The sequence below is a fragment of the Pomacea canaliculata genome, linkage group LG5 (genome assembly GCF_003073045.1).
Source record: "Pomacea canaliculata isolate SZHN2017 linkage group LG5, ASM307304v1, whole genome shotgun sequence".
Lineage (NCBI taxonomy): Eukaryota > Metazoa > Mollusca > Gastropoda > Architaenioglossa > Ampullariidae > Pomacea > Pomacea canaliculata.
Window position 1 is genome coordinate 24,404,198 of NC_037594.1, and position 144,179 is coordinate 24,548,376.

Below are 144,179 nucleotides of genomic sequence, written 5' to 3' on the forward strand. Positions count from 1 at the left end.
ACGCCTTTTAAGAGGGAAAGAACAAAGACAATAAAACAGATAAAGTTAACTGATTAAAATGAACACTCATCACTTGTTGACATTGCTTTTTACGGTAATGTTGCGTGTGGCTTCTGTGTTGTGTGTAATTTATACTGAACTGTAAGATTGATGATCTATTGATTCCTTTGATCAATAGAACTTGGCCCCCCTTGAATGTCTGAGATAACAAGAAGCAGTATATCATTATATATATCTTACAAGAAGTAAAATTTGCTGTGGAACGCAGGTAAGTACTGACACTAAATAAACAAACAAAAATACGCAGGAGTGGGGGAAATACCAAAAGGTTACATGGAGGTAAACATAAACATACTGAGATATATATACATAATACACGATAACCATTAGGTTCACTTCTACATCACCTAAATTCTTTTGCTTTTTTTTTTTGTCTTTTCCCTTTTTTTTTTTTTTTTTTTTTTTTTTCCCTTCTTTGTTGCCTTCTGTTCAGTTTTGATTGATGTTTCTCTGCTGAATCGATTTGTTGACATGATCACCCGAAGATGTTGTCGTCTGCTGCTTTGACAAACAAACATCACACGTCCACAGGGAGAAAGACGATCTTCCCAGTCCCGTGTCTTACTAACACATGGCAGCATATGGAGCACACAAATAAACAACGACTCCAACTTTTGTCGCACGTCCCAGCACAAGGAGTTGCGGCGATAGCTCCACCACCGACCCCAGCGACTGACGTACGGCCGCTGCTGTCGTCGTCCCACCCGCCTCCTTCTCTCCTTCCCTCCCTCTCTCTCTCTATCCGACTGCCGCACGCGCGCCGTCTGCCGGCCCACCACCGCCTCTACCCTGGCGATAAGCGGCGCAGTGTGTGGCACACGTCGTGCCAACTGCAGCCCGCAAGTGGCAGTCGTGGTGGTGGTGGGTGGGGTAGGGTCGGTTGGGGTGGCGCAGAGCGCGGAAGTTATAGAAGTTTGCGAAACCTACGACGAAGTCATTTAACGACCATCGTGCTAACGACTCACAGCTTCGACAGCAACACTTCCACGGCTTGACTTCACGGGACCGTTGGTAGGACAACAACCACCATTACAAAAGTTTCTTGTTTGTTTAGTGACAACTGCTAGGACTAATTCCTGGTCTGAGGAGGAAGGTAGGTGTGTGTGTACGTGTGACCCCCACCGACCCCAGTGCAGAGTCGAGTCGACAACAACGAAGGTTCGGCCAAAAGCTGCAAGATATCATCACGGCTGCAGAACACCTTGTTGACAGGGGAAAAAATTGTTTACTTGTGGATTCGACAACACGTGGCGTATCTCACTCCACAAGGGGGGTACAGGCGAAGGTGTCTGTGGAATATTCTGTCCCGGTTCGCACCTCGAGGATCGCCAGAAAGGAGGTGGGCGTTACCTCGGTTGTTCTTGAAGAAATGAGTGTTGTTGAGAGAAGTCATGTTCAGTGTAGTTAAAACCAACTCACCTTTAAACCTTGTGTACATCCTTTGCCACTTCCTTTTAGTGTTGCCTTCATTGTATCTTTTGAAAATATGAAAAAAATTTCTTAAAGTTCAGGATTTTAAGTCGAATGTTAATGGGACGTAGAAACCCGGAAGTTTTGTATAAACTGGCTCATTCTCTGTTTTGTTTATTTGTTCGTTCCTTCTTCCCTCTATTCTTTTAAGTTTTTAAGCGAAGATAAAACCTCTGGTATAGTGTGTGAATATTTGAAATAATTCTTGCTTAGTAAACAGACCAAAATAATTTGACTGGTACTGCTATGCCGATCACAGACCTCTTTACTGAGCACCACGCACATAATTAATTTTTTTTCCATTCCCCTTCATAATACTTGACCTATCTCAAACTTACAAATTATGTGTATTTATATTCCTTTCTGTAAAGAGTTTGCTGGTATTGCATAGTTTAAAAATATTTCAAAATAATCACAAACAACAGAAAACACACTGACGGACAACCTGCCTTAATGGCGAGAGACTTTTATGATTCGTCTCGCACCAGACACAATAAAAATTAGTTGTGTGGAAGCTGTCAAGATTCTAAGAGGTTTCAGCAGCAATAAATTCAGCCTCGACTGGATTGTCAGATGTAGTCTGGGTGGAGAGAGGCTTACAGAGAAACACGCTTAGACAGACGACCTACGGCGCCACCAACAACCGCAAACAAAAATTGCCAGATGAATTTTTAACTGCCGAGGACAGATTTGCGAGGAATAGAAAGAGGATAATGGGGATGGAGTGAAAGAGGAGAAGGATGGTAAAAAGAGTAGATGATGACACCGTGGAAAGAAGAAAAAAAAAAGACGGGAATGAAGCAAGTGCAAAGATGGTTCACACCTTCTGATCCTCCTGTATCTCCATCAATTTTATTTTCTGGACCCATTTACCATCTGTCAAAACGTCCGCGAAAGGCATACGGGTTAAGTTTATTTCAACGTTTTTTATCTTCACTGAATGAAAGGTCGTAGATTATTCCAACTAACTTAATGTGAAGGAACTAGTCGACCTCTTAATGGTGTGATCATGTTGATTATGTTGTGTTGGTGTGTGTGTCTGCTCGTCACTGAATGACACCCAACAGGAAATTACAAGTCTGTCTTCGCGACTTTTTAAGTGAGTTTTGCGATAGAGAGAGAAATGACAGATGGAAGAAAAACAATGAAGAAAGATAATGTAAAGTGTTTAATTTCGCAAAGTACAATGAAATTATAAAGTCCTTATTGTTGTTTCCGGGAGTCAACTAAGTGGTTTACAGTTGTCCTGTGGTCAGAGATCCCAGGTCTGACAGAGACCATCGAGTGGCTTGTACTCAGCGCCCTGGATGGGATGAAACTTTCTCAAGCATCCCGGTATCCTGTTGTGAACTTCTATTAATAGAGTGAACTGTTGCCCGGTAGTCCGTAGGAAGTAATATTAGCATACAATAGCATGAAGTATGCCAGCTTGACTTCATTGGGCAATACTGGAAATAGGTCCATCAGTAAGGGAAATGTCTTACAGCTGACATGCATCCACGTTTTCATCATTTCTCCCATTAAGAGCATGAGGCTAGGACAGCAAAATGTCTGTGGCGATGAAGGATGGATTCGATGTACAATTTTACACGTGTAAAAGCATGACATCCGAACCATCTTTTTACCAACTTATAGAGACCGATACTCTAGTGGAGTCAATGACAATAAAGACCGACGATCCTGCAACCTCTTCTTCGTCACAAGAAAACTTCCCAGCAGGCCAACCAGCCTGACGCAGCCGACTACTGTGCGCAGACACGCGATGTAAAGTCGATGTAAAGACCCGATAATGATATCAAAACAGTCGATGACCGCATTGAGATAAATGATAAATAGATAATCAAACTGCATTCTGTGAACCCTCTAGTGGCGCCCCACTTCCCCTGAAACAACAATGTGAACTCATTAACTGAGCTACATTGTTTACCTCCATAAATTACACTAGAACCGTGTGGCTGGAGTCGGGTCCCGCCTCACTCCGCCATCGAGCTGTCGGCCATGAGTCAGTGCTCAGCGGGTCTGAGCAGACAGGTGTGACAGTGGGGAACAGAGGGAGCAATGAATCTGAAAAAGGAAATGAAATCAAGCATGAACATCATACCGATAAATATGTCAAAATGTGAGCAAAGATTGAATTGTGGTACGAATCATCAATATTTACACAATAAATATCTATTAATACCAATCTTACAAATAAATCAAGAGGGTGGCGATGGAGATGGGTCCACAAGTTAACTCAGGAATGTAATCGGTTGGTTTTGATGTCAGAAAAAATTCAGTCATTACTTCAAATCAACGAAGATGTTCGAGGCTTTTAGTTACTGATACAAACCCTGTTAGTCATTTGTTGGTTACCGTTTAACATATCAGCTACCCGGAGGAATGTCAATGTGGCCTATTTTAGAAGTCGTTAGCGGTGTGACCTTATAACACAGTTGTAAAGATACAGTAAGTGTCTGCACTCGTGGCATTTGCTACTTCACAGCTGTCTAGGGAAACTTTGACATTGGCAATAAAACATGGGCCACCTCTTCTCAGTTTCTCAGATTCTCTCTCTCTCTCCTTTCCTTCATTCTCAAAACAACCAAATAAATTCAACCCCAATCAACAGAAAAAAGCGCATACATACACACGTATACATAACTATACAATAATGTTGTATAAAATGTTTTATAACTACTATTCTGTAGACAACCAACAGTAGCTAACAAACTAAAGCTCTCGATAAGACTAAATTTAGCAAGAAATATTAACGAGCAAGAACTTATTAGCTGAAAGGTTATAATTAGTATTTCAGTCTGAACAGCTCGGGGAAACAATTCGCTTCTGGGTACTCCGAAAACATTTTCAGGACAATGAGTATTGCAAAACTCATCATTTGCTTTTCATAATTTCTCATCAGCCTGAATATAGCAATAAAAGATGCATGAATATTTTCAAATATATTGCAATGACATTGTAGAGATTGTTACAGTCTGCGAATTACGAATTTTTACAAAGATTTGTTTATAAAGAAAACTTCTAAACTTTGTTATAGAACAGGTTGATATTGCTTCTTTGTGCAGTGGCACCTTTGACAAAAACCAGCGGCGAGCTACATTCCGACCATCATGATCCTGCGAAGTTCATGGATTCCTTTCGGCTCCGGAGCGGGACCTGGATGTTGTATCAAGTCCTCTTTCCTTCTGATCCTTGTGGTAACACTAGTTTTGTCATCGGCCGATGACCACCCACATACCCAGCCACCCGGCCTGTCAGAACCTCAAGGTTACCCAACGTCAGCCAGGTGTGGGCCACTACCTCGGGTGGTTCTGGAGCTGGACTGTGCAGAGACAGATTAGGAACTTTTCCGGCCCCCACCTTCCGGTTGTTGACTTGCGGGATGTGCTTCACGTTCTTGTACAACAGCAAACCTATGGATGCCATCTTCACCTTCAAGTCCTTTCAGATTGTTTTCCTCAATTCGTCAGGATCTCCAGTGGATTTCGCTCCGCCGGACGTGAGCAACGACAGCGTGGTGGAGAAGGTTTGTCGGGTGGTGAGGCAAGCCAAGGAGGACTGCACGCGCTGGACATCGTGCTGCAAGGCGGCGGACAACTGCTGTCAGCGGCAACTGGCGCTGGGTGACGTCACAAGGGTGACTGAAAACGAGGCTGGAGGCGGGAAAGCCGAACAGTTAGCTTGTCCCCGCACGTGGGATGGATTCAGCTGCTGGGATGATCCGACTGCCGGGAGTATGGTGACCAAGTCCTGTCCTGGCTACATAGAGCACAGCTCTGATTCCGGTAAGTGGATGATGGGCAGCAAGGCTTGAAGAATGGAAGGTGAAGAGTGTTTTGGTTGAGATTATCAACCGGTTATCGGTTTCTTCTCGCCAGTCAGAACATTATCAGAACTTTCAGCTTCACATCATCACCAAGCATTTTCGCCCTATCTCTTCACTCTCTCAGGTTTTTTTTCTGTAGGGATCCTCTGGTTAAACTAGAGAAAGATGATACAATTTTTCTTCCTTTAACAAGAACTCCTGCGACAGGTACTGACTCTGCCAGCTCTGGCATGCAGTTCGAAGTGAAAACACGTGGACAACGCCCGATAACTCACGTTCCTGTCCGTGCGAAAACGCACGTTCAAGGGTGATAATAGGGCTAATCTGCAGTTTCACACGCCCTACATGATCTCCGCCCCACACACCTACCCCCACTTACTTCTTGATAACTAGACCCTCGACAGAGCATCCTCTCTGAGCCCTCGGTTGTTCCCCCCGACCGGGTCACGTCCACGTTGGTGTTCTGTCCCGATAGTCTGGGCCTCTAGGGGGGATCAGTGACAATTAGGACCGAGCATCCATCCTGCCAGCTCTTCTTTGCCATATGGAAGCAGAATTTTGCGATCCTCTCAACCAGCGACAAGAGTGGTTTGGAAGTAAGCAAAATTGCCTGTCAGGTCACGTGACGGTCCCCCCATTCAGCGGCAGAAAGGAAGACTCCAGAATCTTTGGGCTGCGTTCTCGCGGATGCAGGTTGAACCTTCTGATTTGAGAGGTGGTTCTTCTGCGATGCTGGTCACGGAGGACATCCGGTGCTGATCTGATTGGTCAAGAACTGTGTGCTGTCCTGTGTAGAGCTTCTCATTAGCGCTGCTATTATTACAACTGCGAGCAAAGCGACATGTTTCTTTTCCTCCTCCATTGAAGATTTTTCTTTCTTTTCCCTTTCAGCTGCTGCCATCTGGAGTTTTTTGGGTGTAATGAACGACTTTGAAGAACAAGTTTTCTTTTGTCCCTCACTGCCACTCTCTGCCTGTCTGTTTCTTTATATCTTTCTTTATATGTGTTCTCGTCTCTTACTTTCCAGTCCATTCTTCATTCGCTTTCTACCCCTCGCCATAATGATTTTAAGCAGATGATCCCACTATAGATGCTGAAACGTTGAAAACAAAATAAATGCTATTGCCGTGGATGATTCTGTGTAAACAACAGAGACATTTTAATTCACAGAAGAGAATAACAATTATGTAAATGCTACCTGATGTTTAAAACTTTGAAACAAGTATAAACTATGTTATAAACTTAATTCTCAGCCTCAGGGAGAGGGAACAAGAGATAGGGGAAGGGATTGGAGAGAGGATTGAGAGAAGGCAGAAAAAAAAAGGTTTTTTGATTGACTGCTATGTGGCTGACATCTCGCCAAAAATATCGCATCTTTCATCAGTCGTCAAAAGCCGTTGCCTTGCTTGCCTAGCACACTCAAATCACGGACACGGCGACGAGAACCCATGAAGTGACTTTGACAAACGACTCTGACAAACAAACTTATCCTTCAGCACCTGGGGAGGAGATGGGCATGGCGGGGGGTCGGGTGATGGTGAGGAGCAGCCTTCCTCCTCCACTGTCGAGGGAGAGACAGAGACACTCCACGTCGGCAGGAGTCAGTCCGGTGCAGGTGACGATCGGTCTGAGGACGATGCCGCTGAGCTGTTGGCGAGATTGCTACTCGGTCGTCTGCACAACAGACATCTATTATTCATTGCTATTCTTTTTCGTCCTCTTGCCCACTTTGTCGGCAGATGGCGCCTCATGAAAAGAAAGTAGTTACTAGAGCAGTCGGCTAACAGTCACAACAGGGGCAACATTTTGCTTCAAGTAATACTTTGTGGTTTCTCTTTCTTACAATGTTTTTTATTTATTTATGTTTTTTTTTTTTTTTTTTGCTTATTTTGTAATTTTTATTTTATTATTTTATTTCATTTATTTTCTATTTTACTTATTTTATTTATTTTTATTTTATTTATTTAGTTTTTTCTTTGATAAAGCATCTCAAATACTCACTTCATATTGATGCTTGCTGTAAAAAGCCATTTCGGAATTTTTGATGCTGTATCTTTCGAACCTGAGTGAAATGACAAACTGTCAGCTGTGACACATTAGTCCTCAGTGGTTGACCAAGATATTGAAGAGGAGAATTTTTAGGGCTTTCCGGAGTGTTCAGACTCTTGAAACCGTGGCAGCAACAAATGCTAACATTGTAAACGAGTAAATTGCGACATTTTACGACAACATGGTGGAGTGCGGATTACGACACTCGGTAATCGAACGAGCAACCGAGAGAGGAGGATGTTCTTCACATTGGAGGAAAGGTTGGGGTGGGAGGTAAACAGGTTTTAACGAAATGAGAACTTGGCTTTGGTGAAGTTATTCTACAAGGTGACCTGGTATTTCAGACACGGTGTATCACAGTACTCTTAGTACATAAATATTATTTTACTATAATGTATTATTTTATTATACTAAACTGTAGACCTATATGTAGCTGTCAAATGGAAGAATTAAGGAGACTGTAGACGTGCCTCCCAGGAGCAGGAAACATACCCCGGGGTTGTCTTTTCTCCGCTCAGTACCTACATTCCTATCAAGCTCTCGTCAGAGGTTTAGAAAGATTTAGATTAGCAGCTGCTTAAATGTTTGCACCTATTTATGACATATGGAAATGAAAAGCTTCGGTTTATAGCTAACCTCGGGGTAAATTTATCCCTGCTTCATGACTACGACCCGGAATGGCCAATGGCTGGTTGAATTTAAATGTAGGCTTTTACTTAGCGTGATCACGGCAGTCATTTCCCCCGAATTCACCCACCCACCGGTACCATCCACCCAATGCAAAATACAGCCCCCACGAAGGGTTTGAAAATGAATCAACGTTTTCCAAACACGTAAAGGATATTGTCTCGAAATTGCCTATTTATTTTGGAAGCCAGCCACACCAGTCCCTGCCCTCTGCCAGATAGTCGGGGTCACACAGTTCACTGGTGCTGGGCCCCACAGCCCCCACAGTGCCCACAGCCTCCACAGCCCCACAGCCCCACAGGCCCACAGCCCAACACGCCCACAGCGCGGGGTCGCGGGGTCGTGCCATGCTTGCCTAGTCGCCCACATCATGTAATCACTTAGTCGGACTTGACACTTGCATCATATTGACATTGTTTATTTAGACAGAGTGCATCGTAAACACATCGTTTATTTTGTCAGTTCACAGTAATCACAGCGATTACCTGGGGTAGTCATGTTTACATTATTTACAACACGAACCGATTGACCTGGACACATGATGGCTTTATCGTTTCTCTCGTATGTTGTTTGCTTACTTTTATGTATGTCTTCTTTTTGTTTGTTTGTTTGTTTTTTTTAAATTCTTGCTAAGTCTTGCCATTCTTTGATCCAGCGTGCAACGATCCAAAATCTGGATTTTGTAAATACACTGATTGGACAGGGATTGAACCTGGAGGGGGAGGGTCACCGAGGGGTCATAAACAATGCATGTGACGGAGCAAAAACGTGTGTTGCCAAAGTAAACTTTTAGTTCACTCAAAGAAGACATTTAAACACTTCAGAAAGAGTGGATCGTGTGAACTGTCAGTTTTAATTAATTCTGACTCCTTGAGAAACAATAACAGACGCAGACTGCTTAGTGATGTTGACAGAAAACATTTCAGATATAAAAAAATGACATCCGCGTAGAACATTTTTAGAAAAGTTGAGGTGAAAACTCAAAGACCTTTCCATATTCTAAGATAAAAAAAATATATAAGGATTTTAAAAATTTAGAACACTTATTTTCTTTGAATGGTGTATCTCTGTCAGGGCGCATAGGGCGGTCCAGTGGCGCCTGTCACCAGTACAGTGAAGGTTGCCTGTCCTGGGTTCAACTCTCGTCTCAGGCACGCTGTTTTTTTTCCCTGTATGTGGCATATGTTTAAACAGCTGGATGCTTTGCTGTGATTTATCCTTAGCTGCTGGCTCGGTGTAAAACACCAATCCACCTTGTCAGAGTGCATAACTATGTTATTGCTAAAAAATATTAATTGGTACAAGAATTTTTATATACTCATGTCCAACTGATGGCACGACAAAAGCGATAACTTTCATAAGACATGGCGGAAGTGAAGGTTGAACAGTCTGATAAACACTGACGGTGATGGCTGTTCCCCAGCCATGGCCAGCAACACGTGTCTCGTACAAACTCCGGACCGCAATTTCCAGGGTGCTTGTGGGTGATCGATGTCTCAATCGGTCGTCTGCCATCAGGTAACGCCTCACTCTACAATGCCCAGCAGAGATCCGCCAACGGCTGAGGGTAGAGGCCCACTGGCTGACGAACGAGCTTCAGTTTCAAAAGTAATGATTTCATTTCTTGCTGGGCTTCGAGTCTTTAAACCTTCCATCCGGAATCACAGATCCTTTAATATTCTCTGCCTGCTTGATATTTCCGTCCTCGCATCCTCTGCAATATTTCCTGGATGTCATTCGTAAACAACCAAACGTGTTAAACAACAAGCAACAACATTTTCTGTAATCGCTTATTGTGACTTGACCTGCCCCTCATTCACATTGTTTATTTAAGAGTGAATCGTAATCACACCGCTTCCTGGGGTTGTCTTCATGTTTACATTATTTACACTAAATAGTTTTTAATTTAAAACTAGCTTTCTTGAAATGTTTTATTTGAGAAGATGATTGGTCTGGATACATAAAAAAGATTGTTTACTGCCCTAAAAATGCCAGTTCATAGGACTCTGCTGATTTTTTTTTTTTGGTAATTATCTGAGAGCATGTCCGATGAAACCAATCGCAAGAGCATGAACACAGGTCACACTATGAGGGCAATGTTGATTCTGTCAGAAAATCTGATAGCAGTTTTGTTATTTAAAAACTGTTCACGGCTTCACCATCTCCTATTTTCTAAAACTTTCTGTTCAGATAACCTTTCCATATTCTGATGGAAGGATTGAACTTGGAAGGAAACACAACTTTTCTCCGGCTAATGATTTAAATATCCTCTAGAGAACTCATTCGGCAAGAAAGCTGATTGTCTGCAATAAAATCAATGTTGTCATCTTTAAAGTTACAATTTTCAGCAGGAAACTTCACGTGGTCTGGAATAAAACTTTCGCGACATAATATCCTCAAAATGAAGTTTGTATTGAAGGCAAGGACAGCTATCAAGATGCGGGCTTTCCCAGAGTCGTTAGCGGCGGTTACTCGCTGTTTCAAAAACACGGCTCAATGTTTTTCATTTATTTTGTAATTTGCTTTTCATTACTACGATAATGACTCTTTCGGGTGGGCTAGTGGACATTGTTTCTACCAGCGGTTGCGAAGCGGGACAAGATCCGACTTCATATCATCTCTGTGTGACATCATATGGAAGCTTGAGTCCGTGATAACAGGTCAGAACTGACCTCACATCTCCTCTGTTTATCCCATACTCGATTCATTTATTCGTCCCTTGATCGGTACTAGTCTTGTGAGGCTGTAAGCAAGTCATGTAGACCATGGCCAGTCCATTCTTTTACATTTCCCAGATGTTTTCTTTGACTGCCCTCCAGGGTACCTCGGAGCCAGCTTGCAAGAAGACGTTTCAGGAAGTCCTCCAGGGTAGCGACAGTGCTTCATACATATTCATTATAGTCTTTGTGGAATATTTTGACCAGTTTGTTTAGGCATTTAGTCTCGAGTTCTGGGATTTTTTTTTGTGTGCATGTATGTAAGAAGCAGAGTGCGAGTCCACCATTGCCCTTTGGAACTTTCAGTAGGACACGGTAATCTCCTCAATTAAAGTCTAGAACAAGATTTTTCACGTGTCTACAAGTGAAACTTCCTTAAGAATTTAAAAGAGTCTTGTATACAGGCTTTTAGAGAAGCATAATGCAGGGCAAGCATGGATAGTAGATCGAATGCCTTCATCGTCGAGTAGGGTTCTTGTGCGACGGTCGCACCTTTCGGCAGGACAGAGAGAAATTTGAGGGTTTGCAACTCTTGGCCGACGGGACTTACCAGCACCGCATGGAGAGTGTTGCCCTTGTCGTCAAATGTTAACTTGGGTAGTAGAAGCTACGTCACAGCTGTCACCCACCTACCCAGTTCGCCGGTCATTGTTTATCGTTTGACAAGAACACACAAAAATCGTAAGACGCTACCTTAGAGTAAGAAGGCAACAATAACTGAGTTTGCTCCAAACCTGGAATCATTGCCACACCTCCTACATGGCTGCTGTGGCTGCTGCTGTCATCCAGATGCAGATTTATGCTGTGCAACTGTCATCTTTGTAAAGGATGCCACCATCCTCCAAAAATATAGTAGTATCTGTTAATTTCTTTTCCAGATGTGTGCTTAACAAATATCTCTGCTTCATGCCTACTTCTTTCTAAAAGAAGGAAGAAGCCCTGAGATGACTGGCTAGTAACACAAGTACACGAGAAACTTCAAGAATAAAGTTGGGAGCGAGGCAACGGAAGTTGGTCTTGTAAGGAAGCAGACTATCATGCCTTGGAGCAGACCCAACTTCACTTAGGTTACCCTTTCCTCCACAGTCTCTCTTTGTACTGGCTGACTGATTTAGAAACGTGCCCTTCATTAACTGACAGAATGCTCCACTAAACTTTACACTGAAGTTGAAGACTGATTGTCAAGTCGTCTGGGTTTGAAAAAGATGGTTACTTGCACACGAACAATACTTTTGGGGGTCTTTCTTGTTCGAGAGAAGTGGATGTTTCTTCAAAAATAGTACAATCCATGGAAGTAACTGACGAAATTGAGTAGAAAAAAATGTTACCAAAGGTAGACTTTTGTCTGTTTTTTTCCCTCTCTCTATATATATATAATTATATTTAGATACAACTTAATACAAAGTGTGATTATGTAATCTATATGAATGAATGTAATTACGCATTTAAATAATGATATACAAAATACTATTATTCTCCGCTTTGTATGCATATAGTGTTATACAAAAATAATGTCAGAGAGTTCGTGTGCGTTGGTGAACTCAAGGGTTGTTTTCTTGTAAGTAGATTTGACAACATAGAACTCGCCATCTTGTAATAATGTGTTTTTGTATTAATGAACTGAAGTCACTGAGTCACAGTAACGACCCCATAAAATTCAGCTTTCTTTCTCTCAATAAAATCGCCGGTTTCTGCTTCTTTCATTACTTTAATTTTTTAATGCTGTAACCATATTTTTTGTTATAGGTAAGTGTGTTCATGTGCAGTTCAAAGAAGTTTATTGCCAGCTTAGTTTTAAGAGAGACCGAACAAAATGTAAATATTACAACAGATTTGCAAAAAGAAGAAGCCACCAAAAAATAAGAATGACACCATTAAGACTGTGATGTCTTTTGAAGCCGTAATACCTCAACAATATACAAATCTTGTTTTTGCTTTTCTTTCAAGGAAATAGAATTGTATGTACATCAGACGACAAGCTTCTTGTGTCAGACTCGTGTCTGAAAGCTATGTTTTTTTTCCAAGTTTTATTTTCAAAAGGACACTGACACAGAGAAAAAGAGATCGAGTTTCCCTTCGGTTTTTTTTAGGGTGGGGGGAATGACGACGACGATGATGTTGATTATTGTTGTTGTTGTTGTTGTTGTTGTATTTTAGCTATTGCAAATATCAGCATTGATGTTAATTTAGGATTTGGGTTTGCGGTAGGTTTTGTTCTGTTTGGGTGTTTGCTTTGACTAGGGTTAACTAGGGTTAATTAAGGTTTGTGTTTGCAGAAAAGAGGACACGCATCCACACACACATATCTTGCTGGCGAAGCCTTGCATGATGAATTATATTATCGTCTGCTTTGATTGGTCGAAATGTTTCCGACTTACAGCAGGAGGAATAATTGGTCAGTCTGTTCACACTGGCACATGTCAATACTGATTCTGGTCAATGGCTACAGAATCTTCAGGCCTTATCCATAACCGGATAGTGGAGAGAAATCTCCCGAGGTCTGTAGTTTGCCCTGATTGCACCACGAGGACCCCAGTCCTCTCTCTGATCCACATGACTGTCGGCGAATGTAAACATAACGACGAGACATCAAAGCCAGACTCAAAGACTGTTTCTCTTTTACATGAGTTGGGAATTGCTCAGGACATTCAAGATGTGGTTATCAATAGCTACCATCCAGTCTGTGGGACTTGAGTGTTGCAAAGTACTTGAAACATCGTGTGTATCAGTGATGGACAAAGACAAGAGGCAGGAGTGGAGGAGGTATACAGTATTTACACTGAACAGTTTTCACTACAGACGAGTTTTGTGTCGGCTTTCTCGACAGTTTTGTCACCTGCGAGTGGAGGATTCCAATGAACTTTCAAAAGAAGACTGAAAACTTCTCACTATCATCTTTGTCAGATACCAGCATCCGACCTTTTTGATGTAGAATGAAACTGGCATAGTGGTCTGCAAGTTGTGTAAAGAATTTAAGTATGCTGTAACTATAGTTAGTTCGATAAAGTTCTTAGTTTTAGCTTTTGGTTTAATAAGGTTTTCAATTTTAACTTTAATTTAAAAATTTGTACTATTTTATGAAGAAACCTTTTATTTTTATCTAATAAGAAATGTCACACATTTAAGAAAAAAAGTGATTACCCTGAAGAGTCTTACTGAGGCTTAGAGACCACACTTTTCTCAGGGTAAAACATTTTTATTAGGGCGGTGCCCACTTTCTCACTATCAAACCGAACATAGGTACCCAATCAACAGCTGGACCATCTGTGGGACGTATGCTGCGTCACCTGGGATTGTGTACACCTCCGGTGTCGGAGGTCACTGCTTTAAGCACTCGACACTCTCCTTCCTCGATAACAATCCGAGTAAAGTTTACAACCATTTTCTTCACTCTGGGTTAAAAAAAACTCCACGAAGCAAAGTGGGAGACTGATTAAGATGCCACAAATGACTAACTTGAACCGAAATCAATGGACAGACGTCTGGAGACCACAATCGAAGTACACAAGGAAATGTAAAAAGGTTCAAAGGTTTTCTTTTAGCGCAGAAAACACCAGACGTGTATCGACTGAAGGCAAGACGAAGAAGCGAGAAACAAGACAATTTTTTGTAATGTACCTTCTCGGCAAGCTTACGAGAATCAAGTAAAGCAGACAAAAGACAACGACCAGATGCGGTATACAATTAAAAAAAAAAGAAGAAGAAAATAAAAGAAAAATTAAAACCAAAGGACTGAGGAAGTAGCAGCATCACAGGCCAACGCTCTCTACAAGGAAAATGTCAGACAGGCCGGAACTTATTTTTGCCCACCAACCTCAACAATAAGTGACAAGAATGTTAATTTACAAAAGGGAAAAAAGGAAAGGGAAAATCCTTAAGGCAGTAAAAAAAAAAACAATCAAAAAACTAAGATAAGATCTAATAAAAGTTATCATCTTGGAGAAAAAATCTTTAAATATCATTTAATTTCATTATTTAATTTAATATCATTCAGATTTATATTATTACATTATGCATCGATTTATGCAATGATGTAATCAGGTTGTCCATAAAATTGTTTCATCAATTTAAATACATAGTATGTGTGATATATAGTAGGTATATATAATATGTGGTGTCCAGACACTTAATCCCCAACGCTTCATCCTTAAAATGAAATTTTAACTATAAAAATTATGAAGCCAGCGAAAAATTTAATGGAAATTCAAATAATTATCTTCATATAAACATCACAATAAGTTTTACAATTAAAATACTTTAACTAATGTTGTAGATGTTCAAATAACGTTGAAGTTAAAAGCATGATTTAAATATTATTAATGTATTTCAATATTTATTTTAATTGTAAAACTTATTGTGATGTTTACATGAAGATAATTATTTGAATTTCAGTTAAATTTTTCGCCGGCTTCATAATTTTTATAGTTAAAATTTCATTTTAAGGATGAAGCGTTGGGGATTAAGTGTCTGGGGATGAAGTGTCTGGGGATTAAGTGACTGGGAACCATAATATGTATAATATATATAATATATACAGGTTGTATATAATAGTGGGTGTAGGAGAAAGAGAAAAAGTAGAAAAAGAAAGTGAAACTGAAAAGTAACAGTTGTTTCACAAAATCGGTTTTAACTAAAGTTACAAATAAAAGTTTTAGAAAAAAGAAAATTTCATCATCAATCATATCTACTGGAGACTACACAGAAATATCAACAACACGATGTTTGCAAGAAAATTGTTTTCACAGGCACAGCGAGAGAGATTTAGAGGAAATGAAAGGATAACATATCTTGCAAAGTCGACATCAAGACTAATCGACTCCAGACGACGGCCATTGTTCGCTGAGTCACTTTATGAAGCAATTTGAAAAAAGAAATTCATCGCCAAAACGACCCTGATTCAAGGAAGCTATAAAAGCAGGAGTAGGTAGATTGAATAAAAATCTGATTAGTTGGTTAGAGGTTTGTAATAACAAGACATCGGATCCTCAGAAGGAATGATTGCTATGCACGATAGGGAAGAATGTGATACAGAATTAAAAAAAGAAGAAAAATATAATTGAATAATGATTGACTCGTTATCGAAGTGCTTATAATAACATGAAAGTTAAACTATGTTTATTATTCACCAAAAGTTTGTGAGTACAAAGGACTTGGGAGAGTTGGAACTTTGATATTAAGCAAAGATGGCGGCGTTGAAGGAAGCAAAATGGCGGAGTTGTCTCATCTTAATCCACTTCAGATACTTATTATAATTCCTATTCATAACTTTTTTTAAAGCTGTAACCATAATTCTTTCTATATATATATACAGGTAGTCCTCGGGTTACGACGGTCTCGAGTTACGTCGTTTCGTGGTTACGACACTCAGTCCGACTTACGAGGTCAGTGCATCAAAGAAAAGGAAGGCCATCACCATGGAGGTGAAAGTGGATATCATAAGGCAATCTTAGAAGGGGAAAACAGCAACAGAAATTGCCAGGTCTTTAGGACTTAGTCACTCGACTGTCGCTACGATTATCAAGGATAAAGATCGCATCCTTGAACACGTGACAGGATCTGCTCCTATGACAGCGACAGTGATAAAGCGTACTGTACTGTACAATATTTTACTGTACTTGTGTTTATTGATAATGATGTAGGGTACTGTGTTAGGATAAGTGTTTGGATAGGCTAAGTGTTTGCAGCACTGTACTGTTATTATGGTATAGTACTGTATGGATGTATGATCCGACTTACGTCGAAATTCGGTTTACGACGCCGCGTTAAGAACGGATCCCCGTCGTAAGTCGAGGACTACCTGTACTTGGTTTGAAGGCTTGTACCTCGTGCACTGATCCCAAATGATATTCATCGATGCTAAGTGCACTCTCAAGCTTGTTCAGTTACTGAGTGCTGCAGCACTGGAGGTGGATGAGGTGTACTTCACAAATCTCCACAGCAGCACTTAAACAGCACTTACAACACTTACGGTTTCACGTTTTTGACAGCGAGAGAAACGATCCCCCGCTGGCTTTTTTAAACTCTTTGCTTAGAAACAGTGAGATGCCCTGTCAATCTTTCTTGACCTTTTCCTTCAGCCTGGCGCGCCATCTTAGTCCTTGTCGATTTTTACAAAACATTCTTTGGCTCGGCAAGAAGCGACGAAGGCAAGCATTCTTTGTTAGTTGAAAGCCATGAACCATGCATTATATATATTTTTTAAGCATTAATCCCTTTTTTTTTATTAGCTGAAAAAAGAGGAAAAGAAACTTTTTAATCTTTTTACCGTCGACTAAGAACCACGCAGGGAAACTTTTCACAGTTTTGATGGGATTCCCTTTACAACATCTTTGCTTTAAGTGAAGAGGTTAGGGTTAGGGTTAGAAGATGCTTTGAGTAGGATACATTAAGCCAAAGTTTGTAACCATTGCGAGCTAATTAGCGGAACGGAGAGATGAGGGGTGAGAGAACGAGAGAAGAAGACAACAAAAGATGGACGGATAAAGAATCGCGGACAAAGAGGAGCCTTGCTTGGTCTCGCTAACCACTCGCATCCGGGCCACAAGCTCTGCGTAAACTTGTAACATCCAGTGTCTCGGCCTCAAAAGGACAGGAGTGCCCACGGCTGCGATAAGTCTGCAAATTCGATAACCTTCGAGACGATCGATCCTGCATGCAGGAGAAAGGAAATGAAATTCAGAAAATCATTCACTTTGAAAACTCGTGCATACCGTGCCGGAGTCCATCAGGCCATTTTCAATCAGCTGGCATCATGTGTGGACGACACGGGGTTGTTTGGGTTTACCACTCAAAGTTTTAGTTTGTCGATGTTAGACATGGTGAAGATGGCTGAATGAGTTCTGTCAATGAAGATGCTGCAAGGAGCATCTATGTCTACAAGGAATTTTCCAGAATATCTCTCCTCCCCCCAAAAAAATAAAATAAAATAAATAAAAGAATCTCCGCGTGAGATGTAGAGTCATCTCAACGCCCTTTCTTCTTTCCCTTGCATCGATCGTTATCTCACGAGTATTTTTGTTCCTGCTGACGTCACTTCCTGCCGTAAATTCTGATCTCGGAGTTTTGCGGAATGGGAGAGAACTGTCCCAAGGCAAAGTTGTCGTCGCTCAAACGAAAGGAGGTGCGTTTTGAAATCCATACTTCCGAAGCGAAGAAGGAAACAGAAGTCGCCTGTCAGTATTTCAAACCTGAAGGCACGACAAGATGGCGGCTGCTGCTCCGGAGGCTGTCACCACCCATCAGTGTGTGATGCAAGATATCGACTGGCAGCAAGTACGGCGCCAGACTCTGTACCAAGCTCGGTAAGGTTCGGTCCTGAGACTGGCAGACGTAAAGTGAGGATATTTCCTGCTTGTCTTGCTAACGAGGAGGGTCAGGGTGGGTTTAATTGCCAGCGACCTGGGATAGGAACATAACTGAGAGCTGACGATATATTTATGTTTGGATATATGAGCAGTGGAAGGAAAATTTCAAGGGTCTTCTCAGCTACCCCCGACACTTACAAACGACTCCAAAAACCATTAAAGGTTAATTAGAAAATAAAATACTAATGACTTCACATAAAAACCTAGCGCCGGCAAAACATGTGACTCACGTGATACTTGCTTCCTACAGAACTTTATTATGTCTTTAAACCACCCATGCACAAAAATAAACGCGGATGTAGTTAGATCCGTTTTCAAGCGACTAGAATGGAGAGAAAGAAAGGAAGAGGAAAATGAGGATGAGGAGAAGAAGGAAGAAGAAGAGGAAGAAAAAAAGTACAGGATACAGAGAGACTAGCCTAGTCTTGTCAAAAAAATATTTAACAAGCTCATTATTCAAACGATATCCAAGCAAAGATATCAGAGTAAATAAATTCGAATAAAGCTTTATCACCTGTATGGTTTTCCACCCACCTCATTAAAAAAAAACCACACTCAACACTCAGGTGAAAAACTTCAACTCACGATGAACCGCAAAGCTTCATTCAGACTGCCATACCTCGAACAACAGGTATAAAAGAATCAGCTTGGTTCACGGGGCTTTAAGAAGTCGTTTATCGTCATGCTCGGTCATGCTAATCTCAGGAAATAAAAGAACTACCCCGGGACTAAGCGCAACACTCCGGCGGCTTGTCCGCGTCACTCCGCGCTGCTGGAAATAAAACAAGAGGCCGAGGCTGGAGGAGTCGTTTACAGACCCTCGCTCACCTTTATTTGCCAGTCAGGTGCGTGCGAGCTCACATCAGAGAGCTGGACAGGTGGCTCAAGGGTCTGTGTACAGACGGCTGAGTTCTGTTCGCCGATATCGGACAACAGTGTGTGCCGAAAATTAGTGGTCTGATGAAGAGGGGACACGTGACACTTGAGGCTGCGTTTCGAAACGTTACACCTCAGCACTCGATTATGAGGGTACTGGATAAAGACAATAAGATTTAGTTTTAAAAGATTAGAAAAGCTAAAGGAAGGTGTGGTTATTGTGTAATGTACACCCGTTAACATTTGTAACCGTAAAAAAATAAAGTTTGTACAAAGCAAACTGGCGAGAACCAGGGCTAAGTATTATCAGCTCATCAGCTGCACGTAGGTCACTTAGCACGAACTTGTATTACTGGACTGCTGGCAGACGAATTTTTTTTCAGTTAACTACCAAAACGAGACATGATACTACAAAGCTTCCGGTTTATTCACATTTCAGGTTAACTACTAAAACGAGGCAGGCTTGTACAAAACTTCCGGCTTAGTCACATTCATTGTTTCGGCTCGCCGAGACTAACAACGGAAAATTTCGCAAGAGGTCTAAACGTTGGTCTTGGTAGACAGCAATCCACCTATACACATCCATGCACATTTTGCCCTGAAAGACCTCTGCTCTTTTGGTCGCTACTTTCTATACTATATTCTTTCATCTCTCTGACTTCTCTTCTGTCTTCTCGTTATTTTTCCCTGCTCTATCTCCCCAATCCATCTAACTATCCGTTTCTTCCCCACTCTTCATAAAAAGGCATCAAGCTAGGTGTGTATGAAGATTTCATTCAACACCCATCTATGTTTCGTTCTCTGAGACGACGAACTATCAGATTGTTTCCCCCGACTAATAATTACCACTAACCTTTTAAATGAACATAAAAAAATAAACGTTTGCTGCCGTGAAAGAAGCTAAGCCGAGGCTACACTTGGATACTGCCATGGGTGAGTCAAACATTAATAACCGCCTTCAAACACAGATCACCCTGTTACTCAGAGAGTTTATCGCGCTTGTCATCGCGACTCCTTCTGACGAGACTGTCAAGAGATTTGCCGAGAGAGAGCCGAGGTTAGTCATGGAGGGGAGAGCAAGAAGGAGAAAGAGGTGTAACCTCTACACAATGGCTGCACTGAAACATGCACACACGGAACTCGTTTTCTTATCTAACTTTTGCATAGAGGTGAAAAAAATTCCTTTACACAAACTGCGTTTAGCCTGTTAGTCTTCAATCCGAGAAAGAGGCTGTAAGTTTAAAATAATAAATCCCCAAATTACTTCTGTGAGACAATTTATCCTAGAGATGACTGGGGGGGGGAGAGGCTAGGAGAAGCTTGGAGATTTTTAGAAATAAAACCTTAATCACTAGACTCCACATTTACAGTAAGGTTGTTACGAGAATGTATTCCAGCCAAATATTCAAAGTTTATCGCAAATTAATATGAAATAAAAAGCAATAAAGGTTTGAAGACAGAGTTATCACTGTCTCTCAGGTTAATATATCACATAAGCAACACCATAAAGAGACTGAGACATCCTGGCAATTAAAGTCAGCGAGGCACGGCCTGCCTGCAGAGACTTGTTATCTCGGGCTTAGTGTGGTGATCCCTATCTCCACCCGGCCACCCGGCTGTAATGCTTTCTTTGTGTACAGGAGCGCTAACTTTGTTTTCTTTTTTCTTCTTAGTTAGTATCGAATGCAAAGTTTCTTTAAAATGCTTCCATTCACTGCCAGCGAGTGTGCTCTTCTCGAAAACATTCATCACCCGTTGCCTAAGAAGTGGTGGAGGCGGATATTTGTATTCGCGGACAAAAAGATACGAACACATATAAACAGATACACAAGCACACACATACGGGGGGCGATGAAAAAAAAAAAAAATGGGGCGACACACACACCGCCGAGAGGGTAAGGACGAGAAAGATGAGTGCTGTTTGATTTGAGGTCCGATTTCGTCTGCGGAAAAATATTCGTGGATCGTACAAATCACGTGACGGCTGACGAGTGAAACACATTGAGAGGGTTTATATCCCCAGATGCTCATATCCCTACTCCATCTTGAGGTCGTGAACGAAATGCTATTCGAACAACAGTCGCCCTTCCTTGTGATTATTTTTGTTGATTTTTTTTTAAATCTCCAAAACTACATGTTGGCAACGACACTGAAGACCTTAGACCGTTTATTATCAGTTGTCGCTGAGGTTTAAAACAAAATTTTTAATTTTTTTTTCTTTCTTTGCTATTCTGAGTAAGCAAAGCATGGCGTGGGACTGTGCACGAGGTCAATGCCAAGGCAGAAAGGGGTGTGGTGACTAGGTCCTGTAATCATCATGTCGAGTCACGTGACAAGGAAGATGGCGGCGCAGGCTGGTGACGCTGACGACCTCGGCAGCAATCTCGCATGAAGAGATTAGCGTCTCACACTTTCTCCCGGGGAAGGGAGACACGTGAATATGGCGGGATTACAGGAAAATCAAATTTATATGCAAAGGAGCGCAGCATACGGTTCACTTTTTGCTCGGCTTCGAATCTTTTTATATATGAATCGGTTTGTGGTTAGACAAATTCAGTCAGGTGAACTTTGAACTAAGGTCACTGCTGTCACATGTAGTCAACAGGTCTCGTTATTTTCTTTTTTTTAGAAAAAGCAGTCAACCTGCTGTACAAAAATACCGTCAACGGGTCTTGCTGTAGAAAGACACGATCAACAAGGTTTTCTGTTTAAATATGTCGAGGCTTTGCAGCTGTTAAAATACTGTCCTGTGGGAGGTGACGGCGAGGGCTGTTACATACTGGTGTCAAAATAATAATTGCTTATCAATGAAGCTCTTGTGCGATAGGAATTTTAAACATCAACCGATACACACAAATACAATATTTGCCAGTTTCACTTGTTTGTTTGGTTGGGTTTTTTTTCTCAGTGTTCACCAGGATGTTTTTTCTGTTTTTCGTGCTGTGGGTCTGCTGCAGGGAATGGTTGATGTTTGCACCTAGAGATATAATGTCACAAGATGTAGTAATTCTGTGTCGGAATGCACGACAGAGATAATTATAATGTCACTAGGTGTAGTAATTCTGTGTCGGAATGCACGACAGTTATAATTTCAGTAAGCGCGGCGACTCGATGTCTGAAGCAAAGCCCTGATTGATGTCGTGTCCGACTGTTATTATCAACAGACCTTCCACAGCTGTAAGTGGCTTCCCGTGTTTTTACCCCCACAATAGGACCATGAAAATGTGCTTTTGTTTCCGTGAATGGTATGGTCAGAAATATGAAAAACATAAACTGCGGACGGTTAATGTGTCAGGCGAGTATCGCCACTCGTCAAGTTGGCAATCAGCAAATAATAAAAACTCAGGTGACAGGTATTTGTTGCTTCGAAGAATCTAAAATTCATTAGTGACACTTCTTCGAGTCTTTGATTTTTAGAGACCCATGGATACTGACGGGTAAACTGATGACAAGCTTTAGGGATCCAAATGTAATACAATGTAATTGGTGTGTACATGTGTACCATATGTGTACACATTCTTTGCCCCATTGCTGAAGAAAAAAGTTTCTTCCTGCTTCCTAATTCCTTATAATGGGCGTCAGAACTCAACATCAGATACAGACAAACAGCAGCCAAAAAACTTTTTTCTGTTTCAAAACTTTACGACAAAGTCATACATACAAACAGGGAGGGTAGGAGAGGTCCCCTTGTCACTCCCATGTGGAAGTTGAGAGGCGTTTGACGGGATCGGAGTTGTACAACGATGCAGTTAACAATCGTTAGGAATAATTTTGAAGAGGGAAGATAATGGATGCTTTGTATTAGCTGTGTTAAATGATTGCACTTTATATAAGGGACTGACATTATTACCCCGTGTATTAGCCGTGCTCCTGCAGCATCAGCAGCCACCGTTGGATCCCGCCAGTCAACGGCGTCCCCAAGCTGCCGTGCCCTCCGCTCTTCCTCCATTCCTCTCCCCCTCCTGGCATCTCACACGAGAAGATGACAGACAAGCCCGCTCAGAAGAGTTCAAGGGCGCTTATTTCGGCGCGAGGTCAGCGAACTCGGTGATGCTGAATTTCCACAAAGTCGCAGGCAGGAGGAGAGAACCATGCTCATGACGCAGCCGAGAGGACGCTAGAAAGGACGAGGGTTTAGAATCTTAATCTCCCTTTGCTCAATCTGTCTTAATGCTCTCTCTATCTCTTCCACGAACCTACTAGATGACTTTGATGTTTCCTGAAGTAATGACTAGTTTGTCTGTAGTCTGTCCCCAAGACACCCACTCCGACCTCCCGCAAACCTACCCCAGCTTCACACCACGGACTTCAAAGACGGGTACCAATGTTTGCAGTACAGGAGAACTAAACATCAAGCAGATTTAAGTGCTTGTCGGGAGCATTATATTAATACTGTGGTAATAATCGCAGTCTGCTGTCACAACCACAACATGTTGTCGGCATTCCTGAGCATTGACTCACACCATCTGCTCAGTGGGAGGCTCACGCACTCTTAGGACTGGGATAGCGCTCTCGGCTATCATTTCTTCTGCTGTCCTGTCTTCCCTTTTGGTACCAGTGTGTCTCAAATGTACCACTCCATCCATAATCACTTAGCAACAGAAACAATAAGTTTAAGCAAACACATACACGCAAGATGTGTATAAATTATTTACAGGTTATTATTTATAAATTTAATTACAGAGTGAGTAAGTATCGATGTCTGTGAATTTTATGGCATCACATTTCTTTGGTACACTCGAGACAAAGACAGAGAGAGAACTCTGTCACAACTTCTCAAGTTGCTAGGCTCAGAATATTCCTTTTCGGGATTTATGAGACCATATTCGCGTGTGAAGTCTTGGCACAGGGCACTCAAGAAGATTGGGTTGTAAATTTTAAACAACAGTTTAATTGCTTGCTGAGTAAATGGTGTTCGACAAGAAACAAACCCTGTAACAGACTGAAGAGTGCGCGTGAACGCAAAGAGAGAGAAGAATAGTCGCGTTCACACGTGATGCTCATTAGGTTTATTGTTGGCAAAAATTATTCCTATTTGGACAGCAGCACTGATGTGAAACTAATGGCTGAACACTGGCTACGTCTGCCGGAAGTCGACTAGCCGACATATTGGAACTTGCAAGGCGATACGGTCTATTTTCGTACTTTTCGTGAACTTTCGATGTTGTATTGTTTTTGTTTCCTTGAACTGTTTTAGTTGTTGCCCTGCTTTGACTTCAAAACTCAGGAGGTAGATGGCAATCAGGTTACACTTGTTGGCTTATATGCCATAAAAGGGCAATGTGGTAGTTTGAGTGTCTTGATCAGTCCCCAAAACTTCTGAAAATTGGTTTGGTTTGGGCATGTCGTCGGCACAACACATTGCCCAAATCGGTCCTGCAAGGATGGAAGGGTTCGAAGGTCGTCGACGAGGCAAACGAAGAAGTGATAAAAGAGTAACATCAAGGAGTGATGAGGTCTCCAGATTGCAGACCTTCTGGAAGGAGGGCAGGACAGGTCACACTGACCCCGCACACAGCACTGTAACTTATCATTACCATCCACGACTGATCACAGCCAAGGGATAGAGAGAGAGAAGTAGTTTCAGAAGCTTTGCTCGCTGGTGTACCCAGTAGGTCCATCAGTGGGACAGAGCCGACAACAAAGCTGAGGCAAGCGATCCTTCTGAATTGCCGCAAGATCTTCTGATCCCACTACAAGCTAGCACTTAGCAAGTACTTAGCTAGCACTTAACAGAGGAGGCTAGCAATTTATGGGATTTGGGGGATGGGTTTCGGACGCCTGTGTGACTCTCCGTGGGAAACCGGGGTCGTAAAAGGGAGTTTTAAGTGTAGGGGCTGTAAATGCCTGCTGGGTAGCGTGTAGAACACAAGATTCATAGTGTCTGTACTTCAAGATCAGCCTGAACAGTTTCTCGTTTTTTCAGATATCAGTAGATATAGGCCGTAACAGTGTACTACGTCACGTTGGTGACCATTCACAACATTGATGATGATAATAAAATGAAAATAAATATGCGTAAAAACACAGATGTCGAATAAGACGAACGATTTATCGGATGAGAAATGGCATAGTAGGACATCATATTATAAATAAAAGTGATAGAGGAAAATAAATAACAGGAAAGATTTATCAGCAATATTAACAGAGCAAGTGCGACTTAGGAAGTTGTATGGTGTGTGGTGATCATCTGTGAAAATTGACTCATTTTATGGACGATCAGTTGGCTAATTCGTGCAGAAAAATAGAGCGTGGGTTATGTGCAAAGAAGTTCAAGAAATTCGCTTAGAGAAATCCTACTCTGTCTAAAAATTACTGAAAAGTAGGGAAGATATTGGGAAGGGAAGAATACAGTAAACGTCAATCAACAAACAAATTCACAGAAAACAGACTCCATGATGTAGTTGCGAAGTTATTTTTGTCCCATCAGATTCCCACCCACCTACTCACATCCCTCCACCCTCCACATACACCAAGGAAAGGTAATGTAATTTCATGTACTATTAACAACAAAAATACTCTGGGAGCCACTCTCAATATTAAAAAAATCCGCAAGATTCATAGCAGTTTCGAACCGGTCCTTCATTTATTCGCGATCACCTAGCCAGGCACCTTCCTGTCTCGGCATCAAGTTTGTCCAATACATCAGTGTGTTTGCGCTGTCTCATCGCCATGTTATTTTGACGAATTTCTGGTGATTTTTTTGGTTCTTCAACTGGCTTTGGAGCTCGTCCTACCCTTTCTTTCATGCCTAACATTAAAGGAAGGCAAGAGCGCAAAAATCCCGTATCTTCACCGCCAAGCAAATATTCTTGTCTGCACATGTGAAGTGTTGGATAAAGGGCTAGCTCTTGGCTTAGGGTTTCACTAACATGGTTATCTCAAATGCACATACGCTGTGAAAAAGCTTTTCATGAGAGTGGACAAGAGTATGAGGTTGTAAGAGATGTAACTCGAACACGAATGAAAGTGGTGATTTCAGATATTCCGGGCATCCATGGACTGTCGGGTGATTTTCTACCCGTCAGGTGCTAAAAGCAAAACCTTGCTACTTCGTGGTTAGGGAGTGAAAAGAAAGGGGTTCATATCTCTTTGTAGTTTCACCCACATCATTTGTGACGACTTGTCAGACATGGGGAAGGCTCCTGACTGTGTTTCTTGCGGGTTACGCGAGGGTCATCTTGCACGAGCCTGCAGAGCTGCACGAGCCTCACGAGGCAGCTGTACAGCTGTAGACGTTCTCAGCAAGACAGGAATGTCAATACACAGCCGCAGCTGTGTTGACCATACTGTAGCATGCCTCGGTATCTGCTTCTTTTGACACGAGCCTTATTCTGAGCTTTCCTGGGTGGAAAAGCAAACAAAGAGATCAGAGAGAGAGAGAGAAGAGGAGAGACAACAACTAAAAAAATCGAAATCTGCACCTAAAAAATTACTACACGAACCTTCTACACCAAAATTTAGAAGTAAATCCAAATTAAACACAAAAGCAAAAAAAAAAAAAAAAAAAAAAAAAAAAGAAAAGAAACACCCCAAAACAACCCAAAAAATCTCAAAACCAAATACCACAAAAACCAAACAAGCAACAACAAATCTAAAACAAACAAACAAAAAAAAAAAGCAAAAAATAAAAAAAAGAATAAATAAAAAATATATAACAAGAAAAAAAAAACCCCAAAACCCCAACCAAACCAACTCAAAAACTGACGAGAATCTTTAACCAGTCGTTTTTTTTCTTTCTTCTATACCTCAGGAGTCTCACGTCATTAATATTACATGACTTATCTATATATATATGTTTATGTTTACTTACAGGTCTGATACACTTATCGACGTGAGCTCAGTTCAGAATGTTTTCATCAGGTCAGCTCGACCGTGACCAACTCATTTGCGACCCCAGTTGATTGATTATTAATGAGTAGTCTGTATTTTAGATGACTAAGCAGACTGTTCATGTTCACTCCTCACTTCTCGGCTCATTGGCAGACGTATTAATTACTGCTAAACATTAACACACCCTCGACAACATGGAGAAACGTTAGCCTGACACGTGATCTTTGCTGAAGGTCCCCATGGGAATATGCACCTTGAATGGTTTTTCTGCGCATACAAACACATATAAGGCTTGTATTACCTAATTGCAATTTATAATTGTCCTCTATTAAATTTGTTTGTTTTTGACATTTGCAATTGTTATCAGGTGTCAGCTATTTCAGTTTTCCAGCTTTCAGAATATTTTGCTCTCTGTCTCTATCTTACACGCATGGGTGAACTCGCACACAGACACACACATGGCGAGTTTAGCAAAGTGTGCGTGACGTAGGAGGAGGGTACGATGGCAGGTGCTGTACCAGCTCATGACCACCACCGTGAAAGCCGCAATATCCGGGTACTGCACGGAACGACGTAGTCACGACTGTCACGACTGCCTTTCCAATTTTCCAACCAAATGTCGGCGATTGAAACTTGAGCTTCGCTTCGTGCATATTTAAGTGGGAGGCAAAACAGATGGAGGCCCGGATGAGGAGGTGGGCTTGCGTATGTCTGTTTGGGGTGTGTGAGAGAGAGAAAGAGGGAGGAGGAAAGAGAGAATTGTGTAGGGCATCAGAATAAACAGTTAAACTACAATATTGATCAAAAGGCAATGTATAGGTAGCTAATGTTCATCCTTTTCATGCCAGTAGACCGTGGTCACATCTCAATCTAAACCAACCACAACAGGAAACGAGAGAAATGTCCGTGGGCGACGATGAATCCGTTGATGGCGCGAGTCCCAAAGAGAACGGCGATGAGTATTGCTTGGAAAAGTAAGACTGAATTTTTTTTTTTATTTCCGAGACAAAACTAGATTATGACCTAAACCAGAGTTCTGTATCCAGACAATATCAGTCGTGAATTTTCAATTGAGCTTGCTGAAAGCAATCTACACGGACTGGGGAGTTCATGACTGTACGGACTGACAGTTTTATGTTCTTCATGGCATCAACGAGGGTTAGTCATGAGTGTTACAGGCACGAGGGCAGTGTACTTTCGTTGGATTATGAGACAGAGATCACCCACAGCGGGGTAAGAAGACAATGACAGAACTGTGTTTGAACTGTGACACGATGAGTGATGTTTCCTGCCTGACAAGATTCACGGGTTGAAAGGTTGGAGACACTGAGGTGTCGCTTCAGCTCAGACTTAAAGACAAATGTTGTATCCTCGCATCCCAGGTGTCTCCTGTAGGAGAATGTGTGTAACATATCTCGGTATCTTCTATGTCGGGTTGCATTCCGTGAAGATTTCCACACTTTTATTAAAATTTTCATGGGATTATTTTTAGGGTGAACTCATGGGTAGGGGGGCCTTGGCAACCCATTTCAGATGAGTTAGTAGGAGCAGTGGACTGTCCAGGTCTTCAAATTTTCATTTGTTCCACAGCGGATCGTGCGGCATTGCCAGACGCTGCAATTCATTGGCGATTTAACGATCTTTGTTGCATAATTCATGGATTATTGTTCACCACCTGAGCAACTCTTGGGTTTGGTGCAATATGCGGCGCATTAAACACCAGTTTATCACAGGCCTCCCCGAGTGGTGGCGCTAGCAGCTCTCACTATTTTCATCGCACAGATGGAAAAGCTAAGAGGTGATTACCCCGGTGTGAATGCTACCACTATATCTAATGACCGGGTGCCTGATATAATGCGAGTAATAATTACACTGACTGTAAACTAATGTCAAACTAAGGTGAGAAAGAAAGAGGGTGGGAGGAGAGAGATAGAAGTAGAACCGTTTTCTTTTCTGATTTTTATTTTGCTGCATGGTGAATAGGTGATAGACATAACAGATGGGCTGCAGTGTAGTTACTCGGGTCTTGAACCAGTCACTCAAGATCTCTGTAACTCTTTTCACACAATCATCTTTATTCGTGCAAAAAGTGTGATAAAGTCGCGCCGCTCAGTCCATCTACAGTCCGTTGTATTCAAACACATTCCCATCAATCAGCGATAAAACAAAACCTTCAAAAATTCCTTGATTCAAACTATGAAAAGCTTCACATATGCCATCATATACCATCTAGGAAAGATTATCAGATCGATCATTAAGTAATGAGATCGACAGATGGAATAGAGACAGATGTGGCAACCATAATTTGAACGACTGCTAAAAATCAAAGATGGCAGCTTCAGTCTTCATCTCTCTCCATTTAAAACAGCTGTAAAAACATCAAAGATTTGCTGTCATCAAAGATGGGAAATTGTGTCTTCATCTCTCATCTCACCCTACATTCTCATTGTCTCCTCCTGCCAATGACCCACATGATGAGAGACAAGCTGTGTTTCATTAAACCAGCAATTAAAGAAAACGGAAATATTCCATGGTGGATGATTAGTCAAAGAGAGTTTTCTTTTATGGTTCACGCCTGATCTTGCTGGTCAAGATTTATCGGGGGATAAACACAGGCATTAACTCCAAGGGAAAACTTCATCTGGCATCAGAGAAAAGTCTGTGGACAGGAGCTTTTGAGGCGAAAGCGGTCATATTACTATTCATAGAAACCGGAATGAAAGGCGCTGGTCAGGCCTCTTATTACTGTAATTATCATGAAGAAATCATATTTATAATACATTAACGGTGATTCTCGAAGACAGCAATGTAGTTCTAGAAGAGAAATTAAGAATATAATAAAGATTGAGACAGCTGGTGAAATGGAAGCGGTGCTTGTAACAATTTAAAGATGTACTTTGGAAGATTTTTTTAATGCCTGGGTCAAGTCCGGATACTTTTTCTCACCCTTCAAAACATGCATAAAACATCACGAGGCAGATAGAAGAGCTCAGCACCACCAACCTCTGGACTGCATACAAAGACATGGATGTGAGGACCTCAGCCAATGAAAGGACTGGAGTCGGATGTTGAATTTGCTTAGAAGTGGACAGGATGCTACCATGGTGACCGTTTTCTGTACATGAGGATGCTTGTAGACCTGCATCTCCATAATTGAAGAGGTATGCATTCCATGTTTGAGGAAAGAGTATCTTGCACCCAGCTTTACCCAAGTATTAGAAACAGAAATTTTGCGCCCACTAGACCTTTAAATAAGGTTTGTTTGAATGTCGCTCGATCTAAGCCCCGTTGAACGGTCATTGCAATCAAAATACAGAAACCACTCTCATTTGGTAAAAAGACATAAAGGCCTATCTGTGAGCTCACACACTTGAGAACTTTGGCACTTATATGGTAAAGGGGATTCAACAGTTCAGACTATGAGAATCTGACCGTTACAAAATGCCGGCACAGCTTTGTGTCATTCCTAGACAAAATGATGAAGTGAAAAAAAACTAAATGAGCAAAAATGCTTACATGAGTTCGTACAAATGTGCTTAGCTCAGTGAGGATGTCAAAAAGAATTAATTTAAAGGATTCTGTTTTTGTCCCAGTCTTTAAAATATGAGAGGGAATAAAAAAAAAAAATCTTGTTCAGGGAGGTTTCAGGTTTCAGTTAGAAGCACGAAAGCAAGACAGTGAGTGAGTGAGAGACAGAGAAAAAGGGGGAAAATGAAATTTAAGGATTTTAAAGGCATCGGCAGCATTCAGATCCTAATAGTTGGTTTATGTTAATGAATTGCTGACTTTTTCAAAAGGCATGTCTGCCACGAGTTGTATTGACATTTTAAATAATGAAGTTTAGGGAAAGCTTTCATCTTGTCTAGGGTTTCTACCCAACTGACTGCCAATTTGGGATAGAATCGGGTGGTACAACATGCACCCACGCACCAGTCTACAGAAAAATGTCCGCAAAAGAAGAGGTAGAGTTACATATGTACAACATCTTGTAACAATCTGCCAAGAATCAGATTTGCGTCGGGACTGTGTTTTCCGGAAATAAATGGTACAGGACACATTGTTCGTGTGTTATTCTGAACTGCATAACAATAAGCAACCAACATCAGGTGGATTTTATTTATTTATCTGAACTAAAACAAACAATGCTAAGAACGAACGAGAGTACAAACAAATGAAAAAAAATGTAAGAAACTATTTGTAATGATTCCGTCTATACTTCTTTCAAAGCGGGCATTTGGAGACAGCTACAATGTCCAAAAGTAAATTCTAGGAGAATGAACGATCAAACTTTAAACAAGAAAGAGCAGACACGATTCTCTGTCGTTCTGTATCTACACAAGTTTGTTTGTTTGTTTGTTTGTGTTTGTTTGTTTGTTTGTTTGTTTGTTTGTTTGTTTGTTTGTTTGTTTGTTTGTTTGTTTGTATGCAATCGCTTCCTTAGGAGGACGAAAGGAGCTTTGCTTAGAACCGGTGTGTAGATGCCAAGATTGCTAGTTTATTCTTTGTTTTAGTTTATATCAGGATCAGTTGTCTAGTTCTTTTCATTTGTAACTTACAGAAAACTTTTTCAATTATTCCATTTTTCATGTTTTGTTTCTTTACCTGTTCTCATGCACTGACATATTATCCTTCGTGGATGCCCACCGCTTGACGGTAAATGTCACAGAAACATCACAAAAAGGCAGCAAAAAAGCTATTACCACAACGAACACTTAAAACATTATAACAACAAAAAAGTACAAAAGGAAATATAAATTTACAACAGGTAACAAACATGTCACAAACGACTACAAAATTACAGCAAGTAAACAAAAACTTTTAAACAGACAACAAAACACTACGATGGACAACTAAAATATCACGACAGCCTGTAAAAATATTTTAGCAGAGAACAAAAACTCGGCAACAAACAAAAACTCAGTAAACAAACAACATACTTTCTAGTCATGAATGTCGGAGACCCGGATGTTGAAAGCAGTAAATCGTCAGCCAAAGCACACCAACGCCACCAGGCCTCGAACTTCAAAAAATCTTTTACAAAACATAAAGAGCTTTAGGACTAACCGTTAAAGCTGTTAAAAAATGAAAATGTTGTCAACACCGGTAAGAGAGGTTGTTTTTTTTTTGTTGCCACCCGATACACAGTGGATGGGTGGGTGGTTGATAGAAGAGTGTGGACGAAAAAATCTCATTTTTGTGGTCCCCTCCTGAGCAGCTGGCAAGCAGCCATCATTCTCTAGGGGCCTCAGGCATGTAAAATTCTCTCAAAAAGGGCCCAGAGTTCTTCGAGGGATTACACTCTAATTTCCTCTTCTGAGGGAAGAAAATGCCAATAAAAAGCTTCAAATGTCCTTTAAGAGGTCAAGACGATAATTTACATCCGCGCCAGCAAAAAGTGCGGCGAGCTGCGGACGCACCGATGCCCGCCAAACACGCTGCGGTAGACTCAATATGTTTTATTGCTCCACCCTTCCTCCGACTACAGTCTCTATTGCTGGCAGCTTTCAAGTCGCTTAGTCAGAGTGGTAAACATCATCTGTTTCAATTTTTTTTCAATCAACTTAATTCGGACAAAATCGCTAACCGAGCATTTTTTTCTCTCTGCGATCAAAGAACATAAAAAGTAATTCGCAATGAAAGTCACTTGCAGCCCTAGAGAGGATGCTGGTCCATGCAGTTCGTCAGCAGATTTTTGAATATATTTCTTGACAGACAAAAGCCCGGTTGAATTTTCAACGAATTTCCCTTTTTTTCGTGTTTAATTTCATTGAATTTCACACCTCGCTGGATATGCCTCGGAGTTATACTTCATTAAGAACTTTCTTTGAAAATGATTCCCAGAGGTCTTTGAAAAAGGACAAGAATAGAAACTTAAATTATTGCATTTGTTCTAACGCTTGTAGTGAAATGTTTCTATGTTTATTATTATTTATATTAAGAACATTGGTAGTGTGCATCATAGGTCTCTCACGCGCCCTGTCCACACAATACAAAGCAGTTTGTCCAGATGGATGTCTTATTGATGGATGTTAGAGAAATAACAAAACACCACACACTTCAGGTTCAGGGTGGTTTGCAAAGCACACAGCAAACACACGTGGGCAAGTGAGCAACTTGGAGTAAGTACCATACAACAATATATAAACATGATTATTCACACAGAAGAAAACATCCATTCTTGCTCAAGAATTCAATGGGTCAAGACAAAGACTGACCATCCTCATGCCGTGTACCACGTGTTGTCCATTCTTGTGGTAAACAATCAGCTCCTAATAGATAATAAGTCAAGCTCTTGGCAAGAGTGTTTGTACATCAATCATACAACTTAAAAAATGTAATTGCAAATATACTCACATGTATCCTCTAACATTTAAGTCAGGGCAGAGTAGAGTGAACTTTGCTCACATCGGCTTTGCTGAAGGCAAGAACCATTCAGACTTTGGTGATGAGGACAGAAATAACTCCGCAGGTAACGGCTTGACTGAAGAATGAACAGAGTGAAAACAGCTCATGAATCACACAGTGGCTCAAATTTGTTGATTATCCCTGTTCTTGCGAATTCTCTCTTTGTCTTTTCTTTCTCATTCTCCTTTCTAAGCCACCTTTCCTAGTTACACAAGATATCCCTACGCCATTTAGTTCAATGGCAATTTTTTGCAAGTGAAGATGACTACGACTCATTCACACTCGAGCTACTCAATATTATCATTCTTTCGAGACTACTTCCATTCTGGCTTCTCTCACGCTCGTCCCTTGTTGAGTGTTTGCTCTGGGCTGACCATCCAGCTGTCGACCTTTTTCAGAAATTATCGCTTGTCGACATTTGCTATCGTAACTGGAGAAAAATAGCCCATCAAGAAAATGGGTGACTAAAATATCTGAAAATAGTCTGAAAGACGATTAAATAGTTGCGTAGCTGCAAGTGCTGGAGTGTGAATTCCGATATCGGTATTTTGGACACAAGGAGAGAGGATTAGGATGAAGATGGATGGTGACCATCTACATTTTGACAGCCTGTAATCAAATGTCTTGGGCTGAGTTAAGTGAGGCTGAGAGGAGATTGGTATTGGCTGTCTTTAGGTCGAAAAAAATATTTAGAGCCAGCTTCTCTCATTCTTCACTCCATACTTTTGTATTTACTTTAAAAAAGTAAAGTCCTCGTCCTCATGATGTAGAAAGAGCACTGAGACATCCTGAGGTTTAGTGAGACAGTTGATGGGTCGTTCAGAGGAAGCCACAGAAAGAATTTTGTTTTTGCGATTGGCACATCAGGTTAGCTATTATTTGATATTTGTGGTATGAAAACTGCGCTCAAAAGTTGCATCTTGAAATAGATTTTGTTTTAGTAACAGGTGTGCGATTTATATAGTTTTAGCAAAGTCGGTTGTTTTTTTATGCTGTTGTTGTCCATGGATTATAAGAGTGCCCTGTTGATCTTAAGAGTACTACTCCTGACTTTCATTTTGTTCTTGTATGCCAGAGAATTCTTTTCTAACTACCATCACTCATTTCCTCTCGAAGCTTTTAGTTACACGCAGGATGTTCTTCTAATATCGTTCTAGGACAAGGGTTAACGCAAGTATTTCAATATCAACAATGTTATCATAAGAAAACACATTAAAAAATTGATAGAGTTTATGAAGATTTGCTGACAAGATTAAAGACACGGGCGCACAAACACACAAACACACACAAACACACAGGGATGCATTCCACCAATGACAAGAAACCCGGGACACAGAGTCCGCGACTGATAATTAAGTTCATCAAGGAAAGAAAGGTGGTCCAGACAACGGGGCAGCATTCCCGGCATGCAGCAGGAGAGGAAATCTCACTCGTCGATGATGAAACAGTTCTGGGAAGACGTGCAGACCGCCGCACGATGCTTTCTCACAACACGGCAACCGCCGCCCTGCGTTGCTAGTCTCGCACCTGACCCTCCTCCGCCTCCGTCCACCCAGCAGGACATCAGCCCTGCCCGCGACTCCAGACATCAGATAACAGGGTGAAGAGGCAGCCGTAGAAATTGATATTCCTCGCCTTACTGTTGACAGGACCCAAAGCATCCAAGATTAAGCAGGATATTCCTAAATTCTTCAGAACGGGCTTCCGTCTAAAACTGGAACTTGGCACTGTGCTATTTGTCAGGGAGTGGAGGAAAGTAAACAAGGTGTCAGATTAAAAAAAAACTGAAGAGAAAGGAGAAGAGAAAGAGGTCAGAAGGGTTAAGAAAAGACTTAAACACGACCGGTAATTTTTGTGAACAAATCTGAAATATAGTACTTAGAGACAAGAACGTCCACCTTATTTATTTCTCTCAATTTTTGCGGAAGCTTTGTACACACCAGCCTCGTTTTAGAAGTTAACTGGAAAAAAAATCGTCTGCCAGCAGTCCAGCAACTAAACCTACAGGAAGGTATACCACATTGAAAGATACTCACTCGTGCACATACTGGAGCTTTGTTTTTCGAGTTTCTCTCCCCTACAGACAAACAGGTAGAAGGAGTTAGCAGCCCAAGGACTGCACAGCTTCAGTGAAGCATCTTCCTAGGTGGCGCTTTAACAAAAGCGGACAGCTCGCATAAACAGCGCCCTCATCCTCTGCATCGTTATTAGAACATGCCTTAATATCTCGGGAGAACCATAAATCTGTCCATTCCACTTTTTCTGCCCTTGGCTTCCTTCCAATCAAGTCTCCCTCCCTCGCGCGCTATTCCGCGAGATTCCGCGAGGAGACAGGAGCGAGGGAGGCGCTGCTCATCCCCGGGCGCGACAGGCGTTTGCTTGAAGTAAGCAGGATGCTCGAATCTTCTGCCTGTCGAAGTGTCATACTTCGATTATGGTTGTGTTCATAAATTAAAAGATAGTTCCTTCCCTCCCACACCTCTGTACGACATGCTCTTCTTTGAAAACAACTCTTGGCAGCAGAGTCACATGAAAAAATAAAGTGACATAAAATCAAGGTAAGACCCCTAAATTCGAGAAAGTACTATTCTCACCCCATGATTCTGAGAAAATAGTGCACCGTAGTAGACCTTTAAAAGGAATGGAGAAAAAAATAACAGGGCAGTAAGCGACACGTACTGGCCTTCCGAAATGTATCTGCTTTTAGGAAGCAAAAGAATCGTTTACTTTCCCTAACATACATCTTCAGAACGGTTCGGGGAAGTCAGCATTTTTTCATAGGTTTGAGCGGAGGAAAACGAAGTGACCCTCGTCGCCGACGTAGTCAGACCCATCAGGCCGGAGGAGGTCGATTGGGGCTGCGAGCAGTTTTACTGACTGGCCCGGCATCCCCCTTCACACTCACCGATTTACAGCCTGCAATCTGCTAGAAGCAAGGAAAGCGTTCAATTTGCGGAATGACATAATTTAGGAACGATACAGATTAGGAACGATACACTTTAGGAATATTTAGGATGTTTAGGAACGAAGGTAAACAGATGACTTGGCTGCATCCATAGAAATTTTGGAGAAAGCAGGGTGATCTATTTCCATTTCAAGAATTAATTTTACTTTATTTTTTTTTTTTTTACTAAATTGAAAGAGAGAAAAAAATCGTTATCAGATCGAAGCATTCGGTGTCCACACTAAAACTGTGTTACTCTCTGTCATGTTAATAATATTCTTCAGTTCATTCAACTTTATTTCAGCTCAAAATTTTACTGAACAATTTCCTGATCCACAATTCAAGCGTTTTGACAATTGCACTTAGGAAACGGAAGGTGAACAATTGAGTTAAGGATCCTGAAGAGATGACTCGTTTAAAAACCGATTGTTATTAAAATGTTTTTTTCTGAAACCCACAATTTTGAGTGTGAACGATTCAGCACGTAATTCTATTTTATTACGTCTGATTGTTAGTTTACTGGAGTGGCTCCTTGAAATGCAATTAAAGTAAAGAGTTAACAGGAACACTCCCAAAAGATGTTTGTTGAAGAAGGCGGAAGCACACAGTACACATCGACATTTGCTCTTTGCGCATGCGCACGTTTTCTGTGACGGAACTTGATTTTAACAAATCGCCAATGTTTGCATTTTGCTCTTAAACGAAAGTAGAGGTTTTAAACAAATTGCCTGAATTTTGTTAATGATAAATCTAGCACACGTTTTACCCGTGTCAAGTTTATTGTCAGCTGGACAGCAATCAGCAGTGAGGTGTGTGTATAAACATCGAGGTTGTTATCGAGTGTGTTATCAGGACTGACACCACCTCCCGTGTTCCGGGTCGTTGCACGCTACACGTGGCTGCTGTTTGTAAAGATGTGGACTATGTATTCCTACTAGCTTGTGGTGATCGTGTGGACGAGAATCTGTACATGGAGCCACGAAGTATTTTTGTCTTCCAAGGCGCAAAGAAGGAACTAATGTCCTATGCCGCGGCAGTAACTAAGCAACTAGCCATGTAAACATGAGATTCTTGAAAAGAAAAAAATCCAGAACACCTTACAGGAGATCCGAACCCAGCCAACCTTCACTGTATCGGTGACAAGAAGGTCGATGGTATCAGATCGACCACAAATGCAACCGAAAGTGAGTTAGTTCACAACCTTCAGTCTGACACGGAAGTAGAAATGAGGTTCAGCTTCCCGAGAAGCCGCTTCAGTGACGAAATCATCGCAAGAAAGAACATTACCCACTAACCAGCAAGGTGATGTGGGTCAAGGCAATCACCAATTAAGGTGATGTGGGTCAAGGCAATCAGCAAGGTAATCTGGGTCACGACAATCAGCAAGGCCATCTAGGTCACAGCAATCAGCAAGGTGATCTGGGTCACGGCAGTCAACAAGGCCATCTGGGTCACGCAATCGTCACAGCTGCCACAATCCATCCATGAGTCATTGTCAACCCTTTGTCCACGTCATGAAGGCCGCACGGTTCCGATCAGCAGCAGGTAATGATTGGATACTGTACCCAGGTGATAGAACCTTCACAATGGGTACTAAAATAACTACATAAATTCGGGGATTAAATTTAAACCAGCTGTCAACAGCTGCTGCAGATTTGACCAACTCATCGTCGCCCAGTCATCGTAAACACGTGAAGGCGAATGCGTCCATGACAGCTCTACTCCATGTTACTTGCCGTGGGACCATGGAACGCAGGCAAGTATTGTAGGAGCCAGGAGTTGTTGATAAACTTCACAACAACCAAAAATGTCTGGGCTTCCAGAGAAGTCGGGTACACGACAACTACTTGCCACTGTTAGCAATTCCAAACGTGAAGAAAGGAAAGACAAAATGACGGGCAGTGTGCAGGTGTGATCGTGAATATAGGTAAAACCAACTTTCAGCACGCAGGTAGAACTGGTAGACACCCTAATGGTCCCTGACTGGTTCAGTACCTCAGCGACTGTCATTAGCGGTTTTAATGCTGTTATCGATGTTGTCATCTTTGATGCAACCTTTCCATTAGCCGCGGAGTTGGTTTAGTGAAAAGACACGTACGTATAAAAGTGTAAAAAGTTTTACTGCAGAGTAAAGTACTTTCAGCACGCCTGTAGATAAGGTGTATTGACCATCTTGTTTTTTTCTTCCACCTCTTGCTTGTTCAGGATGTAAATTGGGATACAGCACATGTTCTCGCCGTGCGACTACAGCACTGCTGCAGCAGCTGTCCGTCGTGATCCTAAGGAAGACAGCAGCTGTTGGAAGAAAGAAATTAATTATCGAACGTGGCAACGTACGCATTCCCATGATTCTGGACATTAATGCCTTAAATTACCCGATCTCCCACCCGCTAGAGAAACATACACGTGGCATCAGGCCTAAGTGATGGCTTATTAGCGGCCTCCATGGCGGGATGCGGGGCTCAGGGGAATGCAAGGAGACAGTGGTCGATGTCGAAAATAGCGCAGGAAGGCCCGAGAAGCACCGAAGAAAAGAAAAAGGATAATTCCAGGAATTTTAAGCTTAGAGGGTTAAATCCTTGTCTTTCTCTCAGCCTTCAATCGTCATGGTTTGTGCATCAACCGTCAGATGCTTCCTGGAAACTAAAGACCCGGATGTTGCCGTGTTAAGCTCCAAGAAAATAATTTCATTTGGTTGGGGGAAAATCTTGAGTGATTGAAGAGTTGTCTTAATTAATGAATAAAGAAACGTATGAGCTAGTGGGTGGCGAACTGGTTTGGAAATGGGTTCGTTTTGTGAATTTATCTTCATTAAGCATGTAAGCATCTTGGAGTGGGAGCAGGTATCAACAAATATGATACGCAGAAAGACTTGGTTCGAGAGGCAGTATTGATGGAACAGAGTGTGTGACACGTGCGTCTATTCTCACGGTTTTGAAACCAAGATGTCACCATTTCGCCATCCTCACCCGATACACAGTATGTTTGGAATAAAAGGATCATTCGATGTCACGAAGGAGGCCTTCATTAAACAATATTTTAAAAAAATAAATTCGTCATAGGTTTTCTGTGAACTGTGACTTGGAACTGATGTCCCACTGAAGCCAAATCTTTATCGCCGTCGATGATGACATAAATGTAGATTTTATTTTATTATAATTTTTACTATGTGACTAGTCACACACTGTAGTATAGGCGATGAACAGGTGATGCCCTGTATCTTGACTTGCATGTGTTTGTGAAGCAATGCTAAACTTACCTGATGTACTCTCAAACAAGGTGTCTTCATCTGGTAGACCGGAACAAGGTACATGATGCGCAAAAACCCTGCGCAGTAGTGTTCAAGTCACTGTTTGAGGTTTGGTCATCGTTGCACTGTTCAGACATCGAGAAACACTTGGAATTCTTTTTTGTGTCTTTTAATTATTCCTGAATGTATTTTGTAGATTATCGTATAATCCTACATTTTAAAAAGATGCTCATTAAGCTTCTCTATTTTGAGAACATCACTCAGTTACGAATGTTTTTATAGCAGACTTGGGTTGTTTAGCAAAAACCCGGATCCGTGAAAATGGTTTATGGAGCAGACCTGCTGAGGCTCGTCTCTTGTGTTTGTAAATAATGTTGGCCATGAGTGTCAGCCGAGAGATGGACGGTTTGTGTAAGAGTTTTAATGAGGCCTCAAGCAGCTGCTTTTTCTTCTCTCTAAAATTGGAGGCGTCCTTGCACTGTGGTTGGCTGGAGGCTAGCATGGGGATGCAGGTGTGTTCTATTATAGTCTCAATGCCTACTGACTCCAGTGCCAGGAGTATTGTTTTCAACGTGTCTCTACTGAGTCGCACAATTAAACAGGAAAAGAAAGAATGAAGGCAGACGGATAGGTTAAGTAAACAAATCAAAGAGAAAAAAGAAAGTAAAAATATATGAAAAGAGCTAATACAGAAAGTGAAAGAACGAGAGCGAGAGATAAAAAGATGAAAGAACGTAATAAGGAAGAGAAAAAAAAGGAAAGATAGAAAATTGAAAAGTAAGAGATAAAATGTGCCAAGAATTTTGTATTTTTTACACAACTTTCAGTGATGCCATTTAGGAGTAGAGACCAGAGTTCAATGTTGAATTAAAACACTCTCCTCATCAAAAAATCTCATTGGTCCAGGCGGATTTATTCACTCTGGCGGATATACGATTAACCACCGCACCCCAACCTCTAGTTTGCTTCTAAACTAATCTTGTGATGAGGCTGACAGGGGAAGACCACCCGCAGTCACGATGCACCATTGTGACGCAATCAGCTGTCACGTGATAAGTACCCGGCGCGTGAGCGATTTCTGGCAGTCATATATAATGAGATTCACATTTATCCTACTCTTTAATCTAGCTTTAGAATCCCTTTAACTTCCGGTCAGTTCCTAGCGACTCGATGGTCTGGTCTCATACGGGCTTCATCTTGGAAGGTCCTTTGCCTGCTCCTCACATCCTGCCAAAGTCATATCACAGACATTCTTTTCTTAAAAAAGGAGATTTTTAAGAACGTGTCACGTGGTACATTCTTCTAGCATTAAGTGTAAATGAAATACCAGCCACAACAAAGGTCCTATCTCGCGGACAAGATATCTTGCCAAGGGAAATGGTCAGCCAAGCTGTGATCATGGGCTTGAGACACTTTCTCCGCTCCCAAAAGCAACATTTGTTTCATCGATCTTCAGCATATTTGAGATGTCTTGGCTGAAGTTTCCTAAACTACTTTGACATTTTGTTCTCTAAATTTCAAAGGTTTCGCTTTTATGGAAGCAAACATGTCCACAGCAACCACCATTTACATGTATTACAGAGGAGGACTCACCATGCTAGTTTTGAAGCATCCTCTTAAGATGACTTTGATGCAGAACAGAATTCGTGAAGTATAGTATTAACTTCATACGTGGCGTGTGTTTGTAGTTTGGGAAAATCGCTCTGGTCACTTTTCAGAAAGTTCCAGATTAACCGGGGAACAGCCATGAGTAGGAGTTCACATTACGACTGTATTTTTTTTTTTTTTTTTTTTTTTTTGGTCGTGGATCGGTCTTTTGTGCCGGGTATAGTTTCTGCTTCACAATGACCATGACTCGGTCGGGTGGAAACTTTCCCAAGTGGCTGATGGTGGGGAAGGTTCTGGCATTGATGAAGGTAAAAAACATGTTATTTTCCTGTCAGTATAAGCCAGTGTGTCCTAATTGTTTTTTTTTTTTTTGGAATTTGCGACCTTCCATTGGGAACATTGAAAAAAAAACCCTGACTACATCATGTTTTCATGATTTTCCTTTTTTGTGCAACGTGGTCCATTCATTACCAGGTCCAGCCACCAGGGGAGTTGTACATCAGTTTGAAAATTTGTTGGAACTGCACCATTGGGCGCCATTCTCATTCATGAAAAATTTCGATCGCCAAAACGTTTGTAGCAGGCATTAACTTCGAAAACAAACAACCAGACACATGCACGCACGCATACAGGCACGCACACAGGCATTAAGTATAGCTAGGTTATATCTGTCTAAGACAACGCTTACGAAGTTCTACTGTTAATAAAGCACTTAACTGATATTAAAACTTACAAACTCAACTAAAGGCGCTTTGATGTCGAAATCATGCCTCTTTTATAGTTAACAGGGCATAAAAAATCTAGTAGATACAAGTTGGTGCTAAAACCTTTCACTGATGAATGTTAAGTGGTGACTAACATGTCAGGCTGCGTGACGTCACACCCAGGGTTAGCGCGCAGAGTAGCTACAGGTGTTTGAAATCAATAACAGGGGACACTATGACGTCTGTTTGAGGCAGACAACTCGCGACACCACATGTCTGTACAGGTGTAGCACAGGTGTGTGCTTGATGGAGACAGTAAGCGAGGGTGTTGGGTTTGAGATGTGTTTAGATATTGTACGTGTGTTTGCTGCATGTCTGCTTTGAAAACTATGCATCTCCTTATCTATGAAACAAAACATTGTGACAGTATTTCAATATATTGCTCAAAACCATGGAAATACCACCTTCGTACTTTCTACATTTTTGTTAAGGGTCTTTGTACCAACAGCGAGCAATTCCTTCAAAATCGTGTTTAGTAAATTTGCTGTGTGAGTGAACAGCCAATGTGAATTTGATGACAATCCAGTTTGGTCTTTTGCGTGCTCAATACAGCAAGTCAAGCCAAATTGGTTATTTAACCCACAAAAATGCTTGCGATTGCAACACATCGATTTGACAAGGCAGAATTCAACAGTAGAAAACGTTCAATGCACGTGCAGGCTCTGTCCATTGTCAACACAGCAGTAATTTTAGAGCCCTGGGAGGGTTTATTGTCGGTGTCTTTGGACCTTTGTAAGCAAGTCTCAGAGATGATGATTACCTACTGTCGACCAACAGAGGGTCGTTGCACGGCTTCAGATGGCCAGAGGTGTTTTGAGAAATTGGCCGGCGATTGGGAGTCAATCAAACTCTCCGAGACCACAACGATGCAACGGGAAGTGATGCAGAGGGAAGAAGACACCCCGGATGTCCGTGGTCAACTACCAGACAGCAGGACAGGTTCATTGTTCTGTCGGGTGTAAGAGAGAGAACAGCCATTGCCAGAACACTCAGAGAACAGCTGGGGGCAACCCCAGACTAACTGTCAGCTACTAGACGGTTCGTGACCGGCTCAGGGAGAGCAATATTTGGTCAAGAAGACAAGTTGTTCACTCTGTCCTGACACCTGCACACCACGCTGCTCGTCTTCCATGGGCACGATGCCATCTGGCATGAATAACAAAGTCCTCTTTACTGATGAATCTTGCTTTGCCAAGTCCTTCCACGATGGTATAATCCGCGTGTAGAGACGACAGAGAAAGCATTGCCACGATCCACTGGTGGTGGTTCCATCCATTGACTTCAATCAGCTTTACTAGTATTTACAGCAGGAGTGGCAGGCAACTCCTCAAAACATTCTGAGAACATTGAGTTCAGGAGACAACGGTGCCTTCCTGATTCAGACCAATGGTGGACACACGGGATCTTGACTTTCTTTTTCTCTGGTATCACTTTTCTGAATTTTGAATAACATGGGTTATTGATAATGTTTCACTTAATGAATAAAAAACTGTTTTGATTCAGCATTATTGTCTGGGATTATTGTCAAAATCAGTGGTTAACTATAAATATATATATATGACCTTTCCATTGTTTTGAGCAATTTATATTCTACTCCTCTTTCGATATCTCAGGTCTCTGTTCCGTTTACTGTACAACACCCTTGACTTATAATCTTTAGACATGCTGAGCTGTCTACAGAGTGAGGAATTCTCTCTTGAAGGTACAAAAATTTCTTCTGTTTATGTCAATATGTCCACACTCACTCTGGTATCTGTAGCCACACATCCCGTTGTCTCCTGACTGCAGTTTCAAACTCCAAGCTTGATGTTGGCGAAGTCAGAGCAGGACAATGCGGAGCCAAAGATCTGATAAAATGTTTATTTATAACTAACTGACGGGTGACAGGAGGGCAGGGCAGGCATTTCTGTCGGCATTTAGGGGTAGATTATTCTACAGTTACAGCCTGCTTCTGGAGTGGCACCTTGTTGGAGCGATGGCAGCTGGACAAAGCTTACGTGCGAACACTTTGCCTGTCGGCAACAAACTGTGATTGGCTAAGTTGCTTTGGTACTTTGCTTCGGAGATGAAGGCTGTCTCATTTATAGATTAAATAAACTTCGTGTCTGATTGTATGGTGGTCTGTTTATATATATATCTGTTTCTCAATTATTCTTGGTGTTTTTTGTTTAACCGTATTTTATGCTTTTGTTTATCATAGTCTTCCTTGTCTCTCCTTCCATCTTGTCTTTGCCATCTTCTTCCTGCCTCCATGTCCCTGTTCTCGCCCATCTCTCTCTTTTGTTGCGTGTTTACTAAATTGTCCCTGAGGTTTTATTTTTTTTTTCTCTTTTCCTGATTTGCCTCTTTCTTGTCTGTCTCTGCCTCGCCTTTTCCGTCATTTGTTTATTTTTTGTTTTTCGTTCCTGTCCCTCCCACTTACCTTTATCTCCACCTTGCATGTCTACTTGCTGTTTGCGTACCTGTTGTTTGTCATTTTAACTCTCCATTAGTCTGTCCACCTGTTTATCATCTTTTATTAGGTAATCTGCGTTTCTTTTTGGTCATACCCGACACGCCCTTCCTGCTCTCTCTGTCGGTCTCTTTTGTCTCATAACTCACCGACCTCCCCACCCACCCTCCCCACCACCTCCTCCACACACACACAACCGTATCGTCAGTGATGAAAATAAACAGATGTCTCGTGCGATAACGTCCGCCGCTGACGTCATCCTTACTTAAACAATTCACTCCTTGCACTCTTCGTTCTCTCTTTCTCCTCCATTATTCTGTGCCTCCTCCAATCGCTCTTCACCTCGTACTTGTCTGAGCCTCTCAAGCTTTCTTGCGCCCTCACGCGGCTTTCATTATCTCCCCTTAGCCACTTCTTCACTGCTGCCAGTTCCGCGCAACAGGGCGAGCGCACCGCCAGGCTTTACTGCGCCATTTCCCCGCCATCCGGGCTTTTTTGTTCTCCCGTAATCTACCGCGAGATCCTCGCAAGAGCTGTAACTCTGATCATAACGTCTATATCACGTGGCCTGCTTGAAGGACTTGGCAATCTACACTGTCAACACAGCAACTACAGCTTGCAAGTTCTCATTATTCCTTATTTGCTAAAACTTGCTCGCTCACTCATGCATTCAGTCATCTAGTCACGTGGTGGAAGAGAAGAGAGGACAGGGGTGCTTTTTGGTGACATGATGATGATGATGATGATGATGTTGCTGCTGATGTCTGTGATGATGACTTTTTCAACAAGGAGATAGAGTAACCCACCAATTTCCTCATATGACTGCAGCAAGAGTAGGCCAGCCATCAATGTCTCGGTCTCAATGTCACTAGAGCATACGGTGTCAGAACGAGGCTGAAGATGGAGGAAGCTGGCTAAGCAGGCGGCATATTCTGGTCTTCCGTTGCCAATCTTCATTGTGTGAAGTGCACGGCGCCCATTATGGGAGGTCAGACAGGGCCTGAGACGGGTGCCCATCGCGATAATGACGAAACCCGAGTTTAAACAACCATTGCCACGTGGCCCTTCATCATAAAGCCTTGAGATTAAAAAAAAAAAGAGACAAAGGGCATGATGACCTCCTCTACCCTTCACCCACACCCACGAGGGCAGACGGATTGGCAGTCGTCTCTCCTACCCCGGGGACGAGGCGACTGATAGAAGAAAGAGGAAGCAAATTTCCGCAAGTTTAATACGAGTCTCCTTACAGAGAACATCCAGGAGAAAAGTTCCCTCCTGGCTTCCAGACTGGTTAAAGAAATCGGCCTGATCATAGCTCCAACAGAACAGACCAAGAAGTCGTAGGTGAGCGGATGAATCAACTGGGTAATGAATAGATGGACGGGTGGGTAGGGAGATTGATGGGTGGAATTCGATGGATATAAAGAAATATCTAGGTGTTGTAAACTTGCTCGTACAGCTGTAACAGCGATGACTGCGTTCATCACAATCAGCTTCAGGGAAGAACCAGAGGCTTTTACGAGAAACTTAGAGATCAAATGAAGAAATAAAGTAAAGACCTATTGATTCAGGGTTTAGGTTTCAATGAAGGAATAAGTCCAGAATCATCGACTACTAATGAAAACACAGCTTGCTCATGAGATTTTAAAACATATTATGGTTGGCTACACTACGAATGTGTATCGATAAAATGTATTGAATTAAATATTTCAGTGCAAAGGTCATTTTAACATGTCCTCATATACCTTACCATTATATTTGTGCAGAGAAAATTTATGTGGCCCATAAAGCGTTTAAGTCATCTCATCGTAGTGGTCATCTTTACTTGGTGGCTCCCATCTTTGTGTCCAAGAGAACAACTATGGGTCAGCTTGGTATGGACCCTGGCCGGTACTTTAGTTGTGGACAGGCTTTGCCCTCTGATGCCGGGCTAGCATCATGCTTTTCTATGGGGACTTACTTCCTTAGTCTTTATTATTCCAAAGATTGCCCACAGGACCTTAGCTAGGATGGTGGTAGTGGAGGAAATGCTGACCTCAGTGGAGGTCTGTGTCGACCGCTCTCCAGAGCAGATGGTGGAGACAAAGTGGAAGTGACAAGACAACCACGAAGCTTCTCAAACTAGATAATTGAAAATGGAAGGTCAAGAGGCTGAAATTAGAAACAGATTTTTTTATTTCTGCGATAAAAATATAACAGAAATAGTTACAAGGTCTGTAAAATAGAAATGAATAAGTGGAACCCACTTCACGCTCGAGATTAAGCAATTACATATATATGAAATTGCGCTATATAACTTTACTTTGTTACTTTGTTACTTTATTACTCTATTATTATTATTATTATTATTATTATTATTATTATTATTATTATTATTATTATTATTATTATTATTATTATTCTTCACTGTACGCGCCACATCGGCGACGCAAGCAACTTTTTGTCCTCATGCTAATAAACAATCCATCCAGGAGTTCCCACTGTGCATGTGAATATTTTTCCTTACTTTCGTTGTCGTGGGCCAACTAAACAGTTTTATCTCATTTAAAACGGTTTTAGTGTTTATTCTCTAAAATTGTGTTACGCGTTGCCCTTACGATCTCTGTTTTAACTAAACAGAGTTAAGGCCCGAGAGAGCTTAAAGTTATAATTTTGTTGTGCAAGTGGTTTCAAGGCTTGCTTCATGATTATAAAATATTTGATGCCATCATGACTAGCCCTGGTCCGACCTGCCCTCTCATCGCTGCTCGCCGCTCACATCAGCCAATCACATCGAGGCCCGTGATGCGCGCGCACGCCGCTCAATGGCCGTTCATTATCGGCTCCTTCCCACAGGATTCCCTGACAAAATCTTGGTCAATTATCTGTCGAATTTCCGTTTTGGTTCTTTGGCAAGACCGATGAGACCGTCTGGTCGCTAGGTAATGTTCATGAGTGGCTTTCAGCATGTACCGTCCCAAAATCCAGATAAATGAGGCGAGACTCGTGGTTGTGACAGATTTATAGCAAAGGGAGATATGTAACAAAAGTTGGCGTTTGTGATGCAGCCAGAGACTGCAATGAAAAAGAACAGAAGGCAGAGAAAGAAGTATAAGAATAAAGAACTAAAGGAGCTTCTTCCTGATAGGAAAATCTTACAAAAATAGCAAGAACCACAAGAAACTTAAGTAAAACTTGAAAATATTTGTTTTTAATTCTTTAAGCTCAACCGTTTTATTTGTTTCTTTCTATATAATGCGTGACTGGATGTGTAGAATTTAAAGATATATTTAAGTAGACAAAAATAATTAATTTGAAAGTTTTTTTTTTTAACTGTACATTCATATCTTGTCCGTACAACTTTGTAGAATTCAAAATAAAATTTTTTAAAAAGTCGTTTAATTTTTTTCCTCTCAAAAGATCCCAAAAAGCAATGCTTTCTGGCTGCCCATGACAGTAGTAAGTAAGCCTGCTCAGCTGGTCAGATGATGCCAGACCCATGTCATTTCTGGTCCTGGAAACCGGATAACATATCCCACTGCGTCTGCTGGTTTAAATAAAAAAAAAATTGTCAGGCTGCCTCTCGGTTTAAGATGGCCACAAAGATAACATGGGGCTAGAGCATGGGAAATACGTAATTGAACAGCCAATCTGTGAGGCTGTAAACGAGGGAATAATGCGATTAGTGGTATTGTCAATGGCCCAGCAACTGTAATTCAAGCCAAAGCTTTTAGTGTCACCTTTTGATAGAGAGAACAGGAGAAAGTTGGACTTGCTGCACTCGACATCGGCATAAAAGCTGTCTTCAAACATCTCCGCCATCTTTCATGTCTTAAAAGTTCGTTTATTATACTCTGTGTACTCTACAGGTCATCGTACTGACAATATAAAATTTGGTGAAGACATGGACCTTCTATCTGGCAGGTCAGAAAAAAATTCTTACAGCGGAGTTTTGATTCTTAAGCTGCTTTTTTTAAATATTTGCACAACTGGGCGCTGAATTTCTGTTCGTACTTTTGTTTTGAAAAAAAAAAAATAGTTTCGTTGATCTGAGTTTCAATACAAGCTGGTCAGACGACTTGTCAGTAGATATTAGATTAGAGAAATAAATAAATTTTGTCGAAATTCCATAGCAGACAGGCGATTTAGTATCTCTCCGTCTTTGTCACACACACACATTTATAGAAAAAAAAATATGACTGTGCTGGCATCTTAGGAACTTTTTCTTTTTAGACAATTCTGAGCACAGGTTGCGATGTCTGCGGGGAATGTGGGTTGCGAGTGGACAATGGGTCTTCATATTTTAGCGCTTGCCGAGCTATGACACAGAGTCACCTCCCATAAATCAACGTCCCGCTAATGGCGGTCTCATTGAGCCAAAAGTGCAAAAAAAAAAACTAAAAAAAAGAAAACTTCTATTCTAATTCGTATCATTTTTTTCTCTTCTGGTCTATTCTGAAGACTTCTTAGCGTGTCTTACTTATTTTTATTTTATTTTTATTATCTGATAGCGTTGTTCTCTCTCACCACGCTTCCAGCTCTTCGTACTGCCTGCGGTGCTGCTGCTGCTGATGACAGTTGTTTAAAGCATCAGGTCCAAGAACCTGCTGGTAAGGAGTTAATGTACTTGGTTCTTGAACGAGGATGTGGCAACATCGCTGACTTATGTTTATGGATGTTTTATCTTTGGAGCCACTGCAGCCTTGGCTTCTTTAAGGATCAACAACTTACAAAAACAATAACGATGTCAACAACAAAAAAAATATTGACCTATTGAAGTCTTCCTACACAGGTGTGGCAACATTGTTAGCTTGCGCTGATGGTGTGATCTGATTTTGCATAATCTGTCCATCTATCCATGCATGCTTGTCTACGTATATGTCTGCATGCGTACAGGTCAAGAGGTCAAACACAAGATGCTTACAACGGAGTCCTACAGTGAGTCTTTACACAATCAGTCAAGCGACTAGCATCACCACTTGGCAAATGGAGGAAAATAAACTTGTAGCTATGAATGTAATAGCTCTTAGGGGGAATGATGAATTAGCGAATTGTCAACCCCACCCCGCCACGTAACGCCCCCTGCATCCATCGGTTACCATCTCCACCCTCACACAAGCTGGAGTAGCCCGTACATTAAAATGAGGACAAAGGTGAGCATTTGTGTGTGGAGGGATTGGGAGATAGATAGTGTACTATGAGGGGAATGATGTGGTGAGATGGACAAAATCTTTGTCAGTTTATCAGACAAACCGCTGCTTCTCAAACTCCGCAAATCGGAGTTCTAATCACACTTTGTTCACTTGCATGTGTTGTCTTCAGTGTATGTTCACGTGTGTGTGTGTGTGTGTGTGTCCACCCATTAGCAAAACTTTCCTCTGGCTAGGGAAAAAGATGGATGCCATCATTTCCTTCCTGCCTAGCTTGTTTCCTCATTTCTTAAGGCAAATAGAGAGGGAGTGAGTGAGAATGAGAGAAAAAAAACTTGATTTACAGGACGGATACAGAGTGAGGATCCACACATCAAACACCGTGTGCCAAGCGATTGTCTTTGATGGCTGTGGAATCAGCCAGCGTATCGCCAGGGTTTTTAGCGGGGATCTCCTTCCTTCCACCCCACACCACACCACCCCATCCCACAACACCCCATCCACACCACCCCATCCACACCACCCCATCCACACCACCCCATCCACACCACCCCATCCCACCCCACCAGGAATTGACCGTACATTAGAAACTCTCATTTCTCTTCTGACTGTTATAGCCTTCTGCTGGGATTTGCTTTTGAGTTTCACTCCCACCCTGTTTTATGTGATCACCCGTAACTAGTTTGTATCAGTCTGTTGGAGTCCTGTCGATAGCACCTACCCTGAAATGACCTGTGATTAACAGTATTGACAAGTCACCCGCTTCAAGACCCGCAGTCGTGAAATCGATTCCCGCCTCTGATGGGTGTCACGTGCTCACGTTCTACAGCTTTTTACTGACTTAATGAGTCTGTAAAATGTGTCTACGTGTGTGTAAGTGTGCGATGCTGTCTTTACATCAATTTATGATTGCTTGTTAACTGCTGGCAATCCTTGGCCGCGCTGGACATTTGTAAGGAATGATTGCTATAAAGATTTCTTTTACTAGCTACTTATTGAATATAGAAACATTTTAAAACAATCGTAAAGAATTTTTTATTTTTTTTTTGAACCAGCCTGTTTTATTTCCGATGAAATGAATTTTGTTAACATAGTTGTTCAGAATCAGTTCTTAGATCGTCCTTTCTACATACAAACTCTTTTCAAACTCTACTTACTGGAGACATCGAGTTCGGGGAAATCACAACAATGAAATCAGATGCACACTCCATCTCATGCACACCTTCCCTCCTCACAAAAACACAGCCTCGGAGATGTTGTTGTCGAGAATCGTTAGGGTGGCGTGCCGTGGCTAAAGGTTGGCGTGCGACTTTTTATTTCATTTCTGCCAGTTTACTTCTTTCTTCCACTGATTCCCTCGTTTTTACCTATTCGTTACACTTCATCCGCATATCCTATTATCTGGAAATTTTTCGCTTAAAAAAAAGATTCCATCTGTTCCAATCAGGCAAGAAACTTTTAAACATTTGATACGACGAAACCAAATGAGACAAACTATTTCAATGTTTTTGAATGCCGATTGATATTACTAAAGCTGGTTAGGACCTTTTATAAAGTGTTTAGAAACCATAAAATATGAAAAGAAAATTTGAAAAAAACTTAATTAAATCTTACTTCAAGACTTCATGGTTTCGAACCTCATTTTTCACATATTGATGTGAACAGGTGTTCTGCACTCGTCTCTCGCTCAGAAAGAATAGAAAACTTTCTGTGACAAGTGTGAGGTGTAGGTACCACACACTACTCATCACTAAAACCCAAGCAAAGTCTCTTTATTTGGTAACAAAAGTATATAATTTATGCCAGTGGCCTGGGTTATAAGTAGAATCAGTATCATGAATCTCCTTCATTGTACTTCAATTTTGTGGTTTTAAAATGTGTTCTTACTTGTGAGGATGTCTGCCAGTTGGACTCAGATATTTGTTAGCTTTATTTTTATAAAAAATTAAATCATATATAATATAATTAGAAGCTATGGAATACCTAGTCGATTTCCTTTTTAGACCAACGCAGAAAAGTTCTTTGAAGTTTCATGCCCGCTGTTGCTACCATTACCCGTTCACTGACCTCCTCATACATCATTCAACGATCACTTTTCCCATCCTCCAACATCGCTTTAACATACTGAGAACATATACAAGGTAGTTTATTCTGCCAACAGCAAATATTTACACAACTCTTGGCTCTAGAAGTAAATTGCAATGCCTTGTTCATTCTTTATTTTTCTACTCTATTTTTCTACTCATCCTTCTCCTAGTGGTTGTCTTCCTCCTCATCATCCGTGTCAGCATCGGGTGGCGTTATTCAACACTGAAGTCCAGAATATGTCTGCACTTTAATTCATAACTGTATGGCTAGTTCTTATGATGTTCCCGTCAACATGAGAACCTCGAGGCTTAAGAAGTTAGTTTGAGAAATCAATGTCCGTCTGTCCTCTCTGCCTTCACTTCAAAGGAAGAGGAGGGTTTAATAAATGTATCTCCTGACAAAGTTCGCAACAGAAGTGTTTGCCGGGTTCTTCCAAACTTGTCTAGCATGGTAAGATATATTCACTGACAAATCTGTTGGCCAGTCTTGGTCCTTGTCCCTCTTGGCATCAGCATCCTTACTGTAATCCTGATGCGGATTTTCATCGAGCAGTTGCCATCTTCAAAGTGTGACTTTCTGTTTGAAGTCATCGACAGCTTTCCAGAAATTAGATTGATGTTGTCTATGAGTTTATTTTTGTCAGTACTGGTCCTGCATACTCTTGCTCTGTCACTTGATGATGTTTTGAAGCTCGCTGTTGCTTGGTCCTCTGACACCAGTGTCACCTGCGTGCGAGTGATGGACAGTAAGTACTAGGCGCAAGTAATAGGTCTCCTACAGATGGAGGGGACAGGATGGTCTTCTGCAGTTTCTTATTGTTCCCGGTCTGTTAAACAGCACAGTAGAAAGAATTCAGCCTTGACGGACACCCACTGTCTGAATTATGTCAGCTGATAGTCATCATTATCTGCCCCTTGCTCTGTCCACGGAAGTCTGCTTATCGTCCTTTACTGGATCACAGTTACATCGCTTGTACCTCCTATAGTCTTCCTACCCCGACAATAATCTCAGCAGCCTCAGGCTTAATTTGCAGTTTATCCGACCTGTTTCACAGAATCGGTTAATCAAACTTCCTCTTGCCAGCGCCGAGGCCAGAGTGCTGGCACCAGTCTCTTTGTGAGGAGGGAAGGAAAAGAGTTGGGAGGGAGAGAATGGCAAGACTCACACGGTTGACACCCAGTTGTCGACATGAGGCAATGCTACAGGAGGCAGATGATTATCAGTGGAGCAGCGTACGGGCCCTGTGACCGGGGAAAATAAACAATAAACATGTCAGACTTGAATATCCTCACCCAACCCCAACCCCTGTTCAGTCAGGTCATACTGGCAACGGTGGGATGTCTCAAATGTACTGGTTTTAATTGATGATGGTATCAAGTGTCATGGGGTGTAATGTTTACACAATGTGACAACCTGTAAAATTCCTGTACAGAAACACAGCTGTTACACAAGTTGCATGTCTACGTGGTCGGAGCGTCCCGTAGTTTACGGTGGATCACTCAGTGTCTTTTGTTTACTGATCACTTGAACTTTTTGTGTTTGATCATCAAAAAGGAAGCTGTCTGTCTGTCTGTCTGTCTGTCTGTCTGTCTGTCTGTCTGTCTGTCTGTCTGTCTGTCTGTCTGTCTGTCTGTCTGTCTGTCTGTCTGTCTGTCTGTCTGTCTGTCTGTCTGTCTGTCTGAGTTGATCCCGACTTTGTCTGTCTGTACCAATGTGCCAATGTTCATAACCTGAGGGTTTGACAGTTTTCTCAGCTCCCAGCATTCAGTTACACCGAAGTTTAAATGAGAGGCTACTTCTGTTTTGTTGTGCTCTTTTTTGTCCTAGATTTTTCCAGCTTTATCTCCGGGATAAAAACTTATCCTCGCTTCGTGAATACGACCCCAAGTAACCCGCCTTTTGAGTCCGCGCTTTTTAATTTTCTGTCACAGGGCTGTGTGATACACTGCTTCTTGTGTGTCACGTGTCTCGCACAACAAGGACAGAAAGAAAAAATAAAAAGACTAACATACAAGAAAAAAACTATCGAACGCACACAATTTTTCTTTCCTTCTCACACAAACACACAAACACACATCCTCTTCTCTACACTTAATTCTTTAGAGCCATCATACCACACAAATATTAAAAAAAAGTTTCACCAAGCGGACAAACGACTTTAAATTGTCGTTACGTACAAACTAAAAACTGTTTTCAAAGTAGAGATTAAATAATAACAATAATAATATTAGTTTGATATATCCTGTTGTGGCAACATTGATGTGTACTTCCCAGGCAAGACTCCACTGCGCATGTGGTCATGTTCGTCTGCTAACACTCGCATATGTAATGAGCACATTTGCATATCAATATATAAATCGAAAAAAAAAATGCGAAGACTTGTTTGGATCGATGATATTAAACATGAGAGTGTATACACATGGCAGTAGTCAGCAGTTGCTTGTCGCAGTCCCAGCTGTGCGCACACCTAACCTCCCCACGTGACCTGGGATTACAGACCTTACAATATCCAGGTGTGTGGCGAGGCCTTAATCCTGACCACCGACTACCTGTCAATAACATGCAATCAGCAGCTGAATCTGCCTCACATCACACGTGTTGCTGCTGCATGGCCGGCCTGCTGGCTGGTCTCCGCACACATCTCGATGTTACTTTTCTTCCCCGGTATAGATTGGAGTTAACGACTTTCTTCAAACAGAAGTCTGCCTCGACCTCCACCTCCAGGTGTTTGTTCTTATAGCGGTGAGTCATCGGGTGTCCCAGAATTTAGAGGAAGAACAGAGGGCAGACCGGTGGGCTAAGGAATGAAGGAAAAAAAGACAAACAAACAAACAAGATATAGGGAGGGTTGGTAACGATTAAGGTAAGACCAGAAACATCTGCAGTGGAGGTTTTTGGGAGGAAAACTCAATACGTGTCGCTGAGCTCGTGGTGTGGTGTCAGGTGTCGCCGGTCTGTTTGCCCTCCCGTGAGGTTTGCTCCCCTTGTACTACATTCAGTCCTACCTATGGCGCCACAGGTAGTAGTTATTAGATGTCCTCGTTGTTGGTGGTTATCTCTATATTGATCAGCCAGGAGCTTTTGTTGATTTCTCATATCCCACAGTCAATAGGAAAATACAAGACTAGAAATAGCCGCACATAAAAACTGTATAAATACATGTACATAGACATGTATATACACACAGAAAAATAGAGGGAGAAATATATTAAAAATGTGGAAATAGATGTTTATAATTGGACACGATTCGATGACTAGTGTCCGTCAGCAGCACTTGACCTTGTTTACAAATTTGAGTTTTGAAAGGCGGCATGAACAGTTCTTTTGTTGTTAAAATGTGTTGTACCTGCATGAAACATGAAACATGGAGCGAGGCTGCTGCCATCCTTGTAAAGGCTTTGGTGCTCCTGGTAATCTTCATCTTGACATTCTTCGACATGTAACTGAAGCTGGGGGGCAATTCCCTCTTGTAGGAAATAGCTGTTGTTACAAACAAAGTGTGGTTCGGCACTTAGGCACTGCAATTTATTTTCTCTGTCTGTGCGGTGTGTGTGTGTGTTGGGTGGTGTGTGTGTGTTGGGTGGTGTGTGTGTGTGGTTTAGTGGTGGTGTTTGTGTGTGTTGAGGAGCATTTGTCTCTGTCTCTTTTCTGCCTTACATTCGATTTGACCCAATGCAAAATTATGGAGGTTGTCAACAAGAAACTGCATGTAGAACAGATTTCTAAGACAAATTGTTCCCAGACTAAAATGCTTAGCCATCTGTTTTTGATGTTGCATTTTTTTTCTTAACCTTCCCTATCACTATTCACGACAGACACGAGAAAATACCTTGATTCTGATACTAGCGGGAAGCCATTTGTCAGAACCTTGATTCTGCTGTCTTTTTTAGCATTATGAAATAAAAAAAAAAATACCATTTACCTTCAAGTTTACTTTAACTCTTTATAGCTACTTTTACACCCATATAAACCACTTTCTACATATAAACTAATTTATTCACTAATAAGCACCATTCTTTACACCCTTATAGCCCTCTTCATAGACTACAGTTTTGAGACCAGCCCGCAGAAAATAAAACTTTGCTCAACTATTTAAAGTCTGCATTTTCATTGGACGCCACAAAAGGACAAATTAAAGACAGTTGACACACACGTGGCACACGTCAGGGGAGGGAAGCGTTTACTACCCGCCAGTAACGAGCACCTGTGGGTCCCATGGAACTAATTATGCCCACGACTGGCGCCCACTGTGGGGTAGGAAGGACAGGTTTTATCCCCCTGACCGGCCCGTGGAACTAATTATAGCCATGACGGGTGCCCGCCGTGGGGTGCGGAGGACGGATTTTATCGCCCTGACCGTCCCGGAAGCTTCAGCGGGAGGGACACAGTCACATCGCGCCAGAAATTGAGAAACTGATAATAAAATCTGCATCATTAAATTTAGAATTGTTTTTCGCTTAATTGCCCTACTTTTAATAAATAGTCGATTTGTCTGTTCTGTCACATTTAGCAGAACCTTGTCTACGAGTTACTTTTATCAAACAAGGTCCACCGTGTGTTGTCATCTGAGTGTAAAATTTGGACGAGGTTCAGAACCCAGGAATCAACAGATGTTTCAATAAAGCTGACTAAGCTCTATTTCATGTTTTATACAGCAGTGCAGCTGTCACAGTTTTCCAGCAGCTGGTTTGACGGATAAGACACAAATGCAAACATAGCTAAAAGCTTTTAGAGTTACGGGTGTTCAGTTGGGACAAACTAGATATCGACGATACGTCCACGTGTAGTCACTGTTTGAACTAGCTTGGGTACAGGGGAAACAAAAACAAACAAAAAGAAATTAACAACAAAAGGCACCACGAGAGGTCATAATTTACTTTTGGGATGCTCACTATTCACTAAGGGATGAAGTATGAATGTTTAACAATGAGAGAAGGAAAGAACGTTTAACAATGAGAGAAGAAAAGAAAAGGACACTAAACTAGCTTTAAACATCTATATTTTATTATAATTTCGTTCATCAGATCACGTGCAATAAAACAAGACATATGAAAAACGTATTAAATCATTTGAAAAGGGACATAATTATGTGAAGATTATGTTTGAGTTTATCTGGAGATGCATCCGTGTCATGTGTGAGGGAAAAAGAAAAAAAATAGAAAAAATAAAATAAAGAAAAAAGGACAATAAAAAAAATTACGCCTTGATCTGTTGTCGAAAGAGCTTTCCTTATGCCACCCGAACCCTAACACCCACAGATCCGCCATGTCAGAAGGAAGAATCGCTTTCTCTTGAGGACAACCGTTGGTTCGACATGGTTGCCCTGACAGAGGGAAGAACGCAGGGCGAAAGCAAGGTTTGACAATTTCGTCTTGATGAATACCAATTGAGGTCCAGGCCTCGTCTGCGCATGGCGGAAGTGGCAGGGGCGAGACAAACACGTGACCTTAGCAGACAGAAGAAGGCGGAGACGCAGCTTAACTCCCTTTAGCGTGATGGGAATGAACTTGAATGAAGTGGATTACAGTGAGTGACGAGCAGGATCAGACCTCGCAAGAGGAAGCAAGCATCCAAACTTCTGTTGTTCGTCCTCCTCGGATGCATGGTCAACGTGTGTGACGCACGTGGAGACAGCACGTGCCAGACTGAGCATCTGTGACGTAGATACGCGAGATGACGGGTGGATGAGAGGATGAAAGCTGTGTTCTTCTTGCAAAGCGTTTATCTCTTCGCACTCGAACTAAAATGAACAGATGCTCTCTCGGTGTGTGTGTGTGTGTTTATGGAGCGATGACATGGGAATTGAATCCTTTCAACTGTTTTTAGGATGCGCTGTGGACGCCGCTAGGGACCTGCTTCGTCTCAGTTTCGCAGACAAATCATCAAGCACAACGCCGCAGAGGACACCGATGCCCTCCGTCGATTTGTCATAGACTGACAGGCAGACAGACGAACAAACTACAAAAATACAGGCATGCTTTTAAATAACCATGTCCCTAAGGGACAGGGAACAACCGGTGGAATGCATGGACATGGATATCTACTTGTCCACACAGAAAATCCCCGCTGGGGATTAACACTTTATCAATTTTCAAGACGCTTCCTGATAGAAAAGATGATACAATAAAACCTGTCCCCCAGCCATGCAACCCAACCCTGCTTTGAAAGATGCGCGTGCCTCGCAACGTGTTTCACGTGCATGTTGCCAGTCGGTCCTCGGCCATGTTGAAAATGTCTGTAACCGTTGGGAGACTTAAACGAAATTGGAGGAAACTGCGATTAAAAAGTAGCCTTAATTGCAGTTGTTTTCAGGTCATAAATCCATCTCTCATTGACCCCAGGGTAGACACTCGGTGCAGGGTCAGCCGTGGTTGTCGTAACTTGTTTCCCTGGAACAGTTTAACGACCAACTCTGAGATGCTGTTAGAGACTACCACACCATGAGTGATTACCACACGCATGTCCGCCACCTAATCACACAGCCAATTAGGTTTGTGTTAACTGTTCCGCACTCAAAGGCCATCGTCACACAAATATTTGTGACAGCCACCCTCAGATGGTCGCGGACTGAAATTTCATTGACCGACTTGCTTTTGCTGGATTATCGCCGAAGTTTTATTAGTGTTAGTTTATTGCAGTCAATAACACTTTCCGACACTTGTCGTAAACATTGTTATAAACATAAAAATGTTCGATAGCCCAGAAGGATATTCGTCGCTGTTTGGGGGTGGGTGGGGTGAAAATAGTTTGTGGCTGAAGTTTGATGTCTTTTGTACTCTGTGTTTCAGTGACTAGTTCTAATATTCTAACTCTTCTGAAATCTTTCTATAATGTTATGTATGTGCGTTTGTGTGCGTGTTTTCTTTCTTTTCCGACGTTCGGCATTCTATGAGAGGTAAACACACAGAATACACAATAATTCGTTGGCATTGTAACTCATCCAGCAACCCTCACAAGTCTGTATTTCTTGCCCTTGCAAAATAGTCTCCTCCCACCAACCACCAGTCTGCTACTTCTGTCTTTAGTTTCTTTGGCTTACAGCTCATCCACCCTACTCCACCCTCATTGCCGGCCGTCAGATGACTGCAAGAAAAATGTCCTGCTTCCTGTCGACCCTTTTAACTTGTCTGGATATCCACCACAGACATGCAACGAATGTCGTGGAAACCCTACTCACCCGCCACCCATTACTATTTTTCGCCCGATACCGGAAGTCACGCCACAAGGAGTCACAGAATGAAGAAAAAAAAAAGAATGAAAAATATAAAGAAAATGCACTCGTAAAACAACTTGTTTTCGACCGTCTGGGTCGTCAGTTTATTTTTCTTGTCTACACACACGCGCATGCGCATTCACACAAACAAAGGGAGGTTGTAGTGGCGGGGAGGCTTGAGTGCGGAGAAGGTAGCATCTCAGCATGGCCGTGTATGACGAATAAAAATATAAAATACTGAGTTGTAGATTTTACCCTACATCACACACGGACCTTCTTTTTTGTTGCTTGCTCCTTCTCTCCTGGAGAGCTGATGACATCGCGATCAATGAACATGGACCGCCCTCCACTTGCGGTACAAGCTTCTTCCGCTGGGGTTTGTAGCCCTCATTTTTCTCGTGAAATATGTGCCTGAAATTGTTTCTTTTTATTTATGGATTCATGGTCTGTATGTGTATTGTATGTGTGTCCGGACTTTGTGGACTGCGGGGTAGAGAACAACACAAGCGTCTGACAGCAAAGGTACAAACTAGTCGTGCACGGTTCGATGCCCGCGGGCGTAGTTTTCTTTCACCATTTAACCTGGATGTTGATTGTTTATGCTAGCTCTTTAAAAATAATTATTTGAAAATTTCTGTGGCTGATCGATGGCTACGATCTTTCTCTTTCTCTGTTTCTTTCCCTCCTCTCTCTCTCACACACACACATCTCAAAGAAACCTGGAACCGTCCATGTCAGGCTACAAGTGCACTCCTCACACCTCCTCCAAATTTATTGCTGTAATACGAACAGCACTTACTCCAACCTTTCCGGATCATGCCCAGCTCATTCCCTTCAGAGTGCGACTTCTTTCTGCTTCGGTTTTAATCCCAGACTACTTTAGGAATCTTTTTGAAAACAAAACGCGGGTTATGTGTGAGATGGGGGTCGCGGGAAATGTTAAGTGAAATGAAATAGCCACTAATCACCGCGAAGGTCGTGTCTGGACAGTAAGTTCACTGCGGTTCTCGCGGTCTGGGAGATGATGTGGCCTGTGGAAGTCTGGGAGGAACATGAGCTGGCAATCTACACCATTCTGTGAGTGCTGCAGCCCGGCAAATTGTCCACTGTCACTAATGGCGGACGAGCAAGAGGAAGCCAGAGAAGAAGAGAGAAGAGGACAGGTCTAAATGGCCATTAGCAACCATCACGGAAATATACCGTCTGCCAGATTTTCAAAGGATCATTTACCACGGAGCTGGGGACAAGAAAGAATTTTTGTAGTTCACTTTTGTCAGATATGCAAAATGCTATTTTATCATAATTCTCACAAGGGTCTCGCAGGAAATTGTTTTGCAATGGAAGTAAAAAAAATATGTCCTCGATATTTCTGATGGCTTCCTTTGAAATTGTCTTTGGAAGTTATTTGGAAGTTGATTGCTGTGCTGGCAGACTTTTGCAATTGTCTGCGATAAAACATTTTTTTTTTTTTTTGTCTCTCCACATCTTTTTCTTTTCATACTCTTCTAACCATACACTCGAATGCACGAGAAAGACGGAGAAAGGACATAAGAAGATGGCTATTTGGATGAAAGTAGATGACTAGACCACTGTATCTGTGTCACTCTTGACCATATACATTTCATACTTTCTGGACAGAGAAAAAATGGGTTTTTTCCTCCTTTCCTTCTTTTTGTGATTTTATATTTTACATCCTGTGTAAAATGCGTTCTGAGGACTGCACGGAGGTGTTGGTGGTGAAATGCTATCATCAGTGTAGATATCGTCTTCAACTGTTTACTCACGTGATCAAGCTTCTGACCGGAGGTCAAACATTAGGATGCTGGCAGTTGGCTTTGTAGCTGTTTCGGATTTCCTTACTGCTTCAGCCAAACATGTTTACCACAGCATCTGCTATCACCGCCAGACATACCGTTGTGGCCATCTGTCAAGTGCAGCTAATTTCGTGTGCAAGATAAATTTTCTGTCAGTCTTGCGACCTGCAACGGTCTTCACAAAGCCGCAAATAGGACTTCTCAACTGCATAAATAAAGAAAAAAAAGAGGGAAAGCAGCAAGGATAAGGGGAAGAATTGTTTAAGAGAAAGCCGCAGCACTTTCCACGTGAGCCTTTGTGAGCTGACATGCATCTTAGGGTTGAAAAATCGTCCACCGAAATAGTATCCAGGCCAATAAATTCTCAAAGACCACAGATGCCACAGGAACAGGTTATTCTGCTTCCATTTCATTAAGCACTCCAGCCACACGGTGAACTTTTGCTGTGGCTTCATCGATGCCCCTAGTCCCCGGTCCTTGTTCTTAACTCTCGACCCAGACTGTGCGCGCGCGCCGACATAGTTCGTGCCAGACACGTGGGGGAGAATATTCATGGCGTCTGTATTCGCGTATTTCTTCACTCCTCTGATCCAAATGTATCCAAGCTGAGAGCTTTTATGAAATTTCTTTTTTCACGCTCACGGCTTTGGCAGAATCGTGGCTGGCGATCAGAGGAAGAGGAGCACTACATATGAAGGGGAGATTACTCTTTGCTGTAAAGGACAAAAAGTAGCGCCATGGGAAAAAGGAAGAAAAAATAAAGAAAAAAAGGAGGCAGCAGAAAAATTGGCTGCTGACTGAGATAGCCTCTTGAGAAAACTGATTTCGACAAAACTACTGTTGAATCGTCTTTGGACATCTTGCTGTCTTTCTTGCGATTGTCTTTCCTGAAGTACTCCCACACGGTGACATTGTAATTTGTGGTGAATGTAAAACAACTTTTTACTCAAACTTATTTTTACCATCTCATATTAGTTTTGATGAATGCATTTTATGTAAAAAGGATACTTTCTAAGTTATAAATTAAGTGAATGAACCTACTGTAAGTTTTTAAAAAAGCCAGTACAAATATTTCATCAGGTTTATTGCAATTTATCCCACACTCTTTTACAATAACTTTATGACAGTATTTACTTTCGACATTGATGCAGTAGCACCAGGATGGAATTCCAGAACTACAAGGTATAATAAAGAGGCTACTGCTCAACTTACAAACAGAAGGACATTTCTGTGAACTGGACATCATTCGGGCGATGAGAAAGACTACGAAACGAACAAGAATAAAAGCGACGATGAAGATATCAATAATTTTGGCCAAAACATTGAAAGAAGTTGCCGGAAGACATAACCCAAAGACACTCTAAAAAAAACGGGAAGCAAATTTATGAAATTTTCTGAATATCTCAGAAAATCATCTCTATTCCCAGTCTGCAAGTTAATCAAGAAAGGGTTTTTGTTATTCTCCTTGTAAAATAAAGAAGATTTAGAGGATCCTTGTCATGTTGACTGAATGTTAGGTATGGATGCTTGATACACTTACTCTTCAGCCGACGACAGATTGCTTCTTAAAGCGATGATCTTTTTGTTCAATCATGCATATCATGCATAACTCACCATCCACTTGGCCCTGGAGCATTTCACTGCTTCTAGTCGTCTTCAGGGAGTTATGAACTAGTTTAAAACAGCTTTACGACCTTTAAGGACCACCTTAAAAATGTAATCATAATTCACACGCGCACACTCACTCACACACACTTACTCACGCACGAACACACTCACACATTCATATGCGAGGAGATCGGCGATGATATTGTTCAAAGTCACTGTCTCAGACATCGATAATCTCATGATTGATGGGTTCAAAGCCGGATGCAGGCAGGAAGGGACAAAGAAGAGGGTCCGGCCAAAGGAAGAATGCGAAGAACCTGCATGCGGTTCCGGAAGAAACTTGTCCACGCCGGCGCTGGCAATGGCAGCCAACATGGCGCCTCAGTCGAGATAAATGGTCCTGTAGATGGCGTGAACCCTGGCACCTCTACGTGGTCCTCGTGTAATTTACCCGCACCGCCTCTTGCTGCCAGCTTGACTGCTGTCGCAGACTCGCCCATCTTGTCCCCCGCCCACATCTCGCCCCCCATCTTGCCCCCTTCTTGCCCCCCATCCCATCTCGCCCCACCTCACCCCATCTCGCCCCCATCTCCATCCTCTCTGTCGATTGCTAGCCGCATAGCCATGCCGATATAGCCCAAACCACTGACTTTGGTCCATCGATTACCCTCATCAGTTATTTTTTTCGCCGTTCGTTTGATATTACTTCGAGCTTCGACGGGACTTAACTCTAGTCACTAGCCTGACATGGTGCAGTCTTGTCAGCAGAGGGAGCTGATCGAGGGGGTGTAGAATATTTTGGAGAATTAGTAACAAGGTTTGTGTGACCTGCAAACACTGACTCTTGTTCGCAAAACTCAACCCAGACTCGCACTCACTGTGTCCTGGCTTTCATTTTTCAGCACTGATATACGGAGGGAGGGCATTCTGTGAGGCATTAAATCATCTGCCATGACAAACCAAGCCGTCTGCATCCCACAAGAGCATAAATGTCTGACTCGCTCTGTCCCCACCCGCTTTACGATTGTTCTTTGATGTATCGCATGCAGTTTTTGTTTCGCTTTTGGATTTTTTGTGTTTGGATATTCAATTTTAGATAAAAAGAATAAGAGAATGGTGGTGGTACACCACCGAGAGTGTAAGAACGTTTAGCACAGTGTTTTTAATAAGAAGGTGTATTAGCTCGCAACTTTTCTGTAAAATTGTTCATAGGGCTCTAAGTTCACATCTAGGTAGTGCTGAAATTTTCGTTTATTTCTGAACTGCGAACAGACAGGGGGCTAGAAACGTTATAATCACCAGATCCTTAAAAGTTCAATTCAAGAAATAAAAATAATGTTAAAAATTATTCAACCGCCACAACAATGAACAGTAATGCAGCTAGTTGTCCCTTAACCTGTACCTGTCGTTGGGGAGGGGGATCACATGGACAGACGCGGCACTGACAGGTCCCCCATTCTTGTCTATTGTGGGCGATAGTCAGCAGGTCCTGTACAGGACCAACAGTCCAGTCTTTGACCTTAGTAGTCCAGTTTTTTTCTTTGGACACCGCGGGGTCAGCCACCCTCCAAGGTGCCTTGAAGGACAGTCTTCCACAGGGTGTCGTGTGGGTCACGTGACCCAAGACCAGCTTACGTCGATTGACTGTCGAAAGTAGAGGTCTCTGGTGTCCTACGAGTGTGGCCATCCTGCTTCGTATAAAATCGTTGGTTCTATATTCTCTACATGAGATCTGGAGCAGCCACCTCAGCCTCTTGTTCTCGAAAGCCGGGATTCTCCTTTCCATTTCGACGAACAGAGTCCACGTGTCACATCTGCTGAGCAGGATCGGTATTGCTTGTACAGCTTGTACGAGGTAGTCAATTTTATCTTATATCTATGCCATATCCTATCTATCTCAGCCATTGCAGTTGTTGCTGTTGTAATCCTTATAAGAATATCTGACACTGAGCTGCCCTCCTTGGACATGATGGCTCCCAAGTACCTGAAGCTGCTTACCTCTACGACTTCTACCTCGTGCATGTAGATCTCTGCTTTTCCGCTGCCACAGGTCATAACTTTGCTTTTTTGAGCAGAGGGTTCGATTCTATAGGCCTTTAAACTGTCTGTTAGTCTGTTTCGGTTCTTTATTAGTGACTATAAAATTTGGGTAGTATGCAAAGCGAAGGTTGCAAATCAGCCTTCCACCAATTGAAATGGAAATGTGATGGTCACGGAGGTTTCGAATACAATGTTCTATCACCGGTGATAGTGGACATCCTTGACGTACGCCTGCAGTGGTGCGAAAGTAAGCTCCTATCCTATCCTATCATATATATGCTTAATTGACTTGAACCAGGCCTTCTTCTATGTTGAATTTTCGCATCATATGCCATAGCCCCTCGTGACACATTTTTTTTTAAGTCAATGAAGTTTTGATGGAGTTTTTGATGTTGAAGCTAAGGATGCTTTTCTGTAAAGATGCGACAGTTAAAGATATACTCAGGCGTAAGATCCGACATAAATATACAAAAACACCTATAAAAGGCGAAAACAACCTTCGAGAAAAAAAGTCCTTAAAATCTAGCAATCCTTTTAGAGATTAAATATTTCCCAATTTATAATTTACCATTAAACATTCAAAAACAAAACTCTCCTCATTTTTAAGTGAATAAATTAACTCTACTAACAACTCTGGTCAGGAATTAACACCACAACTCCCGGGAATACAGACAGGTTACCTGACCTGGTCATGGTGGAGCAGAAGTGAAAAAAATACAATACATGTACAGCAAAAACTCTCCTGGCCTTAACTTTCAAAGTTTACTTTAGGGGAGCCTCTCAAAGACTTCAAAGACACCGCGGTATTAAGCTGGATGCACACACACACACACACAAACACACGCATTCCCATGCAAATCACTCGCATCTCACCACTTCTTCCATTTTCTTCCCAAGCAAATGATTTTTTAAAATAGCAAAAGTGTGACAGAATGCAAATTAAATAGAGAGAATGACCTGGAGAGAAAGGCATGAATTTCCCGTCTTTTCTGGTTTTTTTTCCTCTGGGGACACGAATTTTTACACCTGTTGTTTGTTGAGTTTATCTCCCAGAGGATGGGACTAGGCTCGCGAGTGCTCATAAATAAGATGAAATTAATTAGAGCATGAATACTGTTGACATCCTAATGAAATCACTTTCCTTGGATAAATAAACAGCAAAGTGGTCACGGGCTGGTGATGTTGACAACAACATGTGAATGTGAGAACGACAACCTCAAAGAGTTTTTTTTTCTACCCGCATCATCAGCAGCCTGGAACGCAAATCAATTAAACTGATGTTTCTGTTAGTGTTGCCAAACTTTCTCTCTCCGGGTGGGCTCAGTGTTTTCTCTGGTTAACTGTTTCTCAATTATGTTACAAGCAGTTGTGCATGTTAACTGCGATTTCTGCTAAACAAACGAAACTGTTTTGTTTTTATTGTCCATGTTATTGCCACATTTTTATTTTTATCGCTCTACACATTTTTCAATCACTTTATAGCAGGAGTGAATAAGGTAGATATAATGAAGAGACAAAGAAATAGGAGAACAGTACTTTTATTTGTAACTTTTTTTAATATGTCTACATCTACAGGAATATCCTTGTTAAAATTAGAAAATTGTTCTAATGATTAGTTAGTCGTACAAGCTCTGAATGTGCGTGATAAAATTATGAACAAATAGAAGAGAGCAGGTTCGTCACTCACGAAGAGAAGAAATTAAGATTTGCATGGCTAAAGCTGTACACACCCACTAAAACCATTTACTTGTTTTCTGATCGACCATTGTCAGAAGGACTAACATACCCAGAAAAGAAACTGATTTGAATCCGATGATGGAGGGATTGATGGAGGGATATTTTTGGAAGACGAACGCAGCAGGTGACATTTCACACGCCTTTCTCTACAAACACATAAACAACTCTTTCATTCTTCAGCACACACAACACTTCTTGCGGCCACATAAACCAGGACCTGGGTAAGCCAGGTCTCCACCAGACTTCTTTTGTAGTGGCACGACCTCGCCATTCCCCTTGACTGGGGAACATAAAGGGACACCACCAATTCTGAATTGCTCCAGAGCTGCGAGTGACCCAGAGAGACCGATGCTCTGACATTTATTAACATTTTCTTTTATCTTGGCAAGAGAAATAGATCATGTTTTGACAAGATATGAGAGGTTCCTCTCTGTGAACGGGACGTAAAAGTCACTGAGCTAATCCGAGTCTGAAACAAGAACATGACATAGGACCGGCCGGTCCTTAGTGATCTTTTCAGTCATTTGATAAAAGCTTGCAAGATGGTTTGGCGGAAGTACAATCATTTAAAGGGATACTCAAGGCTTGTGATAAGGCTGTGGCGACGGTCAAACGTTTCAAAAATATATTTAGTTACAGTTACAGAGCACGAGAGCGATACAGGAGAAATAAAGGATTCGTTTCTCACTTAATTACCACTTATTAGCACTATTTCGGTTGCCGATGTTTATAAAGATTAAAAAAATCCAGTGAAATCGACCTTTGTGTCCTTCCGCCTAGTAGCCACGATAGCTTCCAGAGATGGTCAAGCAGACGAGTCTTATTGTGATGTCAGTCTCTTTGTGACGTCAGTCTCCTTATGACATCAGTCTCCTTGTGACGTCACACGCACAGGAAGTGTCTGAGGTCATTGTTAAGATTTGACGTCATTTTATTCGTATGACGCACTTTGTAAGGCTTGTAAGGCTCTGTCTGTCAGAAACTGATGAAAAGACAATTTTGAATCTTTTCCATCTTTTCGTGGCAGTCGGGTGCAGCACATTCTCGAGGTATGGTTGTCACTATGGAAACCACACGTCATAGGGTCACGTGACGGAGAACGAGACTTCGTGGAAGCAAAAAAAGAGTCCCGTGTCATTTCTCTTATTAAACACAACATTCTACTAAAAACCTTCAACGTTTTCCACATGAACACACATATAAATAGACGAGATTCAAATGTATCCTACTCTGTACGCCATTCTAACAGTTTTATTTTGCCTTTAGAATCCCTTTAAGTCCCATAGCTGTAAATAGTTATGGTAGGGCAGTGATGTAACAACTCTTAGCGTCTTTGTGTCCAAACATAGAACAACTCAGCTTGCAAAATTGTGTACAGAGTTCTCAGAAAGTTTGCTGGACTGGTCCAAACAATCTATGGAGCAAATAACATCTAGGAAAATATGTTAAACATTTTCAAAGTCTAGTAACTAAATTTTCGCAACTGGCATTCCCCATAATTGTGCTTCTGGCTGTGAATACTCTTGGGAAATACAACGCAATGGAAATTGCGGAATTCCATTTATTATTTAAATGGTTGAAGACCAGGCTTCGTGTCCTCTTTTGTGATCTCTGTGGCACAATGCTATCGCCTTAATTATCTATTTCGGTGATCACCTATTTAGCATAACTCATTGCTCTCACGAAACTGGGTATCCCTCTGGTAAAGCAGCATTACTGCCACCCACACCCGCCCACACCACCACTGCATCTGCTACCATCATCGTCATCATCATTATCATCGCAAGCCAGTCTATCATCATCGTTGTACTCGCTGTTATCTACTCAGCTGTTTGTGTTGTAAAGATAAAAAAATAATGTATGATCTCCTTTAGTATTACCAGAGGTATTGTAATGTTCAATAACATGTACACTAATTATATTATAATGTTTGATAATATGAACTTAATTAAATTATGAAGTTTAATGACATAAACATCAACTATAGTATAATTTTCTATGATATAAACATCTAAATCCTTCATCTTCTTATCTTTTGTCCTGGTTTCACCAAGGCCAAATTTACCTATCGTTTTTGCCCATTGCTGGCAGGCATTTGGGTGTTCTTAAGAGTTCCAGCCATCGAGTACGAGAAAGTTAGCCTTTCTATGTACTGCATTTATGACTGTTGTCAGCTGGTAGCAAAATCACATCCTATTCGCCATCGTCTTGCTCGGAAGTCGGGGTGTAAACTTGGGCAATGATGACATTTCTAGCCCTAGAAGCACAAGCTGACGGAAACTGGTGTACAGTTGACCCTGGCTCTCACCTTTACGGCCTTCCACGTGTCTAGTTCCCTCCCCAGGGTACCACATCCTCCTTGTCGATCCACAGTCCTCAGTCATTCCTTTTTTTGGATTCGCCCATGTTTCATTCACGTGAGGCCACAGCCGACAACCTTCATCCGAAAGCTAACCCTGATCGCTATACCCGTGGGTACTAAGTTCTTACCTGATGGTGCCGATCACGATTTATTCGAGGAGTTTAATCCCTTAGCCTTTATCTTTCCAAGGTTTTATCACGAGGCAATGGACCATTTACCGTTGGCGAGGGAGGAGATAGAGCGGGAAAGAAGGATTTTATGGGTGGGAGGGACTCATTAAAGTTAGCCCTTCATTCGATGGCTAAAGTCGCATCGGGCCGTTCCTTGTTCTACAGCACGGGCATCATCATACAGGCTGAGATACGTGAGGGTAATTGCAGATAGTGAAATACATCCCATGAATATCTGGATTTAGATAAATCCCCAAATAGTTGAAATTTTCTAAGATGATTTGACCTACAATGTTAAGAATTCTGTATTTGAGATCAGACTTTTCGCGAGGCAGACTTTTTTGTGAGGATAGGTCTTCACCTCCATCTCCCGTACTGCCTCACCTTCCCTAACCTGTACTCATTCCTAGTCCTGGGTCCGCTATAGAAATTTCCTTGAGTCACACATCAGAAGTAGCATCTTCAGGCTCTAGCACCCTTTGTCTACCTACTAGATAATTCTCTACCTCCTAGGTTATTCTTAATCTCTATTGCTTTTTCCTAACGCTGCACGTGTCCCTATCCAAAACAACGACTGCCAGGTTTTCAAACAAGAATCGGTTAGATGCTCCATCTCCACCAAAACACTCCTGGCATCGTGCTGGAGGACGTGAAGACCATCAAAGAACACGTTATCGAATAATAAAACTCAGTAAAACCTCCGAGTGAAAGGCATGGTGCCTCCTGTCTACATCAATCAGCATTCCAGCCCTCGTCCAAACTAGCGGTAGTGTTATGGTCGTTACAAAGACATTACCTTTCATTGGCGTGGGGCGGGGATGCACATATACAGAAGTGTTCCAGGTAATAAAGATACAGAAAGTACTAGAAACAACGCTTTGTTGGTGGTCCAAGTGCTTGGCTTCCAGTGAGAGCGATCCAGAGCTCATTGTTTCCAGTCCTCTGCCTCACAAACATGTCTTTAAGATTAGGGTATCTACAGACCTGAGCTTTCCCTCGCGAGTAAACACTCAAGTCCCGGATATCTTTTTTGGTTTTACGGGAATCTGTCAGATACTAAACAGAAAAGAAAATAGCATCACAAAATGACACTGCAGTAATAAATGCTAAAGATTTTTATATATTATATATACAGCCATCAGACAAGTCAAATTAAAACACATATCCACCGTTTGTCAGTCTGGCCCGGGTAAACAAAGAGATACCCGTCTAAAGCTGACTGTTGAGATGACCAAGGTATGAGAACATGTACTGATGGAACTCAGACTAGACCATGAGTGCGAGCATTGTTTGCATGGAAACCACTAATGTAAACAAAGCAGGAACAATGAGAACTAGAGAGAGAGAGAAGGGAAGAGCAATCTGCAGATTGAGAGTATAAAAATATTTTTCTCATTGCCACAAGTATTCAACAACAGACCCAGTTCAGTCATGCAAGCTCAACAATAGGTTATTGTTGATGAGTGCAGATAAGTACTGATAAAAATAGTTTTATTCTAAGCACCTAATGCCTAAACCTCTTAAATTTTACAAATAAAAAGAAATATTTTTATGAATCCCATAAACGTAATTCTAACAAAGCATTCATGCGTTTTAATTAATATGTATTAAATTGTTTTTACGAGGAACAAATTTAATGAATAGAGCTAATCATAGAAATAATGACTGTAGGTAAAAAAAAAATAAAAGAATTATTAAAAAAAAACGATAACAAATCAAATAATGCTCAGACACTCATTCACTCACTCACCCATTAGGAAACCTGGAAATTGTTTATTTCTTTTTGTTTACTGTTTTCCCAAGCGTTGTGAGAATCACCTAGCAACAAGCCAGAAGTCGATGAAGCTGGTTGTTTGGACACGCGGGTACAACGGTCTGGGTGCAGTTAAAATATCGGGTGACGGGAAAACATGGAAACCTGTCAGACAGGTGTAGTTAGAGTATTAGATGACTTTCACACTGAGGAACCTGTCAGACCTGAACACAGGCTTACAGAAGTGGCCTTTCCGTTGTGGCAGATGAATGACATGGCAGCCATGAACCAGGGCCTAGTCTCCATCATAGCAATTATTTATTCTGCTTTAACTCTCTGTGAAACGCTAATTGCTCTGTCATCTCTTTCTGGGAGGTAATCAGAAACCTCGATTAAAATGTGTTTAGACGGCAAATGTTTGATCGTTTTAATTCGTTTTCAGAATATTATGAGCATGCAATGAAAATGGCTAGATGTATATAATGATTGAAGCAGATCAAACGAAAATTGTATGGGTCATGTCAAGTCGATGTGATATTATGAATACACACATACACAGACGCGCGCACTATGCAATGTCGGTCTGACAGTGGATTGGTCACTAAATCAGGATTTTCCAATTCCAATGTTTCAGGTTTTGCAACCAAGTCTTGCAGGGAGAACGGAACCTGGTATACTAACCCAGAGTCGTCTCAAGAATGGACAGACTACACCACCTGTGTACAGCTCGATGTAAGAAGGGTTTGTCTTTAAATTTAAAAGTATTGTTTATAGAGAACCTAATAAGAAAAAAGATTTGTATATCATGTGAGCGCTATAAACACGTATGCGATGTTTCTGTTGGTTTCTTCGGAAACCAGTTGATGGGACCATCCATCCCGCTTCCATTTGGTTATTGAGCAGTACTGAGCTCGTTGAGCTTTATACAGCCTTCGATGACAAAAATGCGGGAAAGAAAGCCTACTCGTGGATTATAAAACTAATCAAAATAAAAGATAATGGGCCAAGAAAAAATTCAATTACTTATGTAGCAAAATTAAAATAAGAAATTAGAAGAAAAATCTGAGATGACTCTACTGCACCGTTCTTGAGGTTAAGGACTTCCACTACCGACTCCAAGAGACGAAGACAAAAAGTTTGCGGTACTTAAGGACGAGAGTGGAGGTGACAGGCTACCCCGTGGCTTCTGGAACTAATCAAAAATTGAACGAATAAGTGGCCCTAGGTAAAGGAGCCACCTAAGTGGGAATCGTGTTCAGCACTTTCAACATATTTGGTCTACTCTGACTTTTTACACTCTTATCGGGTGTGACTTTCATTGAGCGGCGATAACAGTGTTTATGGGTTGACTCTACACGCAAGCAGAAAAAAAAATTAAGGAGACAAAGAAGAAAAAAATAACAAAGTAACAGGAAGAAACAGCAAAGTGGTTAGGCTTGTTATCAGACATTTAAGGATCACGATCCCTTCCCGAGAAGGAATTTTCATGCTACAGAATTCTATTTCGTGGCAATGGCGATGTAGCTGCAAATATTTTGATTGCCGGTTCTTGATTGTCAGCAAAACTGTTATTCTTCCAGATGACCCGAGTGCCTGACCTTGTTCACCTCAAGCTAACCTTTTCTGGAAATGGTTATCTCATGTTTTGCATCAACATCATCCTCGGTCCAGCGAATGCTTTGTTGAATTCCTTTTGATCTTGGCTTAATATCCAGACCTGCTTTAGTTCTTTCTGTTTCTCCATAGTGAGTAAATCAGTTGATGTACAGCTTAATCCTTCCTGGTTGAACACAAGATTATGTAAATTATTTAGCTTCCCTGGAGATTTGCGATAACATTTTCTCTAATGTCTTTCTGAAGAAATTCCACGCTCTGAAAAATAATGATTAATGCTTTTTATTTTCTCTTTTTCTCAGCATTTTGAGGCTTTATTTTGGGTGAGTGTTGTCTGCAATATATTCAGCCTTGTTCTTCTTCTTCCCGCCTGCTTCATCTTTCTGTACTTCCGGTAAGTGCATCGGAGTATTGTCGTGTGTTGGAGTTACGTGGTCACGTGGTCGCGTGATGGTGAGTGCGCGTGTGCTCAATGTGAAGACGATGTTCAGTGCAGAAATGTTTAGATGTTTAGAGTGTGGTATGCATCTCCAGTCGTAATTAAAAAGTCGAGAAGGGAATAAGAGCAAAGTTTGGCAACAACTACTGTTGGCGCCAGTTGTAGAATTATCGCCCCTTGTCCCCCCCAATATCAGGGCTTGGTGACGGGGGAAAGCTTGCAAAAAAAAATTATTCTATAAATACAATTATAATACAGTTATATAGTTAAAATAAAAAATATCACAGCAATTATCTCTGGATGGTGTTGGTGGTTTGGCTGCACAGGTCGCTGCGGCATCAACACCGGATCAAGCTCCATCTGTGTCTCTTCAGCTCCTACGTCTTCACCAGCGGCGTCATGCTCCTGTGGGAGAGTCTGGTGGTCAGCGACCGCCTCTACCGAGACACCAACGACACCATCATGCACCAGAACTCGGTCAGTCACAGTTAGGACACATATAGATAAATCTCTGCATACAGACTACAATTTTATGGTCACAAGTAATAATATCTAATTTCTAAAACAAGTCCGGACGAAATTTAATATATCAATAATAACGAACAATCCCGGTAAAAGTCCGTGGGAACGCCGAAAAATAAAACGCAAACAAAATAAAGAAAGAAATAAAAATAGAGATTGAGGAAGAACGTGGTGATGACATTGACGATGACGACGATGAATGCTGATGATAACAGGTGGGATGCCGCTTTCTCTTCGCGGTGACTCGCTACGCATGGACGACCAACTTCCTGTGGATGTGGTTGGAAGGATTTCACTTGTTTCGTCTCATGGTCCAGGCCTTCGCCGTGCCGCGCTCTCTCGTTGGCTTCTACATCGGCGGCTTCTGTGAGTACCCTAGGGTACCTCCTCAAAGTCTAAACTCATAATACTGAATTCTTGTGTTGATAAAAAACATCGATAAACATTTAAATTATAGAGTTTATTAGTGCTTTACATATTTCTCTATAAGTCAGCGTGTATGTAGGTCTTTATTTTTAGAACAATTTTTTATAGTGTTTTATAAACATTTTTTGATTCACATTGAATGCCTCTGGTTAGTCTTGGAAACAAGTTGGTCATATTGTAGTTTTTATTTTTTATTATTTTTGTTTATTTTTAATTTTTATTTTAATTTTTTTTTAATTATTTATTATTATTTATTTTTATTTTTTTTTTTTCTGCTACAGCCCTTTCTGTTCTCAACATATCTTACAGAAAACGCAATTTCTTAGTTTTCGTATTGAGATTTGTAAGATGCTCAGAATACGGAGGACGGAACTATACAGACAAGTGATAAAGGACAAATATAGAAGACACAAAGAGGACTTAGAATCAGTCTGACTACTACAACATCTATTAGCTTCTTTCTCCACTGTGTTCACTTCTGTTCATTTCGTTTCAGCATCGCCGTTAGTTCCAGTCCTGATATACGCCATCATCAGAGCATCTATCCCCGATCTCAACACTCGGTAAAGTATTGTAATCTTACAAACATCACACACACTTACAAACACACATACGATCACGTGTCTATGTAGATATGTTTCCCCCAAAGGTAGTGGTAGTGTGTGTGAATACTTTACTGTGTTTCGTAATAAACATCGAAAACAAAGCCTCTTTACGGGACAATTTTTTTGAGGCTACAAATATATCTGGCTGCTTGATAATTTACGCTTCATGAAATTTTAATTACAGAGATGAATAATTGGCCTGTCGGCAGCTTTGAGGTGTGGGTGGTGAGGGTTGGTCACTCATGCGTGCTTGCAATGGCCAGCTGGTCTTCATGGTGTGCTTCGGTCTGTTTACCGCAGGTGCTGGGTTCACAATGCCGGCGAGATTGAGTGGATTATTTACGTACCTATCCTGTTTTGTATTGCTGTAAGTATGGCATACATACCCTGACTTTGTAGTCTTCGTAGTCACTCTTGCTTTACCCTCATACACTCACTTGTATGTGTGAAATTTGCATTTTGCTCTAGTAACACATGCACGATGCGCACATACACACACAATATCACACGTAAGTATACTTAGTAAGAGATTAAACAGCTGTCTTTTAGAAAAAATCCTGTGTTAATGGAAAATATTCTTGTTCTTTGCTTGTATTTGAAGACATCTTGAGAAGTTTTTTTCTTCTTACAGGGTAATGTCTTCTTCTTGGGAAAAATTCTGTGGGTGATGCTGAACCAACTGCAGTCCCACCCCAATGAGCCAAGCAGCTACAGGTCTCTAGTTCTTGAAGTCTTTTTTAAGGTCACATGACCACTACTTCACCTCATGTCAGTAAAGCCTAGAGTAACGATGTTTGTGTTTGTGGGGGGAGGACAGTTGAAACCTAAGCCACCCCACACCGTTTATCAGGAATTTGGCTGGAATATTCCTATCGATTCTGGCTCGGTCGTGAGCTATGTTTGGTAGGTTGTATTACTCTGGGGCATGTTTATTTTTTGTATTTACGATCTCTGGTCTCTTACCCTCGGCGCCAACTGCAAAAATACTACGCAGGAGAAACTCGGACTTTCTCTGAAACACAAAAAATGTGGACAGCGTTTGTTTGTTTGTTTGTTTGTTTGTTTGTTTGTTTGTTTGTGTGTTTGTTTATTTGTTTGTGGTTTTTTTTGTTTGTGTGTTTTTTGGCTTATTTGTTTGTTTGTTTGTTTGTTTGTTTTGTTTGTGTGTTTGTTTGATTGTGTGAGGGAAATAAACATGAAGGGGGAGAGACAGGGGACAGAGAGCGAGTCAACACAGTTCGTTTGGCGACTTCACCAAACCGTTCACGTGTCTCACACAGGCTGTCAACCTGTCTAGTTAGGGAAGGGACATCAATAGGACAAGTGCTTCTCTAATTCGCTACACTGACGCCGCGCCTAAATATTCCTGACTCAAATGAAGGGGTGGATTGAAAGCTGACAATAAAATCTTACCCACCAGGACTAGCGGCAGAAATCGATGTCGGGTATCCCTGTTAGAACCTTATATACAAATGACTTCCTATACTACAGCATGTCTCTTGGATTCGTGCACCGCAAATGTTTTCTAATAGACACACCAGCTGGCATGCGACTTGTAAGGTGACAGGTGACACTCACTTTCCCATCGAGTTCAGCCATTCCTAGAAAACAGTTTGTTGATTTCGAAATGTCGTAAACATAAAGGTCACGAAAAGCTACAAAGAAGCTGTGTCCTGTTGAAAGTAAATCTTGCTGACAGGGAAACATACTTTAGACCGCTGCGATATTTGAGATTGTAAACATGTTGATGCTCATTTTTCATTGAAAACATTGGTTGTTTTTCACATTCAGGAGAGCTGTCAAGGCCGCTGCTATTCTAATTCCGCTTTTTGGACTTCAGGCTCTGCTGGTCATGATACGGCCATCTACTTCTTCCTTTGCCTTTGAAGTGATTTCACGAATCGTCAGCAGCACTCAGGTTTGAAGATAAAGTCAGGCAATATCAAATACTATTAATTAAACATACTCGATTCAACCAATAATGACCTTTATACACTATAAAACTCACGAGTCTGCGAAAATAATTTATACAACAACTTGTACAAAGGAGGATCAGACAACAACCATGAGAAGAAGACTGAGAGGTGTGGTCAAGAAGTCAAGATGAAAGTGTCTCCTTCAAATACTTAGTGTCGTCCACCGAGACCGATCATCTGGAGCTCCTCGAGCTTGGACATGATGAAATCAAAGACAACTAGCAGCTAAAAGAGTAAACACGGAATGCTGGGACCGGTGACTGACCAAAGACTGGCTTATCGGCCAGACCATGGTCTCATTATCAGCAAATCCTGGGGGAGGAAGACAGGGGCCATCAACTCAGATGTGGGGCGACTGGAAGCTGCGAGAGAAGTCCTTCAGATGGTTCTTGTTGACACAACCTTTAATCAAAACTATAGGGCCATTCCTCTGTCCTTTCTGTCAATGATTTGTACAAAAACAACCAGCTAGATTCATTACAAAGTAGACATTTTGTGTGGAACAAAGCAATATTCGTGAAATCATGAAAATACAGAGGGAATGTGGCAAAAAGACAACGGCCATTATCTTCTCTTCTAAAGTTTTCTTTTTTTTATTTATTTTTTATATCTATACACATTGATAACACATTTCATCTTTGTTAAACGATTATGTGACAACAAAATCACACGTGCAGACACCAATAAGATAAAAGCCACTGTTAATTTGAATTCAGGACAAAGCAGTCGTTCATGTGCAAAATGTCGACCTCTTAAAGTAGATCCCAGGCCATGACATTCTCCGACACAAAATTCTCCCGCATAAAACATGTAAAATTTTATTGAAAAAAGATTACATTTTGTAAGATAAAGTCCTTGTTTCTGGGAGTAGCCAATGGAGAAACTAAATAAGAATTTTTGCGATAACGACATTCCATAGCGATAAAATATATCTCCTACCCTCGGCTACTTCACGCGCTTTGCTCGCGCGAAATAAAAACCTAATCTGACAGGGAAAGTGCATCAGCAAAGCTGTATCAAATTTACATTTTAAAATGTCATTTAGCAAAAGACTTGGCTATCACTCTGCCAAAGTTCGATGCTGAAAGACCTCTGAGAAAAAAGCCTGAAGATATATTGTTTTTGGTGGGTTTTGTTGTATGGAACGCGCGCGCGCACACACACATACACACACAACCACAGATATAAATATAACTCCTTTTCCCTAAAATTTGATATAATTTATTTATTGTCTTTTGTTTCCAGGGAGCTGCTGTTGCGGTGGGATTCTGCTACCTAAACGGAGAGGTAGGAGTGAAAATTGGATTTTGTAAACAATTTCATCATTTGGCGGAATTTTACGGAGAAGTCTTACTTTTGTTTACACTGTCTGTGTTTGTCCACTATGTGCATGTATGTCCTAGATGTGTATATGTGTCCACTTGTCTTTTCTTCCATCCACGTGCCGCTTGCGGTATATTCCCCATCCCTCGTCTGGCGCCCATAAATTCTTTGATGTCATATCTTGGCTTTTCACTCTGTCTCTAAAGCTTTAAATATGAATGGGAAGTATAGTCTTCCTCCAGGGTTGCTGTACTATCGATGAATCCCTCAGCCATAGCAAGGTATTTCTATCTATAGACGAAGACATCATCAGACCTCGTAGATCGTCTTCAGTTTTCAATGAGAAGACCCCGCAGCGTTTCCGGCCCCAAACTGCCCGGATGTAACCAACCCTGTACTTTATAAGTGTGGTTCCTCCTGCTTTCCCACACCACCCCGCCTGTCCAAAGTCTTTCTTTTACATCTTGCAAAAGCACCTTCCAAACTTGCTCACCCTCTCACCCACCCGTATTTCAGCATCCGTTAGTGGTCGTGGGTCTGAGACATTTCTGACAAATCTTTTATGAGAAGACAGCAGTCAAGTGTCTTTCTCTCCTCTGACCAGACTGTCTACTATCAGAAATTAGGATTACATATGTTTGCTACCTTGCGTTAAAGATGTTTTTGATTACAGCCTTCTGTACAATATTAGTACAAAGGTAATTTTCAGTGAACTAACATTTTTAACATAGAACCATTTTGTTTTTAATTACTAGTGTCCTGTCGGTAAAACATTCTCAGTGCCTTTGACAAGATGAACTATTCTTAACTTTGCATATCCGATATTCGGAAACTCAAGCCAATGAAGATTAAACCCGTTATTGATTCTTCAAAGAGAATTAGACAGTATTTTTTTCTTTCTTTCTTTCCTCTTTCTTTCTCTCTTCCTTTCTTTCTGCCTTCCTGACATTTATCGATCTGATTTCTTTCTAAATTCTATCCATCTTTTTTGCGGCAATTTATTCTTCACATGTGCGTCGGAGCATGCAAGCATACACGCTTGCCTGGACGTTCACGTTTCCACGTGCATGTGACCGTGTCCGCTTGTCTGTTAGCCTGACACGTGTATGCACATGAGTGGGTACACACATTGCAGGGGTACAACTATATATCAGTATGTTTATAATTGTATGAATCATAGAGTAACCAATAAACATAGTTTACAAGCTGAGTGTAACAATTACTATCTTGCTAGACATCCTTTTATTCTGACCTTTCTAGAAGTCTTGCTTTATATTTACTTAATCCTAATTCAGTGGGTAGAGCTCAGAGAGACAAGCAGACAAACAGATGGATGGGCCGGTAGAGAAGAAAGAACTAAGTTTGTGGACTATAAACTCTGAGCAGGATACACTTTGAGTAGTATACACTCTGAGCAGGGAAGACTCATGTAGAAGAAGCTCTGTCCTTGTAAGTATGTGAAGAACGTTTTGGGGTGGTTCTTGCTCCAAAAAAAAACCCCAAATTGTCCAGTAATGGTGTAGGAACATGTTTGACACATTTCTCGATGCCTTTGACCCGTCTCTTGACTGTTGACATGTCTGTTGACAGGTGCTGAGTGTCGTCAAAAACGTCCTTCCGCACTCACTGCGTTCTCGGGTGCTGCTCCGCTCCGACCAGCGAAGCACCGTGTCCACCCAGTTCACCACAGACGCCGTCTCCCGCTCCGGGAACGGGCAGGGCAGCCAGACCTCACGCGCATGCCTGGGCGGAAGCAACGAGACCAACGCGTCGTTTCGAGGGCAACATGGCGCCGGCTACATCCCGTTGTCTACGATGTCAGACGAGAACAAGGACAAGGTCAACGAGGAGGTGAAACTGGGTAACGGTGCTCTCTGAAATAAGAAAAGCATCCCTTGGTGTTCTGCCACCCGTGTACAATGTTCTCGAACGATCCGATAGAGAGAAAAAAACTGTGACTGGGTGCACTCCTCCGTCAAACCTTTCCAAACCTTCGGTGGATCCAACGTCGTTGTTGCTGTAAATACAGAAATGTAATGGTGTTGATAAGTAAAAATCTTTGTCAGAAGATTATTCAAACATTTAACGGTGTTAAATATGAAATCTGAGTTTCATCATTCAGTGTAAAGCATGCATCCGACGAGGGTCGAAGTCGGGTAGGACCTCGACAGAGAAAGGAATATCGTTGAAAAACTGGTCTAGCAAAAGTGCTATGCCATGATGTTGATGAAAGTATGCACCCACGTGTAGTTCACTGATTGTTGTGGAATCACTAAGAAGAAGAAGAAGAAAAAAGGACATCAGGGACTCAAGGACGGCATGCGAGCAAACCTTCCCGTCCCTCGATTACCTGGACGGCCTGTGCAACCTTGTGTCGCACCCTGGAACTGTTAGCAAGGTGTTGTAGCAGTTCATGTGTACCTCTGTTACTTCTGTGATATGCGCAGTTCCATCTATTTCTTGTTTTAAAAATATCCTTAGAAAATTCTTAGCACCGAAAGAGGACGTTTGACAGATGGTCTAGAGCAGGGGTAGCCAACACCTGGACGGTGTTCCTACCTGGACTGCCTATACCATCGGGTATGTAACTCGGTAAATTTGTAAAACAAGTGGCTTCTGGTATTATTCAGTACCCTTGAAGTATCTCTCATTGTCAGAAAGGTTCATGACCCCTGGTCTAGAGGTGTGCAAAGAATGTAAAACCCTTTTCTGCATTTATATAATCTCTAGTGTAATGAAGTGAAGACTGCAGAATAAACGGAAAAAAATGGAAAACAAATCTTAGTGCCCTCTCAGTCTGGCTAACTCACATGATTAATCCAATAATCGAGATGCTTGTGGGGTGCAACAAGTACATGTTTCTGTTTAATATTCATCGACTACAAACGCTTTAAGAGAACTGGCCAACTGTAGGGGCCACTGTAGTCGTTGTTAGACAAGGGGACAAGGCGGTGTTCGCTGCAAGAGACAAAGAAAAAAAGGAAAGAAGGGAAAAGAAGAATAAAGAGAAAGAAAAAAAGTAGTCCAGAAGTGATAGTCTAATGTAAATATACTACATCTAGTAGGACGAAGGCAATGGACAGGACTTCCTGTTGTTGCAGAGCCTGATGCTAAAAAGACTAAACGCCTTTTGCAGTTTATGTATGTTCATGTCCGGCAACTCTGTCCACAGATTGTCTGTTTTGGTTCACAAACAGAAATGAAGACTTTGCTACTTTGAAGCTCTGATGTTTGAACTTTCACTATGTGACTGCTATGCTCTGCCGTTCGCACCGTGGGTTGAGTTGTTTGAACTGTGGGGCTGCTAGGTTCTGATGTTTTCACTGGGCGAATGCTCTACCGTTTGTGTTTCATACAAATCTTATAAGTAAACTTGTATGCCCTTTCTCACTATCACAAGTCAACTTGAGAGATTTAAATCCGTTGCTTGCTTCATCAGTGTGTTCTTCAAAAAGCCTTGATGTAGTGCTGCAGCGTTTACTTGTCATTTAAGAGCTGGACACATAGTCTCCCTCGACGGTCGAAAGAAACAGCAGACCAATCGGATTTGTTGGAAGTCAACATATAATGTAAAAAAGCAAATAAATAAACACATCCGAGGAGAATGTAGGTAGGAATCAATGATCGAGGAAAGTTGCCTGTTTGAACAATGTTTGAGAAAAACGTGAATTTATTGTTTAAAATCAGTGTTGTAGGGGTTAGAGGTGAGAACAGATGGTTGATCTTCCAGATTGTTCGCACATTTCTTACGGGGAAAACCCCCATCTCACTTCAAAAAAAGCTTAGCTTTAAGCTATTGAACTCTCCTGTTTTTATCATCCTGAGACCGACTGGAGCAGAAAGGAGACCAGCTAGATCATTCAAGAACTAACTAGATAACCTAACAGGTTGAGTGGCAAGGTGACAGTTTGGGCAGCGCGAAATGCACGAGAGGGTGTTGTCTGGAACAAATCCGATAAGAGCCACATACAAATCAGCTGTGTTTACTGTTACTCGACGGACCCCAGATTCTCCCACCAGCTCTCACCCCTTACTTTTACAGTTTTTTTCTTCTGCTTTAAATATTTACGAAAATAACTGCCGGGCCAGCCAAGCGCGTAAAGCAGGTCCACGTTTACACCAGCGAATCTAACACGAAAAAAGTTTCCAACAATTTTTTTAAATTATTTTTTTGGTGTGTGCAAAGGTTGAATTGAAGGAAGAAGGAAATGCAGATGTAAACGAATTCTGTCCATTTTAAAGGGGGAGCATGCGAGAGGTCTGGTGGATCTTGCGGCCATGACAGGAAAATGGCGCCTGACATGCAAGCCCGTTAGATGGAGCCCGGTAGCTCAGCGTGTGACTGTGGCCCCCACGTCGTGCATCCTGCCCCAAGTCTGTTCGTTGATAAGCCGTTAGTGCACGAAACTCAACTGAGAAGGATGAGTCAACAGGTTCCCGGCCTTTGAGTAACTTGCTGCACGTGCTTGCGGCCCATGATCCTCTCTTTCAGCGCATGCGCCCAAACGCTTGCATCAACCGTGAACCCCAACCCTTTTTCGAGCTTTTGAAGAGGCAATTAAATCACCTGCTGTGTAGACCAGCCAAGCAATTAACAGGTCAGGTTTTGTCAAGCCATTATCTGGAATTGGGTTATAACATCGGGACTTAGTGCTGGTTGCTGGCAACATCGATTAGAGTTTTAGTGTTCGATGGAATTAATAAGATAAAATCACTCAGGCATTTCTGCAAGCAGCTACAGTTTAATATAACTGTCGATCAAGCCTTTGTATGAATTGTTATTGCGACTGATATATAGTTAATAAAAAAGTAGTATTCTTGAAATGCTCTGTTGATAAAGATGGTAATTACTGTAATTAATGGAAGGTATTGAAACCAACGATGTGCATAAATATTGACTATTCTTCAAGAAGCACAAAAGAGAGAAATCAACTAAAACGCCACCTAAAGAAATTTTTTAAAAAATAAGGGAACAGAAAAGAAATAGATAATAAAATGCTGACTTGTCAAGGACAGGAACATATAACTACGAAACAAACTTCATAAAACTGCAAAAACCTATTTTCTTGTTTCCTTTTATTGAAAGCTGCCTAAGTCCATATCCGCTTAATATGTTATACATATCAGTCTTCAGGTACCGAGCTGAGAATACTTTTATAGAACTATTGGTATGTTTTGAGATGTATGTGCTCATTACTGGTGAGTAGGATGAGTTTAATCTTGTGACCCGAAAAAAAATCACAACGGAATCACTTTATTTGTGGACACCTTTAATGACAAGATAAAAGTTATTGCTATAGAATAGATAAACATAATTTGAACTGAAAATAATTGTTTTTAAAATCCTTGAATTATGGGATAGCTAGAAATTGTTCTTGCTGTAGGAGTCGGAATAGGAAACAAGACAGAGGTCGAATTATGACGATCACTGGTCATCGTCTGGGGCTGTAGGTCGTGTCTAGGACAGCTGACAAACTTCCCAGCAGCCTGCCTTTGTCTGCCCTCATTCCCCTTTTCCGTTTCCAGCATCAAAGATCAGGCTTAACAGGTTTTCTTAGTTTCTGTACGCTTGAACGAAGCTCACGCAAAAATTGTTTTCAAGTTGTTTTTTTGTAGCTAATGTTCGCTTTACAATAAGAGGGCAAAATTCGGAAATAATTGCACCTTGAAGTCTGCCTTACTTCCTTTGATGTGGCATGCAAGGGTTCTTTAAGCTCTTGTAAGAAGCTTATAAATGTTATTTTATCCTCTGATTATCATGCATTGCATCGTCTTTAAAAAGGACGAACAGGTCGCATGCACTAAAGTGTCAATAATATTTCACGCACCGATCCATTTCTGTGAACGATTCCCGCAGTTTGAAAACTGCAACTCAAAGAACCTGACAAAAAAAAATTCATCTTTGAATGTTCATTGAATCCTCGAGGTACCGAGCATCAGAGAAACTGAAATGTTTCTTGAGCGATAAAAACCTGTCCAAGCATTCTCGTTCGCTTGTTGTGTTGTTGGATGGTAGTCAAAGAATTGATGGATAAATTATGGTAAATAAAGTTATCATTTATTGTATTTTCTGAATGTTTACAGTTTATACTCGCCGAGGGTCTGAAGAGTACGGTTTGATTGAATTTCAAGAAAACTACCGACTAAAAGGTTTAGTTTATATGAATAATACCAGCACATGGAAGGTCGTATTGTAAACAAAAACACAAATTTGAATTTATCAGAAAATAAAATATTCAAATTATACACAATAGAATAAGAATTAACATAAAGATGAAATTTCTAATTGTATTTTATTGTCTGTTTCACGCTGCTTGCACTGCCTAAAATCCCATCTTTCCTGTTTGTATAAAAATCATAATAAAATAGAAAATATTATTCTCAAGCTGTGATTTACCGGGATACAACTCTTCTACTACGCTAACACAAAGAAAAATAAGGAATGTAACCGAGCAAAGAATATACAAGAAAAGAGCATTGAATGATTTGAAAGGAATGAAGAAAGAAGTGCAAGTTGGAGACTGTGCTGGAGCAAGGCCCCTGTGTGACAGACTGTGTATCAAGAGAGTCTCAGCCCTTCTGTCGCTGCTACATGGATGCTTTTCCCCGGCAAAGGGTACAGACCCTGTGTTCCTGACACGAGGTATCACTACTTGTGATGTATATAATAATTATAATAATAATAACAATCCTGTATCATTTCAACTTCGATATTCAGTAGTGTCACGTGATCATGCTGAGAAGTGACATTCTGAGATAAACATTTTGCTTGATTGTTAATATTTGTTTCATTCGGACAATAAATTTTACTTTGAAACTTGTGTTAAGCACTAATGCCGATTCCATTTAAATGTAGAGAGATAAGAAAGTGGTTCTGTTCCTTAGATAACGATTCCTGCAGGGTTTGAGGGTTTGTTGCTGCTGCACATACATTATTGTACATTGGTTTGTCGAAAATTAGTAAATTATTTTAATGAACTCCTGTTGATATTTTTTTCTTGTAAGATGTGCACCACAGTGTGCGTGTTAGTGTAGATGTGTTAGTATCATCAATGCTTGCATTTATTTTATCATCACATGGCTTTGAGTCTCATATACCAATGTGAGTGATGCTTGTTTTCACGGCACTCAATAAAGAATTATAACTTATCAATTTTCTTCCTCTTTCTTGCATTCAGCATGTCGTCCTAATAAATGCTTGAAAGTGCAATTTTCTTAAATTATTTGGTTGCCACTAAAAACATTGAGTAAAGAAATAGAATGTTTCTGTTTTGTTGTCATTTATGTATAAGCTATGTAAACTTATTACAAGACCAGCGCACATTTTATATCATTGGTTGAACATCGAGATGACAATTCACTTCCTTCTGAGATCAGACATCAAACCTGCAGGCAGCCATCTGTGTTATGCCATAGATGTTGTAGGTAAAATAATAATTGCAATGAGCGGAAAAGCAAGGAAATGGGAAACGAAATAAGGGAGGCTATAAAAAGTAGAAAGACTGACAAAGGTACTCATAAGTTGTCTCCCATTAATAAACAGCTTACTGTGGGCGTGAGGTGTGGGAACAATGCTCATATCAACCGAGATTGTAGTAGCACACACCACTCAGAGTTGTTTGTTCCTATGAATCCAATATATCTTAAAATTATTAGTTTGTACAGAAAAAAATTTGCTCACTAAAAATCATCCTTAAAGTTATCGCACCTTTCCTCGAAATACAATTCTGTAATTTTGCCCTAGTCATCCTGAGCACAAATGTTTTTCTAAAAACATGTTGAATGTTTTCTTTATCACATATAAAAAAGTCACTAACATCATCTTCCATTCCCACATGAAATAAAGTTGTTCTTTCGCTTACTTTATTTCTTTATTACTCATTCAATCCTTAACATTGGTGAAGTCCCAGGTAGTGGCGGGGTAGCAATAGGAGACATACCAATGCATATAAACAAGAAACAACAGTACAATCATGGCAGAATTGCATGATTTCAGTTAATCTCTGCTAAAGCATGTCATGTCCATGCAGACCAGTTTCTTGTGACATGTTTTTCTGTTTTTGTTTTGAAAATAAACATTACGCACCACCAAATGGTCATGCTTAGAACATATCGCAGCTTGCTCATTCCCAAGAAAACAACTTCTGGCAAAGTTTATGTAGTTAGAGGAGTTTGCTAGAAGCCATCTGTTGTTTCAATATTCCTGTTCCAGTTTTGTGGAACTGCTTCTCCTCACAAACATCGATTCTACACAAAGCTGAGACAGTGCAGGGGATGCGAACTGCACTCCAGATGTACAATAATATCCAACATCCAGAGTCTGCGTACTGTGCATGTCTAAGAGGCAATCTTATCTGCAATTCCGAGTACACTATGACGCCTTCCCTTGATACAGTCCTCGCTAAGAAACACCAGAAGCACAATGTCTTCCTGAGGTAAATTCTCTCTGAGATTTATAGTCCATGCATAAAAAATAGAGTTTTCTGGCTTCTTTTTACGGTAGCAATGAAGATGGTAAGCAGTTAGGAACCACTCTTTATCAGTATTACTGGGAATTGAAGTGTAAAATAAATCATTAGAAGTGTCACATAAATGTTTTCGTCCTTTGCCGTTCTTTCTATCGGCACTGTTAAGAGCAAGAAGAACAAGTATTGTTGCTGCTTCACCTTATTCTCCTGCAAGAATATAAAAATTCCGTTGATCCTGCAAGAATAAAGTTCCTTAACTCAGAGGCCTATCGTAGCATCTTTGTGTCACCTCTGGGTCAAAACAATCATCCCCTGGCGATGACCCACAGATACCAACTCGCTTAAATCGATTCATAAAAAAATCTCTCGTACAGGAACTGGAATAATTCGAGACATTCAAATCACGAGACAGGACGGCGAATTCACTTCCAGCGACTAATGGACCATCGCTGTTAACCTCAAACAATGGAAGACTTGCAGGAGGCTGCTGTGGGTTATCTCCAGAAGAACATTACAATAGAGGCTTATTCAGATGAAGGTCCTCGGGAACACATCTGAATATGGTTTCGCAGGAAATCAGTGAAGAGCCTTGGGCTATGGCCATTCTCGGTCTGACCTCTCCATGCCAACATGAACTGACGACAACAACAGCGAATGTGAATTCCGATGACAACTCTGAGACTCGTCCTTTGTCCGTTATTTCAAACCTCCAGAACATTCACTGTTACAAAATGTTTTAGTGTTTTTAGACCTTTTTGGTTTCAAAGATGAAGCACAGAGACTTCTGTTTTAGAGTTCTACTGCTACTGCTGCTCTTCCTCGTCTCTCTTTCTCTTTTTCGCTTCCCCTCCTCCTCTCTCTCTTGCCACATACAATTTCCTGTGCTTGTTCACTCAAGCAAACGCGAATTTTCGCGATATTCTATTGATCTGTCATTAATTCTATTTACTTTATACATTTATCTAATATGGATACGTAACATTTGTGTTCTTCTTATAGTTTTAGATACCCTGAGCACTTAAAAATAACAACACAAAAGTCCGTTAATTATGATTGAGATGCAGTTATTGCTGAAGCAGATAACCAGATGATTAAACCCTAAGTCAAGGATTTATCACAAGAGAAGGCTTTTACAACAGTCTTACCACTATCTTCACTTCTTTTATCTGTTCTGTGTAGTTTGTTTCTTTAATGTTGTTTATTTTTCAGTTTTGAGTCGACAAGGATCCGACATTCTATGTTACAGTTTGGATTTATTCTTAGAACTCCAACGACACCCGGAACTGGGTCAGCAGTAATGACCTTCCATGGATTTCATTGAGTTCTTGGGTCACATTGTCGTCTGCTTTTGATCCCTTCTGTACTGCTGTCCTTTGTGCCTGAGATGAGAGAGTGAGAGTTACACCAGCCTTTCATCGAGCCTCATCGCGGAGGGCGAGGTGGTTGGGTGGAGCAGCCACGTCAGCTCTGACAATGATGCTGACGAGTCGCAGAGCGTCCAGGCGGCGCTCGAATCAATCATCGGCCCTTGCAGCCCAGAGACAGGATGTACAGAGTGGAGGTGATGGGCCACAACTATCTGTTGACCTCCCCGACCCTCCCTCAGCATGTGTCCGTGTGAGCTGCTTCAGTCTGGGTTCAAAGTTCTGACCGACTTTTTGTTTGGCATCTGCGCTGGAGAGAATCAATGAAATGTCAGAAGTGTGGACATGTTTCACCGGGTGCTTTGCTGAGAAAACAATGAGACTTTGATAATAAGAGGCTGCACACGCCCTAAGCATGAACAAAAATGTTGTAAGGACAGGTGACAATGAAACAGGAAATAACAGCATCCATTTTTTTTCTAAAATTAACCTTTTATTCCAAAATACTTTGTTTGCGTAAGACCGACAGTAAAACACACAAAATACTGAAAACAACAAACAGCATATTAAATTATTTCTGTCAATAACATGTGACCAGCAAAAACTCTACTACTGTTATCACATCACTGCTGCTTACATCACTTAGACATTATAACACATGATAAATGTCTATTAATTTGCTTCTACGTACATTCAGTGAACTTTTCACTAATTAGACATAAAAATAAGCATAAAATCAACAAATAAAATGTTATCAACACTATAACATATCAATATTTATTGACTGAAAGACTTAACTCTAAGTGTATTTTTTATTTGGAAAGCACGTGCCTTCACTAATTATTGTTATTAGTTTAGAGCTGAATTTTTAAGAAAATTTTGGTTTTGAATTTTTAATACAAAAAAAAGGCAATATAGGTAAACAAAGGTTCAAGATAAACATTTACGCCTATATAAATGTGCATGATCATGTTGATGCACAGCAATTGCACAGCAAGCGCTTGCTTCACTGTATTTCCCAGCCTTCTGCTTGCAGATCTTCACATCCCCGGATGTGATGCCAGCAGCAGGAAGGAGTTCAGATGTTCCCCCCACGGCTATTTTCAGTTGCAGGAGGACAGAAGCTTGATTCACATCGACAAACTCTGTCATCCGGAGTTTCCCAGACTCTGAAGCTCCATAGAAACCACTGGGGGAATTTCAAGCTGCACAGGAGGGACTTGCTGTCTGTGGGGAATGTGTTCCCCCTTGATCGATCCCTGCACTGAGTTTTGTCGAACTCCAATAAGAACTCTTCTTCTATTTGCAACACTTCGTTAGCAGAGCCTGAGGACTTCTCACGCACCTTCCATTGATTGCAGGGCTGCTCACACCGGGTGCAACGCCTTTTCTTAGGAAAGTAGTTCGTGTATTTCGAGACTAATGAGTAGTAATTTTGAGAAGGAGTACCATTACCTTGGCTAGATGAAGTAGTTGGAACTAATTAAAAGCAGGTCACGGCTATTGAACAAAATAAGTAGGTCAACAGCTTTCTGTTGCAGTTAGCTAATGATGGAATAACAGATAAATGAATTTAAAAAAATTAAAATAACCCTGAAATTAAAGTTAATAAAATAAAATATATTAATAAAAAATATTAAGACGCATTTAAAATTTTGACTCTTAAAAAGGATGGTGTTTAGTTTAAAAAGAAGTGCTTGAGAATTGTATTTTCCTAAATGCGAATCTTAACAAATTTGACAAAATAACAAAAACAAAGATCACCTTTTAGTGAGAGAACGATATCTTTCGATCTTCCTCTGTAATCAGGGAGTTAATCACAGCTGTATTACCCGAGTAAATATTTCAAATGAAGCAAAATGACAGAAACTAGGGAGAGATTCGAACCTGTGGCGGTGGGATCCGGAAGTAAGATGACTAAGCAATCATATTCACTTCTATTTTGATAAATTTTTGTCCTCCTCATTTATGATTATTATTTGATATTTCTGTGACATTGGCCTTCCATTAAATAGAGAAAAAATAGACAGATGACAAGAAAATAAAGATGATCAATGCATGGGCACTTGAGCATTTTCGGGATCAGATCATGTTTGCAGATGATTGACGAGATGTTTGTTTATTTGTTCTTTTAGAAGTTCCGAGCTGAACAACGGTGTTTATTGTTGACAAAAATGATGAAGCGAGAATTGTGGGCATCAACACCAACACCGTTTACAACAGCAATGGCAGAGGGAGGATGGGGTCATCAAGTTCGTAGTGACCAAACTGAGAAACATATGAACAGCAACACACAGAACATGCAATTAATTTCCCGTGTGAACGATTCTGATACCATGGGCGTGCTTTCACTCATTAATGAGAACTACCCGAGAACTGTTTTTATAGTAATATTATTTAAAGTTATAAATTTCAAAGGAAAGGTAATCGAAGCTACCAGAAGGCTGACATTTATTTTCTTTTTCTCTCTCACACACGGATACACACACATCGCACGTGCATTCACATACATGTACCCACACAAAGAGATTGGTGGACAAAGGGATTGACGGGTGATGGGTATAAACTACAAACACCCGTCTACATGCATGAACAAAGGATTAGGTGAACAGATTGCCTACCGCAACTTGAAAAGATGTCCCAGAAAAAAAATATGGTGGAAATTTTTTTTTGAAATGGTTACAGAAGCGAACCCGATGCAATGAATAATAATTAGCCACCGCAGGCGACTTGTGGTTTCCGGTGACGAAGAGGCCGCCATGGCACTACATCTCCCCCTCCCTGCACTCTACATCTCCACCTCCCTGCACACTACATCTCCCCCTCCCTGCACTCTACACCTCCCCCTCCCTGCACTCTACACCTCACCCTCCCTCACACCACATCTCCCCCTCCCTACACTCTACCTCTCCCCCTCCCTCACACTACATCTCCCCCTCCCTCACACTACATCTCCCCCTCCCTGCACACATTACCTTGCAATAGCTCGCCCCAGGGACGGGGTGAAACCTTGCTGATTTTTGTTCTCTCTCATGTACCCCATTTTCCACCCTTTTTTCAGGTCCCCAGGAGAAGTGATGATTTGATCTTGATAGCACGCGCGCCCTCTACGTCGTCATGAGACAAGGGAGACAAGTTGAATGCGCTGAAGAATCGTTTTTAATTCTGTGGTAGAGAGAGTGAGGCAGTGGACCTGAAATAACAGGAGGCTGCAGGTTCTTTCCACATCTTGATGTAGTCACCTTTTCTTAATTTTACCAGTAAAAACCGTTTCATTGAACTAATTCAAAAACTATTGCTGACCTGCGTGTGTTATATATATATATGTGTGTTATTGTACGTGTGTGCGTACATGTGTATATTTATGTATATCTTGTGTACACGCTCGCTTGTGTCACAAAGTACATGTATCAGAATCGACGACTGGTTGAAATAAAGAAATATTCATCTGGAGGACCTGCCATATCAAAGTCTTAGTAGACACACTACAAGTTGCTATCATCTGGAAATATTCGTGTGTGGGAGAAGACAGAGTGAATCTATTAGAGGAGTTGATAGAAAGGATGGCTTCCTGAAGGAAAGAATCACGAAAAGAGGTGTACAAGTGTGCTATAGGGCTAAAAATACAGAACGAACAGGAAATATGAACTTACAGCAAGTACACTCAAGAAAGACCTAGAGGCAGGTGAAGTGTCACTTTTTCAATCTGAAAATTCCAATGGTGCTTTTCAAATTCGCATAGCAGATGTATTATTATTTCAAAATCCATTATCTTACATCCATGTTTTTTCTGTATTTATTAGATTTATCATTATTTATCTATCTCAAAACAGTATCAGCGCCCCCACCATGCTTACTCCAAAGATTTTTTCAGTAAACTAAAATGACACGGAAGCTAAATATTTTATCATGATCTGATCAGTTCCACTATGTATGTTGCTTAACAAACTCATATAATAACATATACAAATTTCCTGCACTCAGTCACATCAGATGACAAAGTGGACGAGTGTGCGGAGGGTCATTACAATTATTTTCTGTCTGTCTATTGTAATTCCAGACGCGAGGGTCGCACTGGAGTCCTCCGTCCGCTCCCCTGTGCCCCTCCCAGTGAGTTTTCTGTTTGTTTGCTTAACATGAACATTAATGCATTGACCCCCGGGGAAAGGAACCTCCTGCCATGTCAATAATGCAGGGCTGCCACAAATTATTTTTTCCACGTGAAATATCAGGCCCCACCGCCACCTAATACCTGAAGTCAAATCTCGTAGAAGGAATCGATCCTGTCTCGCAGATTCCAGCCTTTGTCTACGGACAACAGCGCCATCTTGCCCACCAGCACCCCCGTGTGACGTCATGCGGCCGTTGGATTGTGTAGCCGTTGAAGAAGGCGGGAATTTACGGCTTCACGTGCGAGCGTGACGTTCCCTCTAACACGCTCGTTTACGTCACACAGCCTCAGCTCGCGAGATTCCAAGATTCGGACTTCTCTTTCTCCTCCACAGAATGCCATCCGCCTCCCAACAACAGTCTCAACCCTTTGCTTCCCGCGGCGCACACAACGACGACCACATCTTTTTTTCCTCCCTCCTTCTTAGCGGGCTTAGAGCTGCTTGGTTAAGCTCTGCTGCTCCACAAAATAAATAATATAATCATATAGATAAATAAAGTGGACCTCTCTATCTCTTAGCTTTATTTCTTATGAGTGAATTTTTCTTGGCTCTCTTTTGGTGTTCTGAAACGGCTTTGCGATAGACTATCATAGACCAGATATATAGATATATAGAAATACAAAGAACAAACGTCATCATAATAATAACAATAATAATAAAATTAATAAAAAATAATAAAAAATAATAAAATAAATAATAATAATAATTTAAAAAAAGAGAAGACCATGGACTACAGAGGGTATTCACGTATAGCCTGATAACCACCAGCGCCTCTCGCCTAACCTTTGGTTACCCTGGCTGTGAGCTTTTCGCTGTCTATACTATTCACCATTTTCAAGATAAAATATTTTCAGCTGACAGGTTAAACGCGCCGTTGCGTGTTTGTGGAGTATGGAGGATCAAAAGTAATGGCGATGATCGATGCCGACTTTTTTGCTCGATGATCGTGGAGGTGCCCCTGGGGCCTTGTCCTCCCTCCGCGAGATTCTTCCGCCTCATTCGCCACGATCCCCATTTTCAGGTCCAGACGACGGGTGTGGGTCTGAGTTCCACAACACTTGTGGTCTCTCCACCACCGGTGTGTTCTGCACGCCATGGTGTCTCCGGCACCGAGTCTGGCAACTGGCGATGGTTGGATGGACTGATGACAGTCGTCGCTCCATCATTCTGTCATCACTTCCTTCTTACCACTATGTGTATGCGAAAGCACATAAGCGAAAAAAAAAGACGAGAAAAAATTAATAATAGGAAATCTCGCTGTTCTATAAAATTTATTTTTAAAAAATTGTTAATCCATTTGAAGAATATTATGTTTTATTTTATCTGCGAAAAATAAAAATAAAAATTTGACAAATTATTTACCATGTCTGCTATTTATTTAGTTGTCAAATAGCCGTGAAAATTAGTTTACAGTCTGATCCTATTTCAGACAATTATGGTTGAAAGTCAGACTTGATAGAAAATCCATTTTTGCATCTCCTGATATGGTTTCATGGGATAAATTTCAACACCGAGCAAGAACAAAAAATCTTGACAAATCGGCCACAAACTGAACAATTAAACTGTCAGCTGTATTGTCAAATAAAGAGACCGCCATAACACCAAGGATTAGGGTCCATAAATATACTCTGAAAAATCTGGAATGAAGGGATTTGTTTTGTCTACCCCGAACTTTATACCAGACATAACTATGGACACCATAGCCCGCGAATTTCACACATTTTAACACCCATGCTCTTTTGCATACAGACTATTTTCTCTTCGTTTTGGTTTTTGTGGGAGTATGTGAGAGAGAGAGTGTGTGTGTGTGTTGGTGTTTGACAAAGAAATACATGAATGACAGTGTGAATGCTTCGGTGCACACCACTGTTTAAATACTAGCGATGCTCACCCTAGCTAAAATCCCTCTCAAATATTAGTAGCAGTTTAGCTGATTGTCCTCCGCTAATTAGTTGTGTACACCCAGCCATAAAACCTCGTAATGAACTCCCCAATCATAAAGTCTCCTGTAGGGGCAGACTGTGTCTCTCTGGCGTTGACAGTGTCTGTGATGTAGGTGGTGCATCGGACAAGCTCGTCTCAGGAAGCAGCTCTAGGCGAGAGTTTTCCTCAGAAGGACAAAGAAATCTTCAATTTTCTTTAGTAATTACCAAGTAGTATCGACACTACTGTCGCCTTCCACAAAACTGACACATTTGGTGACATCCTTCTTCATTTTGGTTTTTTATTTTTTTATTTTTTGAACTTCTTATCTTTTTTCTATAACATTAGTAAAGAAACTAGAGATACAGCGGGATGGGGAGGGACATTGCCACCTACTGGCACATACCAAGAAATGTCTTTAAGAACACCCAGGTTCAGCTGCTCTGAGACCACTCAAATTTCTTTTTAATCAAACTCCAAAATAGAAAGAAAATGGCAGATGTCTTTTTCGTTAGGGCCCTAGGAGAAGGGTTAATTGACTTGATCTCGAATTTTTCTCCATTTTATTTTAGAGGGTACCAAGTCCTACACTGAATGAGTCATTTGATATTTCATTGTTATTGTACTCACTTTCAGTTCATCCATGTCCGATTTCTGCTGCTGTAAAGCCTCCATGATAATTATATTTCTAAAATACATGACTCCATGCTAAACTCTGGAAAAGCGTGCCTCCAAAACTATTCGGAAATACTGGCTCAAATTAAGTATTACTGCACATTCTCTCACTCAAAAACAAGACCAGAATTTTATTTAAAATTAATTGTCTTTTAATATTCTCGCATCTTCGCTTTGGGGAAAAATGTTCCAGAATTTTCTTTGCGAAATTTGTAGGAAAATCAATAAACACTATTTGTTCATCCCTCCGGAACAAAAGAACATCCACTACAAGTTATGATGGTGCATTTCATTGGAATTTTCTCTAAAGTGAGGCCGTTTGCTGGAAAAATTGAAGATGTTGAAGGAAATACAAGGTCTTTTTTTCTCCCTTAAGCACACACACCCCCACACACAGAGTGCACGAACAAAATATTCATTGTATATACAGTAGATTCGTTTCTGTCCAAACCTCATTGTTCAAAGTAATGTGAACCACAGGTTCATTACAGGAATATGGATATAAACCTCACATCCCGATTTTGTTTTCTTACTGAATTTGTGTATTTATCAAAATTTCAGGAATTAGTATCTTGCACTGAGATTTTTCCATTCATTCCTTAAAACACATCCCCCTACTTGGTCTTTCAGAAACATTCGTGATTAGGGAGGAAGCAGTGGATGCTGTAAAAGTAGTTCTTGAGGATAGGTTGATAGCAGGTGTAGATATCAATAGAACAATTCATCATAATAAAGTCAAATACTTGTAAAGAATTTCAGGACATATGTTATTATCTGGAACTGGTTGTCTCCCAGTCTTCTCTTTAGCCTGACTTTTTTGAAGAAAAGATTTGGTCCACAATCATTATCTCCCATTTTCATATATCCACTCTTGCTCTTGCCACCCATTGTGTCGACCAGATGAATGGCAGATAACGGGTTGAGACTGTAAATATTTCCTAAATATCTTTATGTGAGGACTTCCATCAGCCATCTGCTTGTCGATAAACACAACCATCTTGTGATGGACGTCTACACCTCCCTGACCCCACTTCTGTATGTCTACCTTTTCATGTGTGTGGATCTGTGCTAGTCATGCTAAGTAGTTCTGGTGCTGACACACGTGTGGAGCACCATGGTGTTATTTGCTGGCATTTCGTTTTCTAAAAGCTTTGGTCTTGGTTTCCGAGTGTCCGTATCACTTGCTGCTTGGCGAGACTCGCTTTGTTTGCACTCGATTCTGTGGCGCTCTCCCCTCCCCTCGTCCTGCTGAGACTTGGCGCCCGCAGACTACGTGAAAAGAATAAGTTGGAACCGTGCACTTTGACCTTCCTGGAATAGCATAGTCAAGTCTTGATCCCCCTTAATGAGAATGGCGACGAGAAGTTTGTTATTGAGCAGAAGCAACACGGATGCTGACTTGTTTGTCCAAGACAATAACCTCAGCCAATCAACGATCACGACAATGCGTCATTCACGGTTTAGCCAATCAGACGGCCAACCTTTCTGTACTTGTATGCATTCTGCATCTAAATAGATAGACATATAAACTCATTAAAACGGAAACTGAACAGAATCAAACATACAACTCCTTCACCCAAAGTTTTATTCATCTATCTTTCATTTACGCCACAGATATCGTCTCCAATATTCTCCAATCGCTCTTCTTGTTTACAGTTGGTGCCAAACTGCGTCGCTAAGCTCTCCATAATTGTTTTCTTCGTGTTACAAATGAATTTTTTTTTTTTCGTCTTAGGAAGTCAATTTTGATACCCGGATGTCGGAGAAGGTTATGGTTCTTGAAGAAAAATGTCTAAAACTGATGAAAGGTCACGGAGTTCAGCTACTGGATGGTGTGCTGGACCTGTCGTGAGTGGCCAAGTGACGGTTGCAGGAGTTAGTTGACACGTGCGTCACTGCGGTCTTCACAGCGACTGTCTCTCTCCTCACAAAACTTCCCGCTCCCTCGGGGCAGCAATGGCCGTCTGCACGTCCTCCTCAATAAGACAGGAAGCGACGCCGCGCGCCCCCTAGCGAGGAACGGGTGGTAAGCTATGATCGACCTGAACAATACCAAGTCCTAGAAAAAAATTGAAGATAGGACCAGGCAATTCGTTACGATAAGCAGCCACACCCTGTGGGATTAGGAATAAACGGACGAGTCCAGGCAGGGCAAACAATATTCCTGTAACGACAACATTTCAGACAACGAGACTTTGTGTTTGGCAAGGCATTACCGAGACTTCGGGTGGTTTGTAGTACACTAAACGTATTTTTGGAGATTGTTTGTCTTCGAATTATGAGTGTTCAGATCCTCGACAAATTTTGTTGGAGACAGTCGGAGATAAAGGTAGAATGGGAGAAGATGATTATCAGGATGTTGAACACGTCGCTGCTGGTCCGTCAGCAACTTGCAGTCGAGAGAAAGTTTATTTAACCAAGAGTAATTCTGTCACCCTGTCTAGTAGCAATTTCTTCGCATTGTTTCGTCTACTGTATTTCTTAAAGAAACTTAAGGATAAAAAACTTTTCAAGATTTTCTTGCTATTTATATTCGTGTATCTAAAAACTATTATCATTAAAAAAAGTTGGAATGATTCACCGATTCGCACGTCCATGTTTAAACCGGAAAATACCTTTAAACTGCTGCTTTTGTTAAAGGTAATCAGAACTATAAATAAATAACAAAAGTAAATAAATGAGTCAGAAGAATATAGTTGAAGAAATAATAAAATTCTGCCTCTGTGTCCACCAAACTGTTCACTTAAGAGGTACACCAAGAGATTTTTTAATCCTGGTAAAAAAAAAACAAGCAAGAGGTTATCTCGATGGCAAGCAGCCAGCTCTGTAAACATTTGTTAGATGTCTAGAAAGAAAAGCGTGCCCGAGACGAGTTTTGACCCAAAGCATCAGATCCTCATGGTATTGGTGACCCTCGAGCCAAGGGACCGCCCGCAAACAAGGGATGATTGCTAAGAATAAATACAGGAGAAACAATAATCATCACAAGCCACACGCGATGGATGACCTCTCCAACCTTGACCCCTGGAAAGTCCTAACACTCCCCCGCCATGGCATGACCCCACTGCCAGAACATGTCGGCACTAAGCGAATATCAATATGAGAAGAGAAGATGAAAGGAATATTTCGGATGAGATCTTTCAGACCATGCTTCTCTACCAGTCCGCCGTCTGCTGTGTCCCACGTTCAGTCTTCAGAGAAATGGAGACAAAGACAGGAGAGGAGCAATGATGGTGTCGATGGAGACATGCCAGATGGTGGCCTTCATTTCAGGACGACTCGATGGCAAGCAGACTCCATCCTCGGCTTTTCTACTCATCGCCAGATGAGGGACATTGGCCATCAGCTTAATCACACACGAGTCCATAACCAAAACAAGGACAAGAAAGACAGAAAAAACAAATATATAAATCCAAGACCCGGGCTTAACCAAAGAATGTGCAATATGTGTTCGCAATATCCTGTCTGTCATCTGGACATTCTAGACACCTCGAGGCCATGCTGTCTCAGTGTTCTGTTTGTCAGGCAAAAAATAAACGCCTTCATAATCAGGGTACCGACATTTGCATGATGTATTTTCTATTCCAGCCCCATTCCCTGGGGTTTCTAGTTTGTTGTTTTCTTAAGATGAACGCCCGCAAGGTCAGAGTAACTCTCAGTCCGACATTTCTGCGGGACACAAAGAAGCTTTTCCTTTTATTTTTCAAGTTGTCAGAGCATACATGTATAATCACTGCAAATTTACCAGCGCTAGGGTTAACATGTTATAGAATGTTTTTTTTAAAAAAAGTCTTGTTTGTTTGAAAATCGTGACCAGAAATTCTCAGGTGAGATCAGTCTCTTGTCATTATGTTAACACTCACTTGGTATTCGCTCTTAGTATCACAAAGTAAGGATCATTTACATTAATCAGTCAGCTGATGGAGAAGTTTTTCTTTACCCATTTCAGGTCCCTCCATTCTCGAATTCGCTTTAACCTTTGTTACTATACCCCCGTCGGTGTATTAGATTTGTGAACAGAACTTTTTCTCCTAGGGCGATCGTTAATTTGATTGAAAAATCCGAGTAAGGCAGAACCTGAAGCAAACGAAATTTTCCGCCAGAGAAAAAAATAAATGAAGTAAAAATACACTCAGTGTCCATTCAGCTCAGGGAAGAGTAAGAACTGAAAGAAGGACGGATAAAACCTTGGGCACAGGTGCACAGTAACAATATTGTTTTCAAGATACGAGTTATGTCTACTTTATGTCTAGTTGTAATTCGTTCAAAAAATAACAGAGTTATGTCTGCAAAATAATAATAACCGAACTTTTTGCGGAGGGATGGGCTGTAATACTTTTGTCAATCACTTATAATCACTAAAGGATATATTACACATTTAGGCGTTTACTTCATTGTGTTGTCAAGGATATTGAAAAATTTGTATTATTGAATTAATCTGACCGAGCTGTTGTGATTGGGAGAGAGATTGGGGAAAATTCTCCATTTTCCAACACACCGTAAATTATTTTATTTTATTTTGAGCAACACTATATGTCTAAAGAGTAATAGTTTGATAGAAGGGTGTTGCTTGTGGGGTTGTTTTGTCAATTGGTGTGGTTTTTGTTTTGACTGAAAATAAATAGCAAAAATTGCTTGGAACTACACTACCAAAGCCATTTTGGTCCGCGGTGTCAGGAGTTGGTCATGAAAGATTTTATGGTTCTTTTTCCATTGTTCACACCGTTCTGTCACCCATTTTTTCATGCTTTGTAATTCTTTTATAATGAGACATGCAGTTAGTTGGTTAGAAAATACGATTGACTAGATAAGGTATGGTCGTTGGAGTCCCACAGGCGGCTAAGTGGCTGCATTACCTTCTGATTTTTTTTGTGGTAATTTTTTAATGGTTTACCTGAAAAGCCTTGATCAAGAAATTATTGTACTACTTGATCACAAGTATGAGTTTTGTTTATTTCCTTCTGGTTATGAGGAAATGTGCAATTTGTGTGGTCATGTGACTACCGCCTGACATTGGCTTAGAAAACAAGACATGTGTGGTGTTGGAAAGGACCTGCAAAATAAAAGGAATGTAGTTTTTTTTTTCAGTGACCATAAATGAGACTTTTTGTCTAAAGATGCTATTTTTCTTTGCTTTTTTTAATTTTCTTCGGTTGGTAACCAGCTAAAGTGTTTATGTGGGATTTCTTGTTTATTATTCCCACCCAGTTCAAAGAACAGATTCTATAGATTCCTTAACGGCCATGTGGTAGTTTGTTAAGATACATCTTTAGTTAAAATACAAACATAATAAAGAAACTAAATGTCAGCCATTACCTTTGATCAAACAGTTTATTTTTACTGGCTGTGATAGACTGACAGTCATAAACACACAAGTGCCAATAACTCAGTAGTTTTCCTTCCATGTTTTTCAACGAGCGAAGCACACACTGGGAAGTGACAGGCACAGAACGGTCCAAATGCTTCCCTTAACCGTCACAAACAGAGACAAATATTTTCACATCACGGTTATTTAAATATTTTCTGATACTTTCATCTATCAAGTCTCTGAAAAAAAAATCAAGGGTGTGAAGTTTCACATCAACTTGACAAAATATCTCCATCGTCTCCTCCTGAATCTGAGAGTGCCATATCAGTTTTCAAACAGGAATAGTCGGACCAGAGTAAAAGGATCAAATAATTAAACAAACCATGGAGTAGAGAAAGAAAGAGAGAGAGAGAGTATACTCACCAGGCACTCAAAAGCATGTTTTATTCTAATACCCAAAATCGTCCTCAAAGACACTTCTAAAGACACATTTTCTCTCTTCTATTCGTCATTGACCATTTTGTTTGAGAAGACATGGACTCTATTTTTCCGACCTACCGATGCCCGCAGACGATTACCAGTCTCAGACGAAAGGAGGATCTGATGTGCAGGATGGAAGGTTTGCCGAGGGCGAAGACGTGCCATTTGCAACCCAACCACGTGACATTAGACAGCAGCGACAGTGTCACACACTGACAATAATTCTTCATGAAGACTGTCGCAGAGAGAGGTCGCAACACTTGCCGAAATGTTGTCCTTGTCTGACTCTCACTCTCACATATAGACATGCCGGGGGGAGTGGAGGAGAGAAGCCCTTGTAAATGGAGCTTCGGTTGATTCGAATCGAAGATCGATTATCTTTTTTTATATTTTTTTAATTTTTCTCCAGTGGAAGAGAAAACGCGCAGTGAAACGAAAGAATAAACCGTGACAACCACTCCATATCGAGAGAAAGAAAAATACGGATAAAGGAGGTTGAGAGACTCGGTTTTAGGACTAGCGGATGACAGATAAGCGAACAGGAAGACAGATGAGATGAAAATCTGAAAGAATAGGAGAAAGAGGAAAAGGAGACAGAAAAAGAGATAAAGAAAGACGGACTCACAAAAAAAGAAAGCACCTCTACTAACAATCCCATGCAAAAAGCTCTTGTCTACATCACAGTACCCTTCACCTACCCTCACTTACCCTTTATGTCCTCTACAACATCTTTCTTCCACACAACAGACCTCGTCTGCAATTGTCTCCAATCGCTCTTCTCTTCACAATCTGTTCCAAACATTTGCAGTCAACTCCTGAAGAAGTCATCTGGGACACTGCAATTCATCAAAGCAGACAGGTCCTTGGCAGCTTTCTGGAGGCGAAGACACCAAAAGAAAGAGCGATGATCCAGCAGGACAATGAAGTCTGATTGGTACCACGCACAAGTCGAAGAATGGAAGCATCAGGGTCAAACCTCGCTCCCCGCGCTCTGAGCAAGTTTGGGTTTTGTGATGAAGACTTTGCAAATAGGTAATGGAAATATTTCTTTGTACACACATTGAAAGAAATAAACTTTTTTTAAAAGAAAAAATGTTTATATTACTGCGTTTTTTGAATTTTATTCAGGCTGCATGGCTGTTAACTTGAGAAGATTTACTCAGGTGATTTTCCCTCTCTCTCTCTTTCTTTCTCTCTTTCTTTCTCTCTCAGCTCTTAAAGTCAATCACTCCACATCCCTTTGTACTTAGTACATCTACAAATCTGTCATTATCTACCAACCCACGTTGCTACCCCTATCTACCTCTACTACCAGTCCTTTGCCGATGTTTGTGAAATATGAAAGAGGTCTCTGCTAAGGATGGAGTAGACGGAATAAAGAGCAAGGAGAAACACATCCTCCCTTCCCCTCGCCCTCTCCACCCTTCTCGGGTGTGTGGCGGTGTGTAGAGGCTACAGTGACACGAGTCACGTGACAAGAGACTCAGGCTCGCCGAGCTTTAAGGTTGCGCCCGCCCACACTTCACGCACCCAACATCGATCACCAAAGTCAAGGAGGAGACGAAGAAGTCTTCTTGAAAGCAGTTCTGTAACTTCAGGAGTTTTCATCTCCCCCTCCTCTCTCTCTCCCTCTCTTCCTTTCTCTCTCTAGCAGAACGAACATCGTTTTTTTTTTCACCCGGTGTCTTTTAAATCGCGTGCCATGCCCAGTCTTTCCTGAGGACGACGACGAGGCAGAAGGATGCTAAAATCTTCCCTCACCTTTCACATCTGATGAAAGGAGCGCTGGCAAGAAGTGTGAGTAATATTTCTGGTCTGAATATTGTCGTCAGGGTGTGCACGTGCCCCTCGGCAGCGACTAATGGTCGGTCATGTCTGGTCTTTGTGAGGATCAGCCTGGGGGGGGACTTAGGGTGGCGGTAATTAGCAGAGCCGTTAGGTGTCGTGGGGAGTAAAACTTAGGTCTTGTCAAAGTATACTTCGTTTATGTACTTTGATAATATCTCTTGATGGAAGTCTTCCTTCTTTCTCTCTTGCTTGAGAGTCTTGGGAGGAATGAATGATTTGGGCAACTCATACGATTTACCGCAATTCCTGTTAAATATGATTACAAAAATATATATATAATTTCACATCAGAAATTGTACTAACCGTTGCGTGCTTTACATAAAAGGTTTGCTCTTATTTTATAAGAATATATAATATTATACATTTATTATTTATATATATACACGCACGTGGTTGTGAGCTCCCATCCGTGCGTCTGAGAGCGAAAAAGAGTAAAATAGAAGAACATTTTCTTGCTTTCTAAATCTCAGATACATGATATCAGTCAACGAAATGTTTTATTACTGCTTCTAATATAATTGCTAATGACACAAAAGATATTTTTGGATGAGTTAGTTTTGAATATTGTAATTTTCTCGTGATTTATTACTTGAAAAAGACTTTGTGTTTTGCAAACACTGAATCTCCAGTTTTTGGCAGCAGTCTTTTTATCTCACATCATCACAATCCTTTATCTTTGTCTTTTTCATTGTGATCAGCCTTCTTCCATATTGCTTCTTCGTGTTTTTTTTCCTCTGTCTTAAATTTTCTTATTTATTTATGCTTTTTCCTATTTCCATTTTTCTTTGCCGACATTCTACTCCTGTCCGAGTAAAGCCATGTTCGAGTTGAACATAACTCATTCCTGTTTTTCTTTAGATAAACAAAACATTTAAATAAAATAGCAAAGATGATAATACTACTGAATGCGTGATTTGGAAACTAAAACATCGATTCAAGATTCAACCTGTGTGCTCACGCAGATGTCCAGTGCTTTGACAAACTCAAAGAGAGGAAATGTTATTCTCTGAATGCCGGCCAATGTTCATTATATGAACAAAGAAATAAATATGAGATGTTTCCTTCATAAATTTGAAAGTGAAATAATTGTTTTCTCGACACTTTGTCATATTGTTTAAACATAGAGGCAAGGGACACATGATGGCAGAACGAGCACTCCACTCTCTTCCTACACTAGGAGATAATAAATCCTTTTGAGAAAAAAAACAATAAAAACCTGAAGCAATTGTCAGTTATTGTGCTTCTTACTTAAAAACATTTTGTTAGCTTTCCTAAAAATGAAAAAAATAATTAATTTAGTGTGACAAGTTGTTTTGAGGACGTTGTCTGTTTGGTTGCATGTTCTTCTTATTGTCCTTTTTTTTTAAATTTCATTTTCATGAGTTTTGGATCAAAAAACTTGTTACTTTCTTAATATGTTTTTACAGTCAATATGATTTCGTTTTCATTTGATACAAGAAAAATATTTACAAGGCTTCCACTTCATCTAAAATTTTATAACTCACAACAAAAAAATCCATGTGCCGCTTGCTCTTCAACTTTTAAAAGCGAATACAAAGATGATGTTTCGTTGATGAAACTTTAATAATAAAATATTTTTTTAGTATATTAAGTACTCTGGTGGTGGTATTTAGATCGCGGGTTCGCCAGACCTTGGAGACATTCCTGTACCTGTGATATTTCAGACGGTAGCCTCGACTTGCTGATTGACTTAATTCTGTCTTGGGGCATGATGACAAGCAAAGCATAGCAAACAGACTTCCTGTGTTAAAAACTGTCAGAAGGACGTGGTGCGGTGACAAATTGACTGCCTCCCAGGTTTTGCCCATCATCGAATGAATTCTCGTAGGGAGCTTGACTGGAAATTACGAAAGTGCGAAATAAAACCAAATACCTAAACGTCCAAAAATTAGAAGAGAAAGAAAAAGCAAGAAGAGGGTGTGTTGAAAATCAGCTCACTGTCACTCAGAATCACACACACACTTAGGCATGTCATGAATGAATTTATTTATTTTCTTTATACTCTTTATATGATGAGCTGTTGTGGTGTATAATCAACCGTTTATAAATGTTTTATTGTATGTAAGCATTCGGTTATACATGGATATATATCGTGTAAGTAACAGTTTATAAACACGCCCTTGTCCATCCTCTGTTGTCAACAAGTGGAGGTCTGTAGATGATGTGACTGAACCTCGACACTCGTCCTTCTATCGTCGTAAGTGCTCGATGTTTCAGAGAAGCTCTTCATCAGTCGGTGTGTCCATCTCAACAGCTTTATGTTCCGATGCTGGAGTCCGGCTCTTCATTCCGCTTGGCTGGTGCAACTATAGACATCTCTTGTGGCCTGTTTTATTGGCCACTTTCTTGCTCCCATTTCTGGGTAGGCAACGCAGCACACAGACCATCAACGATATCAGAAAATAGAGGACAGGGTTTGTGGAAGGGAGGCAAGATATGAGTCTCATGAAAGCTATTTTGAAATTGCAGGCCACTGGAGAACAACATCATAATCAAGCATGCACAGAGTATAAACAGACCTGTATACATCGGATGCAGTTGTTTGAGACAATTGCCATGCATTCGTACTTTGGTATTCCATATTAAGCCAGTAACCATCCTAATCATCACATGCAAGGGATTCGGTAACTACAAGAATGGAAATATAAGCTTTTGTTGGATCGGGAGCAGGCATGAATTGCAAACCCGATGCAGCCTCCAGATGTGCCATCGAGAAAATAATAGAGGCGATGTGAGATTACTGTGGAAGCTTCCAGATGAAGAATACATATTTCAAAACAACCAGAACAGAACCAGTGAGCATTCAAACCTACCAGTCCTACATGAAGAGGTCGAAAGAATGGTCAGCAATCTTGAGGGATGAAAGTCACCTGCTTCTACTAAACAGTTGGGAAAAAAGGAGCAGGAACAAAAGAATGAGGTGGATGAGGCTCAGCAGCAGCAAATGCCCTAATAATGCAGGTTTTTCGGTGATGTCAGATGATTTAGGGATGACACCTACTGCGGTGATGGCAGTGGTTGTGATGATGAGAACAATCAACCTGTTAGCGAGGCAGCGCTCATGGCTCTGGTCATCGAGACATGTGATGATGACTGTAGATAAATGTAGAACTACTGACATGGTAACACTGTGGGAACCGAGAGATCATTATTAGAAACGTAATAGAAAACATTCGATATTATTTCTAATTGTTTCTGTTGTTTATTTTCATTACCATTTCACGCTTATTTATATTCTCTCTCTCTCTCTCATACACAGCCTATGCAAAAACCTGCAAAACATTATTGCTCAATTGTCAATCAGCAAACTCTTAAAACGTAGTATGAAAAGCGTTAAATACTTGCTGGATTCTAAAGCAATGTAAAGACAGTATTTTAAAAATATTTACAGCCAATCAAAGAAACGATCCCGGAAGAGTGAGATTTCAGTGCCGGCTAATGATCCAGATGAAGGACATTTCCTTCTTCTCCTAAACACTTAAAAAAATAAACCCTGCAAGTGAATTTGAAAAAAAGGCTTTCTTTCAACTTGAAAAGAAAATAACAGCAAGTTGAAGCGAATATCACGTGCTGTTTATAGAGCACGAGCACGAGCACGAGCAAGATTTATTTACTGAAGCAGAATAATGAAGGATTTCTTTGCTTCATTGAAGCCAACGACGCCTCGCATCGCTCGTCAAGAAATGAACTGATAATTGAGTTAGCGATTGGGTAGACAGGCGGGTGTTAGCGAGCTCATGAAAGTGTGGGTGGAATTGAGTAAATGAGTATATCCGACCAACCAACCGGCCAGGCAGGTCTTTCCTGTCTGTCATGTTCTTTCCGATACTAATTTTTGAGAAAAAAAATTATGTTGTTATTTATTTGATCTTCCCGAGAGTTTCCAGGTTTTGAACTGTCCAAAGTTAGCTTAGCATCAGTCTTTTTATACCAAACTGCCAACGGGAAACAACTGCATTGATTAAATTTGTGTAAAATGTGAATCTCAAGGCTCAATTAGCTACAGAAAGAAATTTTTAAGGTTTTCCTTATTTCGAAAGTGTCTCCTAATGATTGTGCCCAAAGAACGACAGAGGGAAAGAATGTTGACCAGATGTGGGAAATATGTTAAATCAGGTAAATCATTCATAATAACTGTACTAGTGTTGGCAACATCATGACTCGACGGACTCTCGTTATTCTTGTAGAAAGATGGGACCTTGTCTGGTTTACGGTTATTATCCTCTTTGAAAAAATGGGACCTTGTCTGTTGTAAAGCGGTCTGGCTGTATTATCCTTCTAAAAAATGTAGGATCTTGTCTGTTGACGAACGGTCTGGCAGTATTATCCTCTTTGAAAAATAGGACTTGGTGTGTTGAGAAGCTGCCGACCGTTCTCCTCCTACCAAGATGGAATCCTGTCTGTTGACCACCGCTGATTACAAGTGAACCACTCTCAGTTTACACTAGCCACTAGTCAATGTTTAGCAAGCTAAGTAACAAATTCATCTTTCAGTGTAGGCATAGTGGATGTTCATCTCTAAAGGTCTGAAAAAAATAATCAACCACTCTCATACTCGCTTTATGTTCGTGCGGAGGTCACACAATCTACCACAATCTCAGAGGTCACATCATTTGTGTTTTTTTCTTGTCACTACCGCCATTTTTTTTAGCGGGGAAGGAAGGACTGGTAATGACTTTCTTCCCTCGGGTCGATACCCTGAGCTCATTGAATTATTTTGTTTTGTTTTTATGTAAGAGAATGATGCCACTTTATTTATTATCTTACTAAAGGAAGTAGAAGAAGAAAAGAAAACTGTCATGTTTCTAACGGTTTATACAATTCTGAGTTGTTCATAAAATTGTAGTCAACGTACTACCAAAAGAAGGGAAACATTTAGTTTAAAGCAGCAGATACTAGTGAACTTGTGTGAAAGTTTCTAAAATGTCTTGGTAAAGAAGATCTGGCGATTTTTACTTGCTGCACGTGCTCCTCCGGCTCTTCACACAAACCACTAAGGACAGTGCAAGGGGAAAACACAACATCTGAGATAGGAATGAAGGAACAGACACATGGAAAAAGGGAAGCACACTGAGCGAATGTGACACCACTCTAATCAAAAGTTAGAAACGGAATTCTTTATGGGTAACGCACATGATGCAGAGTGATTTCACTCTTTTAAATCCAGGATTAACAGTAAAATTTTCCCCTAAAAGTCATACAAGAAAATAAAGAACAAAAATCAAAGATGGCCTACTTTATCATATTTTTAATATTTCTCAAGTTAATTCCGTCTCTTTGGATATTTTACGTTTCTTGATGTGATGAGGAATTTATTAACAACATTGAGTTTTACTAACACATGAAGTAGGTTTATGGTGTTTAAATGAATAAAATTTTTAGAGATTTCAGCGACTACAAAATTTCAAAAATGATATGCGATGCAGAAAATAAATCCACAGAGAAGGCCATTATGTAAGGAGATATCCACCTTCAAAACAATCAAACCAAGGAAATAACAGAGAAAGCACACATCAAGTTCCAGTCCACACATGCTGAGTTTCAAACATCAAAGATGGAGTCCATCCACCTCCAGTCATCATAACACTTTAGAACATCGTCGGCGACTCTGGACGAAAGTCGATTTCCGCAGCAAGCGCCGCGAGTGGCGGAGCGAGAGAACTCTTGAAGGACAAGAGACTGGGGTCTGGGGTCTGGGGTCCTCACAGACCGACTCCACCCGTCTGCCATTAGTGCCCTGACAGTCCACGAAAGAGGGATCGCCGACTTTCTGATCGGCTTGGCTGTCTGGACCATCGAACTGAGAACGTACATCGAGAGGGAGGAGAGAACGAGAGAGAGAAAAGAATGAGTGTCTAAGGGAGCTAAACGAAAGATAAGTCAGGTAGTCTATGATCGAGTGACCACGTGATAGCTTTGAGGACAAGACAGTGGGTAAGATATCCAATTTATTAAAATCAAGATAAATACCAATCTTGTTGCCAGGAATTGCAATTTTTCTCTCTGAACCAGAAACAGGGAAACCATTTTACTTATTCGTTTCTCTTCGGGACTTTATTTACTAAATTTAATTTATTTACTAATTTCAAAGTTAATTTTAATTTTAGGCAAGTAATATGGTGAAACTTTGATTGAGGACTGATGGTCGCAGAAGGAGGCTTCAATGACTACATAAAAGTGAGAACATTTTGTGTCTGGTAGCCAAGCCAGTGTTTCCATAATGACCAGCCGAAACTAGTCCCAGCTTTTTTCTTCACTCTCCATCTCCTTTCGCACATTCCTGACAGTCAGGTTCCAGAAATAAGGGGAGGAACTTCCGTGACCGGGAATTACCTCCCGTCGCTCTGATCGCCGATCCCTTTTATGTCTGGGCGGACTTACAGCGACATTCTGTTCTTGGTTTGTAATGAGGCTAGTTTGTCACTGAGATGTTTTCAACCAAAAACGAGCGCTGGGGAGAAAAGTGATGCTGCCTTTGACATCTCGATACGGCCAAGACCTAGAAAGCAACCTATCCAGAACGAGTAAACAGCTAAAGAGATTTCTTTCCCGTAACCTTTAACCCCCGATGTTTTTATTGTCCTCGTAAAGATGTACTTTACTTGAAAGGACGGCAGCTATTCATTGAATTTGTAAGAAATCTTGTTTATTTCCGTCTGTACATTTCCTTAAATAAACTTGTTTTATTGACACTTTTTCAGCTTGCTGTGCTGTCATTAAGCAGTTCACACTCTCTCATGTACACGTTGGTTCCTTTTAACTCGAGCTAGAAAAAAGTAAAGCATTACGGGAAAGTGCGATGGAGGAAAATTAAAAGAATGTTGCAGAAAGTGTGCTTCATGGAAATGCACTCATTAGCTCTGATCTCAAGTACACGGATGTGGAAAACTGTTTGATGTAGATAAAAAAAAACTTTTTTTCAATGTAAGGCACGGGATAAAACATCTCAAGCAGCTTTCCCGTGTGAAAAAAAAACCACGAAAGAAAACAGATAACTCGATGGGATTGGAAACACATGACAGAGACGACAGGACAGTCTGAAATGTCAGTCGTGCGATCGATGATGATGATGATTGATTGATGATTGATGATGATTGATTGATTATTGGTTGATTGATGATGATGATGATGATGATGATGATGATGATGATGATGATGATGATGATGATGATGATGATGATGATGATGATGGCTTGTTTTCTAAGACGTTTATAAGAGCACCAGGACTGTTTCAATTTCAAAGTAAATCACGAGAGTGTCTGGACAGAGCATGTTTCACACTCGTCACTCTGGCCAGTGGATGATGAACACACCGCCCTCACTCCTTCTATTTCCTACTCGCGAGGGTTTCTGAGAACTATGAATGAAGTTTGTCTTTATTTTGTCGCCGGCTTTCTTAATGTTATTTATTTCGACACTGAAAATCCACAAATAAAGCAAAATGATGAGTAGCTGACAGTTCTCTAATCCATTCTTTTGCGACAACGGAATGCAGCAGGATTTGCACCATGTAAAAGCTTGAATAATCAGAGTACAATCCTGTCACAATTGAGCTGTAACCTGTGTTCTACCTAAACGTTTCTTAATTATTCGATGATTTTTGCTTTTTAAAGTTTTTTGGGAAAAAATTGTATATGCATAATGATTCATAAAAACACATTTTAATCAATCACTCGTTTCTAATTATTTGCAGGTCTCAATCTTTGCTTGATTGAGCAAAGACCACCGAAGTTCCATTCAAAAATGAAAACAACCAGGGAAGTAGAACAATTTAAGTAGAAAATCTCATTATCAGTCTCTTAGCAGAAGTTTACAAAGATTTACAATCCAAGGACGGCAAGGCGCTGCAAAGATCATTCAAAAAAAAAAGGGTTAAGAGAGAGAGAAAGAGGGAAGAAGAAATTCCAGATGTAGAAAGGTGGAGCTTCACTTCTGGAAGTCGTGCCATGGAGTTGTGCCGAGATCGTTTCGGGTACTTTGCCGCCGGAGTGTTTCAGATATGGACCTGCTCTCAGTGTTACAAGTACCTCTTCCCCAACATCACAGTGGTGGACAGCAGCAACTCGTCCTCATCCACCCTGCCCACCTTGCACATTACTTCACCCAACGGGGAGGAAGTGCAGCCCAGCTGGTCCAACGTCTCCGCCATCGACAGAGTCTGCTCCTGGATGGACCGACACAGCTGCGAGCGATGGAAGGATTGTTGCACAGCTGCCATAGCCTGCTGCAACCAGCAGCTCCAGCAGTCACGAGAAACTGCGAGAATCCCGCGACACAACGGAAGCCTTGACCTCACGTGGGGCGTGACCTGGTCAGGTGCGCAGGAGGCTAGAGGTCAGAGGTACTGCCCTCGCACCTGGGATGGCTTCAGCTGCTTCGAACACACGCTGGCAAACACTACAGCAAGTGTCACGTGTCCGTCGTTTATAGAGCAGAATGATGCGACAGGTAGGTACTGAGGGGTGGTGTGAGATTTTAACTTACTAAACATATTGTAAGGAATGCAAATATTGCTCAGCGATGCTAATGTAGTTGAAAGTTGTCCAGTTAATAAAATTTCTTAGATGGAAACATAATTTTTACAACAAAGGTCATAACAAGAGACAAAGTGTCGACGAGAATATCAATGAAAAAAATTCAGAGGATTTTTTTATTATTATTTTCGAATATTTCCAACAGACATTGCGGACATTTTGCATGGTGGGGCGTTGCTGTGCGAATTGTAGACTTGTAAATCACGGATGTCCTCCCGTCTTCACAACAATCAGGCTCGGCATTACACGGCATCGAGTTGATTTTGTCTTGGGTGCCGCTAATCTCGCTGCCTGCACGTGCCTCACGTGCACTCCCTCTCAGACAGCTCGCCATGTCGTGGCAGGCCCTACGTCTGCGTGCTTCCCTGACCATAGTTCCCCCAGTTCCACGAGGACCTGTTAAGGAAGGTGTTTACTCGCATCAGCTGCGTAGTCTCGGGGTTTGGAGAAGGAGAAAATCCATAAAGTCTGCATCCCATCCGATGGAGTCCGGCTTTCGGCGAAATGTCTGCACATTCTGATGGATTCTGATGGTTTTACTTCTAAGCCTTGCGCTCCTTCGTTTAGGAATGCAACATAAAAAGTCGAATACACATCCTCCAATTATTGAAACTGTTTTCACACTTTAATGTAGATGTATGCATGTATATGTATTTGCCTACATCATGACAATTGATATTGGGAGTCGACCGATTAAAATTATCAAGACTATTCAGAATACAATTATTTATATATATATATATAGAATGATTAAAACGCAGGTTGACAAATAAGTTGCACAATTTCTGACACCTGTTCCATTGAATTGCTGCAGCTTGTGAAATTTTGTGATGTGGAATTGTCAAGTGATGTGTGCACTAGAGAGTTTCGGCGAACCGGAGTTTGCTGGTGTTAAAATGTCATGAGATGACATGAAGGAAGGATGTTAAGTCGGAACGAAATATTGAAATAGATGATTAAGATTTATTTATTCTTCAGCTGTCGGCGTTCGCATCTGTACTGAAAATGGAACTTGGTGGACGGACCCTCAGACTGGACAGGAGTGGACCGACTACACGAGCTGCGTCCCCATGCAGGTAATCATGAAAACACACACACACACACGCACACACACACACACAGACTCGCATATATACATGTATATATCTCACAACACATTCACATACACACATATCTAATTTCATATTGCACTTTCGCATGCACGCAGACAAGCATTTGAAATATTGTTATCCTGGTCGGATACCAGTCTTCACAATGCTTATCTGTTAGTCTGCGTGTCCCTGGTACCTACTGCAAGTGTCTAGTGTCTGGATGGTGAGACTGAGCGACTGTAAGAGTAGACACGTCTATGGCTCGCTAATGTTAACCGGGCCTGTAGAGATTTTCAAAGGCCGTGCACCAGACAGAAATACTTAAGAGCTTGCCAGTCGCAATTAGCTGGATGTAGTAAAGGAAGAAAACAGACCCTAGAAGAAAGAAGAACGAAGAAAGAGGAAGATTATAAATAGAAGTAGTGGTAGAAAAAAAACGAAATGAAAAGCAAAAGGTTACTGAAGAGAAAATGTCGGATTAAAAGGAAAGCGTAGTGAAGAAGAAATATTGGATGGAAAGGAAATGCTACTGTCTAAAAACAGGAGAGAAGGGAAGAAAAAATGTTTAAAAGGAAAGCTAATCAGGCAGAGACAGTGTGTTTCACTTTGCTGATTCTCTAATATTGATGGACAACCATGCACGTTCACTGCACGATTGTTGTCAATGTAGCTTCTAATCAAGACTTTAAGTCTTTTAAATTGGTAGTTGCCATGATGGAATCTTTCACACCACCTGTAAGACATCCTGTCTAAATGGCATCAACCACCTTTGCGGCACAAATCTTTCATGCCATGATGCTGTTATTATGGACAGGAAGTCCAAGTCCAGGACTTTTTTGATGTCTTCAGGCTGTTGAGGGCAATGAATCACGCCACCAGAAGCTGACAAACATTACAGAGTTTGGTCAATGGCGGGCAAGTTGATGTAGCTGAAACTGTTTCTTGCTCTGACAAGTTGCAGATGGGGATTGGAGATGGGTCATCATCAGAAGGGGGGAGGAAACTGGTGTTTTACGCCGAGCCAGCAGCTAAGACTGGGCAAAGTAGCCAGCCCCGTTAACAATTCAGAAGAACAAGAAGAAGAAGAAGATGATGATGATTATTATTGTAATCTCACAATCAGTAAACACACTTTTCACATCCTCAGTCCTTGACGATTTCCTTTCAAAATAGACACAATGACTACACATGACATTAAATTATAAAGAGAATAACAAGACAAGAAGCAAGCGGGAGATTAGGTGTCTGTATGTTTGAGATGTTGAAGAATGTTATATTTCCCCCTTTACCACTCTTCAAGATGCGAGATGATTTCATGTGAGCTGAGAGGATCATGGAGCCAGTTGTGGACATTCATCTGCCTTTTATCGTCGGCTGTGTGCTCCCAAGTATTGGCCTTCAGACAGGAAACATATCCAAACAACTACAGATAAATGTTGTCTCTCCATGACTTGTTCCCGTTGTAAAATAATGTATAATGTCAAACACGTGCAATGTTTCATGTTCCAATGAAGTCATCCCTTAATTTGTTGTGGAGAAAAAAATGTATATTTCTTTCTTCTCAAGTAAAAACTACTTTTTGTTTGTTTGCTTGTTTTTTGTTGGTTTCTTTTTGTTTTTTGTTGGTTTCTGTTTGTTTGTTTGTTTGTTTGTTTGTTTGTTTGTTTGTTTGTTTGTTTGATTTAACTAGGCTGTTTGTGAATTGTGTTCAGAGAATGAAGTGTTTTCTTCTGTCGACAATAATTCTCTTCATTTAGACTAGACACAGTACACACCCTACAGTCGCATGCACATTAAAATCACGAGCTCTACAAAATATCAGGTAAACTATTTTTAATCTTGAAAGTGTGGATAGTAAATACACGTGCTATGAAATTTAAAAAGGACGAAGAATACAGGGAAAGTGTAGGTACAAAAAAGTGATCACTCAAAAGTTGTTCTAGGATCCAGAAATATGAAACATTTTTGTATCCTGTCTGTAATCCAATCCCAATTTGAGACTGCGAGATGCTCCATGTTTCAGGGTTACCATCTGTTGTACCTCGTGGGTGTGGCCTGCAACAGCATCAGCCTCTTCCTCGTCATCCCCGCCTGTGTCATCTTCATCTGCTTCAGGTAGGAAACTTTATCCTTTATAACAAAGTCTTCCTGAATAGTCTCATGTCTCGAACACACTTTGATACATGCATATTTGCGCTACTTTCTGTCTATATATGTATATATTTTCTTTGTAAATGTCTGACCAAAGGCAGCCCCCTGATAGTTAAGCAAAACAGATATTTCCCTGTCTTAACGAAGCTAATATGTCGTGTTTTGCGAAGAAAGTCAAACGCTTCCTAACGGCACCAGAAACCCTCACAGAACTCTTTTAAAGCTCCAAAGATTTCAAGATTCAAAGCTTGATGCCAGCTAGTCTCCCCGTGAAAGAAAAATAATAGCAGCGCTGTAAGAATCTATCCCATAAATGCGGATGCTGATTATGGCTCTCACCAGAATGTCTTGGGAGTAATCTGAGCTCACGCTTGTAATGCCCCTTGCTGATTTGTCTCCCTTCTCACGTCATGGCGGTCTTAATAATGCCCGGATGCTATTTACTCACAGCCCCAGCATTGTGTGGTGTACCCCGGTGGCTGTGTAAACCCAGGGAGAGAGAGAAAGATGAAAAAACATTGTGATGCATATACGAATATATGTGTATTTTGTGTGTGTGTGTGTGTGTGTGTGTGTGTGTGTGTGTGTGTGTGTGTGTGTGTGTGTGTGTGTGTGTGTGTGTGTGTGTGTGTGTGTGTGTGTTCGTGTGTGTGTTTGTGTGTGTGTGTTCGTGGACTTGCTCTTTGCATATTTGCTCATGTGAGTTGTATATTTGTGTAGGTCACTTCGCAGACAGCATCGCATCAGGATTCACCTCAACCTTTTCCTCGCTTTCCTCATCACCTACGGCTCTCTCCTCCTGTGGGAAAATGTTGTTTACAAAGATCGACTCTTGAACGACAAACCCATCATGCATCAAGACACTGTAAGGCAAACCAGAAGACATTGAAATCTCTTGTTAATGTCGGGCTATTTTTTTGTTAGGAATTCTGGTCATAAAGAACACGTTAGCGCTAATGACTATTTTCTGGATGCTGCTTTCTTTCCATCCCTTCTCCTTCTCTCATCTTTCTTTTATTTTTGAGTCTTGGTTTCCAATTTTACTCGATGGCTGGAATCGATTCAATCCTAGTTTAATTGGAACTGCTTAGCCTAGTCATTTCTCCGCCCATAATCAAATTCCATGAAAACGAAGATTGCTATTTGAACACTGTCTCCGATCTCACAGGGTGCACAAAATGTTTTGCTAGCTTCTTCGTTTTTAACGACCTCATCGTCTGTGGCCGATGAAAAGTAACACTGACGGGGCTTTAATAACGGCTAAACCCATGGATTTCGTCGAGTGAATCATGTTTTTCTTGCCTGGGTGACTTTTTGTCGACCATCTAGTCACGTGATCTCTTCTTAACTTGATGCCAGGCGCTTCCAAAGTAAGTGTGGCAGTGCCACTGCTTGGACAACCGGAGATGAAACAGGATGATGTACCGGTCCATATTTATTGGTTTGTCATACCTTTTGATTGAATTGCAGTAAGCTATCTCTACGGTCGCCTGTATTAAATATTTCATCAGAAAAATGACAGAATGAGGTCACAGGCTGAAATTCCTGTAGAACCATTTCGCATCGTGCGGAGGTTGTATTTTCTGATACAATCTGACTGCTTTTCCTATCAAACCTGGATTTAAGAGCCCGCTATTTATACATTTCAATGCATTGTATTGTCATCGAGCCCGATGTGGAATTCATGAGGTTATTTTTTTTTTAAATCATGAATCGACTAAATAAACTAACCCACTGGTTACACACTCTCCAATGAAAATAGTAAAAAAATGATTTCATCTTTCCTATTTTGATTTTTTTCTTCCACTTATAAAGAGAACCAATTTGGTATTAGTAGATTTATATGTTATTTATTTTGTAACATTTTCAGTGTCAGAAGCAACTCAAATTGTCTTACAAAATACAGTTATGATAGATGAATGAACACTAAACGAAGGAGTGTATTTCCGCTGGAATAATGCCATCTAATCAACCTCAATAATGTCAGCATTTAGCTGAGGGCCATCTATCCGAAATAAGAGATCGAAAAAAGTATACCCTGCATTTAAGAATGAAGCCCCAAGTAAGAAAAACAAGCACTAGCAGTATTTTATACATCTGTCATAGCAAGACAAGTGATTTAGGTAATAATTCGACTATCTCGTGAATCAACCTGCTATGTGGTGGATCCTGTTTATATTTCCAAGACTATACTCTGAAAGGCAGTTAGCTGTTGAAAGATGGGGAATGGATAAATCATCATGGTCGAACAACAAAACAAAGTCCCTTCCTCCTCCCTTCTCCCACATCCCTCCAAGATCCTCTTCTCCCACAGTGACAGATGGAAGCACTGTCCCCTCCAACAGCAACAACAAAAAGAAAAGATAGTTTTTATTGCTATTTTACCGTCAATTATCATATGGTTTCAAAATCTTTTTTTTCTAAATTTGTCTGAATAATGAAACTTTAATGCTACTCTGATGGATGTTCATACCCCAGTCACACTCGGTGTTGCAGGTTCCGTGCAAAATCTTGTATGTCATCACGCGCTACGCCTGGCTGGTGGCCTTCTTCTGGATGTTTCTCGAAGGTTTCTATCTTTATCGCCTAATCAGCAATGCCTTCCAAACGCCGAAGACAATAAGACCATACTACCTTTTCGGCTGGGGTCAGTATATTTAATATTTACACGCCTCCCTCCCTACACACACGTCTAGCGAAAAACATGTTTTTACTTTGTCTTTCTCCCACCAGAAGCACCACCATTCGGATACATTATAACTGCTACACCTACTACTACCAGCAGTTTACTATTTGTATATTTATTCTGTGTGAGAATAGTGTTTTTCTGGAACATCCGATTTGGACATGATAATGGCCACGCGCGCGCGTAAACGTAAGAGTAAGAGGAGTGTATCGCTGCGCGGAGACCGACAAACCAACGAACACAATAATAAATCACTCGCGTACACTTACACCAACATTCCAACCTATACAAGATTCACCAGCATCTCACTCCAGGAAAACTTGAAAGGCAAACAACTTTTGATGGAATGGCGCTGTGTGTAGAGACCAGTCTGCCCGAGGTCCGACTCATCGCCGTCCATTATGTGCGCGTCTGGACGTGAGTAGAACTATTTCCTTGTTAGCCACATCCGCGTGAAAATGAATCCCTGGTGCAGTCACACGAAAGGCAAGGTTACGGCTCTCTTTGAGTCCCTCCAAACATTGTAGGTTAGACTGACATGGTGTAAGTGCTTTGTAATTATGTAACCAACCATCTCCCTCGCTCCTCTACCCGGATGTGTGCCTGCGTGGACAAATGTGTTTTTAATACTCTTATAAATCCTTGTCTATATATATATTGTGGCTGTCAGTAGCCATTCCACATCGCATTTGCTCGGAGGCTGTAGGAAAGTGGGAGGCGAGAGACATTTTATTGTGAATGGGAGGCAGATAGGAATGGCAATGATGCCTGCCACCAGACGACTTGCTCGTTTGTTCTCTCCTTATTCTTCCCCATTTCTGTATTTGGCTTACTCACCCCCCTTAAGTGATGATGTGTCCTAATTAGCACTGAACACTAGATGTATGTAAAAATTAATTCCGCATAGTATTTTCTTTTATTCTGTTTGGAGCCACTGGAGAGATAAACAGGAAAAATAAACATTGTAGCACCATGCACTGACATAGTCCATGACCAAATCATAGAAGTGTGTATACACATAACATCAGTTTGATGAAGATGTCCCAAGGTGTGGACTTACACAGGTTTAATTACTGTCCTCCACCCCTAAACCCACCCATTCTCTCAAACACGCGCGGGTGGACACACAAATATATATATACCATCGCATTCTCTTTTATTTACAAAATGAATGTTTTCCCGTTGGTGTGTGTGTTTGTGTATGCCAATCTTCCATTCTGTGTAGTTGGTAAATGTGTAGACACAGGTATGTCCAAGCGCGAGATTTTGATCCTCAGACCTGTCGACGTTTGCTTGCAGGTGGCGCTGCTGCCCCCGTGACCACCTACACCGCTGTCCGCGTGTATCGCCAAGACGACAGGTAAAGCTCGCTGAGCCGAGACTAATGGATGGATCATGCCTAGCTCTGCTTGAAGCCGACTGAATGCCATATTGAAACTCCCTAGGGGATGCTGTCTCCATATTTCATATGCACTGCAAAGTTTTTTGGTTGTTTTTATAGTGAAAAAAAAACTTTCATTCTATTCACTCGCTCAATATTTTGTCCTGCTCTGATTTCCAAACTGAAAAGGTAGGTGTCCGTCGGTTTATGCTCCATGCTGGTATATATGATACTAGGAGTGAAAAAATGGCGGCATGATGGCTTCAGCAAGCTCCACCTGGTAGTTTTAGATTAGGGATAAAATTATTTTTAAACTATTTACTCCTGCTGTGAAAATTAACAATTAAGAAAATTAAGATCATTTCACCTTTTTTTTCGAACTATTGCAGGTGCTGGATATTTCATGCAGGTTCCCTAGAATGGTTAATTTATGGACCGGAACTGATGTGCATCATCGTAAGTACAAATAGCTCAATACTCACTATTTCTTTTATTTAAATAACACTAAGAAATCAACAACTAGCAGCAAACATAATGAACTCTTGTTCTATTCTTGTTGTTTTTGTTTTTCTGTACATCTTACATTTTCCGTCTTACACATGAAGTGATGATATAGAATGTAGTTGTTTGTTAAAAAAAGAAGGTGAGGCCATACTGTATATTCTTTATTTTAATTTGGAATTTTAATTTTCAGTTTTCTGTCTGCAGTGGAGTGAAACTCAAATTTCACATGTCCTTTATGTTTTATTATTTGTTGAAGGCAAATGTATTCTTCTTTGTTGGAATAATGAGAATACTTGTCACGGAAATCCAGTCTCATCCAAATGAACCTAGCAATTACAGGTAGGAGACATGTGCACGTGAAGTCTCAAAGTACAATAAACAATTAACACTGACAGCGAAGAAATTCATTTCGTTTTTGCAATCTTCTTACAATCATGTGTATACACACACACTCACCTTTGCCTAAGCAAGCACACTCACACACACACACACACACTTCATGCGAGTGTTTTCTTTTTCATTTTATATTACCTTCTGTTGGCTAATGTGATAAAAAGTTTCTTTTAAAAACCTTTCTTTGAGCTTGTCTTTGGAGTAAACATTGTTGAATATTCTGGAACGCCACTAATATGGCTGCCAGCGTTGCTGGGACGCGTTAGTATGGTTGTCAACGTTGCTAGGGTGACATTAATATGTCTGCCAGCCATGGCTTTAGATACTCTTGACACACAGACATCACAGCAGCTGGTCTGTGGCGATAAGTTATATTTTGGAAAGGGTTGCATATTGAACAGTGTAGAACAACTTTTCCTATAATACTTAAGTGTGTTATACACGAATATATTTAAATATTTAAAAGACATGAAAACTTAACATTCACTTTTTCAACAGGCGTGCAATCAAAGCCACCTTCATCCTGGTTCCGTTGTTTGGCCTGCAACTGTTCCTCGTAGCATACAGCCCTGGGGCCAATCACCCTGTGGCCCACATCACTCATGAAATCGTCGCCAAAATTGTGAGCAGCTCACAGGTTCGTCTGGGATGTGCATCCCACCTCACTCTTATACACAGTAAACTAATTGTAAACATCTTCCTTCATTTTTAAATGATATTTGCATGCACTTTCACCAGTTTGAGATCCACAGCCACAACCAGAGTATATGCAACAAAAATGATTTACTTTAGACTTACAAGACTTAAGTTAAGTCCGACTTTGTCATGCAAGTCGTCTCCGTGCTGTGGGGCGACATCGGGTGTTAGTCGCCACAAGGCTCAAGGGAGGCACAGGGGAGATGAATCCCTCCATAGGCGCATATCTTTCTCATCAGGCAGACAGGCGGAGTCCCACAACAAGCTCAAGTGCTGCTTACACAATTCCTTCTTGCGAAATAATAAAGCTATAAATAATTATAGAGATTTCTGGTTGAATATTTGCATCAACGGTCATGAAATTATGTATTGACTATTATATGTTATGTATGAAAGCCAAGCTATGTTTTTGCTTTGAAAGATTTAATCAAATGATATATTTCATTTCAAGTGGTCATGGTTTTAAAAGCAGACGACAGGAAAATTACTTGAATACTAAAACATTCTTGATGTGAAAAAAAATTATTTTTCTTTTCTTTTCTTTCTGCAGGGTGCTGTCGTAGCTGTCATCTTTTGCTACTGCAAACAGCGAAGTATGATTTTTTTAAGTTTTTAATTTGGTAAATTTTGTTAAAAAGTTAAAGTGTAGTCATTTGCAACACGTTGTATGAGAGAGAGAGATGGGAGAATTGGTGGATGTCTTATACTCATGCGATTACTCTTTAAGAAAAAACCCGACACTCAACTTTTGAATTTAACCCGGGTACATACTTTACATCATCAAGGTACACGCCCACTTCCGCAGCACCCTGACCAGCAGGAGTCGCCAGCATCCAAACGGCGACATACGCAGTGTCACCATCAGCACCCACACCACGATGGTGGATACAGCCAGGGGAAGCTACTCTGCAGGCAAGCGCAAGTGCAAGAAGTCATCTGCCCCTACTCTAGATCGCCGACACCGGACCAGCTACATCGCTCTCAATGCTTGGAGTGCAAGTGGACTACAGACCACTGGGGAAGCTCTTCCTTGAAGCTAATCTGAAGCTTTGCCCTTTGATCACTCATCTTGTCTTGCTAGAGTTATCTCCGCTCAGTAGCGGAAGTGCTAAGATTTCAACAAGACAGGTTCTCGCAAAGAAATGCTCTTTTTGTGAGCCAGCTCCTTTACATTCAGTTCAAAATCATGAAGGTACTCAAAGACTGTGTCCATTTGTTCGTCATGCCAGTTGATTGTATATTTTTTCTGAAATTGTATTAACATATTAACATCAAGACATGGACCTTAATTTCTTGTTTGTTTCCCAAATATCAGACTGAGAAAATGGTCTGTGCTTATTACTTTATTGTGGTGAAGAATTTCTCTTGAGGTTGTCATGAAAAACATTGTATCAAAGTTGTTCTGACTCCTTTGAACACCAAACTAGCGTTGGCAACATCCGGGACACTTAGTTGCTTCTTTGTTGTTCATCCACAGCTCTCGATGTCAGATGTTTAGTGGTTACAGACAAGTGAATAAAGTAGTACCACATCAACGAGATCTTGCAGATGAAAGAAGGAAATTTTGTTTGTAGCAAAGCCAAGTATATTCTACATTAGCAAGTGGTGAAAGAAGTGGACTTTTGTTTGTTTATTTTGCCTGTCTCGCACTTGCTTCTCTTGCGTGTATTCCATTTCTCTCACTGCAAAAATCTAAGACAGTTATAAGTACTGCTTAGGTCGTGTTACAGAAGTGTTTTACATAACTTGATAAAGAAATCTTGAGTTGTCAAAACTACATGTGCATTTCCAGACATTTTCAGACAAACCCGCGAAGATAGAAGTCCTACAAGTGTTCTATCTACTCTCTTGATGCCCCATTTGTATATTTATCTTTTCTAGCTCCCTGGTAATAGATAAGATCGGTTATAAGATGTCGAGTAGCTATTTGTTCATCCAGTCCTTCAAGTGGTCGATTCTATCTTAACATCTTCATTTGTAGTAGTGAATAATACATACAAAGTGATATATTTATAGAGAGAGAGCAAACTTCAGACACAATACTGACGCATGGGCAGTCCCCTCCCTGCAACTTTTATAACAGATATTGAGACTTTGTAGCTCATATAAATATAATATTCTTTACAGAAATTACAGTAAGGTCGCAATTAAAAGAAATTGCAGTCCACGATTGTAAAGTGATGTGAAGGATGTGCATTAATCATGAGAACAGAATAAGATCGCACAGGCTAACTCTCGAAACATGATTGACACAAAGCAGGTTGGTCCGTTGTCAAAATGTTCAAATCACCTCATGAAAAGTCTCCAACAAGTTTTCAAGGAATGCTCAACACCATTTCATATTTTCCTTCGTTTATTCCTACAAAGAATAACAATATAATCCGAAAAAAGAAGAGAAAAAGGCGATGAAGTGTATAAATAAAATAAAGACAAGAATACAGGACAATACTTTCACAATCGCTGATCAATCGTCATTGCGGTCGATCACTCAATGTACAATAAACAATGTTTGTAAACTAAAATAGAGCCTAAATTTTCACACCATTCTACACAGACGATCCACTCATAACAAGAAGTGAAATTTGTAATGACAAACTGTACAGAACCCAACTTCATTCCCTGTTCTTTGGTATCAGCTAACAACCACAGGCGTGGATGTCTTTTATTTTGAAGTCTTTGTGACAAAGCACAGAACAGAAACATTCAAGCATCAAAATACTAAAACAAGAAAACATTAAATGAGGTATTAATTAAAACATTTAAGATTTATAGTGTCGTTGTCTTCATTTTTCTGTTTATTAGAAGTTCTGTCTTTTGATCCTTTAATTCCATCCTTTCTTTCTAAAACAGCGATAAAATGAGGGCTGTGGTAAACTATTATTTACCTTAAAGGTATGTAAGTATACAAAACAATGATTAAGGCAGGAAAACAATCTGAAATTGCTGTAATAATGACCTGTAGATAACAATACAGATTACCTTTTCTGCATTATTAATTATCCCCTTTTCAAAATATTTGACGAAGCTAAATTATAATAGTTGACAAATAAGCTAAGTTGTCTGAATACCGTTTATAGATACACAAGTATCTAAATTAAAATAAAAACTGTCTTTTATTAACAGTTCTTAATCTTTGTTTGTGGGTTCATTTATTGTTTACTAACGTTTTAACAGTCTGAAGTAAAAAAGAATTACACATTCAATGTCGAAGCCTGTGACTATAATAGTTAAGATCATGATTGACAACAATGGATATATATATATATGTCAACACAGGATTCTGTTCGTTTACTTGTCCTTTTTCCACAGTCGTGCTTTCTATGTGAGAAATAAACGATTGCGAAGATGAAGTAGACAAAGTAGCAATGATAATCTCCATTCATACTTGTTACAAGAAAATTGTTTTGAACATTAACCTTGTTAATGAAAGTTCTCACAGGCTGACCTCTCGTTGAATGCAAGTATTACTTGTAATCATTCTAAAGTACCTACATGCTCATACACAAAAATTAATAAAAAAAAGCTTTAAACTGAGGTCCTGACAGTCTGTTTGTGATGCATAATACAAATATCAGTTTTAAAAGCGTGTGTGTGAGAGAGAGAGAGGTAAGAGGTGTAGGGAATGTAAGTAAGGTAGTTGGAGAGCTTGCTTGTGTAAAATGTTTCAGTTTCATTTAGCCATTGTCAAACCAAATGTAACCAATATATGTTTGCTGAAAACACCCAGTATGCATTTTCAAATGTATATTTCTTAGTACTATAAAGCCCCAAAACCCTCGCCGAATCCAACACATGCACAATGAGACAAGACAAGAACATTTTATTGTTTAGCCATCAGGCCCTAACAGGAGGGGGACATCGCCATGACTTTGCACATTTCTATTCATTACATAAAGATATACTGCAACATGTGTAACAGATAAAGCATACAATTATATGGTGTTTTGTTGTCTATCAGGCACATATATATATAGGTACTTAAATACTACTTAAACATCAAATAAAGTGCTAGCAAGGGAGAACAACAAATTATTATTACATACACAAAGAGAAGGAAAGAGAGATGCGATGTAACTTTTCTTTTTTTTTCTTTTTGGCCAAACCATATCGAAGACTAGAAAAAGCACATTGAATTTTGCCTACATCAGAGAATTCAACGCATTTGTCTGACTGAACCGGACTTTGCACTCGGCTCGCAAGAGAGTAAATGTCAAGTCATCTGTCAGACCAGCGGCGATACGACGAGCGATAATGTTGTTCTGCACATCCCACTTGCTCACTTGCCGACTCCGCTACACAAAGCTGCTGACTGTACTTCCGTTTCCGCTTGGACCTGATCCGTTCAGCTTTGCTGTCAGCAAAACAGACTTGCCTCGTTTTGAATCCTGCGTCCCGCCCTCGGTTCCGTAACGGCCTTGACCTTGCCTTTCTGTCATGACGTAAGTGTTGGTGGACAAGCCTTTCATGTCATTGTCCTTGCCTGCCAGACAGCCATGGTAGCGGCGCTTCGATTCCTTCAGGTGTGAGAGTACCTACAGAGGAAAATCAAATGAGACCATATCAGGTGGGGACACTCCCATTGGCTGGGGCCCGTAAAATGTACAACCGTGACGCATGCGTTGTCAACCTCTTTTTCGATGGCGAGGGATGTAGGGATGTATTTTACGATCAAAGTGAGGGTGTTCACAAAGATTTGCAAAAATCTTGCATTTAAATTAACTTATTTGTTTAAAAATAGCATTCTACTACACCGACAAGCAAAACTCATATTTTAAATATTTGTTATGGTACAAAATGTCATCAACAGGTTTTTAAATGTTTCTGATAACAGAAAATATTTGTAATAATCAAAATTAAATTAAAAAGTCGATCTTCATCTTTTTCACAAAATAATCATTATTGGCTGCAGGGGACAGAAAAGCATTTTAACTTTTGATGTAAATGCTTATCTCATTCTTTGGGAAGTAAACGGCAAGTAGATATAAGCAAACTGAAACAGGTATCATTAAATCGTTTTTGAAGCTGTCTCTAATTTATCTCTTCTTTCTTTTGATTGTTGTCTCCCCCTGCAACAACCACCTTCTGCTCGTGAACTACCTTTGCCCTCCGTTCATTAGCGCAAGCCTTTGATCTTTCTTGTCTGTGAAGAGCATCATGGGAAAGACCCATGTTTAGCCGGTAAAACTTCAAAGAATGTCTTCATGATTTCCACGTTTAATGATTGTAGGATGGAAACGGGTTACAGCTGCAGGTGTTAACACTCTTTACAAAAGTGTTAATATTAATGCGATTTCTTCCCTTGATACGACTTTCTTGTCGCCGGCTTATTTCTTTTGGAACTTTGTATATAGAGAAAATAAGAATGGAAGCAACTGAGGAAACTGCTATGAATTTCCTATATGGAACGCAGTATGGACAAAGAACAGCTGCCTCCAAGGTGGGTGAACATGAAATCCTTCTGGCAACAGGGAAACTGCACAAACTGGTCTGGTTTAGTCATGTGACCCCATGTGATATTCTGCTACTATTCAAAGAACCTTGTAAAATAGTCAGCGCCGAGGTGAAGAGAGAAAAGAACTGGCTGGCTGACCATGGAGGACTTGCTTACCACCGTCCAAGACAGACAGCCTTTTCGTCCACTGCATCTGTCCAGTTGCCCCTCATCACCTGGTACTAGTTCATGAATAACTGAATATTTCTAGCTACAAAAGCCTTATTTTTATGCAAAACTTTAGTTCCCTTGTCCACAGCTGTCGGGAACACTGGCATCGGTAGACAGGTCTTACTGCCATCAGCTTGAGAACTGAAGTCAAGACAATGGTCAAGCCTTTAGTGCAACGTTTGTCTACAAAGAAAAAGAAATTGTCCAATGCTAAAAGTCCTCTTTGAAGTGTTTATATTTTGGTGTTTATCTGTATATGTCTTTAGAGTATTTAAATTCCATTTTAGCTGAGTTCACATAAAATGTTAGGATGTTAACATACCTCTTTATTCATAAAGCAGAAAATGATAGCGACAATCGCTCCCTGAAACAAAACAAAAACACAAATATTAGGAACATCTATAAAACTCAGTAGAAACATAAACCAAACATATTACACTTTCTTTCTTTCTCTCTCTCTTATATATATATACCCACACGCACACGTAAAAATTGAATACACCATGAAAAATTTACTTCTGTCGGGCCTTGGATTAAGATTACTAAAGGAATACTTGGCGAAACACTGTAGTCAGCCCGCGGTCAATAACTAATTAATCTCGACCGAAGCTTGATGCTCTGGCACTGGGAAGCTATAATCATCTTCTAGACAATCTGGAGGATCACTGGATTCCTTCTCAGTCATGTTCTGTCACAGACGTCGAGCCTGGAATTCCGACTGGGCGGCAGCAGCAGAAATAGGGAGGAGGTCTGCTTGGGGAAGATGGAAGGGTCGAAGATTCATCAGGCACGTGACATCCAATACTTCCTGCGTCTGTGGTGATTTCCATTACACAAGTCTGCAGATATGCTGTGTTCCTGTAGCTTCAGGGGTCACTGCAGGACTCGCACCATTTTCTTTGTGTGTCACTTTTATGCTTGCTTCAGTGACATTCTTTCTTCTTCTTTATCTCTTGGGCTTTTACTTGTTCATCTCATTCTTGTTTACTTCTCCCCTTTTTTTCTTTTTCACATCTATTCTTTCATTCTCATTCTGTCTTTCTTTCTCGCTGTTCCTAGTATGCTTTTAATAATTATACATTATGAAATCGACTGTTTTGGTCTTAACACAGGTTGTTATTGAATTAATATATTTTTAATTCTTTAAGAAGTCCCAATTCTTTCAATGTTTGGTGTACAATGTTTGGTTAGTCCGTGAAGACAGTCTCGAGCCAGTTGCGTGGTAAAAGATTATATGTAGCTGTTAAGACTTCCTCCATGAAGGTCCTCCTAATTCAGGTCGATTTTAATATCCAGACAATAATAACTTTATTTATATTTAATTAAATTGATTTCCTTGTCTGATTAGGCAACGTCTGGATGCCCTATAAGACAGCCTTGCAAGTCTTCTCGACCTTTGACATCTTCTGCTGTATGCGCATGACAAAACTTTGTTGCCCATCAAGGATTAAATGTACATCTGTTGAACTCCAAGCTTCTAACTTACTTTTCTGAAGAAAATGTCAACAAAGTCCTCTTTATAAATTTGGTCGCCAGATGAAATCGGATATAAACATAGAGCTAAGTGTAGACGCACAACGAGAAGTCGGGAAAGGACAGAAGCGATGTGAACAAACTGACGACGAATTACTTACTTGAGAGTTTTTGATAAAAGCCGCAAAAATTTCGTAAATGTTAGCTGCTTGGCTGGTGATGGGAGGACTGTAGATGATTAGGAAAAGGTGAAGACCAAACAGTGGCACCAGAACCGCCGTTGCTTTCAGCGCGCGCCTGTTACAGTCAGAATATAGAATCTTGATGGAGCTTTCTTCACGAAGCAAGCATTTAAAATATGTTAAGACACTTACTAAAAGTTAGATATCAGAATCACTCAATAATGGTGTTATACGATGTAGCTTGTGACTTGTGAAACTCAGACTAAGAAAGAAAATGAAATTCAGTTTGTATTCGGTTAGCATTTTATTTTTTTACTAAATCATATTTTCATGCAGATGTAAAAAAAATCCATTTACAACCGTTTCTTTAAATATTAAAACAGATATCCACTTGAATTTTTAATGCGCACCTTGAAATGAAAGATGTAATAGCAAAACAATGGGAGCCCTCAGTCATCTGGTAATTTAGATATTAATATTGACAATACTCTGCTTACTTCAACAATTTTCTCAGTTGTTGAATGGATGTCAGTTTTTATTTAATTCAAATGACCGTAAAACGTGAATAACTTTGCCAACTTAGATTAAATGTATTTGATTACCTATGTACATTTCTGAAGATTTTTTTTTTTTTTTTTTTTTGTATTAGAGTAATATGTAATTGTGTCCCCTTAGTTTTTTTATTATTTTCAACTTATTTAATCCTGATTATGTAATATGTCTTTGAAGTACTGATATTGTAAATATTTTTGAGAATATAAGACTGTACAAAAATAAACAAACAACAAAATCCTCCCAAAACAAAAACAAAATTTCTCATCAGAGACAAAATAAGACAGTAGATGTGGATCGATGATGCCATTCGAAGTTTGCTCAGATGTAAAGATACAAACTGAAGTTAGCAACAGAACTTTCTTTTTCCCAGCTCATCAGGGAATAACAAAAACCTGTTCAACGACAGTGATTCATTAACGACCGCCTGCTTCAAAGACCGAAGAGAGGTAAGCAAGACATTTTATGTTTCAATACGGAGTAGCGTCCCTTGCAATATGTCAGCTTCCCATCTCCTTGTCTGTCAGAAAACACTGTATAGTGACAGAACTGTGTATATCAGGCTCGGGGTGTCTATAAAAACTATTTATCAAAACGAGTGTTCAAGCAGTTTTCACTTTAAATATAGAATGTGTTTGTACAATATTTGTATTACTCAAGATTTTATTGATGAATAATTTTTTTTTAATTATTTCTGATAGTGAATGCTACACTTTAGTGAATAACTTGAGTTGCAGAAAGTAGTTTTCTACTTGTGCTTAAGAAAATTATTTACAACAAACAATGAAATTCCATGACGATGATTATAAGGTAAAATATTCGATATGAAGAAAAACTGAAGAAACATATAAAGGGGAGGCAAGGAGGGGATATAAAGGTACACGCTCATTTCAGCAGATTTTTCTGATTTTGTTTTTGTTTTTGTTTACACATTTAATCTGTTTGACACAACCTCTAGCATACAAAGGCAGATTTGATGTTCTCCGAGGCTATGGTGGCCTGGCAAAGAATAGAAAGCCTCGGAGGATGACGAGTTTATAAACAAAGTGTCAGTCAGCCTGTCGTTTATTTACCTGTAGTTGCTAGGCTCGTTGGGGTGGCTCTGCAACTGCATGAGAAGGATGCGCAGTATAGACAGGAGGAAAACCAAATTCACCTGCAAAAAAAAAGAGTTTGCTCTTCATTCCTAAATACAACAAATTTGTTACATCAAAGAAACAACGAGAGCCTTACTGTACTGTCTTTGTACCATGTTTAAAGAGTTATATATATAATTAAAATATGAATTGGAATCTATGTTTTATATATACATTTTATTACATACTAGTTCGTAATTAACATGTAGAATTATATAACATAATTTTAATTCATGTCTAGAGGCTTTTCACTTCCACAAACTGGTATTTACAAAAAAAAAATTTAATATAGTAAGTTTATTTACTAAAGTGGATGACACTGACTAGAAAACTGTTAAGAAACATTAAGAAAACTAAATGCATTCTATAAAACAAAGCTTTCGTAAAATTCGACACAAACAAATGCTTCCAGGAAAGACTTTCACATTTGAATTAAAATTTGTACAACAACACCTGACCGTACATCAAACAACAGCTGAAGAATTATTTTTTTCACAAAGAGAAACAGGAAAAGTAAAAAAAAGAATAAATAGCACACAAACAAAGGGAATGAAACGCAATAGACATAAAAAAGAATTGTAAAGACGGAAATTTCAAACTTGCTTTGTTTTGAGGCATTTAGTAGTAGAAGTTTACAGTTTATCTGTTTGTAAAGGAAGAGATAAGAATATTGCCATGCTATTAATTACTTGGCTTGCATTGTCTTCATCCTTGTGATCTTGGCACCGACGCCGAAAACAAAAGTTTTCTTTAAGTTAGTCATGTTTCACGGGCAGTTTATAAAGTTTATATGAGCAAGTCAACAAGATACATCTTAAAAATAACATGCATGCTTTGTTTTAGGGAAATATCGGCAATTTATTTCTCCATGCTTTCTCTGCCACCAAAATGTGTTGTGCTTCTTCACTCCTATCCTGTTGATGTAGAGTTGAAACCATGTAAAACATAATTTTAGTTCCATGAGCCGAGTGTCTCGCATCTCTTTTTTTTTTTAATATTGTCCACGGCCTCAAGCCACGAAGGGAAAGAAAAAATCCAAGTTTTAATTCCAAAGCTCAGCTGAGACATTCGTTCTCACAGTCTTTGTACTTACAAAAATACACAGTAGATTAGGTATGTACAGGATCCACTCGAAGCCTTTGATGTTCCGAACCCAGCATCTGCAGCGAAGTAATACAAGAAATGAGATTTATTGCGAACGGACAAAGAAATAAACAAATAACAAATTAACAAAGAACCAGTTACCAAACCGATGCAGAACAAATTAATTAATACAGAAAGGAAAGAAGGAGAAAAACAGTAATATCCCTCTTATCTTTCATAATCTCCATTTACACAGGTAGCAAACTCTTGCATATCAAAATGTAGATGAGTCTTAAGTCTATATATAACCTGTGTAGTCTCTTGTGGAGAGGATGAGTGCAGTTCACACACACACACACAGGTGCGCACGCCAAGATATAGATATATAGAGAGAGAGACTGGGGAAGCTAGCGATAATGGTTGCAAACCACTATACCTGTCTTACTAAATAAACAATGTTTTTGAAGATAGTCTTAGACTTTCACTATGACCGTGTATTCTCTCTCTCGTGCACACACACACACAAACACACGCGCGAGCAGACATACCCGCTGTCTTTACGCACAGCTCGAATGATGACGTAGACAATGACCGGTACCCAGGTGCACCCTGTATGAAGCAATCCATAGTTAACTTGGCAAGTAATCAACACAATCTTTTATTAATGTTAGTTAATATTAAATAATTCAAAGTGAATTTTCTGCGAACAAAAGTTGTTTTTCAAATAGCATTAACAGTTTATTGTTTTAAACATTGAGAGAACTGGCTACTCAAAAAGCTGATTAATGAACAACTAAATTGCTTATAAATATAAAAGCCAAATAAACAATAAAGTAAAATTGTATATTTTATATATATAATTGTCTATTTTATGTGAAATTCATCAGGAAACTGCAAACAACTGACTGATATAAATTCAGTAAGTTAAAAACATCATACAGACAGATCATATAGTAATATGATAGTGTGAGATGCGCCAGCACCAAAAACAAAGTTCAGGTGAAGTAGCAAATTTCCAAGCAAATATCAAGTGTGGGTTGGAAGATGGATTTGGATAAATAGCCTTAAAACATCCATCAGCAGATCAAGGTTTTACCCCAACCGACGATGTAGTAGGGCAGAATGGACTTCGGGGTCTCGAACGCCCGCACGATGAGTCTGTGCAGGTGAAATCCTTCTAGAAACATCCAGCAGAAGTTGCTCATCAGTGAGTAACGAGTTAGCACATACAGCACTTTGCAGCCGACCTGGCAAAAGTTAGAGACAAAATAAAACTGACATTATTTACTGACTGACATCTTACACTGATTAACTAAGGTATTAAATACATTTTGTGTTTTAATTCTCTTAAGTTCACTGATTACTTTGACTCTGCTATGTGTAAATTTTCATTAAAAATAATTCTGGTTCTATTTCTATCAGTATTTTGTTTACGTATGCAGTTGATATAAAGCCTAAATTTTAAATATAGTTATTAATTAGTCTAGGAGTCTGTGCTGAATGGTGGATGTAGAGAGGATGGGTAGGAATTTATGTTTCACTCCTAGCCAGCAATTAAGGTTGTATCGTGGCAAACCCTGTAAACAGATGCCATATGAAAAAGAACAGCCTGCCCTAGACGAGATGTGAACCCACGGCATACCATGTCCTTCCGAATGATGGTGTCACGGTCCTGGTTGTGAAGGCGGTCGTTGTAAATCAGGTTCTGCCACAGTATCCAGACGATGTTGGTGACGATAAAGGAGATGAAAAGATGCAGGTGGATCTGAATCCGGTGCTGCGAGCGCAATTTCCTGCACGTGCGCACACACACAACCACGCATTCAGACGAGCACGCACGCACATACATTCATTTATGCAAACACTTTAAAAGAGGAGAACATTTTTTTTTGAGTCATCTTCGAAACATTTCTCGAAAAAACTTAATACAGATAGCTAAGGCATTTAAGAAAAACTTTCGGTCATTTGATTTCAAATAAAACTCTTGGTTTTTTTTTAAATGAAAAACTTTCATGTAGTGTTATTGAGATTGTGTCTTTAGAGAAAGTTTTGTGGAACACCACCCAGCTCATCCTTGCTATTGCACCCTCAGGGCAGGAAACTGCAAAAAAATGAACCTGTCTTGAAGAGGGGTTTAAAAATATTTTATCTCATAAGGCTGCTTAAGGGAAGCCGAAAACGACCCGAGGGTTCAGGCAACGGCTGAATCTCATCATGAAGTTGATATTCACAGAAGGTGAGGGGAGAGCTTCAACAGTCAATGATCTTTGCTCAGCCACTCAGTTCCAAAGGAGTTTGTTCAAATGGCAAGTATTAATCTTGCATTTATTTTGAAAATAATCTGTTGACCAAAGTGTACCAGAAACAACAATGTGAACTATTCAGTGAGTGAATGAATGTATTTACAGGTAGACCCTTGATAATGTCTGTCTCTTTGTTTATCCTAACCAATGCCTGCAGGTCTATAGTAATGTTTACCTATAAGAGAGAAAGATTGCACAAGAGGGAACCAGCAGGAGCAGACTTATTACGTTGCACGTGACAGCCACGTAATGCACGGTCCGAAAATCCTAGAAAGAAAAGAAAAAACACACTTTAGCAAACTAATATTTCAGATGTTCAGACCTTGGTCATGTTCAGCTCCAAAGCTGACGAAACGCATTCAACCATTCAAAAAGACCAGACTTATCAAAACTGGTTATTAAGCAACTGCCAGTTTATTTAACATGGCGTGTCTTGTATGAACAACAAATCTCCTTTCTCCAATGAAAGTGGACCAAGGCGATGATCAATTGGCCAGTCAAACTGGCATTCATCTTTTTGAAGTTTTCTCAATTTGATCCGTCAATCATTTGAGACCCTTGAGTGAACACTGATCGTAGTGGCAGAATACAACAAATGACATCCCAGACCTCCCCTTACCTCAATCCGCACACAGGCTGTGTAATCTGTCCACTCCTGTAGGGTGTTCTCCACCTGCCACCACGTGCCGTTCTCTGTGCATCTCTTGTAAGCACGTGCTGTTGAAAGAATCATTTCGATTGGCCAAGATGCTCATACACAAAGTTCATTACATACACACGTAATGCATGCTTATGGTCAGGACATTGTCACAGTGGTCATCGTTCTGAAAAAATATGAGTCTGAAACACCTTAAACACAAAATTATAATGCTAGAAGGACAAAAAGAACTACGAAGATAAAGGTCTTCCCTAAAAACAAAAAAAGAGTTGAAAGGCTCAGTTCAACAAGTTCAAACGATGGGAGTCAACGTGCTCTCAAAACCAGATCGTCTGCCGGGGTGGACGAAGTCAGTGGGGGTCCTCATTGGCTAGAAGGCCGCTGAACTCGATTATGTTCTGGTCTAAAAGAAGCAGGCAAGAAAAAAATGACATAATGGGTCCATTGACGTCTGACATCCTCCATCATCATCGTCCTACCCAGACATCCCACTTGCTGCAGCTGTCATTGCTTTCCTGTTCACTCTGAGAAGCGAAAATTAGGACAAACAGCCACTTGGCTCAAGTGTTTTGGTCGAGACCTGTGCCAGCATGATAAATGTAGGACCACCAGATTCCCGCTGGCAAGATGACACGACACTTTGGGTAATGTCTCAGGATCGTGTCTGACAGTCAGCGAAACAGCTGCTTGCCTTTTGCTCCCCTTCCTCCTCCATCAACCCCCTTTGCGATCCTCTCTGGATCCCCTTCCTCCTCCATCCACCCTTTTGCGACCTTCTCTGGATCCCCTTCCTCCTCCATCCACCCATTCTCGACCTTCTGTGGATCAAAAGTCCAAACAGGCCATTAAGGAGTGCCAGGATATCAGCCGACAATGGCAACCTGGCGATGCCTGAGAACAGCCTGGAGCTGTGGTGATGACGAGAACTTTTTTTTCCATCTTAAATAGAGAGGAGGTCGTAAGAAATGTCGCCGGTGGTCTGGAAACAACTGCATTGTTATTTTTCTAGAGGTCGTGTCTAATCAGTCAAACCGACAGTTCTAGATCACCTGGTTCTTAGACACGCTATTGGTTCGTGACATGGTGGGAGTATGCACCACCTACCTGCACTCCACCATCTAGTTTGAGCACCTTGTTGCACTCACCACAGAACACACGGCAAGAGTGGACCACAATCTTTCATTGATCTTCGTGAAGAATAGGAACACTTTTTTACATCTTGAACGGCTGTCAGGTACGCAGCTCTAACATTACCTGTCAGATTGATTGACTGATAGTGGGTTTTGCTTAGAAACCGATACTTTACACGAGTATTTATTAATTCGTATATAACAGCATCATTTTAACTTGTAAACAAAGGTGGCGGCATTCACAAATATCACTCTGTCTACACAACTCTAGTTAGAGCATCCCGCTGATGGTCGTTGTAAGCTCAGCTTCCTGTCCATTCACAATGACCGCCAATAGCAAGCTGGCCCTGACAGTTCAACATGAAACTTTCTGAAGAAATTGTAGAAAAAGAAATGAGAGTCTGAAATCGATACTGCTGATACACTAATCTAAAGTCTAAGTAATGGCGAGAAGGCGCAGATGTGGAAGTAGAAATAAAATGGTTCAAAACAAAAAGAAGGAAAGTAGTGCAGACACGGAGGTCAGTCCAGGAACATTGCAAATGTCGCGACAGATATTATTAGACAAACAACGACGCAGATCGTCGGTTAAAGACAGGGATTGGCAGAAAGTATTTAGCTAGGCAAAGAAACCATTCTCCAATTATGTTTATCGAAAAGTAAATAATTATGAGAAAAAGAAGAAAATATGCTTCGACAGAGGGACTGCAACGTCAAAGTAGAGAAATAAAACATAGGTTGAAACATTGGTAAAAGATAAACTCTTGTGTTACTATCAGAAGAGATGTCAATATGAAAGTATATAGCCGATAGATAATTAATTGTACATCGGACGTGAACTTGGGAGGAATCTGTAAGTATCAGAGGTTCATTAAAAAAACAGCTCCTTTACCTTACTCTTCCACTCTCACCTTCCTCAGATTCTCACCTTCCTTCCCAAGGATAACTCCGTCATACGATCGTCAGCGTGGGCGTCAGCTAAACTTGGTGTGTGGTCATGTGATACCATGATGAAAGAAACTCTACCCGCCACATGGAGAGCTGACACCTCCAGGTTGATTGGATATCGTGTGAAGGAGGCCAGAGACCATGACCCTTGCTACTTAATACTCCCCTACACAAGTGCGAATCACAAACATTGAAAACAAATATTTATACCTGATGGCGACTCTCATGACTTGTTTTGTTTGTTTTGTTTTTTTGTTTTGTTTGTTTGTTTGTTTGTTTGTTTGTTTGTTTGTTTGTTTGTTTGTTTGTTTGTTTGTTTGTTTGTTTGTTTGTTTGTTTGTTTGTTTGTTTGTTTGTTTGTTTGTTCGTGTTTTATGCCGGGCCAGCAGCTAGGGCTATCTCACGGCAAGACTCTCATGGCCATGTCACACACACACTCCTCGGTATCTTACAGCTCTTGAGGGAAACCTAATCCTACAACAACTCTGATATTGCAGATAATGTTCTGAGACTGAGAAACAATTCAAATTCCTACTTTAACTTTAACTAGAACAGTTCATCAGTGTTTCCATACAGGAGTTCTCTCATCCCCATCTTTACTCCTTTATCTTTCTCTCTATCTCTTTACACGCCTTGCTACCCATCAAACCTTAGCATCCTCAAGGCGGCATGCTCGTGTTGTACATCCTTCAGTCTCCTTAAGATACAGACTACAGACAAGCTCAGTCCAGCCACTGGCCATCTCATCAGTCACTTGCCTCCACCGCCTGTCTGCACGAGTATCACCCCCGCTGGTGGCCTGCGAGGCGGTGATGAAGTGGTCCGCCCGACCAAGTATTAACTACAGTCATTCGTAAGCAAGCGCTTGCACGACTGTCTTCAGGCCCAGAAGAGTTCTCAACTCTTCTCAAACTAATAAGCCTTTACCCACACTTTCAGATCCTAGCAACTATTTCTGCTAGAGGTGGGACAAACAAATTCAACTGACTCAAAGTCGATTGTGGCCAAACCCTGGCATGTCCTCCACCCTTTGTCTCGGTATACCCGTGACTGAATTCCACAATCCTCAGGGTAATGTAAAACGTAGAGAAAGAGAAAAGGAAAGAAAAAGATTTAAGACTAACATGTTAACAAGGTAACAACATAACATTTATTTGTTGTTTGAGGAGAAAAACCACACTAACCCTGACACCAGGTTGGAACATTCGCGTACAAAATCCTCAGTAAGACGTTCAGCAACAAAGTGACACGTGACTGCCATGTAAACAATCCTCCACCTCACCACTTTGCTTGTTTTTCTAACCAGCAATCTATCTCCAGTCCCCTGTGGAACCTTCGTGAAACTTTGTTGTCAACGCGCAAACAACTCGGACACAGCTTTGTGCCCCTGTGGTCTCCATTATTTGATTTTCATTTCGCATGCAGCCACCAGACCCCCCAGAGAATCTCCACACGAGTTTCACCAGTGCTTCATTTGGCTTGACACGATCAAATAAATATCACACAAATGCTGATCGCAGAGTTTATTTCTGTTCACAAGGAGACGAATTTAGAAGGTTCTAATCTAAGCATGTACGAAACTTCGTTTAACTTTTTTCCTGTCCCTCCTTTCCTACCACTGAAGACCTTCCATTGAACCCTTAAATCATATTTACGGTAACTTTTATTTTCCATTTTATTAAACATCGTTTTACAGAACAGTAAGTCCAAAAATAATTGTATTTTGAATGGGATACTATGTACATTAAGACTATAATATTCTTTTAATGATTATTTTTAACGAAACCAAGAAAACACAAAGTTATATTTCTGACGACGAGAAGTGTGAGGGAAAGATATTATATTAATAATAACAAGACTATTATTGTTTTGTTTGCAATATTTCTATCACACACTCACTCAAAAGAAATCAAGAGAGAGAGAGAGAGAGTGAAATGGTAATGCTAAATTATTTCTTTGTTTCTTTATCTTTGTTAATTATATTCTACTGAGGACACTAAATATGTCGACAGAAAATCCATTTAAAGAAAAGTAAAAGTGTGTATATGTATATGGAGACGAAAGAGTTGTTGTTGTTGCTGCTGTTGTTGTCGTTGCTGCTGCTGTTGTTGTTGCTGCTATTGTTATTTTTTCTGTTGCTGCTGCTGCTGTCGGTAATGTCCACGTGGCTTTAATACTCAGGGTTAACCAACAAGTTCTACCCGGGTTCAGAAAAACCCATTTTAGCCCGCACTTGGTTGGCCTTTTATGCCTCAATAAATTTGAATGCTAACTCTAAAACTCCAAGAGAAGGACGATTTTCAAAGAAAAGGTTCTAACTGGATTAAAATTGATAGAAAGAATAATAAACCAAAGCAACTATTTTGTAAAACAGTTTTGGAGTGATTAATTTCACATTTCACGCCCACTCCGCAAAGGAAACAATGTTCACAATCAAAGAAAACCCAAGCATATTATATGTGCCGGAGGCGAGATTTGAACTCACAATCCCCTTTCCTCATCGTCTTGGCGCCAGCCGCTGTACCTTTGATGTAGAGCTGCATCTTTCCCCTCGTTTTCCAAAAAAAAAAATAACAATTTTCAGCAGTTTACTGTAGTGGCTGACATTTAGTCAAATATTATTTGATATTAGTTTATCGAGTAAACGCGGAAAGCACTCGGCAGAACAAGGACATCAAGACAGTCCAACGGTCAGCTGTTGTTGTCGTCAGTGCCGTCGGCGTGGAGAGTAGAGGCAGTCGCCGGTGAGCGTGAGAAAGAGGAAAGCTGCTGACGACATAGAACAGTGCCAGAGGTCAGGTGTGACCTCCACGTTCCCCGCCGTCAGCACTTCCGTGTGCTGCGACGACAAATCCTGCGCAACGACTGTCGTTTATCTTGCCGAGGGCCTCGGCGCCGAGTAATTCTCTCTCAGAAATTATCGGCTTCATCAACTGGCTCGCTCCGCGAAGCGCGGGGTCTGGTGGAGTCGCGGGCCGAGCGCCAGCTTGAGTGGCTTGACAAGAAGGCGAACACAATTAACATCCCCCCCGGGGGGGGAAGAGCTGGGCCTGTGCGGCTATGTGCAGATTTACTAAAAGCTTTTCGTCGGCAAAAGAAAGCAGAGGTGAAAGTCAAGACTCGTCCCATGTGACCATGATGCTTTGCGATACTTTTTTTTTTTTTTTTTGGAGGATAGAGGTGTGTGGTAACGATTTAGATTGGATGATAATGCTTACTTTCATCTTACTGCAGTCAGACATTTTAATTGAGGTTTTTAATTAACATACATTTTTAAACTAAAAATAGTTAAGCTAAATACATTTGTCTGGGAAAAGAAAAACCTACAAAACAGAATCTTGTCATCCAGAATTGTGTAGAAACTGTCCAGACCTCCCACCCGGTGTAAGAGTGAGGTGTTGCTATACTCGCCCTGACACCCTTTCCCCAAAACTCCTTCTGTCTTTTGTATGACTTTTGTCTGCTGCTGTGATCTCACCCCTAACACCAAACATCTTTTATCACTCATAACAGCTTCGTCTTCAAATTGACAGCAATCGCTGCCGTGACCTGCCCCTTACCTCTGACCTCTACAAGTTCATCAGACAGTGCATGTGATCGTTATGCTGCCAGCAAGCTCCACAGCTGCATTTATTGTAGAAATGTATCCTGGCGGGGATTAGGGGGAAAGATGCTGGGGAGAAACCTCTTGTTAAAAATACCGCACACCCTGGGTAATAAATTCTGGTAAGGTGAGATGCAGAAGACCATTTCTGCCACGTGTTTCTTTCCGAGATAAAACAGAGATGTGCATTGTTCGTGGAAAGACTAAAAATTGGAAGGAAAAAGTTTAAAATCGTGGCCATAAAATGAAGTTGTTTTGACCATGGAGAAATTGTATAAAAACAACAGAAAAATATATTTAAAAGATATTTCTTGTTCCTGAATATATAACCTGTAAAAAGTAGGAAAGCTGTTGCTACTGAAGACGCAGAGCCCTTCCCAACCAGTCTTCCTATATTTAATGATAATGAGTAAATTTGGCCAAAATGCCTTAAAAACTGTTGCAGCATTTGATAAGAATCCACTTCAAAAACATCCGCGAGCCAGAGACCTTCCTCCAGATGATCCTCAAGTGCCAATTAAACTTGATTTACCGCCAGGTGATGGGTTTGTTTGGGAGAGGACTCTCAAGCAAATTATTCAAAGCAGTCCAAATTTTCTTTCAGATATAAAGATATAAGATATAAATCGGGGCAAAAAAGCTGACTCCAGGCTAATTACTCAGAGCTAGTCAAGAATAAATTAGCTTAACGAGAGTTTGTTTATAGTTTCTTGACTATCGTATCGTGTGTATACGCGCGCATAATTAATGTTTATATTTTTACAAGTTTTGTCTTAGAAAATCGAGAAAGGAAAATAGAGAGCTGTTGACATCAGATACAAAATCTCAACACCTTGAAAACCGAGTATGACAAACACTGAGTGTACACACACGCGAACATGCATACATATACATTCATGCACCTGTAAACAGCCACCAACTGAATGCACGAGAGACATTCATAAAAACACAAGACTGACCGACATGCGCACACACACACTTTCTTTCTACCTCTTCCTCTCTGACCTTCTCCACAACATCGACAGCTAGAAACTCCTGAAACACAAAAGGAAAGGAAACGACTTTTTCCCCAATATCCTCCCCACAGAAAAATAAAGTCCCGCAGTTGCAGGTGATGAATGCGCTGTCGTCCTCACGTGCACGCCTCTAACGGCCTTAAAATAACTTCTCGTAAATTTTGTGATCTTGTGATCCTCCCAACCTTGTGGAATGCCACAAAGGAGTCTTCACAGTGACTGTGTATACATCTTTACTGGGAAAATAATCATTTAGTCCAGACTTCCTGTTATTTTACCATTCTACTCGCAATGCTTGTGTTTGTTCTTGGACCGTTGATCCTTACTGAAGGTAGACAATTTGTGTCTGTCCGCACAGTAAATTAACAACAGAAAGCAAAAACAAATAACAGAACAAATAACAGAAATAACTTATCATTGCTTCTGGTGCCACACATTTAGGCATGCAAGCATCTGATTTATCTTTGTTCAACTTTTTCATCGCGATGCTCAATTTGTAACATCTGTAGCAAAGTGCCAACAGGTCTGTGAAAACCACAAACCTTTCTTCTTTTGCTTAAATAATGAAGCGAGGTAACTACTTCTGTGGAAACACACTTTCTTTTCACACTTTCTCTTTGTTTTTTTTTTTTTTTTTTTTTTTTTGTAATGTAGATTTTTAATGAGGAACATACAATAACTGTTGCTTTAAACTTCAGTTTAAAATGACTAAAGAAAATGTTTTAGAAGGAAAAAATATGATTTGAACGCTACTTTCAAAAATGAAAAATAATCTGTTTTCAAGCTATGAAGTTTTAAGACTTGTCTTTCTTTTGAAAGAAATATTATTATCTATAATTTTCTGTCAAGAGTACATAATTTACCATCCAAGAATTTAACTAGTTAAAGGGATTGTAAAGGCAAAATAAAACTGTTTAGAATCGCGTAAAGAGTAGGATAAATTTGAATGTCGTCTATTTATATGTGTGTTCATGTGGAAAACGTTGAAGGTTTTTAGTAGAATGTTGTGTTTAATAAGAGAAATTACACGGGACTCTTTTTTTTTTGCTTCCACGAAGTCTCGTTCTCCGTCACGTGACCCTATGACGTGTGGTTTCCATAGTGACAACCATGCCTCGAGAATGTGCTGCACCCGATTGCCACGAAAAGATGGAAAAGATTCAAAATTGTCTTTTCATCAGTTTCCGACAGACAGAGCCTTACAAGCCTTACACACAGAGTGCGTCATACGATAAAATGACGTCAAATCTTCGCAATGACCTCAGACACTTCGTGTGCGTGTGACGTCATAAGGAGACTGATGTCATAAGGAAAGTAACAAAGGAAAAAAAAACCAGAGAGATAAACAAATACATAAGCCCTGAATTCAGAACGAGAGCATGTCCTTTCTCCATCAGCGATATCGATGATCATCAGTCTTGCCCTCTGTTGCCAGTCTACATCAAAGTGGACATCACTCTACTCTGGAGATATTCAACTGAGGTCTTCCCCATTGATTTTTCCAGAAGTAACTGCCCGAAAATCAAACGAGTCAGTTCTCAAAGTCTTTGCCAAATCTTTTGATCCTGTCTTGTCAAGATGGCAATGATTTTTTCCCACTTTTTTTCTATGTGGACCTCTTTAACATTCTGATCATGTATTTAACAGACTTTTTTCTCTGTAACTTTACCATCTCTTTGTAATGGAGACACACCTCTGAGTAATGCTAGAGTGTCACAAGACCCCGTATGTTATTTTTTAACCTAAATGTTTCACTAGAATGTTTGCTTGCAAATGGATTTCCAACTTTTCAATTTGTCCTTCTACCAAAAACAATTCTTCATGCTTTGCTGTCATCCCGTATAAACCTGTTGCCTCACTGGTGTTGCTTACCTTCCTTTCTTCTAATTTTTTTTTTTCTTCAGTCTCAGATATTTCTTTAAACTTTTTCTCACTGACTTCCCATTAACCTTAACAAAGAATTTAAAATCTTGTGCTCTCTCACTACTTCACCAAGCTCTTTTCTGTCATGCTTATCACAAAAGGGCAAAAAGATTTCATTCGGAGTCTTCCTCTTTAGCCACACATTGCTAGGAAAAATACCACCTCCTTGAATAATAAATATGTCTTTATGAAATTTTACTTTATTTTGAAGTTTTTATTAAATATTTTTCCACCTTTATTATTTAGTAAGAATTGTCTTGGATATTACTTTTCAGAGAGCTAAGAAATCCTGATAAGCCGTTGAATGTAAACAGCTTGTTGTCTGAAAGTAAGATGATGACCCAGTCGTAAACTTCCCAAGAAACTTTTAATTACACCATAGTAAAAATGTTGTGTTTATATCTGTGAGATAGCACTTGCAAGATGTCTTCTTTTATTGGTATTTTCGCATTAAGTACAGATAGAAAAAATAATTTCCTTTTTTACACACCTTTCAATTTTCTCAAATGCGTACAGATAAATGTCAGTTTGAAGAGCATCATAAACTTTTGTCTTCATTCAGATGTCTGCAATCTCTCTCTCACTCTCACTCAATCGTTCACTTTCTAACTCTCCACCAGCTGGACTTCTTCCTCTAACACTAACTTATCAGGATGCAAATATTTTTATGAGGTACCGTGAGACAAACAGGCTGCCCTGTGAAAACTCCCATCTGGTAATGGAGACTAAAAGTCGCCCTCGGACACAGACAAAAGGAGTTGCAATACATCCACATATTTCGTTTAGTGGCTTCTCTCATGACAATAAAATCCACTTCCAGGGACCAACAGACTCGCTTTTATCACTTCCTCTTGAAACATTTAGGCAATACTCATTATCTTTCCCTCTGTCTCTCCCTACCCTCAAAACGCGTACACTCATAATGTAGCAGTAGTAAAAATAATAAAGAACCTAGGGTACGTGGTCATCAGCTGTGGGACTCAGGAAGTATTAGTGATAACGAACGGTCTAGACATTATTTTAAACGGTGATAAAGTCGATGATGAGGAACACATCCGTCCTTTACTTTAGCGAACTCATCAGTGACTGTCAGCAAAGCTGCATCAACACGATGGCGGTGAAGAAAGTGGATGGACCAGGAGGCAGGACACTAGGTCAGATGGTCATCTACACCATTCGAACGATGGTACGTACATCAAGAATTTCAAGCAAAGATAATGCAACAGGCAAAATAATCATATAGCAGACACAGCACTTACAGTTGCAGTAAAAAAGATTCCAGCAAACAACAACAAAAAAAACAAAAAAAATCCGCGGAATCAGGATGTCTAACTATGGTGTCTGTCTGTTGGTCAATGAAGAAAGAAACTTCTAGACACAGACATTGGAAAGCAGTCTGTATCAGTAGCAGGCGCTGCAGCAAAGACAATGAGAGATGGGGAAGAAATGTGTTTGTGTGTATTTGGTTGCCAGTGTGAATGTATGTGTGCACGAGGACATTGTGATATTACCTGTGTGCCTCTCCCCTTCCTCTCAAAATATTAGCTAAAGTGACAAGACGAATGATGAAGTGAAAACCACGTTTGATGCCCGGGTTTTTGGCCAAGCAAAAGCATTAATGTGCAGTTGAGGCAACCCTCTGTTGACATTCCTCTCCAGGCATCAAACCGTGTTTGCAGGGGGTCCATAGTCTTCGTCCACAATCCTCAAAGCACGCTCTTATTCAAACCAATCACTTGTCCGTGTTTTGCAGATAAACTGATAAACTAAGATCTGCTAAGCCTCCTATTTAACTTCATCTCTCTTTTCTCTCCCTCTCTCTCTCTTCCTCTTTCTCCCTTCTTCCTACTCTGTCCCTTTCTCATTTATTCATTAAATATGTTCGATCCAACTGCAAGCTTCCAGTGATGGCAAACTATCACATTATCTCACATTTCAACTTTAATTTCTTTCAGGACTTACTCAACTGGAAGCTATTACTTCTTGGTATCACTAGCCTACTCCAGCAACATGCGGGTGGCAGAGATTTTCTTTTTAACCTCTCTGGATCGGAAATTGGGTTTTGCTTCCTCGGGCAAAAAAAGGAGACAAACATGACAGTGCCTTTGTGTCCTCGACTCTTCACTGCAGACAACTGTTTTCTTCGAGTAGCTGTATTCTTAATTCCTAAACTTTTTGCCTTCCGACTTAATATACACTGTGGTGACTATCTACATCCACATCTTATTCTATATTTATATCTTGTTCTAGAAGTAGTAGTATTAGAGACAGCTGATTAGGTAAAAAGTGGTGTCTGTTGTCAGTTGTATTAGAAAGTCGTCTGTCTACACTGAGTCATGAATACCAATGAAACATCTGAGACAATATTCAAGTCCTTCATGAAGACTAACCGCCACTGACCAGGACCAAGAACAGGCCTGTGGTCTGTCAAAGAGAACTACACCGCCTTGTGGTTAGACAGGACATTGACAGACAAGATACATGGATGCTGATTACACCCGGATGAGGGAAGACTGGCCCATAGATGTATGCAGATGCCAATGGTAATGAAATTAGGCATGAGGAGTTTCTGGGAAACAGTGTGGAGAAAATGTTGTGCATTATGACAAGCTGATTATTAGTTAGAATAATCGGTTTCAATTACACCGCAAAGTGATTGGATTGATTGGACAATTTTTAATTAGCTTGTTCTTCAAGCATCGTCTTTGAGCATTCAAAGCCGCAGTTGTTAAATGTTATTTTGTTCTTTGTAAGAATACCCTGGCTAGAAAATTAAAGAGTTTGTGAAGATACATTTTAAACCGTATTTCTGTACAAAAAGAAATTCCACAATTACAGTTAATCTGCAATTCCATGCATCAGGGGATAAAGAACAGCATTGTCTTCTAACATGTGCAGTAGCTGAAGTTCAAACAAGAATATTCACATTCACAAGCAAGTCTTCCTCACAGACCCAGGGTCTACAAAAATGTGTGAATTCCTTATGTTTGCTGATGACTTCATCATATTGAGTCATCGCCAGCACGGCAGGTGACCCAGCATGCCCTTTGACCCAGCTGATACACTGGTGCCGTGTGAGGCGAGCATCTGTGTGAACTTTGTGATACCAGGGCCAGTAGTTTGAGTTGTTCTCACATGTTGTGTGCTGGGGGGCTCCCAGCCTCGGTTACACCTCATTCTCACACCCTGACCTTCTTGTCACGTGGTTAAATGCCACACGGGTATCCCCAAAGCCACGAAAGACAAATTAGCAATCCATTATTCAAAGCATAACATTCAGTCTCACTAATATTTCTCCATCTCTTTCTCTCATGAAGCAGTCTCAGTCCACTTTTGTTTCTACCTCAGACAACCAATATTGTAATACTGGAGCTCATCACATTTCGCAAGAAGTACAAACCTCCTCCAGTCCTTGATGCAAAACATCCCCGGGCTCTGACATGATATTGATTCGGTATATGAAAGTCAGAGACCCACTGATGTGTTAACCGAAGAAAATGAACAACTCAGAGAGAAACTGAATGAGATCATAACAGAAGAGGACAAGCGACAGGATGCTTGGTATCAAACAAAGTGTTGACAAATGTGTTGAGCCTCTCTCTCCCTTTCTTTTATTCTGCAAAATAATGATGTGCTGAGGGCCCTGAACTCGCAGACACTAAGCTGTGGATGCCCACCCTAACCACATTA

The 144,179-nt window shown here is 40.7% G+C and overlaps 3 protein-coding genes across 5 annotated transcripts in view; 2 read left to right on the top strand and 1 right to left on the bottom strand.

Moving 5' to 3' along the window:
- The first annotated feature begins 856 nt into the window (after positions 1-856).
- LOC112564179 (calcitonin gene-related peptide type 1 receptor-like) lies at positions 857-84,273 on the top strand. Its single transcript, XM_025238821.1, has 12 exons — positions 857-1,399; positions 4,596-5,315; positions 70,854-70,951; positions 72,136-72,227; positions 72,599-72,749; positions 73,010-73,160; positions 73,717-73,783; positions 74,126-74,192; positions 74,457-74,539; positions 75,617-75,743; positions 77,047-77,088; positions 78,715-84,273. The coding sequence occupies exons 2-12, from the start codon at positions 4,913-4,915 to the stop codon at positions 79,000-79,002; spliced, it is 1,569 nt and encodes a 522-aa protein (XP_025094606.1). The 5' UTR covers positions 857-1,399; positions 4,596-4,912; the 3' UTR covers positions 79,003-84,273.
- Positions 84,274-100,857: 16,584 nt separating this feature from the next.
- Positions 100,858-120,354, top strand: LOC112564934 (calcitonin gene-related peptide type 1 receptor-like). The gene is made up of 12 exons (XM_025240090.1): positions 100,858-101,311; positions 109,077-109,831; positions 110,896-110,993; positions 113,032-113,123; positions 113,880-114,024; positions 115,656-115,806; positions 117,145-117,205; positions 117,616-117,682; positions 117,987-118,069; positions 118,622-118,760; positions 119,370-119,412; positions 119,605-120,354. Exons 2-12 carry the CDS (start codon positions 109,330-109,332, stop codon positions 119,862-119,864), a joined length of 1,641 nt encoding a protein of 546 aa, XP_025095875.1. The 5' UTR covers positions 100,858-101,311; positions 109,077-109,329; the 3' UTR covers positions 119,865-120,354.
- Positions 120,355-120,505: 151 nt separating this feature from the next.
- LOC112564933 (calcitonin gene-related peptide type 1 receptor-like) overlaps positions 120,506-144,179 on the bottom strand; it is a 40,489-nt gene continuing 16,815 nt past the window's right edge. For all 3 annotated transcript variants that reach the window (XM_025240088.1, XM_025240089.1, XM_025240087.1), the window contains exons 3-12: positions 131,830-131,927; positions 131,386-131,477; positions 130,550-130,700; positions 130,004-130,154; positions 129,456-129,516; positions 128,918-128,984; positions 127,762-127,844; positions 126,116-126,251; positions 124,804-124,845; positions 120,506-123,351 (exon numbers count right to left, since the gene is read on the bottom strand). In XM_025240088.1, coding sequence (XP_025095873.1) covers positions 123,112-123,351; positions 124,804-124,845; positions 126,116-126,251; positions 127,762-127,844; positions 128,918-128,984; positions 129,456-129,516; positions 130,004-130,154; positions 130,550-130,700; positions 131,386-131,477; positions 131,830-131,927 — 1,121 coding nt within the window. In that variant the 3' untranslated portion in view covers positions 120,506-123,111. The remainder of the gene's footprint in view (positions 123,352-124,803; positions 124,846-126,115; positions 126,252-127,761; positions 127,845-128,917; positions 128,985-129,455; positions 129,517-130,003; positions 130,155-130,549; positions 130,701-131,385; positions 131,478-131,829; positions 131,928-144,179) is intronic.

Bases quoted from the DNA above. Each gene is read 5' to 3' on its own strand.
- LOC112564934 (XM_025240090.1), top strand. From the start codon at position 109,330: ATGGAGTTGTGCCGAGATCGTTTCGGGTACTTTGCCGCCGGAGTGTTT. The intron at 115,807-117,144 runs GTCAGTATATTT...GTTTGCTTGCAG, and splicing joins ATACTACCTTTTCGGCTGGG to GTGGCGCTGCTGCCCCCGTG. The intron at 117,683-117,986 runs GTAAGTACAAAT...TATTTGTTGAAG, and splicing joins CGGAACTGATGTGCATCATC to GCAAATGTATTCTTCTTTGT.
- LOC112564179 (XM_025238821.1), top strand. From the start codon at position 4,913: ATGTGCTTCACGTTCTTGTACAACAGCAAACCTATGGATGCCATCTTC. The intron at 73,784-74,125 runs GTAAAGTATTGT...TGTTTACCGCAG, and splicing joins ATCCCCGATCTCAACACTCG to GTGCTGGGTTCACAATGCCG. The intron at 77,089-78,714 runs GTAGGAGTGAAA...GTCTGTTGACAG, and splicing joins TCTGCTACCTAAACGGAGAG to GTGCTGAGTGTCGTCAAAAA.